General features: G+C 43.4%; 2 protein-coding genes across 2 annotated transcripts; both read left to right on the plus strand.

The window, feature by feature from the left end:
* The first annotated feature begins 11,317 nt into the window (after nucleotides 1-11,317).
* On the plus strand, nucleotides 11,318-18,360 carry epcam (epithelial cell adhesion molecule). The gene is made up of 9 exons (XM_068045234.1): nucleotides 11,318-11,639; nucleotides 12,601-12,708; nucleotides 14,156-14,408; nucleotides 14,838-14,903; nucleotides 15,635-15,695; nucleotides 16,414-16,515; nucleotides 16,858-17,070; nucleotides 17,693-17,743; nucleotides 17,840-18,360. Exons 1-9 carry the CDS (start codon nucleotides 11,570-11,572, stop codon nucleotides 17,882-17,884), a joined length of 969 nt encoding a protein of 322 aa, XP_067901335.1. The 5' UTR covers nucleotides 11,318-11,569; the 3' UTR covers nucleotides 17,885-18,360.
* Nucleotides 18,361-43,552: 25,192 nt separating this feature from the next.
* msh2 (mutS homolog 2 (E. coli)) lies at nucleotides 43,553-117,266 on the plus strand. The gene is made up of 16 exons (XM_068045228.1): nucleotides 43,553-43,897; nucleotides 47,735-47,889; nucleotides 48,604-48,882; nucleotides 52,187-52,333; nucleotides 55,496-55,645; nucleotides 59,565-59,698; nucleotides 75,019-75,218; nucleotides 79,912-80,021; nucleotides 81,646-81,769; nucleotides 83,779-83,929; nucleotides 85,346-85,443; nucleotides 98,064-98,309; nucleotides 103,702-103,906; nucleotides 110,634-110,881; nucleotides 115,332-115,504; nucleotides 116,612-117,266. Exons 1-16 carry the CDS (start codon nucleotides 43,684-43,686, stop codon nucleotides 116,780-116,782), a joined length of 2,805 nt encoding a protein of 934 aa, XP_067901329.1. The 5' UTR covers nucleotides 43,553-43,683; the 3' UTR covers nucleotides 116,783-117,266.
* Nucleotides 117,267-139,270: the final 22,004 nt, after the last annotated feature.

Below are 139,270 nucleotides of genomic sequence, written 5' to 3' on the forward strand. Positions count from 1 at the left end.
TGTATGACTCGGTACCTTACCAAGAAACACAACTCTACTTTTCATATTAATTCACAAATTATTTCTCCAAATTTCCTTGCTTTTTCTCTCCTGCTCTCTAGAAGGTGGTGCTTCATGCTAGTTACAGTTCCACAACTGAGAATAGCCTACTGATATCCACAGTGGCCTTTCTTTATGTTTAAGCTTGGGCGGTACTCCATAGTGCCATTACCATGCCAACTAACGCGGCACAGAACGCAGAGAAATCACAGGTTGAAAGTCCACAGCCCTTCTTGTAAACTTCCCTTCTAACTCCAGTGGGAAGCACAGAATGGGCCATGAGATAGGCTGGCACCTGGATATGCCTGGTTGAGGTCTTGCAGAGGACTTCTCACTTAGCCGAATTCGGAGTGGAGCCTTGATCTACATCTAATAAGAACAGCGGCATATAGAAAGATATGGGGATGGGGATACCCAACGCCCGGAGTTACATATCCCTTCCTGGAAGCAGACTAGGGCAAGATCAGTGGCACAGTGAAAGCTGGCAAGCTGGCATACCAACCTGGTGCCTGGCACATTTGGGGGCCATTTGGGGATTTAGGCTGAACACTAAAAACATTTTGTTGAATTTTCTTGGGCTCACCTTCTGCTTTTCTTCCTCCATTGTAATGCCAGATAAACAAATGTCCATTGGGAATTCCATACCTGATCTTCAGAACCTCTCTCAGTAGGTGGTCTCACAGTTCTATAGGCAGTTAGTGACCTGTCCAGTGCTGTCCAGCGGAAAAGCAAAAAATAAGCTCCAAAAACTGTTACCCAGCTCCAGTAATCCACAGCCAAAGTTGCTGCACTTTTCAGGTTCAAAATTTCCTAATTTCTGCCTATCTCAGCTGATCCTGACAATTGATAGGCCTTAAAAATTACATTACAAATAGCCCTTAATGCGATGCAAGCATAACTTCTGGAATTTTGTCATACCAATTCCACTGGCCCTCATTTTAATCAATGTTAATCACTTCTATGGGATCACAGCAGGAGATTGTGGAAAGGCCCAAAGTGGTGTTGGAAACTCAAAGTGAATCAACTTTGCGCGAAAAACTGATAGAAATGGCTTCCACTCCAATTTGCAGGCTAGTAAACAGAGTAGCACTCATTCTAAATCCCAGAAATGCCAAAAACAGCAAGGAATTTTAGAGACAGTTTTTCTATTTGTTATAATTCCAGTATACAGTATAGAGATGCCATCCCTACCTAAATTCTAAATAGGCTGGCAAGACAAAGGAATAGCTGGGAATGTGATGATTCCTGATATATGTTTTGCTGTGCTGATGCTAAGCATTGATTGAAAACTTCAATAACTTTGCTTGCTCCATGTAATTAAAATGAGTAAATGGGAAAAGTGAAATTCTAGTTCTTTTTATATTTTAAAAATTTCACTGAAAACTGGGCAGATGATAATGCTAGCACAGTAGTTACTGCACCTGTCAGGCTGAATTTTATGGGCCCCTGGGAGATAGGATGGGAGGCTGGGGGCCCGTAAAATAGTGACGGAGGGCAGCAGGTGGAGGCCCGTTACCTTCCTGTCGCCATATGACTTTGTCGAGGCAGGGAAAGGCGATGGCCGATTGTGGTCCAATTAATAGCCACATAAGGGCCTCTTCCCACCACCACAGGTATTTTTACCAGCGACTGGTGGGAGCCCCTGCCACATGGGGTGGTCACCCAGTAAAACAAGGCGGTCTCCCTGCTGGCTTGTTGTAATCTGTGGCCCACAAAGGGCCCCTGGCAGCAAAAGCCACCCCTCCACTAACAACCCCCCTGCCCTCAATGACCAACCCCCACCAATGCCTCCCTTCCCCCCCACCCCTCCCCACCGCCGGACTGGTTCCTGCCACACTTACCTGGGGTCCGGAGCTCCAGCGCTATTCCTGGTCCTCGGCCTCTTGTAGTACTGGCAGTGGCCACCACTCGTGATACTACTGAGCTGCCAGCCCTCTCATTAGCCGTCTGTCTTGGAGGCTGGATCCCTGTCCTTAAAGGGACCCAAACCCCAGTGCCGGGCAATTAATTGCCTGAGCGCCGTTAAATCAAGATCTCCGATGAGCAAAACGGGGTTCTCCTCGCATTTTGTGCCCCCGCCGGCTCCATAAAATCCAGCCCATGCGCACAGTAATGGGCCATAAAGGAGATCCTGGTCAAAGCAGGGATGCAGCACTAAGTCACACCACAGAACGTTTTATGATTTCAGTAGGATGTCATATGGACAGCATTACAGCCAAAGACAATCCTGTCCTCACCTAGTATCTAGCAAGCCCATGTTACAGCAGCGATCAGAGTAGAAACCCTGGTTTGACACGCCAGGACTATATTCAATATTCAATTGCAATGCCCCTTCTGTTGGGATTAGCTAACTCAGCCGAGGCTGAATCTGGAACCTGTTTGGCTCAGTACCTCAACAGACAGTTTATTGGCTGCCCAGTATCAGCCTTGGCTCAGTGTAGCAATCTCGCTTTTAAATCAGAAGGTTCTGGGCTGAAACTCCCCTCCAGAGACTTGAGCATGTAATTGGGGCTGGCACATCAGTGCAGTACTGAGGGAGTGCTGTATTGTCAGAGATGCTTGAAGCGCGGTATGCAGACTAAGGTCAATTCCCGGGGGCAGACAACACTGTGAGCTGCTACCTGAATGGCTTGCATGGGTTCTCCATTGATATCATTGAAGAAAGCCACACAAGCCATGCATGTAGCAGCCCACAACACTGTCTGGCCCCAGGGAATCAACATAGTTTGCGTAATGTCCCCTTCTCCGCAAGCAAATTTCCCCCCCAATATCTTTTGGATAGGTCCCTTTCCATCTTCTCTGGTGAATGGCACTATTTCAAAGAGTAGGGGACTTCCCATAGTGTTCTAATCAACATTTATCCCTCAAACAACACCACTAAAATCGACTGACTGGTCACTTGATTGCTGTTTATGGGACCTTTCTGTGTGCAAATTAGCTGCATTACAATAGTGACTGCACTTCAAACATACTTCATTGGCTGTAGACAATTTTGGGATGTCTTGAGGACATGAAAGGCTCTATATAAATACAAGTAATTTCTTTCCTTTATCCACTAGCCATTAGAGAACATAGTGTTTTCTAATTTCCTTTGATTGGCACCATAAAATTCAGTGTTTTGTATCATCCAACACAAGATGCAATGTGCCTACACATGTGTAATTGAGGAAGTCCACAAAAAGAAAAATTAATTATCTATAATACGTTTATTTAACAACACTGATAAGACAGGCCGCAGATTGCATTATCTTATCGGCCTAATACAATCAAGATACGTCGCCAAGTGTCAACTTTAAGGCAATTTCAATGCCAGATGACTCACATAGAGTTATAGCGGACAATATTTCAGAGCACTTTACAAAAAAGTGAGCACCAAAGCAGAGGAAACTGTGAAATATTATTATAATGCACTGATGCAGTAAACATGGATAAGTGTTCTTTTCTTCAGTGATAGATCAGTTAAAAGATTATGGCCTCAAAATTCCTCTGGGTCATTTATGTCAGTGTTGTGTGCCTGAGGCAGGATTTATGCCAATTGATGCTGTCCAGCAATGACCCCCATCCATCGACACTGGGATCAATATCCTGGAATTATCTGCCTTAAACCATCATGGGAGCACCATCACCGACAGTACTGCAGCAGTTCAAGGAGAAGGCCCACCACTATCTCCTCTTGACAACTAGGAAGAGGCAATAAAAGCCATCTTGCCAACATCACTTGCATTCTAAGACAAATTCTTGAACAAAATTTGGGGTGAACTCATTTTCATGTCGTTTGCCAGTTCATTAGCACAGATCTTGTGTAACAAGGGATTATTACACAGTGGAACTTGAAAATTAGCTATTGTTAGTGAGGAAGGGACACCATGTGTATCACAGAGCACAAGGGAGCCAAAGGAGTGGGTGAACAGGTGCCACCTTCCCTGCAGAGGCTATGGCTTTGGAATTATGGGATCTAGATCTCATGGGTACTCAACTGAAAAGAAAGATATTCAATAAACATTACTACATGCAAGCTCTGAGGTCAGTCACCAAGGATTTCTGGAAACAGATACATGTGGATTATCTTCAGCAGCAACAGGGAAGCATTCTCTATTTTTTTACAGAAAGCAATGAAGTGAGCAGCAGCTCTTTGGTATCTGTAATTAACCCCTACTTTAGAATTGCCCAGGAACTGGCTGATGCCTCCTGTTCCAAAGAAGCACATCCAACTGCTCAGCTGGCGGTAGAAGAGAGAACAGACAATACTCTTCCTATCCACCGTCAGATCCTGGGGCCTGGCATGCAGGCTTCTGTCTCACAGTGCTTTCAGAACATGTTAGCTGCCATATCACTGGTTAAAACATTGGCGCAGGACTCAGTGGAAAATGAATGAGATGGAGTTAACCTGCATCAGGCTGTTTATCAAGACCCAGCCACATGGGCACTATCTAATACATCCTGCACTTTGGGAAACCAAGAAACACCATGAAAAATGTTTGGCCTTGTCACAATGGGGCCAAACCAGAAGAACTTCCCATTTCTCTGGAAAATGTGTCAAGTTACCAAACAAATTCATATCCGAATGGCTAGTGGCTAATATTATGCTGATCCTCTACGACTGCTTTAAATGATTCACGACATAAAGGTTGAGTATGGTCAGGCACAGCCGATGGCTGTGGCTACAGGTCTTCAACTAGTAGTTAGCACAGCTCGCCTATTGCTTCTTTGATGGTGTACTCATTTAAAGTCTTCCAGTGCAAAGAGCTGTCGACGACCAAATCTCCAAGATCCAGGACTGCGTGCTGAGGGACACACGAAAGCTTGGAGCAGACGCCACAAAGGCTCAATGGGGAAAAGCCCTCCTGCCATAGTAGATCGAGGAGTTGGAACTTGTGTAAAACTCCTCAGGCTGTATGCACCAGAGAATGTTTGACATATAATGTAAATGTACATTGCATGTGTCACCTTTGGCATGTTTCCGGCAGTTCCTGCAGCCATACTGGTGCCAAACGTCGTGCTCTGCACTCCTTTGGACCCCACCAGAAAGGCCAAGAGGGGGGTTTTGACGCTTGGGCAACTCTCAACCTCCATACATTCGCCCAGGCATGCGCCATGGAGAGGTCACTTCATAGTTGCCTCGCAGCGACTGACACCACTGACCACCTCCAGGTGCTTACCCATTGTCTCTCGAGACAAGGAGGCCAAAGAAGGAAAGAAGGCACCACATGTACTGTATTGAAAGAAACTGATATGTATTGTACTTTTATGTCATGTCAAATTTAAACTTATGTATTTTTACAAATTTTATGAATAAAGTATATTACTGGGAAAAGAAAGAAGTGTAATCTTTTAATGCAGAACTCTTCACTAAAGTCGGCATAGGAACTACAATTCCTGTAAATTTGTTGGGTGGTATTATTTTAAAGGGTGCAACTTCTTGATATGCTACTTCACTCTCCTACATCCTTTCCTGCTTTTCCTTCACCTCCAATATAATGGCAAACCAAAAAATGGCCATTGGGAATCCCATAGCTGATCCTCAGTACTTCATACAATAGATAACGTAAAATTCCAAGGATCTCACAGTCCCACATGCATTCCCGATGACCCAGGAAACTGGGTTAGGTTTGCAGCAGTGTTGTAAGGGCAGGTGAATGCTGCTACTAGGAAGAGAATCCTGGCCAAAATAACTTGTTCAGGACACATTTCTTTTACACTTCGATAATGTACAAGATCTTTTCAAAGCACAGACTCTTGAATATTTCCTGATCCAAAATTTCTACGTGTGTGAGATGATATTATTTCTGCTAGATGGTGCTCACCCATTAACTTTGTATACAACTAACGCTGAACTAAAATTTACAGGAAAGAGTGCTGGATGACGTCCTGTATGAACAGCTATCTGAATAAAGAACTGTCATGCCAATGTAGCACCTTTAACATAGTAAAAATCTCCCAAGGCTTTTCACAGGAGTGTTATTAAACAAAATTTGACACCGAGTCATGTAAGAAGACAGGTGACCAAAAGCTTGGTTGAAGACCTAGGTTTAAGAAATGTCTTAAAGGACGACAGAGAGGCAGCGATGCAGAGAGGTTTAGGGAGCAAATTGCAAACTTAGGGCCTAGGCAGCTGAAGACACATGCCAACATGGAATGTCCTCAAGGCCCAACGGGAAAAAGGAGATGTTGGATCCTGTCGGATGTTTCCCCGAGCAGACTGCCAAAGTCATTTGGCAGAATGCCTCATCACCAGAACTTTCAAACAAGCAGCAAGACATAGCTTGGCTGGTGGTGAGAAGGCCCCTCCCTGTTAGATCCTTCCTGCATGCCCAGAATCTCATTGCTTCCGCACGCTACCCTCGAGGTGGTTGTGATGGGGAAGAGACTGTTACCCACCTCCTTCTGGCATGTGCCTTTGCAAGGCAGATCTGGAAAGAGTTTCAGTGGTTTTTGTCCAGCTTCATCCTGAGCAGCTCCGTAACGCAGGACTCTGTGCTCTACGGGCTGTTCAAGGAACGCACACCGAGATAAACATCAACTGCTGCTGGAGGACCATCAACTCAGTGAAAGACGCTCTTTGGTCTGCCCAAACCTTGCTGGTCCTTCACAGCCAAGAGTTGTCCACGACTGAGTGTTGCAGACTGGCACATTCCAAGGTCCAGGATTACGTGCAGAGGAATGCACTAAAGCTTGGGGCAGCCTCCGCAAAGGCTCAATGGGGAAAGGCCACTTTGTAAGGTCCTCCCGCCATAGTATACTGAGGGGCTGGAGCCCGTGTAAAACCCCTTGGGTTGTATGCACCAAAATATGTTTTGCTGTGTAATGCAAATGTACATTGCATGTAAAATGGAATGGCAAGAGTTGTGAGACAACTCACTTTCTGTATCGAAGGAAACTGATTTCTTTTGCACTTTCTGGAATGTCAAATTGGAACTGGTTTGTAATTTTTTTTTTTACAGATTTTTATGAATAAAGTATATTTTTGGAAAAAAATAATGGAGCAATGAAAATCAGTGATGTGCAAGAGGCCAGAATTGGAGGAGCACAGAGATCTCAGAGGGTTTAGGGCTGGAGGATGTTATAAAGCTAGGAAGGGGCAAGACCTTGAAGGGATCTGAAAACAAAGATGAGAATTGTAAAATCAGTGTGTTGCTGAACCATGTGCCAGGGTAGGTCAGCGAGCACGGGGTGATGGGATTTAGTGCGAGTTAGGATACAGGCAGAAGAATTTTGGAGGAGCTCAAGTTTATAGATGGTGCAAGGTGGGAAGAGAGGACTGCAATAGTTGGGCCTAGAGGTAACTCTAGTTCAACAATTCTATGCAGTCAGTGCATAGAATAACTTGTCATGTTGATATTCATATCAGAGCTGGGCTTTGAATAACAAATTAGTGTTTTGACCACATAAAATCATACAGTCATTATGACACAGAAGGAGGCCATTTGGCCCATTGAGTCTATGCCAGTTCTCTGTAGAGCAATCCAGTAAATCCCAGTAGGTCTCTACACCAGAGTGTGCAACCTTTAGGGAAATAGTTAATTGACTAGAGACTTGTAGGCAGTGCACCAATATTCTTTTGAGAAACTGTCTACATCGAAGTCCTGTTGGTGGCAGAACATTTCAGAAAACCGTGACCAATATTTATCTTATTCGTAAATAAATTGGAGAATAGCTTTAGCTTGAAAATCATGATGACAGAGTATGCTATTTGTCATCTTACTTGGGATGCTTATGTAAATAATGAGAAATTTAATGAAGAATATTGGTATTGTCTCACTAAAGCACTTTCACTAAATTAAGTTCAGTTTTGTGGCACCTGCGTGGTGCCCAATTATTTGTTCTGATGGCTACAGTAAACTAGACATTTTTACATACACAAACATATTCGCTATAGATCAATAGTTAAACAACTGAAATAGAAAGAAGGCAAATAAGATTAAAAAGACATGCAGCAAAGTTTTTATTTTGTAAAGTTCAAAATTACCCAAAGATGAACTGAGGAAACAAAATGTGTTCCTTTCCATCCCCACCCACCAAAAATAGTTTAAATGTTTATTTTAAAAGTGGATTGTAGAATATTGAAATAGTAGCACATTGTTTATGTATATATATTCCAACCCTTAATTTTCATATTCCATCACACACCTATTACAGCCATAAAAACCTCCAATTTCCTTTGTTCATTGCTGGGTGTAGCAGGGCAAGATTACTAGATTATGTTAAAGATGCTGTATAAATACAAGCAGTTATTGTAGATACTTTTTTTGGCAAAAAAAGTAACTTAAAGTGAAATCCAAACGTACGCCATTTCAGGCAAAGGTTGAAATAGATTCTCCAGTTAAAACCAACCTGAATATAACCTAAAACAATTGACCTAGGCATTGCTTCTCTTATCCTCACCAGCCTCCACATATAACAGATCATTTTCTGCCATCTTCTGTGGGTCATGATCACCAACAACAAATTGTACTTATGTAGTGCCTTTAACATAATAAAATATTCCATGGCGCTTCCCAAGTGTGTTATAAAGGAAACGACACTGAGCTACAGGGTGGCATAGATAGGATGGTGAAATGGCCAGAAGCATGGCAGATGGCGTTCAATATGAAGAAGTTTGAATGCACTTTGGGAGGACAAAATGGAAAGTAAGTATCCTATAAATGGTACCCTTTTGAAAAGTGTAGGTGAGTATAGAGACATTGTTGTCCATATGCACAAATCCTCAAAGGTGACAGTTTATAGGCAAGTTGATAAGGTGGTTAAAAAGCATATGGGTTACTGGGGTTTATAAATAGAGGAATACAATATCGAAGTAAAGAGATCATGCTGTAACTTTATAATGCACTGTATAGGCCTCACCTGAAGGATTGTGGACAATTCTGGCACCAAATATCAGGAAAGATGTAAAGGTCTTTGAAAAGGTAGAGAGGTTTCCCAGAATGCTACCAGAATGAAGGCTGAAGGACTTCAGTTATGAGGAGAGATTAGAAAAGGTAGAAGTGTTCTCCTTGGAACAGAGAAAGCTAAGAGGTGACCTAATATGGGTGTTCAAGATGACAGGAGGTTTTTTTAGAGTAGAGACAGAAAAATACTTCCCTCTCGGTGAGTGGATCAACAACCAAAGGTCATGGATTCAAAATCATTGGCAAAAGATCCTGAGCGGAGATGAGAATTTTATTTTCACTCAGATAGTTGTCAGGACTTGTAATACTCAACCTGTAAGGATGGTGGAAGCTGATTCCATAAATAATTTTAAAAGGGAGTTGGACAGATTCTTGAGAATGAGGAACTAATAGGGCTAAGGACAAAAAGTGGGAATGCGGGACTATGCACAATAGCTCTTTCAAAGATCAAGCACAGGCAGGCCAGACCGACTATCCTCCTTCTGCGCTGTAAGTTTCTACGATTCTATAAGGTGATATTAGGGCAGATAAACAAAAGCTTGATCAAAGAGGTAGGTTTTAAGCAGCATTTTAAAGGAGGAAAGAGAGGTAGAGAGGTGGAGAGGTGTAGGGAGGGAATTCCAGACCTTTGGGCTTAGCCAGCTGAAGGCATGGCCACCAATGGTAGAACAGTAGGGCGGCACAGTGGCGCAGTGGTTAACACCGCAGCCTCACAGTTCCAGCGACCCAGGTTCAATTCTGGGTACTGCCTGTGTGGAGTTTGCAAGTTCTCCCTGTGTCTGCGTGGGTTTCTTCCCACATGCCAAAGACTTGCAGGTTGATAGGTTAATTGGCCATTATAAATTGCCCTTAGTATAGGTAGGTGGTAGGGGAATATAGGGACAGGTGGGTATGTGGTAGGAATATGGGATTAGTGTAGGATTAGTATAAAATGGGTGGTTGATGGTCGGCACAGACTTGGTGGGCCGAAGGGCCTGTTTCAGTGCTGTATCTCTAAACTAAACTAAAACTAAACAATTAAAATCAGGAATGCCAAGAGGCCAGAATTAGAGGAGCGCAGATATCTTGGAGGGTTGTGGGGCTGAAGCAATTACAGAGACAGGGGAGGGGCGAGGCCATGGAGAGATTTGAAAACAAGGATGAGATTTTAGAATTGAGGCGTTGCTTAATTGAGAGCCAATGTAGGTCAGAGATTTCCAATCAATTGTCATTTTAATTTTATGTGTCACTCCCACTCTGACTTCTCTGTCCTTGGCCTCCTGCACTGTTCCAATGAAACTCAATGAATGCTAAAGGAACAGCACAGGTGGGGATGTTTGGTAGGAATATGGGATTAGTGTAGGATTAGTATAAATGGGTGGTTGATGTTCGGCACAGACTCGGTGGGCCGAAGGGCCTGTTTCAGTGCTGTATATCTAATCTAAAGCACCTCATCCTTCGATGAGGCACTTTGCAACACTGACTCAACACTGATCTCAATAACTTCAGACCATAACCACTGTTGCAATATTTTTCAGACAGCAGGTGCTGGCAATGGTTCTGCTCTTGCCATTTACGGCTCCTGTAGACCCATCTTTTTGTTTCTTTGCATGTCCCATTACCATCTCACTTTGCCCTGCATCTTCATCCCTTTTGTCATTATGCCTGCTTTCCACTCTATCATCGACCTTCTCTTTGTGCTTTCTCCCCTCCTCCTCACCCCTTGCCCCCGCCTCTGTATTGCCTTAAAAACTGTTACATCTCTAACTTCTTGCTGTTCTGACCAAAGGTCATCGACCTGGATTGTAACAGTGTTTCTCGCCACACAGAGCCTGACCTGCTGACTATATCCGGCATTTTCTGTTTTTATTTCCTACATAAATTGATTTCTCCAGTACAGTGGAGTGTTTCAATTTCTTTCGTTTACAAAGTCGAATACAAGAACAATAATTAGCTTGCGAAAGTGTGTCTTGAATATACATTTGATTTGATTGCAATGGCTTTTTTTGCGTGACCCGGTCCCCACGTTAAGTTTGTTGGTGAACATTAAAACTAACATAAACAAAACCATTCGCATTATAATTTGAGATTACGTGATCTTTTGCGTGAGGATGATGAACAAAAACCTCGGTGATTCACTGTCACGTCCTTCTCGATATTCTCCACCTTGGGGATGGGGTGAGGAGGGGAATTTGACTTGATTTTTTGTTGTTGTAATTTTTGTTTAGAGCAATCCGAGAGAGAGAGAGAGAAATGTGGGATCACGCCCTTTTCACTTGTAAGAGGAAGAGACAAATATGGTGTGGAAGAAGGCAGTGAGTGAAACGAAACGCTGATGTTAATGAACAGAGAAAGGACTGGCCCCAGTTTCAGCAGGTAATGACCTGACGTCAGTTTCCTGACAGTATAAATACCTGAAGCGAGGGGGGGAAGCTGGCATTGAGAGTGTAACCAGGAGGTTGTACCTGAACAGTGATCAATAGAGTGCGAGTGTTGGACTTGGTCTTAACTCAGCAATCGAAGAATTAACTTTCTCAAGTGGGGAATTCAATTCGTCGAGGAGTGAATCGGAGCTGAAAGTTGCGCCTAACTCTTTGCTGAAGACAGGGTGTGTTGTGTTGTGTGTGCGCGCCGGGGTTTTTACTGAGTCCCAGTGGGGAAGGAAGATGCGTGTCCTGGGCTGGCTGATTCTGGCCGTGTCGGCGCTGGCCGCCTTGGCGCAGGACGATGAGAAAGGTGAGTACCGAGCTGCCGCTTCCTTCTCCAGGTGTGGCTCCCAACCTGGCCGCTCAGATAACCATATCATTTTCTTAAGTGAATTCTACCGAAACGATTAGCCCTCACTAATTGAATTAACTATCTTGTTTTTAAACTGTTGTGTTGTGTGAATTCGGGTAGTGGAGTTGGGTTTCGAACTGCTTTCTGCCCTTTCCCCAGCTCACTAATGCGAAGAGTTTGGGGTCCGAGGTTTGATGCTGTTGTTGCGAGCGGCGGGGTGGGGCGCGGGCTGCTGTTCCAGCGCTGACCGCTAGGGTGCGCCAGGGGTGGCAGGTAGTTACTCCACCCTCCGATAGGGGTCACTGCCAATCTCATGGGTGGGGTCAGTGAGGCCAATGAGAAAAGGCCAAGTGAGGTTTTTGTCTGGCCAGTTTACATTCCTAGTTCAGTTTTTGATGGTTCTGACATCCCCTTACATTCCTAGTATGTATTATATTGAATTTTGAGAACTATAGGTTTCATGTGCTTAAACAATGTTAGTTCAGTAGGTAACATTCTTGCCATGTGTCAACAGATGATGGGTTCAGACCCACTCCAAGACTTGTACATAATCTAGATGAACACTTGGTGCTCATGTTTTGGGTTTAATGTTGTACAGGAGTGGAAAACACTTTTTTTTTTGTCTCTGAAATGTTCTTGAGACAATGGTGGAAAAATTGATTTCTTAAGTCTGCAGAACTGGTTCTCTGTAGCTGCTATGAATTTTGATTACAGTGTGGTTATATTGAAATTTTGAAAGCTCTATCTTTTTAGAAAACTTGAATTGAACCAATGTTAGTTTGGGGGGGGGGGGGAATTTGTCACCTTTTTAACTAAAGGTTTGGAGTTATTGAGTATGAACTTGTCAGCTATGTTAGTATTTTGTTATAAATTTATCTATAACTGAATGTAAACATTGCATCTAATCTAACTTTTTCAGATTGTCCTCAGTGTATGACAAACCAATTTGCCAAATGTATGGGTTCCTCTTGTGATTGTACCTTGCAAGTAGCTCCTGATGTGAAGCATCCAGTAAACTGCAGTACATGTAAGTTTAAGAAACTTTATTGCTTTCATTTAAGTCCATCTAGAGTGGAGATTAGTACAGGAATGTGCTTTAAGAAGTTATTCACTAATGCTTTTATCAAGATTATATGAATCTTCAGTTTGTGCTGTGAACACTTGTGGCATTGTTTCTTCTATCCTTATTAACTGGTTTTAATTAGGACAGTTAATTACTTGCAAGACTGGTTCTTTAGTTAACTACTTACTTTGTATACCCATTTTAAAGCTAGAACCAGAAAAATCCAGGGTCAGGAGCACTGCCTTACAATTCAGTTTCACAATATTAAAAAAACCTTGTAGTAGTTTTTGGTCTCTAGTGCATCAAAATAGTGTCTATACAGTATCTGACTTTAACATTCTAAGTGACTTTTTTTTTTAAAAAGTGGTGACTCCACATTAATGTTTACTGAAAAGTAACTTTTGGAGCTGCATGTGAGAATCAAATGGCTTGGAAAACTGATGTATGCTCTTGGGCCTGTTGCAAAATTGCAAGTAATTAAGCATAAAAGTACTACATTTCTGCCTTCTCAGTTAGAATATTGTGCAACTTGCCCCTCTGACCTAGGTATCCATATCCTTTTATATGACCAAGAAAGCCATGACATCTTGTCTCTGCACTGTAGAGACAATGGCTAATGTGCTCACACATCATAAGCAGGGGATTCAAACTTTTGCAGTGAGTGATGGGGTTGGTAGGGTTGTTAGAAATTTGAATTGGTCACATTTGTAATGCCTCACTAAATCTGTCGTGACTGCTTTTCTTATACTGGTATTGTACTGACTATCTGGATTTGAATTGCAGATGAGGCTAGAGATGTAACCAATGCAACTGAGTCCCTTCCCCTTGTGGGGGAGAATACAGGAGGATATTACATAGTGGAAGTGGCTATGGAATGTCAATATGGACAGTTCAATGGGTAACTTGTGAAGTTGTAGAATTTGTCCATTATGCTGTATATATTGCAGATCAATTTCAGGAAACTAACTGTAAATCACTAGTGTTTTTGCAGATAATGGAAGTTTAATTTTCCTAATTCCCACCTATCCAACCATTTGGTGGCCCTCAAATTCTAACTGGTGGAGAAGTAGCCAGTTATGAGGGAATTTAGATTGATGCCAAAGCAGCTGAAAATTGGGAGGAAAATTCATTCAAAGTAGCTTGCATGATCTAAAATAGGAAGGAAAACATCAAGGAGAGATTTGAAGACTAGAATGAGGAGCCAATTTTAATACTGGATAACAGGACCCTGTGTAGCACAGACTGAAGTGGTGGGATTGGCACCAAATTAGCTTGCCATCATTTCTCATCAGAATAAAACAAATTGTATCCTAGAACCTAAGAGGATTAGATACATTACATAGGCTCAATCTGAAGATTTTCTAAACTTATTTGTCCGATGTTGACATGCAATCTACTTTTGAACCCTTAGTGACTAGGAAATGCTGGATGATGCAGAATGAAATGTACAGATTGAAAAATAATATTGGAACCCGCAGAAAGCCCACTGAGCATGCTATGTTGGATAATGATGGCATCTATGATCCTCAGTGCAAGAGTGATGGAAGCTTTCATCCCAAACAGTGTAATGGAACTAGCACCTGCTGGTGTGTAAACAGTGCAGGTGTTCGAAGGACTGACAAGGGGGATGATGACAAGCAGTGTCCTGAACTTGTGGAGACTTTGTAAGTACATTGTAATCCTAGATATTTTGCTGGGATTGGAGGGGGGAAAGGTCACTAGTTGGCAGCAGCCCAGTAATGCCAAATGTAGTACTTTTGCTCCTAGTTGTGCAATGTTAATTAGCTAAGATGCTGAGTATGATAGTACTGTAAAGGAAGATGTCCTGAAGCTTCAACACTGCTGAAATCACTTGAGCTGTCTGGGTTTGCTAAGGAGCATGAGTCCTTGTGTGCATTCCATGTTGGCCAAATGAAAACCCTATAGGTGGGGGTAGGTTTATTTACAGCTGCATGTTGATGAGATACCCAGCTAATAGAAGATCACTTTATATAATAAAAATAGGTAGTTTATTAAAATTAGAAAACCCTGATTTACTTGACTTGTAAAGTGTTATGTGTATATAATCAGAATTACTAACTTTTTTTTTGCAGTTGGTTTCAAATTCAACTGAAGCACAAATCCATGACTAAGGAAATGGATGAAGCTCAACTCAAAGAGTAAGCCTCACTGCTTTTTTTTTTTAACATACTTATTATCTGTGTTGTATGGTGTCAATTTGTGCCCAGTAGTCGTGCTATCATGAGTCAAAGGTTATGGGTTCCAGCCCCACTCACTAGAGTGAAGCATATAATATGGGTTGACTAGTTAGTATGATACCAAGGGAGTGGTGCATTTGAAGTGCAGTCTTTCAGATGAGGCCCTGTTTTTAAGTGAATGCACAGGCCTCCTCTTGCAAACAACATTTTTCCAGGTGTTCTAACCAACATTTCTCCCTCTACCAACATAACAAATAAGTTACCTGGTTCTTGATCTCCCTGCTGTTTAGGGGACCTTGCTGTATGTAATTTGAATCCATTACATGCATTCAAAAAGTAATTCATTGGCTGTGAAGTACTTTTTATAACTGAGTTTTTGTTGGCCATGAGACACTTGCATTTCCATTAGACACCCCTGGTGCTGCATCAAGTACAACTCTACATCTAGCAACAGTGTGCTGGTCTTGGAGTAAGGCTAGAATTGAAGACCATTTTGCTTCATTGGCCACCTACAGGAATTTGATTTTTGACTCCATTTGCCAGCAGAAAAGTTTTTATCCTATTGATCTAGGGTCCTTTTAAACTTGGATTAAAGGCTAGTTTGTAACCCATGGTGGGAGCCTGAGTTCTACGTATGGTAATTTGTTTGACTAATGTGTATGTACTCTGCTTACAACTCTTTCTTTCAACAGTACTATCAAAAAAACTCTTGCTGCCTACCAGGTGGACCCAGCCTACATCGAGAAGATTGAGGTAGTTAAATATTCATGTGCTAGACTTTTCTTGTCCCTTTGGAAGTAGGTTAGCTGTTGCCAAATCTAATATTTCTAACAAAATATTAATTAACTTGGCACATTTGTCCATGTGGATGCAAGAACAGTGGAATTGAGTCTTGCATCCAATTTAAGCTGCTTACTTTGTTTAAAGTTGCTACATAATTTTGGTTGGTTACTACTGTTAATATCTATATTGTGTTATTTGCATAAGTGCTGGATTAGTGCCTGAAATGGAATTCTGTAACTTTGACTGTAGAGTTTTGCCTTGACCATATCATTTGCTGTGCTGGTCTCTTCAAACTGATCCTTCCAATTGACTGCTGGATTAATAGGCAAAATTCTGCAATTCCTCTTCCCAGTTTTCTGACCTTGGAGTTAGTGAAGCTGCACATGTTTACTCATGGCTATTGGAAAGCTAAATAGCTAAGTCAGAAGTTCAGGCAATAGAAATATTTGCAATCTAAATGTAAAGGGTCTTAGCTAGGCCAACTACACTTGTCTTCTAAATTATTTTTGACTTTTTTTTTAACCTAACTAGCAGCTGACCATTTGAAGAGTTTGTATTCTCCCTCTTCCACTCCACATCCCAAAACAATATGGCTAAGATTTCTCCCAGTTGCTTTCTCAAAAGAATGAAGTATTGTTCTAGGCACTGAAAATTGAATTCCAACATGCTCTAACTATTTTGTTTTTAGTATTTGAAGGAGGACCGGTATATCCTGGTGGACCTGAAACAAAATATATCTGTGACGTCACCATCTGATCTTGCTACTGCAGCATATTACCTGGAGAAGGATGTAAGTTGCATTTAAAGATATCAAATTAGATCCTAGCTATAGCTCAGACTACCATACTTCAAGGGTTTGAAGTACAAATTTCAATTGGTAACCAAAACTTGTATCAACAAGGAAGGAGTATTGAATACCACTAGCTTATCACTTCCCTTGAGCAGGAAACTTTGGAAAGATGATTAACAAGATTGATCTTGTCTAATGCAATGAGAGACTTTGAAGCATAACTCTCTGCAAAGTTTATGCTTATGAACACAAGCTTCCCCATGTGCCTTTAATCCCTAACGATAACTTGGAATGAAGGATCTTTATTTGCTACAATAAAATATCCTTTTTCTTCCCTACCAGGTCAAGGGTAACACCTTGTTCTCCTCCACATATAATCGATCAATTCAGGATGATGGTATCCCATTTAATGGGGAAAAGCTTAGTTTTGAACAAGCTTATGTGTACTATATTGATGCAAAGAATCCAGAGTTCTCCATGAAGCGGATGACCCCTGGCATTATTGCAGTCATCGTAGTGGTGTGCTTAGCAGTTGTTGCTGGACTTATTGTGCTTGTAAGTATAAATGGAGAGAACTTGAAGTGTTTTTTTTTTTTTATTTACTAGAAAATTAGTTTTGTACCAAGGCACCAAAAAATCCCAGAAGATCAAGTTAAGTGCTTTATTTTTTCTATAAATCTGGGGCCAAATTGGTGACCTAAATTGCACATCCATTGTAAACTATTTTGTAGCCTGCAGCTTTATTTGGATGGATGTCTCCATATAAGTAAATGAAAGACTGCCTTGCCACATCTTTCACTTTAGTGTTGAGTCTGCAATAAGTCTTAAAGCAAAATGGGGACTTCTAAGGTCTCCAATAGATGCTTGCTCATCTGAAATCAATAGATTTTTGCCACTCTAAGGCATTGAGGGATATGGAGTTGGGATACAGATCAGCCATGAGCTCATTGAATGGTAGAACGAGTTTGGGACTGAAATAACATACACCTGTTGCTAAATGAAGCTTTAGTGCTAGCATGAATTTTTGTTCCTCCACAAATCTACTTTGTGCATAGCTGCCATAGTAGATGCAGCATGTATTTGAAACTATTTCAAGTCTGCACACTGTTTATCAATGACCAACTGGGTTTCAAACTTCTGTGGTTGCATGGCTTAATGCCTTGTGTTCCTTTTCCAGTTTGTTACCAGAAGGAAGGCAGCCAAGGCCCATATATATCAAAAAGCTGAAGTAAGTATTTTTTTTTTTTGGCCATCTTAAGTTGCAATTTTTTTTTTAAAGTATTAAGGGTTTCCATCATTTAATGTTTGCATTCTTCTATTATAGGGAAGAGAATTGGATGAAATTCAGAAACAGCAACTGACTACCTAATCTACTTCCTAGCAGAGGCTACAAAGACACTTGTGTCTATTTTGCCCTGAATTTGGGAAAACCTTGAACTAGGGAGTTAATGCAAGTGGACAGTCACCTAGTTTTGGGCTATCTACAAGGTTGCTGTGCAGCTCCTTTTTTCAATGCCATTCATTTGAACTTAATTCAACTGTGCTCCATCCTCACCACTTGCATTTGGAAGAACATCACCTTGTGATAAAATGGTACTGTTTCAGGACTTTTTTTCCCCCCCCCCCCCCCCTGAAGAAACTGGATGCAACATTTGAGTCTAACCACTTTTTTATTGGGTTTGAATGATTTATTTTGTACTTGCTCATAGTCTGGAATTTGGTCTTAGACTCATTATTTTAGGTCACTATGCTTTTATACTTCAATTCAGAAGAACTTCAGTATGAAGTATGATTTTTAAATTGCTATGTAAAATTTCATTTTTAATAAAGACTGTTTTAACAATACTTCTGAAGAGTTTCACTTGTTAAATTGAAATCCAAACTCTTGAGTCATCAGTGTATTCCTTTCCCACCTCCTACTTGCTGCTTTTGCACGCCCAGGTCTCTGAATTTTCATGAGCTATGTCATCACATGCTATTTTAGTGCTTAACAGAACTTTACAATTAGCCATGAATCCTCACAAACTGGCTTTTCCAAGCCAAAATCTACAGCCCCATTGCTGTACTAGTTAAGTGTTCTCCAGTTACTCAGCACAATAGTGCTATAGAACTTTTTAAAATCTTGAACTCTAAATATCGAAGGTTTGTAATTTGTAATTTTTTTTCAAGTTTGCCATTAACTCTAGAGCTGTGTACAGAACTTCAAATACACAAGAGTTTAAAAGATAGGGGTGCTGTAGTGGCTGATTTAGCTGGTAGTTGCTACTTTTTCAGCCAACAGCACTTCATATAGTGCCTTTGACAAATCTGACTCCACTAGCGTGGATGTGCTTTCAGTGTTCTACTCTAGCGCCATGATCATTTTTTCTTAAATGTACTGGCTATAGCTACACACAATTGCAATACTGCTACTTCTAGTTATCCAGTAATGTATATCCGCAGCTATTTTTAAAAATTGCATCATCCATTGTCTAGGATACACGGTACAAAAAGTTCCAACTTTAAGGCACCTTTAGTGTGGTGAGAACTTGTTTTTCTGGAACACCATTGGTTGAGTGCATGCAATAAATACAGTAACAAAATATGTGAACTATGACTGTTTGAAATCAAACTCTCTACAAATGGTGTAGGCAGGATAGATGAGAAACTATTAGGAAGAATGCAGGAACTTCTAAGAAGGTGAGTGACCTGCCCTCAACATCAAGGTACCATGTTTACACCCCAGTTAAACAAGTCCATGGGGGATCAGATGGAACATTGTCCAGTGGCTAGAGTCATATCTAGCAGAAAAGATGGTTGTTGGAAGCCAATCATCTCATCCAGAGACTAGGCAAAACTATCCATCTGCTTCATTAATAACATACACTCCATAAGGTCAGGCATGGGGGCTGTTTGCAGGGTAAGTGTTCAGCTCCATCTGTAATGTCTCCATGTAGTCCATGTACAGCAAAACCTGGAAAATATCCAGACTTGGGCTGATAAGTAGCAAGTAACATTTATATCACACAAGTGATAATGTTAATCAACAAGAGAACATAATGGCATTATCATTGCCATGTTTCCTCAATATTCTGGGATTCACCATTAACCAGAAATGAACTAGAACAGCTAAATAAATCCTGTGGTTACTACAGCAGGTCAGAGGCTGGGTATTTTGCAATGAGTGCCTTATCGCCTGAATTCCCAAAGCCCCTCTACCACCTATATGGCCTACGTCACGATGCGTGCAGCTCCAACATGATAGGAGCTCAACACTATCAAGGCCAAAGTAGTCTGTTTGCTCAGCATTCCATTTACTAGCTCCACAATTGGCATACCATGGCTGCAGTGTGAACTACCTGCAGTATTCACTTCAACTTGTCAAGGCTTCCTTGACAGCACTTCCCAAACCCATGAGTACTACCTATGAGGACATAGGCACACCATTCTTTAAAAAGTCTTCCAACAATGTAGTACTCCCTCGGTATTACATTATAATGTTAATGTAGATTATGTGCTGAAGTGTCGGAATGAGGATTGAACGTGTAACATTCCACCTCCATAAATTTTACTCACCGAAACGAAAACTGAAATCCTCATCCATTACTTTGTCGCTCCACGCTTGCCTTCTCCAGTACAAAAGCAAAATACTGCAGATGTTGGAAATCTGAAACAAAAACAAAAAATGCTGGAAAGACTCAGCAGGTCTGTGTGACTTTTCAGCAGAACTGTGTGACTCTCAAACAGGTACTCGGCACTGGAGACTGCTGGGAATGTTGATACCCTAAAGGAGTGCAGTCCAGACCATGGCACCAACGGGCAAGGTACTGTACAGGAGGGAGCAGCAAAATGTAGAAATGAAGCTGTTGTAGGAGATTCAATAATAAGGGGGACAGACAAGGCATTTCTGTAACCGTCATTGTGAGTCCCACATGGAGTGTTACTTCCCTGGTGCCAGGGTAAAGGACATCATGGAGAGAGTGCAGAATATTCTGCAGGGAGAAGGGAGTGAACCAGAAGTTTTGGTACCAACAACATAGCAAGGGCAGGTATTGAGATCCTACGGTCAGACTTTCAGGAGCTATGGAGGAAGTTAAAGAATAGGACCTCAAGGGTAGTAATCTCTGGATTATGCTCAGTGCTATGCACTAGCAAAAGTAGAAATAGGAAGATAGGGAGGATTAATGCGTGGCTTGAAGCATAGTGCAGGAGGGAGGGCTTCAGATTCTTGGGGCATTGGGACTAATTCTGGGACAGAAGTCACCTATTCAAAAGGGACAGATTGCACCTCAACAGGACGGGGGCCAATGTCCTCGTGGGGAGATTCACTGGTATGGTTAGGGATGGTTTAAATTAAATTAGCAGGAGGAATGGGCACCAGCATATTGTCAGGAAAAAACCCCTCCCCCACCTACTAAGACTGAGGCACCCATTATTTTGCTACATGAACATTAAAACTTAAAATTGCAAGCCCCTGACTGGAAAGACATTTTTGTATCGTAACTAGCAGTGTTGGTACAAAATGGAACCAGTTGTTGCTTCCCCAATACACAGAAGAAGTGGTCAAACAGTTTTAGTCACATGACTAGCTGGCTGGAGTTTTTGAATTTGAACCTCCAACAAAGGATTTGAACTGAGAAAAAACCATGTGCTCATAGAGTAAAGATCTCTCCTGGAACTGAAGCAAGAAGACCTCCCTCCTGCCTGCTTCCATCTCCTTCCCATGGAACTGAATTTTGTGAAGACACATGAAACTCAAAACGAGAAAGGTTTCCAATGTGAACAAGGTTTTAAGAAGACTACTGGGCCCCAAAGAAAAGCAAGACTACTTACAAAAGGACTACAGTGAGCTCGAAGCACCGTAACAAGATATTGCCTCAAACTGTTTCAACTTATCTTTTCTCTTATCTGTCCTTATTTGCATGTATCGTGTGTGCCTGCTAGTGTGGATGCGTCGTTTATCCATAGGCATGAACCGTATTAGAGTTTAAGTTTTAAGGTTTAATAAAATTTCATCTTTCTTCTTTAAACCTTAGAAAGCCTGTGTGAATTGGTTTTTTTGTCTTATAATTGGAAAACTGAACAAGGATTCACAAAAAGGGGAGCTCAAAACACAGTGTGTTTAAAATTAAACCCTGTCACAATAAGACCAGGTGAAGGTAGTAACAGATCCTTAGACACCTTTCGCACCTGGCCGTAACAATATAGAAGTAGAAAAGAGGAACAAGGTGTATTATGTGAGAGTGTCAAATAGTAATAGAGAAGGAAGTAGTTCCATATTAGGAGCAGACGGAGGAGGGCTACGAGTAATGTAAAGACAGGATGACAATGCATGTATGTAAACGTACAAAGAGTAATGAGTAAAGTTGGTGAGCTACAAGCACAAATAGCAGTATGGGAATATGATGTACTGGCAATAGCGGAAACGTGGCTTAAAAATGGTGAGGACTGGGCTTAATATGCTTAATATGCAAGGATATAAAGTGTAAGAGTCTGTAAGAGTGTAAGAGTCTGTCACTCTAGAATTGGTCTTTATAGCCACTTCAGGCACTGCTCCACAAACCACTGACCACCTGTAAGCACTTACCCATTGTCTCTTGAGACAAGGAGGCCAAAGAAAGAAAGTGTAAGAAGAGATAGAGAAAGAAGAAAGGGAGGTGGGGTGATAGTACTGATAAGGGAAGACATTGTAGTGTTGGAAAGAGGGCATGTCCTTGAGGGGGCAAGGACAGAATCCATTTGGTTAGAGTTGAGAAGAAAAAAAGGTATGATCACACTACTGGGGGTATTCTATAGGCCTCCAAGTAGTGACAGAGAGAGAGATCGAGGAGCAAATCTGCAGGGTAATCACCGAGATGTGCAAGAACTATAGAATGGTGATATTGGGGGACTTTAATTACCCAAATATCGATTAGGATAAATTTAGAGTAAAGGGAAAGGAGGGGGAGGAATTTCTGGGTTGTGTTCAGGAGAACTTCCTTGATCAGTATGTTCTGGGCCCAACCAGAAAGAAGGAATTGCTGGATCTGGTGCTGGGAAATCAAGTGGACCAAGTGTCTGTGGGGGAGCACTTGGGTAAGAGTGATCATCATAGGATTTAGACTCGTAATGCAGAAAAGCAAGGAAGGAGATAGGTAGAATAGCTAGGTTGGAAGAGGGCTAATTTCAATGCGATGGGAAGGGATCTAGTCAGGATAAAATGGAATCAAAGACTGACAGGAAAAACTGTAATGGAACAATCTTTAAGGAAGAGATGATGCAGGTACAGGCTAGGTACATTCCAACAAAGGCAAAAGTTAGAGGAACCAAAAACAGGGCTCCTTGGATGACAAGAGAAATAGAGGCTATGATGAAACAAAAAAGAGGGTTTATGATGCATATCGGGTGAATTCTTCGAGTAAGAACCAGGCAAAATACAATAAGTTGCAATTAGAGGTAAAGAGGAAAATAAGACTGGCAAAGAGAGAGCATGAGAATAGAATGGCAGTCAACATAAAATCTTCTACCGGTATGCAAATAGTAAACGAGTAGTAAGAGGTCCCTATTAGGGACAACAAGGGTAATATATACTTAGAGGCACAGGGCAAGGCTAGAATACTTAAGGAGTACTTTGTATCAGTGTTTACTAAGGAAGAGGATCTGACAAAGTATCAGTAGAAGTGGAGAGAATAGAGGCAATGGATAGGGCAAAAATTGAGAAGGAGGAGGTACTGGAAAGGCTGGCTATGCTTAGAGTAGAAAAGTCACCCAGTCTGGATGGCTTGCATCCCAGGTTGCTGAAGGAAATGGGGGTGGAGATACCTGAAAGGCTTGCCATAATCTTCCAATCTGCCCTAGATATGGGGGAGGTCCCAAACAATTGGAGAGTGTCAAATATGACACCCTTATTCAAGAAAGGGTATAAGGACAGTCCTAGCAACTACAGGCCAGTTAGTTAAACATCAGTGGTGGGTAAGGTTTTAGAAACAATAATCAGGGGGAAAAAATCAACACTTGGAGAGATTTGAGTTAATTAAGGATAGCTAGCACGGATTTGTAAAAGGGTTATGCTTGACAAATCTAATTGAATTTTTTGATGAAGTAACATAGAAGGTTGATGAAGGGAATGCAGTGGATGTTGTCTATATGGACTTTAAGAAAGCATTGGATAAAGTACCACATAAAAGGCTGGTTAACAAAATTGAGGCTCATGGAATAGGAGGGTCAGTGTCCAATTGGATAAAAAAAATTGGCTTAAGGACAGAAAACAGCGAGTCGTGGTAAATGGTTGTTTTTCAGATTGGAGGATGGTAGACAGTGGTTTTCTCCAAGGGTCAATGTTAAGAGCGCTGCTTTTTCTGATACATAAAAATGACTTGGATCTTGGAATTGTGATGGAAACCACACATGCCAAAATGAGACATATTAATTTCATCATATGGAACATTATTTTTGAACTATTACTGGACTTGAAATAACTTGTTTAAAAAGACCACACAACAGTGGCTGAAAACATGGCTGCACATTTGCATGCTCAAAGATAGTTGCATGAAGAAGACAATGGGATCACGCCCCGATTCAATTAGCCAGATAGACTTTATCCATAGTGATGATCAAGAGACATTGAGAGTTATTGAGCCAGCATTCCACGCCCCGCCTCCACTGTTCATGTCTGGTGAGCTTGAAGGAATCCACAAATCTTGCAGGTGAGGCTGCTGTAAACAAGGAGCTAGTGACATGACCATTCTGCCAGCCAACCTGGGTTTGTTTGAATTGTGCCTGACACAGAACAGCTTTGGGAAGAGACTGCAACTGAACTTCAAGGAGAGAGCATCTCTCTCTCTCTCTCTCACGCAAAGTTCCAGGGACCCATGGAAGTAACTTAAGCCTCACAGCAGAAGACCAACGAAACAAGTTTGAAAGTGTGCACTGGGCTGCAACGAGAACTACAAGACTTAACTTCAATCAAAGACTTTACATCCAATCCAAAACCAGTAACTGAACTCCAGCTATTACTTCAAACCTTTCCCCTTCTTTCTCCTCCTCAGTCTCTATCTGTGTGTGTGTTTATTGCATATGCATGCTAGCGTGGTCACGTCGCATATTTTTAGTAGGTTTAACTGAATTATCATCACCCTCTATAAAAACAAAGGTGACCGCGGTCACTGCAACAACTATCGTGGAATCTCCCTGCTCAGCATAGTGGGGAAAGTCTTTGCTCGAGTTGCGCTGAACAGGCTCCAGAAGCTGGCCGAGCGCGTCTACCCTGAGGCACAGTGTGGCTTTCGTGCAGAGAGATCGACCGTTGACATGCTGTTCTCCCTTCGTCAGATACAGGAGAAATGCCGTGAAAAACAGATGCCCCTCTACATTGCTTTCATTGATCTCACCAAAGCCTTTGACCTCGTCAGCAGACGTGGTCTCTTCAGACTACTAGAAAAGATCGGATGTCCACCAAAGCTACTAAGTATCATCATCTCATTCCATGACAATATGAAAGGCACAATTCAACATGGTGGCTCCTCATCAGAGCCGTTTCCTATCCTGAGTGACGTGAAACAGGGCTATGTTCTCGCACCCACACTTTTTGGGATTTTCTTCTCCCTGCTGCTTTCACATGCGTTCAAGTCCTCTGAAGAAGGAATTTTCCTCCACACAAGATCAGGGGGCAGGTTGTTCAACCTTGCCCGTCTAAGAGCGAAGTCCAAAGTACGGAAAGTCCTCATCAGGGAACTCCTCTTTGCTGACGATGCTGCTTTAACATCTCACACTGAAGAGTGCCTGCAGAGTCTCATCGACAGGTTTGCGGCTGCCTGCAATGAATTTGGCCTAACCATCAGCCTCAAGAAAATGAACATCATGGGGCAGGACGTCAGAAATGCTCCATCCATCAATATTGGCGACCACGCTCTGGAAGTGGTTCAAGACTTCACCTACCTAGGCTCAACTATCACCAGTAACCTGTCTCTAGATGCAGAAATCAACAAGCGCATGGGAAAGGCTTCCACTGCTATGTCCAGACTGGCCAAGAGAGTGTGGGAAAATGGCGCACTATTATGGAACACAAAAGTCCGAGTGTATCAGGCCTGTGTCCTCAGTACCTTGCTCTATGGCAGCAAGGCCTGGACAACGTATGTCAGCCAAGAGCGATGTCTCAATTCATTCCATCTTCGCTGCCTCCGGAGAATACTTGGCATCAGGTGGCAGGACCGTATCTCCAACACAGAAGTCCTTGAGGCGGCCAACATCCTCAGCTTGTACACACTACTGAGTCAGCGGCGCTTGAGATGGCTTGGCCATGTGAGCCGCAAGGAAGATGGCAGGATTCCCAAAGACACATTGTACAGCGAGCTCGCCACTGGTATCAGACCCACCGGCCGCACACGTCTCCGCTTTAAAGACGTCTGCAAACGCGACATGAAATCCTGTGACATTGATCACAAGTCGTGGGAGTCAGTTGCCAGCGTTCGCCAGAGCTGGCGGGCAGCCATAAAGACAGGGCTAAAATGTGACGAGTCGAAGAGACTTAGTAGTTGGCAGGAAAAAAGACAGAGGCGCAAGGGGAGAGCCAACTGTGCAACAGCCCCGACAAACAAATTTCTCTGCAGCACCTGTGGAAGAGCCTGTCACTCTAGAATTGGCCTTTATAGCCACTCCAGGCGCTGCTTCACAAACCACTGACCACCTCCAGCCGCGTATCCATTGTCTCTCGAGATAAGGAGGCCCAAAAGAAACTGAATTAGAGTTTCAAGGTTAATAAACATACACCTTTCTTGTTTAAATCTGAGAAAACCTGTCTGGTTGATTTCTTTGCAATCGCAATTAGAGGGCAGTGAGCAAGGATTCACTGAGGGGAAGCTAAAACACGGTGTTTTAAAAATTAAACCCTATTACAGCCAAACCAGGAAAAAGCTGAGAGGGGAGCCCTGGACACCTTCTTCACCTGATTGTATCAGAATACAGAGTAGAATTTCAAAAGTTGCCTATGATACCAAACATGGAGGTGTGGCAAACAGAAAGGATGATACCAATTGACTACAACAGGACATAGATAGGCTAGCAGAATGGGCAGACATGTGGCAGATGGAATTTAATACAGGTAAGTGCGAGCTGATGCATTTTGCTGAAGGGATAGGGTGAGGCAATATAGACTTAATGGCGCAGTTCGAAAGAAGGTCCAGGAATAGAGGGACCTGGGGGTGCCTGTGCATCCATTTTTGAAGGTGGCAGCACATATTGAGAGTGTAGTTTGCAAAGCATATGGGATCTTGGGCTTCATAAATAAAGGTATAGAATACAAAAACAGGGAATTTATGCTGAACCTTCATAAGTCTCTGGTTAGGCCCCAAGCTAGAGTATTGCGTCTAGTTCTGGTTACCACACTTTAGTAAAGATGTGAGGGTCCCTGAGAGGGCACAGAGGAGATTTATCATAATGATTCCAGGGATGGGGGATTTTAGTTCCAAGATTAGGTTGGAAAAGCTGGGGTTGTTCTCCCTGCAGCTAAGGAGATTGAGGGGAATTTTTATAGAGGTGTGCAAGATTATGACAGGCTTAGATAAGTTTAACGCGGAAAAACTATTCCCACTAACTGATGGTACAAGGACTAGGGGACACAGATTGAAGGTTTTGGGCAAGACATGCAGGGGGAATAGGAGGAAAAACTTATTTTCCGCAGTGAGTCGTCATGAACTGGAACTCACTGCCCACATGGGTGGTGGAAGTGGGGACAATCAATGATTTCAAAATGAAATCAGATGGGCACTTGAAGGAAATAAACTTGCAGAGCTTTGGGGATCGAGCGTGGGAGTGGAACTAACTGGATTGCTCCATGGACTAGATGGTGATAATGGCCTCCTGCTATGTTGTAAATGACTCTATGACCCAAGGACAGTGTGAGTCCCACATCATGCTATCATAATACATTATGCACAAGGAATCCCTGGATGTTTTAGCATCATGGTGACATTTGTTGCTTGGCAAGCCTATTTGCCAGCTGCAACAGCCAGTCTGCACATACACAAAATACAGATAACAAATACACAGCTGCTCTACACAGAGGCCAGTTGAATTATATAGCCATAGGAACATAGGAGCAGGAGTAGGCCATTCAGCCCATCGAGCCTGCTCCGCCATTCAATACGATCCTGGCTGATCATCCATTTAAATGCCTTTTTCCCACACTATCCTCATATCCCCTTATGTCATTTGTATTTTGAAATCTAACATGAAAAACATAAACATGAAAGAGTAGCACACTAAGGCCACTGTCTCACAATGGCCCTCTTAGATCACAAAAGGTAAAGGCAGGGGATGCATGTTAAGTCAGTTTCCTCATCTGGTGCAGAAACACAGTTTAGCCATCCCATAACCTATTACTGCCGATGGTGAATGCTTCGAGAATGTTGTTTTTAAATCAACAAACAGATAAAAAGCATTAACATTATACATTTTACGTTTAAAGGCAAAGGTGATTCTTCCTAAAAGGGGATTGGTGAATTAACAGAGTTTAAATAAAATTGCACTGGTGCACTTTTGTACATGGAAGGCAAACCACATGCTTAGTTTCTATTTTGATTCTTAATGCAGCTAATAAAAAGTTAATCATTGATGTTATGTGTATGAAGACAGCATCTAAAGAGAACACTATGTTTCCTGACTGAATTGTAATGCACCTTCAGGTGAACTAATTTACAATATTGAATTTACAACTGTAAAATAGTGTTGATTATTTTTACCTTTCACCATATCGATTAAACTGAACCTTCCTATGGCTCAAAAAAATTACTACCTATTATTGTCTGGAATAGTACAAGACATGCTACAGCTCCATAGTTTGAATTTGTAGGGAAAAGTAAATTCAAATAAAATGCTTGATCAGTAACGAAAGCAGAAGATACGGGAAATACACAGTCTGCGAGTATCTGAAAAGAGAAAAGACCATTTAACATTTTGTGTGGACCCTTCATCTGAACAGGAAGCCAGGAGATAAATGAATTCCTAAATAGGATGGAACAAACAAAAGTAGGGAGGGGGAGGGGAGAGACTAAGAGGTAGAAATCAAGAAACATGAATGTTGACTTCTGTCAGAGAAATGAGTTAATGGGTTGCAAAGGGACCTGGGTAGAGAGTGCTGCACAGGGCAGTCCCGTGCTATAGGCTTTTAAGTAGGTTCACGGACTCCCAGGTTGCCTGTAATTTCTGCAGTCTGGACGAGTCCCTGTTCTATATTTATATGGAGTGTGTGAGGTTGCAGCCCCCCCTTTGAGTATTTAAAGGGGCTGCTCCTCAAGTTTTGGCTGCACTTCAGCCCCACGCTCCTGACTGTGTTTTCTGGACCTCGGACGGGGCGCGGTGCAATGCCTGTAAGGGGGTGGGGCATGTTCGGAAGAGCTGCCCCAAACCCCGGGCCGCCAACTCCCACTCGGCGACCCAGGGTGGTGCCACTGCACCTCACCCTACTGCTCCAACACCTGCAACAACTGCCGCTCGGACGGTTCTGGAGGCTGTGGTTTTCACGGCCTCTGGTGGAGAGGTGGAGACCCGTCCGGGTGGAAAGAGGGCATGGCGCAAAACAAAACACCTGAAAGCATGCCCCCTGGACATGGAAAAAAGTCCTGAGCCTGGGCTCAGCCCTATGACTGATCCAGGGGAGCCCACCTGCCCCGCGGCTGAGCTCGGACGCAAGAAATCTGGGAAGGGGGGGCGCGGAGGGAGAAGCAGAGGTCTCCGCTGAGTTGGAGGTCTCTGAGCCTCCGCGCCTCTCTCGAAATAAGAGGAGGAGATGTCTCTCCTCTGATGAAGGCCCTGAACTACGGGGTCCATCTCCTAGCACGGGTCCTCAGGCTCCCCCTGCCACCAGCATGATCAGGGCCTCGAACCCTGGGCAGGAACCCTACATCCCTCAGAACGGATGGGGGGGAGGGGGAGATGCCCCTGTAATCTTGTCAACTCCCATGGTGGGGGAGCCTGTGGACCCACCAGGTGAAAATCCCATCTGCCTCTGGGTCGGGTGTCCTGGGTGGGGGCGAGACCTGTGAGGGTCAACCCTCCCAGCAGCCTGATGCTGCCACCCAGGATGTGCCCGACCCTGAGGCCCATTTGTATGTTTCCCCATCTGCTGGATCTGTAGGCGCTGGCGGAGCGGGAGATGGCCTTCTCTCTCCGCCTCCGGCTAGACTTCCAGAGTCGGGATCTTCCATCTCCCCTGGGCCACTCATTGGCCTGGGAACGGAGGTGGAGGGGGGTCCTGAACCATTGGCGCCCATTGGCTCCAGTTCCATTCGAGAACCCAGAGAGGACTCCTCCGCCATAGATCCTGGGGGTGGGATCATGACGGAGGGGAGACCAGCTAGCCTGGCCGGGCCACGGCTGCTGGCAGTGATGACCCAGAGGAGGATGGGGACTCAGCGTGGGGCAAGGAGGACGATCTTGAATCCATTGCCAGTGAGGCAGTGGACTCTCTCGTGCCTCCCAATGAGTCTCCTCTCATCCCCACTGCGGAGCTCCAGGACTTCCTCGCCGCATGCAGGGGTTGCCGCAATAAACTTAAGCGGGCCCTCGGCCGAAGGTCGAATTTGGTGCTGATTGTCCAGTCTGTTCGTGCCGCCCTCAAGAAGGGCGTGGGCGTGAAACTGGTTGAGAGACGGTGGTTTTACATGTTCCTCAATGGGTTGCTGGGGGAGTGGAAGGCAAGGTGCACTTCTGCTCCCTCCTCACAGTGAGGTGTTGGTAATGGGTTTCTAAGTACTTTTGACATGAAGATAACCATAGACAGCCTCAACATCAATGGCAGCAGGGGGACTCACTGCAGATTTCACAATCTCTTAGTCCTCAGGGAAGGGAGATATGTGGTGAGCGTTCTGCAGGAAACCCACACTGTTCCGGGAGGCAAAGCCAGCTGGCTCCTGGAGTGGCAGGGTGGGGCCTACATGAGTCACCTCACCCCTATTTCTAGTGGGGTGGCTATCTTGTTGGCCCTGACTTTTCAGCCTTGGGGGTCAAGGAGCTTGCTCCACCTTGCCGTTCGCCTGGGTAGCGTGCCACTCCACTTTGTGAACGTGTACACGCTCAGGCCCGGCACGTTGCAAGCGTGTTTCTCTAAAGAAGTGTCCGCTCTCTTGAGCTCTATTAATAGCAGCGAGTGCATCATCCTCGGGGGGGATTTAAATTGGACCCTCGAGGTGGGGGATCGCCCTGGTCCCCAGCGCGGCCAAGTGTCGGTGGAGAGGTTGAGGGAACTGATCAGCTCCCTCAATTTGGTGGACGTCTGGTGGAATCTCCATCCCGACTCCAGCGCTTTCACATGGAGGTCTGGAGAAGGAGGGTCCCGAATCGACTGCCTCTACATTTCGCAGGCATACGTCTCCCACATCTTGGTGGGCTCCATGCGGCTGGTGTCATGCACGAACCATCACCTGGTGTGGGTGGAGTTCACTCCGCTCCGCACGCGGGCGGGATCCGCATACTGGCACTTTAACAACTGGCTGCTGGAGGACGAGTGATTCTGGGACTCATTCCATTGATTCTGGGCGACTGAAGAAAGAAGTAGGGGGGCTTCCCCTCCTTGAGGCTATGGTGGGATTGGGCAAGATTCACATCTGTGTCTTCTGTCAGGAGTACTCGAAGGGGTCGACCAAGAGGTGGGAAGCCGAGATCGGGTGCCTAAAGAGGGAGGTGCTCAACTTGGAGTCCCGCCTCGGTCATGCTGTCGCGGACCCGGCCCTGTGGCAAAGAAAAGAAGGGCGCGCTGAGGGACCTGCAGCTCCTGGGGTCCCAAGGCACGTACGTGAGGTCACGGATCCAGATCCTGGAAGATTTGGACCCCGCCTCACCCTTCTTCTACTCGCTGGAAAAATGGCGGGGGGTCCGTAAGCAGCTCATTAAGCTGCTGGCTGACGACGGATCCTCCATCACGGATCTGGAGGGAATGGGCCTCCTGGTCAGTACCTATTACAGTGCATTGTTCTCTCCGGATCCATCCAGCAAGGATGTGCGCAGAGTTTTGTGGGAGGACCTGCCGAAGGTCAGCCCTGAGGGCACTGAAGGATTGTTGGCTATGCTCACGTTGGCGGAGCTGACCGATGCCCTCCGCCAGCTCTCGATGGGCATATCCCCGGTGCTGGATGGGCCGACTGTGGAGTTCTTCAGGGAGTTCTGGGACCTCCTGGGGGAAAGCCTGGCAACCGGGAAGATGCCCCTCTCGTGGCGCAGGGCAGTCATCGTCCTGCTGCCTAGGAGGGGCGACCTCCACTTTCTTAAGAACTGGTTTCCAGTCTCCATCCTCAAGACGGATTATAAGATCTTTGCCCGGGCTATGTCTACCCGCTTGGGCTCCACGCTGGCCTACATGATCCACCCCGACCAGTCTTACACGTTCCCGGGCCAGTCCATCCAGGACAACATCCACCTGGTCCAGGACCTGATCCATCTTTCTCAGAGGACTGGTCTGTCGGTCGCCTTTCTCTCCCTCGATCAGGAGAAGGCGTTCGACAGGGTGGATCACGAATATCTTTTCAGGACTCTATACGCATTCGGTCTCAGGCCGCATTTTGTGGCCCCGGTACGACTTCTATACGCTGCCGCAGAGTGTCTGGTTAAAGTTAATGAGTCCTTGACGGCGCCCCGTCGCTTTGGGAGAGGAGTGTGTCAGGGATACCCCATGTCTGGCCAATTGTATACCATCTGGATGGAGCCATTCCTGTGCCTGCTTCGCAGGAGGTTGATGGGTTTGGCTCTGCATGGACCGGCTATGCGGGTTGTCCTCTTGGCTTACGCCGAGGACATGCTCCTCGCGGTCACAGAGCCCGTTGATTTGCGGAAGATGCACAACTGCCAGCAGAACTTCTCTGCCGCGTCCTCCGCAAGGATCGATTGGGAGAAATGTTCCGGACTCCTGGTGCGTCAGTGGACTCCCTACCGGAGGAGTTGACACCTTTTGTGCGGAGCACCACGCACCTCCTCTATCTGGGAGTCCACCTTAGCCCTGCTGAGGAAGCCTGGCCGGCAAACTGGCAGGAGTTGGAGGCAAAAGTCACCACTTGGCTGGGGCGCTGGACAGGACTGCTCTGAGTGCTTTCTTACAGGGGCCGAGCGCTGATCATAAACCAACTGGTGGCCTTGATGCTGTGGTATTGGTTGGTCACTTTGGCCCCGTCCCCTGCATTTGACACCAAGATCCAGAAGAAACTCGTCAATTTCTTCTGGGGCAAGAGGAAACACTGGGTCTCTGCCGCATTCCTGAGTCTCCTGATGGAGGAGGGCGGCCAGTTGCTGGTGTGCATCTGCACTCCGCCTTTGGACCTTGCAGAGATACCTGTACTTCAAGTGTCCTCCCAGATGGTGTGCGCTGGCGACGTATTTTTTCCGCCAGGGGCACTGCCTTGAAGACGAAACACAGCTCCTGCTGGAGAACGTTAGAAGCGCCTCTCTGAGGGAGTTGCCTGTCTTTTACCAGGATCTATTCAGAGTCTGGAACATGGCAGGGCACTCCCCCGCCAGCGGAGGAGAGTGCCTCGGCTGTCCGGGCGGCCAGCACTGGGTATGGACCGACGGGAAAAGGAGTAGCCAAAGCCCCCGGGATGCCCTTCACTGCGGGTGGCGAGGGGGCTTGGGAGTGCGGAACGCTACCGACCGGGTTGACCCCCGCTCGGCCGGAACTGCTCATCGGACCCAGGCCCCGAAACCCTCCTCGGGAGTCGGTCGCACACAACCCGAGCTGCCTCTTGGAAATGCCCTCCGTGCCATTCCACACGATGCGGAGGGTTTCCTGTACAGACTGCTCCTGCACACTCTCCATTCCTCGCCGTCGTCTGCCGCCCAGACATGCCGTGGCAGTCCGTGTTGCCATCTGGCAGCAAGAGGAAACCCCAGTGGCGGTCTCTCTACGCGGGAGTCCTTCCCCTTTGCATCGGGGACCTGGGGTGGAGGGTGCCGCGCAGGGCAGTCCCGTGCAATAGACTTTTAAGTAGATTCACGGACTCCCAGGCTGTATAAGAACAAAGAAAATTACAGCACAGGAACAGGCCCTTCGGCCCTCCAAGCCTACGCCGATCCAAATCCTCTATCTAAACCTGTCGCCTATTTTCTAAGGGTCTGTATCTCTTTACTTCCTGCCCATTCATGTATCTGTCTAGATACATCTTAAAAGACGCTATCGTGCCCGCGTCTACCACCTCCACTGGCAATGTGTTCCAGGCACCCACCACCCTCTGCGTAAAGAACTTTCCACGCATATCCCCCTAATGTATGTAATTTCTGAGGCCTGGGCGAGTCCATGTTCCATGTTTACCTGGAATGTGCGAGGTTGCAGCCCCTGTTCGAGTATTTGAAGGGGCTGCTCCTCAAATTTTGGCTGCATTTCAGCCCCACACTCCTGATCTTTGGGCACCAGGTGCGGAGGGGGGTGGGCCGGGAGGAGGATCTCCTCGTCAGTCTGTTCCTGGGCCTGGTCAAGGTGGCAATTCACAGGTCCAGGCTGCGGGCCATCGGGGGGTCCATCCGCCCTGATTGCCTGCCCCTTTTCCGTGGTTATGTTCGCGCCTGGGTGTCCCTGGAGAAGGAGCATGCGGTGTTCGCTGGTTCGCTTGAGACCTTCCGCGACCGGTGGGCACCGCAGGGGCTGGAGTGCATCATTGACGCCAAGAATGGCATTTTGATTTGAGTTTTGTTTTACTTATTCGATATTAATAAAGTTATTTTAGAAAATGTATATAAAGGGGGCCTGAGGAATAAAGGCCCCCTCGACATAAAACGCATAAAAGGGGCCTGGGGTATAAAGGCCACCTTAACAAAAGTTAAAAAAACAGAGTTAGATACAGAGTAAAGCTCCCTCTACACTGTCGCCTTCAAACACTCCTAGGGCAGGTACAGCACAGAGATAGATAGAGAGTAAAGAAAAAAAAGGCTACAAAGATGTTTTTTTGGAAAAATTGGGAAGTGGTGAACACTGGATATATGCAAAGATCACCGTGGTGAAGCCATGAGAAGGTTTTCAAATGACTATAAGATGTGAAAGTTAAATAAGGCAGTGATATGGAATGGGGAAAATATATATATTTAAACAAGAAAATGGGAGAAGTGAAAACTGAAAACATATGGAATCTGAAATAAGAAGAAATCCTGGAAAAACAGAGCCAGGACTGACCTTTCATTTCTCTTTTCATGTGTTGGCAGATCTGGTGTGTGTTTCCAGCATTTTCTGCTTTTATTTTAGATTTTATGTACTTGCTATTTTTCCCCCCTTTTTATTTGAATGCTTAATCAATACAATTGATTTTGCTGGTGCACAGATTTCAGGGTCCAGGAGTCCATTTGTGAGGCTAGACAGTGTTTGTAGGCACACTTCCTTCCACAGCCTCCACACTCGCAGTCTCCAAACTCTGCACAACCCACTTCCACCTCCTTCACAAAATCCACAAACAGGACTGCTATTGTTTCAGCTGGTTTTTGCTCCACAGAACTGATTTCCTCCTATCTCAACTTTATATCTTTAACCACTTGTCCAGTCTTTTCTCACCTAAATCCACGACTCTTCCAGCACCCTTTGCCAATTTAACAGCTTCCAGTTTCCTGGCCCTAATGATCTCCTTTTCACCATGGACGCCCAACCCCTCTCTACCTTCATCCCCACCAAGACAGCTGGAGGGCTCTCTGATTCTTTCATGAACAGAGGCCCCATCCACCACCACCACCACCCTCCATCTGGCTGAACTTGGTCTCACATTCAACTATTTCTCCTTTGACTCCCTTCCTCCACATAAAAGGTGTTGCTATGGGAACCCGTATGTGCCTGCTTTTTCGTGGAATACATGGAACATCCTTTGTTCCAGTCCCACTCAGATTTGCTGTCTGACCATTTTTTCCAGTATATTGATGACTATCAATATCATGGGTAGGCAGTGGCGTAGTGGTATTATCACTGGACTAGTAACCCAGAGACCCAGGGTATTTCTCTGGGGACATTGGTTCGAATCCCACCACAGCAGAAGGTGGAATTTGAATTCAATTAATAAATATGGAATTAAAAGCTAGTCTAATGATGGCCATGAAACCATTGTCGATTGTTGTAAAAACCCATCTGGTTCACTAATGTCCTTCAGGGAAGGAAATCTGCTGTCCTTACCTGGTCTGGCCTACATGTGACTCCAGACCCACAGCAATGTGGTTAACTCTTACATGCCCTCTGAAATGGCCTAGCAAACCACTCAGTTGTACCTAACCGCTACAAAGTTAATAAAAAGGAATGAAACCGGACGGACCATCCAGCATCGACCTAGGCACCGGAAACAACAACGGCAAACCCAGCCCTGTCAACCCTGCAAAGTCCTCCTTACTAACATCTGGGAGCTTGTGCCAAAGTTGGGAGAGCTGTCCCACAGACTAGTCAAGCAACAGCCTGACATAGTCATACTCACGGAGTTATACTTTACAGACAATGTCCCAGACACTGCAATCACTATCCCTGGGTATGTCCTGTTCCACCGGCAGGACAGACCCAGCAGAGGTGGTGGCACAGTGGTATACAGTAGGGAGGAAGTTGCCCTGGGAGACCTCAACATCGACTCTGGACCCCATGAAGTCTCATGGCATCAGGTCAAACATGGGCAAGGTAACCTCCTACTGATTACCACCTACCGCCCTCCCTCAGCTGATGATTGAGTGCTCCACCATGTTGAACACTATTTGGAGGAAGCACTGAGGGTGGCAAGGGAAAAAATGTACTCTGGGTGGGGGACTTCAATGTCCATCACCAAGAGTGGCTCGGTAGCACCACTACTGACTGAGCTGGCCGAGCCCTAAAGGACATAGCTGCTAGACTGAGTCTGCGGCAGGTGGTGGGGGAACCAACACGAGGGAAAAACATACTTGACCTCGTCCTCACCAATCTGCCTGCTGCAGATACTTCTGTCCATGACTGTATTGGTAGGAATGACCACTGCACAGTCCTTGTGTAGACGAAGTCCCGCCTTTACATTGAGGATACCGTCCATCGTGTTGTGTGGCACTACCACCGTGCTAAATGGGATAGATTTCGAACAGATCTAGCAATGCAAAACTGGGCATCCATGAGACGCTGTGGGCCATCAGCAGCAGCAGAATTGTACTCAACCACAATCTATAACCTCATGGCCCGGCATCCCCCACTCTACCATTACCATCAAGCCAGGAGACCAACCCTGGTTCAATGAAGAGTGCAGGTGGGCATGCCAGGAGCAGCACCAGGCATACCTCAAAATGAGGTGTCAACCTGGTGAAGCTACAACACAGGACTATCTGCGTGCCAAACTGCGTAAGCAGCATGCGATAGACAGAGCTAAGCGATCCCATAACCAACGGATGAGATCTAAGCTCTGCAGTCCTGCCACATCCAGCCGTGAATGGTGGTGGACAATTAAACAACTAACTGGAGGAGGTGGCTCCACAAATATCCCCATCCTCAATGATGGGGGAGCCCAGCACATCAGTGCGAAAGATAAGGCTGAAGCATTTGCAACAATCTTCAGCCTGAAGTGCCGAGCTGATGATCCATCTCGGCCCCCTCCTGAAGTCCCCAGCATCACAGATGCCAGACTTCAGCCAATTCGATTCACTCCGCGTGATATCAAGAAATGACTGAAGGCACTGGATACTGCAAAAGCTATGGGCCCTGACAATATTCCAGCAATAGTACTGAAGACCTGTGCTCCAGAAATTGCCGCGCCCCGAGCCAAGCTGTTCCAGTACAGCTTACAACACTGGCATCTACCCTGCAATGTGGAAAATTGCCCAGATGTGTCCTGTACACAAAAAGCAGGACAAGTCCAACCCGGCCAATTACCGCCCCATCAGCCTACTCTCTATCATCAGTAAAGTGATGGAAGGTGTCATCAACAGTGCCATCAAGCAGCACTTGCTTAGCAATAACCTGCTCAGTGACGCTCAGTTTGGGTTCCGCCAGGGCCACTCAGCTCCTGACCTCATTACAGCCTTGGTCCAAACATGGACAAAAGGGCTGAACTCAAGAGGTGAGGTGAGAGTGACTGCCCTTGACATCAAGGCAGCATTTGACTGTGTATGGCATCAAGGAGCCCTAGGAAAACTGAGGTCAATGGGAATCAGGGGGGAAACCCTCCACTGGCTGGAGTCATACCTAGCGCAAAGGAAGATGGTTGTGGTTGTTGGAGGTCAATCATCTGAGCTCCAGGACATCACTACAGGAGTTCCTCAGGGTAGTGTCCTAGGCCCAACCATCTTCAGCTGCTTCATCAATGACCTTCCTTCAATCATAAGGTCAGAAGTGGGGATGTTCGCGGATGATTGCACAATGTTCAGCACCATTCGTGACTCCTCAGATACTGAAGCAGTCCGTGTAGAAATGCAGCAAGACCTGGACAATATCCAGGCTTGGGCTGATAAGTAGCAAGTAACATTCATGCCACACAAATGCCAGGCAATGACCATCTCCAACAAGAGAGAATCTAACCATCTCCCTTGACATTCAACAGCATTACCATCGCTGAATCCCCCACTATCAACATCCTAGGGGTTACCATTGACCAGAAACTGAACTGGAGTAGCCATATAAATACCGTGGCTACAAGAGCAGGTCAGAGGCTAGGAATCCTAAGGCGAGTAACTCACCTCCTGACTCCCCAAAGCCTGTCCACCATCTACAAGGCACAAGTCAGGAGTGTGATGGAATACTCTCCACTTGTCTGGATGGGTACAGCTCCAACAACACTCAAAAAGCTCGACACCATCCAGGACAAAGCAGCCCGCTTGATTGGCACCCCATCTACAAAGATTCACTCCCTTCACCACCGACGCACAGTGGCAGCAGTGTGTACCATCTTCAAGATGCACTGCAGCAATGCACCAAGGCTCCTTAGACAGCACCTTCCAAACCCGCGACCTCTACCAACTAGGACAAGGGCAGCAAATACATGGGAACACCACCACCTGCAAGTTCCCCTAAAAGTCACACACCATCCTGACTTGGAACTATATCGCCATTCCTTCACTGTCGCTGGGTCAAAATCCTGGAACTCCCTGCCTAACAGCACTGTGGGTATACCTACCCCAAATGGAATGCATCGGTTCAAGGCAGCTCACCACCACCTTCTCAAGGGCAATTAGGGATGGGCAATAAATACTGGTCTGGCCAATGTCGCCCACTTCCCATGAATGAATAAAAAAAAAAATATCGGTGCCAAGGCCTGCTCTTGACCCATGCTGGAAAATATCATCAACTTTGCCTCCAATTTCCACCCTTTTCTCACCTTCACATGGTTCATCTCTGACTCTTCCCTTCCTCGACTTCTCTGTCTCCATTTCTGGGGCTAAGCTATCAACCAATATCCACTACGAGCCCAATGACTTCCACAGCTACCTTGACTACGCTTCTTCCCACTACACTTCCGGTAAGGACTCTATTACATTCTCCCAGATTTTCCATCTTCATCGCATCTTTTCTGATAATGCCGCCTCCCATACCAGTGCTTCCGATATATGTTCCTTTTCCTCAAGCGAGGATTCCCCTTCATCATGGTTTCGGGTCCTCGACCGTGTCTGTCCCATTTTGTGTACTTCTGCTCTTACCCCTTCCCTTCCCTTCCCTCCTAGCACCCTCACCTTCCTCATTCAACGGATCACCCTCCATGATTTCTGCCACCTCTAGCATGATTCCATCACCAAACACATCTTCCTCTCCCCTCCCCATGCCAGATTCCAAAGAGACAATTCCCTTGTGACACCCTGGTCCACTTGTCTATTACCCACACCACTCCCTCTCCTTCACATGTAATACCTGCCCTTTTACCTACTCCCTTCCTACCATCCAGGGTTCCAAGCACTCTTTCCAAGTGAAACAGTGACTTACTTGCACTTCTTCCAATTTGGTATACCATATTTGCTGTTCATGATGTGATCTCCTCTACAGAGGGGAGACCAAATGCAGACTGGGTTAGCACTTTGTGGAACACATCCAATTAGTCTGCAAGTGTGACCCCCAAGCTTCCGGTCGCCTACCATTTTAATTCCTTGTCTCAATCCCACTCTGACCTCTCTGTCTTCGGCATCCTGCAGTGTTCCAATGAAGCTCAACATAAGCTCGAGGAACAGCACCTCATCTTTCGATTCGGCACTTTACAGTCTTTTGGACTCAACACTGAGTTCAACAATTACAGACTATAACCTCTGCCCCCATTTTCTCTGTTGGTAATGATTCTTCTACTCCCATTTACACCTCCTCATCTTTTACCTCTTTACCATCTCCTTTGCATCATCATCTTTTTGTCATTTAATCTCTCCAGGCTTCCACCCTAAAACATAACTTCCCTTTTGTTCTTCCCCCAAGTCCCTCCTTTCCCTGCCTCTGCTCTTGGTTAAAACCTGTTACATCGCTAAATTTTTTTGTGTTCTGACGAAAGTTCATTGACCTGAAAGGTTGGGCTGAATTTTCGCCACGGAGGCTGGGTCTGTTTTTGGGTCCCACCTCTAGAGAGAAACTGATTAAAGTACAGATTTTCACAGGGGAAAGCCCTTAATTGGAACGGAGATGAGTTTCCCATCCACTTAGAGTCAGTGAGGCTGGGAATGGAGACATGATGTGCACAACTTATTTAGACACCCCTCGACAGCCATCACTGAGGCTGCTGGATGTCATAAGGGACAAATCTGCTGATTGTGAAAGCCTTCCACTGCACCAGAGGGAAGCGAGATGTCACAGGGGAGCCACAGGCCTGGCACCTGGGGCAGGGCTGCCCTCCTGTTTCACTCATGCCGACCTGGAACTAATGCTGCTGGCCATGTGGGAGAGGAGGAAGATCCTCTCCCCGGAGGGTGGCAGAAGAAGGCCACTTAGCAGGGGCACCTCTCTGTTCAGCATTATTTCCCTCTGCCTCCAATTCCTCCTCGTCTCTCACTTCCTCCTCCTGCTTCTCCCCTGATGAGCTGTCTCATTCCAGGGCCTCACTGTCCTCAAGGTTCACACCTCTCTGGAGGGCCTTGTAATGGACAGCGCAGCAGACCACCACAATGGCCAAGAACCTTGCAGGAGGACATTGGAGGGCGCCACAAGTCCAGGCACTGGAATATCATCTTCAGAAGCCCAATGGCCTGCTCAATGATTGTCCTGCTGGCATTGATTTTATCGCTTCTGTCTGGGGCTCCCACAGAGGGGTGAGTTGGCAAGGTATTTCCCTTGTCTCCTTGGATCCATTCATGCACTCTGAGGGTAAGAGTGAAGTTCTGAGGCAGCCTGGAGGGGTGGAGGATGAAGGAGTCATGGTTTCTGCCAGGAAAGTGAGTGCACACATGGAGGAAGCTCTTGTTGTGGACCAGTTGGATATAGAGGGAGATGAATCCCTTCCAGTTGATGGATCTCACTGGTCAGTTGCTGGATGCCTTGATGGTAATTAATGATGCCCTGCACCTGGGGGAATCCAGCAATAGATGCGAAACCCAATGCCCTCTGTCTGTGCAAAGCCATGTCTGTCGTTAAATGAATATGCTGTCTAGCTCCGGCAAAGAGGGCATCAGTGACCAGTGGCATAGTGGTGTGCAGCTATTTTTGAGATGCCACTGAGGTCCACAGCTGATCCTTGGAAGGACCCAGAAGTGAAGAAGTTCAGGCCACAGTGGCTTTGATGGTCCTGGCAGGGCATGCTGACCAGTGCTTGATGGTGCAAGGTCTTTCACGACAGGGGCACAGAAGTCTGTGACCATCTATCTGGAGAGTTGCAGTCTCCTGCGGCAATGGTCCTCTGTCATCTCCAAGTAGCTCCATCTTTGACAGTCAGTCCTGTATGGAGGGTTTGGCCTCGGTTGCCTTGTTGCCCTCTTTTTCCTCTTCTGTGCCCTCCAGATGCCCAGGATTCTGCCCTTCATGTGAAGGGTGTTGCCACTTATCGCCACTGGGCCCAAAATCTGACAATTGTGCCCCCCCTGCCAGATGGAGCCTTCCTTCTTGGCAACTGGCCATCCTTGGCAGCTTTGCCCCTGCTCTTCTGCCCCCATGATGCCAGCGGGTGCTGACCCTGTTCAAAGCTCGGGCGCTGACTACCTTCTCTCCTTGCCACCCGTGCAGTGCCAAGAGCACCCCCCTGACCAAGTGTCCAGTTCCCCTTTACCCTGTTGACCCTCTTATGGGGCCAGGGTGATCCTCTGGGGCAGCTATGATTGGCTCCCACTCTGGTCAGTTTCCGAAGGTGAGGGGAATCTGTCTGGCACTTTAGAAATCAGAACTGCAACCCCTTAAAAGCTCTTACTGAGCATTTAAACTATCTTAATTGATCTGAATTGGAGGGAGAGTGGGATTCCTGTCGTGCCTGCCCCCTGTGCTGCACCTAGATTGCCAGCGCCTAGAAATTGACACGTGTTGCGCTGGTATTTTTGGGGGCCCCCGCCTCCGTTCCTATCTTCGGGATGTTCCAAAAAATCAGCTTGTTAAGTGTTTTTCACTCCACAGATACTACCTCACTTGTTGAGACTTTGCAGCATTTTCTGTTTTTATTTCAGATTTCCACAGTATTTTTGAGAGATGCTATCAGGTGGAGCATGAACATACTCCACCCTGACAATTAGGGAGACGGAAGCTTGACACCACAAATTCTATTGAGTTCCTATTTCAGTGATATTGGTGTGTGGAGGAGGTGAGCAAAGGTCAGGAGTTTCCACCATACAGCTGGCAAGACCCAAGAAGAACAATTCTTGTGTGTGGTGATGAGAAAGTGGGGAAGTGGAGAGAAAAAGAAAAAGGCTGATACTATTTCACAATGATTGTATTTATTCTCGTCAATTAAACACCTATTCTGTATTTTCAAACTGCAGCTCAATGTTGCATCAATAGGTCTGGAAAATTCTGCTTATCAAAACAAGCACAGTAGGAGTTATATTGTGGCTGCACTAAACTGAAATGGAATATAGGTCCATAGAGGAACTTTCTGAAACTCACTGTAACCTCTGTACTGTGTCCATGTGGTTTCTAGTTATTGTGTTGCGTGTGACTGCCCTCAATAACTTCTTGGTGCTGGTACAATAAACTTCTTGTTCCTAGCTTACAATTTCTCCTAAGTTGCCACTGGGTAAACTGTTCCCATGTTTTGTCACTGTCTCAACAATTGAATGATGGTTGTCACTATTCACAAACTGCTTCTATTTTCAAAATAATAATCTTGCAAATCTTCCCCAGTGCCCTAGTGAATGAATGCACCATGCACTGTCTGATATGGTCAAACAGACCAGTAAGATCCCAGCTTCGATTCATGGTGAATTAGTCAGTTAAGTGGTAAGGATGTACAATGTTTTGTTACTCAAAGAAAGAAGTCGTATTTATTTAAACATCTTTCACAACCTCAGGACATCCCAACGCTCTTCCCAATGAAGTACGTTTAAAGCTTAGTCACTGTTGTAACGCAGCAGCCAATTTGTGCATAAAATGATTCCACACAGAACAATGTTAAAATGACAAAATGATCAGTTGAGGAATAAATATTGGTCAGGACACTGGGAATTTCTGTGTAAATGAGCAAACATCCTCCAAATTTCTGCCAGAATTTTATCAATATGTGAGTAATGAAATGTTGGGTATAACCACACTTTAAGTTAGAAATCAAGTTGTGTTCAGTTCTGGTCCCTCAGACACTTTGGGGAGATTTAAGCTCTGAGTGCATTTCAGAAGTGCCAGAAGCTTGGTTCTTTAAGACTGAGATATGAGGAAAGAGTGGAATGGACTCCCAGTAGGGTAGCAGAGGCAGAATGGTAGAATATTGAAGAAACTATTGGAGCCTATGATAGGGAAACTCATTCCCACTGGAACACTTCAGATAACAGCCTTTGTTCAACTCACATTGATTGCACAGCCTCACCTCCCAGTAGGCCCCGCCCACGTACTTTGAGGCCCCGCCCCTGCAGGTTCACCCGCGTTGTGCGACTCATCCGTGGACCCGCCCCCTGCTAACTGCCCCGCTCTGTGCGCCGGAACCGTGGCCCCGCCTCCACGTTGTGGCCCCCTGTCGATTCTCCCGCACCGCGGCTGCTGAGCTGTGGCTCCGCCCCTGCTGACTGCCCCACCCCCTGCGCCGTGGCCCCGCCCCCTGTTGATTCTCCCGCGCCGCGGCTGCTGAGCTGTGGCTCTGCCCTTGCTGATTGAGCCTGAGTTGTGGCCCCGCCTCCCGTTGATTCTCCCGCGCGCCGGCTGACCCATGACCTGTGACCCCAGAGCTCGGCGAGATGGCGGTGCAGCCGCGGGACAGGTTATCCGGAGTGGAGAGCGGGCAGGATGGCGGTGCCTTCTTGGCCTTCTACAGGTCCATGCCTGAGAAACCCGACACTACCTTCCGCGTCTTCGACCGCAACGATTACTACACGGTGCACGGGAAGGATGCGCTGTTTGCTGCCAGGGAGGTCTTCAAAACCAACGGGGTCATCAAGACCCTGGGATCTGGTGGGTGTTGGTCCTCGAGGGGGGAATAAAACCAACCCTTTCGGCCTGGGCCGCAGCTGATGAGTAGCGGAGCTTTGTAGAATAGGAAAGTCACAGTTATGATTCCTGGCCTAAATTGATTTCAGTTAGGATTAACTCAGTACCTTAAGGTCGTGAGGAACAAAAACCAACCTGGGTGATATTCTCTTGTAGCTTTTTGTCTTAGTTGGGCCACCAATTTCACACTATATGTAGATAAAGTTTAAAAGAGCCGATTTGCTCGGGATGAGGACAGAATTGGGCATGACTGACTTAGTGAGTGGGTAAGAATGTGGCAGATGGAATATTCTTTCTTTTGGGCCTCCTTATCTCGAGAGACAATGGATACGCGCCTGGAGGTGGTCAGTGGTTTGTGAAGCAGCGCCTGGAGTGGCTATAAAGGCCAATTCTGGAGTGACAGGCTCTTCCACAGGTGCTGCAGAGAAATTTGTTTGTTGGGGCTGTTGCACAGTTGGCTCTCCCCTTGCGCCTCTTTCTTTTTTCCTGCCAACTACTAAGTCTCTTCGACTCGCCACAATTTAGCCCTGTCTTTATGGCTGCCCGCCAGCTCTGGCGAATGCTGGCAACTGACTCCCACGACTTGTGATCAATGTCACACGATTTCATGTCGCGTTTGCAGACATCTTTATAACGGAGACATGGACGGCCGGTGGGTCTGATACCAGTGGCGGGCTGGCTGTACAATGTGTCTTTGGGGATCCTGCCATCTTCCATGCGGCTCACATGGCCAAGCCATCTCAAGTGCCGCTGACTCAGTAGTGTGTATAAGCTGGGGATGTTGGCCGCTTCAAGGACTTCTGTGTTGGAGATATAGTCCTGCCACCTGATGCCAAGTATTCTCCGAAGGCAGCGAAGATGGAATGAATTGAGACGTCGCTCTTGGCTGGCATACGTTGTCCAGGCCTCGCTGCCGTAGAGCAAGGTACTGAGGACACAGGCCTGATACACTCGGACTTTTGTGTTCCGTGTCTATATATTCCGTGGAATATAACGTGGAAAAATGTGAGGTTTTCCACTTTGGTAGGAGGAATAGATGTGCAGAGTATTTCTTAAATGGTAAGAGATTAGAAAGTGTAGATGTCCTTGTCAATAAGTCACTGAAGGCTAACCTGCAAGTGCAGCCAGCAATTAGGAAGGCTAATGGTATGTTAACCTTTATTGCAAGAGGATTTGAGTACTGAAGTAGTGAAGGCTTGCTTCAGTTGTATAGAACCTTGGTTAGATTGTACTTGGAGTATTGTGTGCAGTTTTGGTCCCCTTACCTTAGCAATTGGCCTTTATAGCCACTCCAGGCGCTGCTGCACAAACCACTGACCACCTCCAGGGGCTTACCCATCGTCTCTCGAGACAAGGAGGCCAAAGAAGAAGAAGACCTTAGGAAGGATATTATTGCCACAGAGGGAGTGCAACGAAGGTTCACCAGACTTTTTCATGGGATGGCGGGACTGTCCTATCAAGAGAGATTGGGGAAACTTGGCCTGTATTCTCTAGAGTTTCGAAGAAGGAGAGGTGATCTCATTGACACCTACAAAATACTTAGTGATAGACAGGGTAGATGCAGCTAAGATGTCTCCCCTGGTTGGGGAGTCTAGAACCAGGGGGCACAATTTCAAAATAAGGGGGAAGCCATTTAGGACTGAGATGAGGAGAAATTTCTTTACTCAGGGTTGTGAATATTTGGAATTCTCTACCCCAGAGGGATGTGGGGAAGCTCAGTCATTGAGTATGTTTAAAGCAGAGATTGACATTTCTAAATATAAATGATGTACTGGGATATGGGAATAATGTGGGGAAAAAGGCATCATAGTGGATGATCAGCCATGATCATATTGAATGGTGGGGCAAGCCCGATGGGCTGAATGGCCTACTCCTGCTCCTATGTTCCTATGACTGGAAATATGTGCTCACCTTAACTGTCTAAGCTCATGTGTGAAGAATAACCACTTGGATGAATAACTGGATGTCTTTTGGTGGCTGTGGAATACTCTCAGCCAGAATCAGTAGGGGGAGGTGAGAAGAGGAAAGAAAAATGGGGGACAAATTCTATTGGTCCTTATCAATTGCGGAGGCACTGGCCATAATTCTCCATTCTTCCTTAGACTCAGGTGTGGTGCCAGAGGTCTGGAGAATTGCAAATGTTATACCCTTGTTGAAAAAAGGATGTAAAGATAAGCCCAGAAACTACAGGCCATTCCTTTAACTTCGATGGTGGGGAAACCTCTAGAAACAATAATTCGTGACTGATTTAATAGTCACATGGACAAATGCTGGTTAATTAAGGAAAATTAAGGAAAATCCAGTTCTGGATTCGTTAAGGGAAAATCATATTTAACTAACTTGGAGTTTTTTTGAAGAGGTAACGGAGGGTTGATGAGGGCAATACTGTTGATGTGGTATACATAGACTTTCAAAAGGCATTTGATACAATGCTGCACAACAGACTTGTGATCAAAATTATAGCTAATGGGATAAGAGGGACAGTAGCAACATGGATATGAAATTGGCTGAGTGACAGGAAACAGAGATTAGTGGTTAATGGATGTTCTTTGGGCTGGAGGAAGGTTTGTAGTGGAGTTCCCCAGGTTCAGTGTTGGGACCCTTGCTCTTCCTGAAATATATTAATGATTTAGACCTTGACATAAGGGCAGAATTTCCAAAATTTGTAGATAATACAAAACTTGGAACAATTGTGAACTGTGTGGCAGATAGTGTAAATCTTCAAAAGAATGTAGACAAGTTGGTGGAATGGGTGGACAAGTGGCAGATGAAGTACAATGCGGAGAAATGTGAAGTGTGTCATTTTGGTAGGAAGAACATGGAGAGACAATATAACATGAGTACAACTCTAAAGGGGGTGCAAGAGCAGAGGGAACTGGGGGTATATGTGCATAAGCCATTGAAAGTGGCAGGACAGGTTGAGAGAGCAGTTAATAAAGCATAGAGCGACCTTGGCTTTATTAATAGGGGCATAGAGTACAAGAGCAAGGAGATTATGCTGAACTTGTATAAGACACTAGTTCAGCCTCAGCTGGAGTATTGCATCCAGTTCTGGGTGCCACACTTTAGGAAAGATGTGAAGGTATTGGAGAGAGTACAGAAAAGATTCATGGGAATTGTTCCAGGGACGAGGAACTTCAGGTATGAAGATAGATTGTAGAAGTTAGGACTGTTTTCCTTGGAGAAGAGAGGTTGTGAGGAGAGTTGATAGAAGTATTCAAAATCATGAGGGGTCTGGACAAAGTGAATAGGGAAAAACTGTTCCCACTTGTGAAAAGATCGAGAATGAGAGGGCACAAATTTAATTGGAGTAAGAAGCAAAAGCGACCTGAGGAAAACCTGAAATAAAAACAAGAAATGCTGGAAATACACAGCAGGTCTGGCAGCATCTGTGGAGATAGAAGCAGAGTTAACGTTTCAGGTCAGTGAAGGGTCACTGACCTGAAACGTTAACTCTGCTTCTCTCCACAGATGCTGCCAGACCTGCTGTGTATTTCCAGCATTTCTTGTTTTTATTTCAGATTTCCAGCATCTGCAGTATTTTGCTTTTATGAGGGAAACCTTCTTCCCGCAGCAAGTGGGATAGGATCTAGAATGCACTATCTGTGTGTGGTGCAGGCAGGTTCAATCAAGGCATCCAAAAGGGAATTAGACTTATCTGAAAAGGGAGAATGTGCAGGGTTACGGAGCAAAGGCAGGGGAATGGCATTAGGTGAATTGCTTATTCTAAGAGCTGGCACAGACACGATGGGCCGCATGGTTTCCTGCGCTGTAACAATTCTGTAATCCCTCTTTTTGCAGGAAACAATAAAATTGAAAGTGTTGTGCTGAGCAAAATGAACTTTGAATCTGTGGTCAGGGATCTTTTGTTGGTCCGACAGTACCGTGTGGAGGTTTACAGGAACAAAGCTGCGAGTAAGTCCTCAAAGGAGAATGATTGGTACTTGGCCTGCAAGGTGAGTGTTGCTAAACGGTAAAACTCTTCAATCACTTTAAACTTCCACTCTTAAGTCAGAGCTTTTTAAATACATAATGTTGCAGTGGCGAAGTGGGGAAAAAGAGGAATTGTCTAATGGATGGCAAGCTTTTCCTTGCAGTGTGAAAGAGGTGTTAAAAGAGCTTACCTGGAAATTCAAGTATTGGATTGAACCCTTGGAGATGTCCAAGGCAATAACAAGCGATTCAAGACAGAATTCCAGGGTTGTGTGTTTGAAGCAATAAGTGCACTTAAGGAATGGCTGTGGTGAAAACAATATTGATTATGGATCATTCCAGATCACTAGCAGCTTCCTTAATTTTAGAAGGTACTGCTGTAATGGTAATAATGCAGCAGTGAGAAGGGTAAGGGATTATTTTTAAGAATGGGGTAAAGGCACCAAATTTTCAAGAAGGAAAGGCAGACTAGGAGTAAGAAAGACTAATGAGATAGAATAGGACAGGGTAAATGTCAAGGCAGATATCTTGATGAGATAGAGATATTCATCTTCTTTAAGGCATGATGTTGTAGCAAAGATATGTGATGCACTGATAAGCCCATTTGTTTGTGAAACTACTGTTACCCAACAACAATATTCAGAGGAGTTTTTTTCATTGTGATATATTTGTAATGTGCAAATCTCTAAAATTACTGCTTCGTAAAAATCCAATTTTTCTACCTTTTCTCTTCATAGGCCTCTCCTGGTAACCTCACTCAGTTTGAAGAGATTCTTTTTGGCAGTAGTGATATGTCTACTGCCGCAGGTGTAGTGGGCGTTAAACTGGGCACTGCAGATGGGCAGAGGTTAGTTGGTGTTGGTTATGTCGACTCCACGCTCCGGAAGCTTGGAGTCTGCGAGTTCCCGGACAATGATCAATTTTCCAATCTAGAGGCTCTGCTGGTGCAGATTGGACCCAAGGAATGTGTGCTATCAAGTGGCGAGACTGCAGGAGACATCACTAAACTCCGACAGGTAAATCTCTGACATTGTATTTAATGTTTGGCGAGAATGGGTAAGCAGGACATGTGAATTTTAGTTGCTATTCAAACTTGCAGAGCTAATAATCACAATATGGCAACACTGTAAATGAGGCTCCCCATTGCCTCAGTTGGTGAATTTGCTGTTTGGAGAAGAACTAAGGGTTTAGGTTTAATCTGTTGTCTGTGCTTTGTTAACTGATCTCAGCTGTGGTGCTACAAACAGCTGGTTGCTATTCAACTGAGAAGAGAAGAATGACTAGTTCTAGAATTAGGCTAAAGAAATGAGGTGGCCCAGATATTTGATGATAGGACGGTCAGAAGTGGAGGTGGCACTGAGCCCGGCAAATCAGAGTTGGGACAATGAGTGGGTCAGAGACGGGATTGGATACGGAGGAGGTCGAAGAGCTGTCATCACACCACTAGTGGTGGGAGGCCTGCAGCTATAGTTTGACAGGTGTTTACATTTTTAAAAGCTGTTTACATAGTTCAATTATAAACTTGCCAACAACAATTGGGCAAAATTGTGCTCATATGCATAACTTCTAATATGCAGATTATGCACCAATTGGTAACTATTATGATGCAAGGTGACTTTAGCCTTTTTTAGTTTGTTGATGTGAATGACTGAGTAGAATATCAAGTTCTTTTGGGATTATTTTATCTGCAGTGCAATAAAAGCATCTGGAATCTCATTGAAGATCTTGGTGCTCATTTCCCCTGACACATGACTCTTGCCCTTCCTTCAGCCCATCTTTTCTGAAGGCAAGTCACCTATGTTGGGTATGGGTTTGTGGACGTTGCTATTTTTTCCACTCGCCTTATCTAAGTGGACATTAGCCTCAGCACTGAATGTTGACAAGCTATTTGAGTGTGGTGTGGCAAAGCCAATCACAATCTTTTCCTCCCTCATTATGCCCTTGGTTTGACCAAATTTTGAGTATTGTGAACAGTTCTGGGGTGCATATTATATAAAGGATATCAAAGCACTGGAAAAAGTTCAAAAGAAATTTCAAATGCTACCAGAGCTAAGAAGCACAACTATCAGGAAAGACTGAAAAGGCTGGGGATCTTTTCTATCGAAAAGGGAAGTGGAAGAGGTGATCTGTTTCGAGGTTTTTAGCATTAAGGTGTTAGGGTAGACCTAGAAAAGATTTTTCCTCTTGTAGGGAGTCCAAAACTTGGGTTAGACATATAAGATAGCCACTAATAAATAAGGAATTCAGGAGATACTTTTTTACTTCAATGGTGAGAATGTGGAACTTGATACTGCATTAAGCAGTTAAAGCAAATAGTAAAGCTACATTAAAGGGAAAGCTAGATAAATACATGAGGGAGAAAGGAATAGAAGGATATGTTGATGGGATGAGATGAAGGAAGGTGGAAAGAAGCTCATGTAAAGTATGAACTAGTTGGGCAGAATGGCCTGTTTCTGTGTTGTACATTCTATATAATTCTGTGTAAGGCTGATGCCTACACAAATGTACTTTCCAGTCGGGTTCATTGGAAAGCATTTAAGAGCAGTGAACCTAGTAGAAGTTTCCTCTGCAGTTCAGGAATTGTCATGCCAATTGTAGCATAGATTTATCGGGCTGAGTAACCTGTTTCTGTACTACAGAATTCCAGTTAATGTCCACATATAGACACCTGCCAGTGGAGGCTAACTGGCCAATGATCAGGAGCTGGAATCTGGTTAGTTTTTGCTCTTCCCAATCCATGGCAAGGCACTTGATTATAGTGGTGGGTGGATGGTTTACTGAATGGCAATCAGGAGGGAGAACCCTGGCTGACCAGGGCATTGGGCCAATGCGGGTACACCAAATGCTGTCCCAGATAAGCTCATTTTAACTCAGCACAGGCCATAATCTGAACCTGACACTTTCTGGCTCTGCGTGGTTTAGTGCTTCATTGGAGGGTATTTTTGTTCAGTGGGCTAGTGATTTCTCACAGACAAGGGACAGGAACATAGGAACTGGAGTAGGCCATACAGACCCTTGAGCCTGTTCTCCAGCCTGAACTTAGGAGTTGTCTGATCTTCATGGCTTAGCACAGAGCATGCATATGACAATTGAGTTTGGGTAATTTTCCTGTGTATGAAGTAATTATGCTCGCTATTTAAAGAAACCAAGCTTTTCTTTTGTTCAGATTGCACATTTTTGTCCACGGAGTTTGAAACATTTCAGCTAGTGTACATTTCAGTCATTCTGCACTAAGACAAAATGCTGTTTTTTTACTGCCTTTCTTTGATTATCAATCAGTGTCATGGGGAGTTTTTTTTTGAGCAAAGTTATGATGGCCATTGCTTATGCAATTTGTGACCAAGCTATTAGCTGGGATTCACATTTTAAAGGGCAAAGTGATTGGTAAAGGCCTCTGAATGCAAAGTATTTAACTCTGGTTGCATTTGAAGGAATGATTTGATTTTTGATCTGAGAATTTTTGCCAGGAATTCATTCTTTCTGCCTCTCTCTCTGCTGCTCTGTCGCTCAGAGTAAAGCAGATTTCGCCAAATTTCTTTCTGTTCCCACAATTCTGTTTTTAGTAGGGACTCATAAATGGGTAATGTGCTCATATCCAGCCATTTGAAAGCACAGCACATTGGCTTTGTGGTAAACATGTTGGAGGGAATCATTGCTGTCTTGAGATGGAAAATCAATTTTTTAAAAAACTTGCATTTATATAGTGCCTTTCACATTGACAGGATGTCCTAATGCACTTTACAGCCAGTGAAATACTTTTCAAGTATAGTTGCTGCTGTAATATAGGAAACGTGGCAGCCAGTTAGCGCACAGCAAGTTCCCACAAGCGGCACTGTGATGCTGACCAGATAATCTGTTTCTGGTGTTATTGATTGAGGATTAAAAGTTGGCCAAGACACCAGGGATAACTTACCTGCTCCTCTTCGTAATACTGCCATGGGATCTTTTAAGTCCACTTTAGAGGCAGACAGGACCTCAGTTTAATATCTCGTCCAACAGACGACACCTCCAACGGCACAGCTTTCTCTCAGTACTGTACTACACTGAATTGCCTGTCTCGGTTTTTGTGCTCAAGTCCTAGAGTGGGGCTTAAACCCACAACCTTCTGACTCGGGCGAGAGTGCTACCCACTTAGTCACAGCCGACATGTTTTTTGTGTAATTGCATTTTGATTGGCCTGTTGTGTATAAACAGCCGGGGTGGGGGTTTGGTGGTTGACCAGCTTCTATAATCACCATGCAGTGCCTTGGTAAGCATTCTGTTAGCTTTGAAATATCCAGCTAGACTGAGCCATTTTGTATTTATTGATGGATAATACAGGTAGTACAACGAGGAGGAATTTTGATAACGGATAGAAAGAAAAGTGAATTTACAAATAAAGACATTGTACAAGATCTGAACCGCCTGCTGAAGGGGAAAAAAGGGGAACAGGTGTCGAGTGCTGCTTTGCCAGAGATGGAGAAACAAGTGAGTAAAGTGGCCTTTGTGGTTTGGTCTACAAAATGGGACAGTTATTGTGTTCAACTAAAGCAAAATACTGCGGATGCTGGATATCTGAAATAGAAACAGAAAATGCTGGAAATATTCAAATCCTGCAGCAAGAAACAGTTAAAGTTTCAACGTTTCAAGTCTGACCTTTCATCGCAACAGGCTTGAGTATTTCCAGCATTTTCTGTTTTATTTCAGTTGTGTTCTATGTATCTTAGCACTGCCTTAAATAGTTAAATGGAACATTTCCATCTGTGTTCCATCAAAATGTTTCAGGCTTTAAGTACCCTGTTTATTAAATTACTGATTCATTTTTATGCTCATCACAATAAGTAACTGCTAGAAAATGGAATACCTTTTTCACTTATGAAGATAAGACTCTGACCGCAGTAATTTTCTCTGCTGTCCCTACTTCATGAAGGGTCTGTGGCTAACGGTAGGTGGGTGGCTAAACTGTTTCTAAGCCTCTGTAGTTGATATCCTGAAGGGGCTGTAATGAAGTGTGGCAAGTGAAAAGATTGACTTTCCTGACCCTTTTGGAGGAGAATACAATTCATAAACTCTCCCATAGTAATATGAGTAAGAGCAGCCCCTTGTGAGTCATGCAGGTGAATCCACGTCTCTCTATCCTGTGCCGCTTCTGTTGGTACTGCGTCCACACTAAAATTTACACTTCCCTGAAGGTTTATGCATTGAGGAAGCGTGATGTCTATGAAATATTTATTTAGTCATTTGGTAGTACAGAACTTCAGTATTGCTAAAAACAGACATTTTGTCAAAGCTTTTTGTCTTGCACTCATCAGAGCCAATCGCAAGAATACCAATGTAAGGGAAAGCAAGAAATTTATGCTGTATGAAAGAGTGCTGATTGGATGGCAAGTGGACTCTGATTGGTAGAGGTGCTGCTATGGAGAATGCACCAGTTTATGGTGACTGACAGTTAACTGCCAAGCTTTGTTTGAAATTTAAACCAGGCAGCTTGACTCCGATTGGTCAAGGCATTGCCCTGAGGAATGAACCAGTTGTCACTTGTTTAGCTGAAACAGACGCAATGTGTGTGCATGTTCTTTCTGTCTGCACAGGACAGAGCCCTGTATCTTAATATATGTAACTTCCAGCACATACAGATATGCCACACTGCGAGCCCGACTGATAATCTTAAATTGGTTGTCAGTGTAATTCTTAGCACACTGAAGATTATTTAGCAAATGTTGTCCAATCGCGGAATCCCATCTAATGTCGGACACTGTTTTGTGTTTTGCAAGCACGGGCTGATTGGGTACGGCATGTACTTTGCCCATTGCGAACAGTGGAACGGCGATGTTGTTTGATACGATCTGCCTGTCTTTGGGATGTACGGCCTTTATACCTGGCATTGAAATTCATATGTCGCAGTAATCATTTGTGTGACAGGCAGAGCGTCTTTTTGGGTTGATGGCAGCATCCTGTTAGTGGCGAACACCACATGTGTTGCTACTGCATATTAGCAATGTGAAACAGCTAGCTTCATCTGTTGCTCAAATTTTTGTGATCCATTACCCTTCCAGGGTAATCTGAGGTAGACTGGGCACTTTTCACATCCGAAAATGACGGCCTTAGGCCCGTTCATAAGTCTGCATGATATACAGCGAGAAATGATCTGATCAGAATAGCCATTGTCACGCAGAATGCCTTTGATTCGCCATGTTTCAGCATCAAGTTTGCAATGGCCCAAGCCGCTAACAGTGTGATGCTAGGCTCCCAGTGTGGCACATTTGCGCGTATTGAAAACTACATATATTAATACACAGGGTCTTGGTCTTTGCAGACAGGAAGAATATGCACACACATTGTGCCTGTTTCAGCTAAACAAAATAAGTGACAGCCTTTCGCTGGTTCATTCCTCAGTGCAATGCCTTGACCAATCGGAGTCAAGTTGCCTGGTTTAAATTTTAAACAAAGCTTGGCAGTTAACTGTCAGTCACTGTAAACTGGTGCATTCCCCATGGCAACGCCTCTACTAATCAGAGTCTACTTGCCAACCAATCAGCACTCTCTTCTCACAGCATAAATTTGTTGCTTATCCTTACATTGGTATTCTTGCGAGTTATCCTGATGAGCGCAAGATGAAAGCTTTGACAAAATGTCTCTGTTTTCAGCAGTACTTAAATATTTATTTGCTGTTATAAACTCTGAAATATTCGGTGTTTATCTCCCTGACCTGATAACCTGTCCTGCCATGAGCTGGAAATGCTACCTAGCCTACAATGCCATCCTGTAATTTGGCCTCCTTCACTTAAAAGTAAAAAAAAATGCTGAGGTGGGCTGTTGGATTAATGGTTAAATATTCTGATCGTTTTCAAATTTGATTCTGTTGGTTTCAATTATATGGAACCAAGTTGACTGCTGTGGCAGATCCGGTAATCTAATACCTGAGCAAGCTATTAACAATACTCTAGTGTACGCTTAATCATGGAGCAGCCAGCTTGACTCACTAATTGAAGCTGGAGAGGTAGAACCTACCACTGGGGGTTGGGGTTCTTCCCACTTTATTCCAGAACCCCCTGCGAGCCACTGCCCAGCTTTAAGGTCCTGCTGCCTGAGCAGGTGACATGAAGCTTACCAGTTCTGTGCTGGTGAACTAAGTGGTCCTAGCTGATTAAACTCTCCTTACTTGGAGCTTCCTGAGCCTTGGCTCTGCCACATTGCACCTCTGTGGGCTGTGTTTTTATGGAATGTCCTCTATCAGGCAAACAGAAACTAGAGCTGTGTAGATTTTTCACAAGCTTGGAGAATCTTGCATGAATGACAGTGGTCTCTGTGTGTCAGATATCTGACTAGCCAAAAAAATACACAGTTGATTTGCATTGAAATGAATTTTATTACAATGTGGGTACAGAAGAGTAAGTTTGTGAAATAAGCTGCAACTAATGTTCCCTCTAAGCTGTGTGGCCACAGACTGAAACGAATCATCCATGCACAAAAAAAAATTAGATGGTATGTTGGCTGAATCTACATGTTAATGCTCAGTTGCAAATGCTAGACTTCAAGGATCTATCATATGTAGTTGATAAGCACATCATTTTTTGTTACGATTAATGCAGCTTTACATACAGTAACAGGGACTATGTGGCTCATGGAGTTTTTTTTTTATTTTAAAAGGTTGCCATGTCTTCTGTTTCTGCTGTGATCAAATATTTGGAGCTCTTGTCTGATAAAACTAACTTTGGCCAATATGAACTGATGACCTTTGACCTGAACCAGTATATGAGGTTGGACAATGCAGCAGTCAGTGCACTCAATCTTTTTCAGGTGAGTGCTGGTTCTGACCCTTTATACCCGTCAGTCGGAAGCCAACTGTTCTCACTCAGAGCGAGGAGAGACGATTCCAGCACATTAACCTATAGCTTCTATGAAGCATGTCACATAACTATAACAGTTCAATATTTCACAAAAAGTTGTGTGACAGTACATATTTCCAGTGGTTTATTAAAGGGAACTTCAGTACTGGGGTAAGTAAGATGAATTAATGTACAGTACTTTGCACAATGTGTTAGAAATTATTCAGCAGGAAAGAAAATTCCAGGTTAGTGTAGATAGTCTATAAAGGTCACAGAAACATAATGACTGGTGTGATGCACTGGATAACTGCACAAGGCTCTTTGTGGAGCCCTGTAACTAAAATTGCACTAAACGTTAACTGGGAAAGGAGGGCAGTTATTGGTACATGATTCAGATCAAGATAAGTACACTAAAGAGCCATGTTAAATTACCATGTTGCTGAGAATATACTGCAGACTGAAGCACAGCTGGTATGCATTGTTATATGGGAGAGGTGGAAGTGTTAAATTTCCTGTTCTATTCCCCAAGATATATTCACGCCTTCCCCTTTCTTAGATCTCCCACAGTGCACTTTTTGTGGCTGAGTGCATGGTCTGATCCCAAGTCAGTGATATCCTTAGTCTGCATTGTGCTTGAGAGTAGCATCAGGATGTTTCTTTTTGTTCCAGTTTCTTCCACCTCCCATTGTCCTCTCTATAGGGTAATACTGATTATAGCACACTTGCTCTAGTGCAGCTGTGATTAGCACTTCAGGATATGTGGGCCTTGTAAGTGCAAAGCTGGGTCCTTCTCGATGGTAACCCTCCATTGTTTACCACCATATGTGCAGGTGGAAGAGGATATTTAGGCCATCTAGGTATTCCTTCCAGAGAAATTTTCCAGTCCCTTCCCTTCAAGCATCCAACCACCTTTTTTATTTACACAATATTTGTCTGCACAATCCCTGGAACATAGGAATTGATGTACGGAAAAAGACCATGGCCCATCTAGTTTGCCTTCTACCATCCTGGTACTTGCACAATACAACAAAAATGGAGTTGTTGATTAATCATGGAGTCATTATGGCACTGAAGGAGGCCATTCTGCCCATCGAGTCCGTGTAGAGTAATTGTCAGTCCCTTTCCTCTGCAAGTTTTTTTTTTCTCAAGTGCCCATCCAATTTCCTTTTGAAGTCATTGATAGTCTCTGCTTCCACCACCCTCATAGGCATTGAGTTCCAGGTCATTACCACTTGCTGTGTGCAAAAAAAAGTTCTTCCTCACATCCCCTGTGTATCTCTTGCCCAAAACCTTAAATATGTGATCCTCTCATCCTTGTACCGTCAGCTGTATGGGAACAGCTTCTCTTTGTCTACCGTATCTAAATCGGCCATAATCTTGTACACCTACATCAAATCTTCCCTCAATCTCCTATGCTTCAAGGAGAACAACCCCAGCTTCTCCAACCTAATCTTGTAACTAAAATCCCTCATCTCTGGAACCTTTCTGGTAAATCTCTGCACTCTGAGGACCATCACATGTTTCCTAAAGTATGGTGACCAGAACTGGATGCAATACTCTAGTTGTGGCCTAACCAGAGCTTTAGCATAACTTTCCTACTTTTGTACTTAATACTTCGATTTATGAAGCCCAAGATCCCATATGCTTTGCTAACTACCCTCTCAGTATGTCCTGCCACCCTCAAAGATCCATGCACATGAACCCCCAGGTCCCTCTGTCTCTGCACACTGTTTAGAGCTGTGCCATTAAGTATATATTGCCTCTCTATCCCTTCTGTCAAAATGCATCACCTCACACTTGTCTGTATTAAATTCCATCTGCCACTTGTCTGCACCTCCTGCTAGTCTGTCTATGTCCTGTTGCAGTCGATTGGTATCATCCTCTCTGTTTGTCACACTTCCAAGTTTGGTATCATTGGCAAATTTTGGAATTTTGTCTGCATTATAATATTCAAGTCATTCATACATATTTAAAAAGCAGTGGTTCTAGCACTGACCTTTGGGGAGCACCGCTGTCTACCTTCCTCCAGTAATCAATCAATCTCTTATCAGTGAATCTACAGATCCAGACATGAAGTGAAGTCAACTAGTGGTGGAAAACCCTAGGCCCAAGTCATCTGTTCCTCTGCATGCTACACTTTGTCATATGTCATGATCAAATAACTTCCTTTTTTCATTTATTTTTGTAAGTTTCTCTCTTTTCCCCCAGTCCTTTTTACTACCTCTCTGGAAGTGCAAACACTTTGGGAAGGAATGATTTTGAATGTTTTCAAAGTTGATGTCACAAGACCATTGTGATTTATTGCCCCTGTTCTGTGTGGCCTAATGTGTTGCAGAGGAGGCAGGTAAAAGGGAAAGCAAAATACTGCGGATGCTGGAAGAAGGGTCACTGACCCGAAACGTTAACTCTGCTTCTCTTTCCACAGATGCTGCCAGACCTGCTGAGTATTTCCAGCATTTCTTGTTTTTATTATAGGCAGGTAAAAGGGATGGTTTATACATAATACAACATATCAGGGAGAAGCTAAGGAAAAACATACCAAACTGTATCTTTAATAGGCTTTTTAAAGGCTGATAGATTTCCTTCATTCCTCTCATAGCTAGGATATCCTGCTACCAGTAGGTCTTCTGTCTCCTGACTTGGCTGAGATGCAGCGAAACTCAGATTTCAAATTGGATTTAGGCCTTCTCGTTCTTGGTAGATAGAACTTTGCACTCTCTTCTCTGTCATAAGTCAATACTAAAATGCTTTTGATTGTGGCAGAATTGAAAAGGTGTAAAAACGAATGGTTATCGTATTGTCACTGATACCCACAAAAAGGTGCCCTCCCGTCCTTTAAACAGGTTTTGCACAACATATTAATTCAGGAGGCTGAGTTATGAATTGGACCTTAAAAGTTGCCTAAATTTGTTGTTGCGAAACCAAGGTAAATGGCCCTAATGCAAGATCAAAAGGAAGAGAAAAGACTTGGGGGAGACGATTGAGTAGCGGTAATGTCGCTGGACCATTAATCCAGAGGCCCAGGCTAATGCCCGAGGGACACTGGTTAAAATTCCATGTAAGCTAGTGCAATTTAAATTCAATTAATTAATTTAATTAATCTGGAATTGAAAACTAGTCTTGTAATGGTGCTGTGAAACTATCATTGATTGTCGTATCTCGTACACTAATGTCCTAGGGAAGGAAATCTGCTGTCCTTACCTGGTCAAGCCTACATATGACTCCAGGCCCACTGCAATGTGGTTGCTTCTTGCCTGCCCTCTGAAATTGCCTAGAAAACGACTCAGTTCAAGGGCAGTTAGGAATGGGCAACAAATGCTGGCCTGCCAGCAACACTCACATCCCATGAAAAAAATGAAATTTTAACATCATTTACTTCTCAATGTTCAGTAATGAACCTGTGCCAACAGTTGAATGAGGCACACAATGTTTACGGCCCTTTTAAATTCCGGAACTGTAGAACAGCAGTTTGGAGTTGTGCAAAAATTAGGCCAAATCCAAATGATTTGGTACTTCTTGTGTTTTTCGTCCATTTCTAACTCTCATTTTCTGCCAATGGTGGGGTGAAGGCATGCACAAGAGGTCAGAATTGGAGGAATGCAAACATCTGCGGACTGTATAACAGGAGGATGTTAGAAATAAGGAAGTGGTAGGCCATGGTGTTGCTGGATTAGGAGCCAGTGTAGGTCAGCGCAAAGCGATGATGGGTGAACGTAATTAGGATATGGCAATTGTTCATTATATTGACAGTGATCGAGGATGATTGAGTAGATCTCCGTTAAATGGAATGTTATACTGTTGCTGTTACAAATACAATATCATGGTGAGGAACTGCCACAAAATAATCGGGAGGGTGACGAATATGACCTGCAAAATTCTTTTTGTCTTAGGGCTCATCAGAAGATGCCAGCAATACCCAGTCGTTGGCTGGTTTACTGAACAAATGTAAGACCCCTCAAGGACAGCGCCTCGTCAACCAGTGGATTAAACAACCACTGATGGACAAGAATAGGATTGAGGAGAGGTAGGCCATTTTATATGAAAAAAAATCTCTAGTTCTACAAGTAGCAGCTGTCCTATGGTACCTTGCCCAAATGGGCATTCTTTGCCTCAGCCCAGAGGTGAAGATCATTAGAGTATTCAACAGAGGTACGAAGGGGTTGGACATCTTACCCGAACCTGATCTTCTCTTGGCTGTCAACATGCTTTACTTTTCAGTAGGGGGAATCACTGGCCAATGATGAGAAGCAAGATCCCAGGCTGACTTTTTCACTCAGATCATGCATTGAGACCAATTATATTGATCCTATGACCACAGCAGCTGCTGATGTCTGCTAACTCATGCCTGTGACCTTCCTGGTCTTTGTGGCTTAGTTCTCTAAGGGATGTAGATTTAGTCACTGACCCTCATAGGGGAGTATGGTCTACCTTATTTTGTGTGATTTGCAAAAGTGATTAAGAGCTGCAAGTTGAAAAATTATCAAGCTTAATAATATAGAGGGGAAAAAATAATAAACTTGTCACTATGTTCCCCGTGTGGACTTTGAACCTAGGAAATCACCATATGGTGTCATTACTATCTCAATGCATAGTGCGTTCAGGTTGTTGTCAAAATCTCAAAGGCATTGTTTGGGAGTGATTGAGCAACATTATTCCCATTTAAAGCAGTTTTTTATTAACCGCATTTAATGATGCAGAGGTAAATTGAGCTGAGTAATGTACGTTGTACCATCTCCCTCTCTGTTAACTTGTAACCAATGATAGAGCTAGCAACTCAAGTTATGCAAGGTTTAGTCTAGTTGAGACTTTCATTGCATCAGTAGTTAACCCTCTGTGTTACCAAAGTGTTCACTTCACAGGATCTGATTGAGCTGGATGGGCAGATGATGTCACTGCTGTTTCCTTTTACAAGCATAACACGTTCAAATTGGATATCAAATAAATATGTTCAAAGTAATTTGGGAATATATGATCATTCCCTGGTTTTGTGTTTTTTTTAATGAATTAAATAAACATAATCCAGTGAAGGACCATTATCTGTGAGAGTAACAAGACCATGTAGGATAGTATATTTGGAAGTTAGAAGAAATGAGAAGATAGTTCAGTGGTCAACTGATCAAAATTACAGTTACAACACAGCCTTAAAGTGTTGGTTGTTTCTGAACCAATCTTGTAATGTTTGACCTCAAATTGAGCAAATCTGCAGTTTCCCTGAACAAACTACAACTAAATGCTGAATAATCCTCTATTTACAACTGAGACTTCGTAACCTTAAAGAGTCATAGCTCTATTTAGCATAATAATACATTATGGATTATATGCTAAAACATTCTTGCGCATATAAAGCACACATGTAATGTGACTTGAGCTTCAACACAGATAGCCACTAGTTGTGTAATTGAGTCATCTTGCATTTGTTCAGTGCCTTTTGACATCGTAAAATATTCCCAGGGTCTTCACAGGCATTGCCCTTAAAACATGTTTACGTTGCAAGGATTTAGGCACACTCTTCTGATTGAGTTGAGTAGTTGCTACCAGTAAGTTCATCCTGCCCAGACTTTGCCCTACCTCCAGTTCTCTAAATTCACTCTAAACCTCGTCTTCAGGCTAGCCTGCTACTTCTATCCATTTGTGCCATCCCTTCTTTCCAGCAACCACTTGGTCAAATTCCCAGCCCGTACAAAACAACACATGAGGGTTTATTTTAGGCTACGTTTCATTGATTTGCTCGTGCATGTTAATCATATACTCTGCTGCCTGATTTTCATGTGTGTGTGCCCTTCTCTGTTTTAATGTCTGCTGAACTTTTTGTTTTTGTGGTCATCTTTGTTTTTCTTCCAATTTTCCCCTTCTCTAATGCTGGGGATGGGCGAGGGACGAGAAAGCTTGGTACATGATGCCCAAACTGAATGCAGTCCATTTAAATCCTGTCCATTAATCAGTGACCTCACATGTACCTCCTGCAAAAGCGTGGGGTGGGGTAGAGGGGTGGGGGTTTTTCTGGGTAATGATGAGTAACAGGAATCTTGGATAATTATGCCTTCCCTTTCCTCCTACCTCCTGAAAGTGCTTAGGCCAATTGAAGGAACTGGGATCGCTAATTTAGCACAGACTGGGATGTTTTTCAGATTCGTGTTGCTCAGCTACTATTTGGCTTCAACCTCTTTTTGTGCGTCAGTTCCTGTTTTCTAAATACTCTTGCTGTTCCACCAAAGAGGAAGTAGTGATAATTATTTAAAACACTTCAAAAAGAAACAACTGAACAGTCACATGCAGGATTTTGAGAAGTTGTAACAATCTTATTTCTCTAGGTGGAGAGGTTGAAGGTGGTTATTAGTCTGTGATCAGTGGGAACCAAACCAACTTGATGAGACCTTTATCTCTGTTTTGACTGTAAAACATTTCTCTTATTTCATCAACAATGACGAGAAGGTTCCTGTAATCATTCTGCTGGAAAGAACATTGCCTTAGGGGTAAATGAATGTACATTGAATAGGCACTCCCCAAACAGGTTTCAGGTGCTGCAATTTCCGCAGAGAATGGGCGGACAGTTTCGGTGGATTTGGATACTTGCTTTGGTGATATAGCAATTAGTCAGTCAACTGACAAGTTTCAGCAAATACTTTAAAATTTTCATTTGCCGCAATCTACTCTAAATATCCGCTTGGATTCATCTAGACACTGGAATCCCTGACAGTGTTTGTTGACATTTTATAAATAAACTTGAGACTCTGAAGGAACTATACAGTGGCAGATAAGCTCTATCCTTTTGCTTCTGTGTATGAATACCAATAACTGCAAAGGCTTTGGCCACTTCTCTTTAAATTGTGACTTTGTATTGACTGCAGTAAGGAAACCAACTTTAGCTGTCAGGAACAAAAACAAGAAATGCTGGAATCACTCAGCAGGTCTGGCAGCATCTGTGGAAAGAGAAGCAGAGTTAACGTTTCGGGTCAGTGACCCTTCTTCGGAACCGAAGAAGGGTCACTGACCCGGAACGTTAACTCTGCTTCTCTTTCCACAGATGCTGCCAGACCTGCTGAGTGATTCCAGCATCTCTTGTTTTTGTTTCAGATTTCCAGCATCCGCAGTATTTTGCTTTTATTTTAGCTGTCAGGTGCTGGCTCTGAGCCTGACTCTTCGACAACACCAACCACTTGCATTTACTTAATGCCTTTATGCCACTAAAACATCCCAAAGCACTTCACAGAAGTATAATCATAAGTATATAAGTATGAGCAAAGAAAGCAGGTTTTAGAATAGGTCAAAGAGCATCTTAAAGGAGGGGAGAGAAATCTGGATAGGGAATTTGAGTTTAGGGCCTAGACTGCTGAAAGTATGGCTGCCAATTGTGGGGTGTAGGCCAGAATTGTAATTGTAACAATTCTGTGATTCTGTGAGGATGTTAGAAATAGGAAAGGGCAAGGTCATGGAGAGATTTGAATACAAAGATGAGAATTTTCAAATTGAGGCATTGCTGGATCGGGAGCCAGTGTAGGCCAGTGCAAAGAGGTGACGGGTGAACGGAATTGGGATACAGGCAGCAGAGCTTTGGATGAGCTCATGTTTATGGTGAGTGGAAGATGGAAGGCTGGCCAGGAGTATGTTAGGTTAATCAAGTCTGCAGGTAACAAAAGCATAGACGAGGGTTTTAACAGCAGATGGGTAGAGGCGAAGATGGATGATATTACAGAGATGTCAGTGGCTTATCGTGGTGATCGTGAGCAGTGGGATTGAAAGTTCAGCTTGGAGCCAGACAGAACATCGAGGTTGTGAACGATCTGGTTCAGCCTCAGACAGTAGCCAGAGAGGAGGATGGAAATGGAGTTTGTGGCAAAGGTCAGAGAATGGTCTCGGTCTTCCCAATATTTAATTGGAGGATATTTTGGCTCACCCAGAACTGGATGTCAGACAGAAGTCTGACAACATAGGGGAAGTGGTGGGGGTCAGGGTGGGGATGATTGTGTGGCGCAGAACCAGGAAATGTGCACCTATTTGAGAGGAGTACTGTTTTACTTGAGTGGTGGGATGGAGCTTGTAGGAATTAAATAGTGAATTTTATTTTACATAGGATTAATGTAGGGATGTGTTCCTTCCTTCCCCTTTTGCATTGGGCAATAGGAATTTTAAATCGGGAGACCAAGATGGTTGCGTGAACCCCATAATAAAAAGCTCACATGCTATGTTAAAGGAAAGAAATTTTGCCTTTTATTGATGTAAGCAAAGATTTAAAGGTGAGAAATGTCACTTCATACTGAAGTCTGAGATTACTGATTAAAATTACTGTTGGCTGATTAGAATCAATTGTGAATGGGCCTAGTTTCTATAAGGGCAGTAGGCAGTGCAGAGTCATCCATAACTGCTACTGGCTTCCCAACTATTCGTGCACGTATGTGTTTTAGTTTCAGTACTTAATAGAGAAAAAAATCTGGGGAAAAAATGGAAAATTCCTGAAATACGCAGCAGGTCTTTTAGCCTCTAAAGATCAGTTAAGATTTCAGTGGTTTGATGAAACATCAACACCTGGAATATTGACCTGTCCTCCTTCTTAAAAAAAAAACCTGACAGACCAGCTGTGTATTTCTAACTTTCTATACTCGCTAGCCTTACAATGAACAATGCTATCTTATAAAATAGATGCTCTTAGTTGGGCTAAAACCTAACCCATTCACCATCCCAAACCCATGTTTCTGTTTCATGTCTTTTTTAAGGAATGAAACATGCCTGTGTTGGTAGGCTTAACAAGCAACTTTGTACGTATACACTCTGAGAACACAGGAACAGAAGTAAGCTCCTCAACCCTCTTGTCCATTCAATTAGATCATGGCTGATGTGTTTCTCAGCTCAATCTACCTGCCTTGGTTCCCTAACCCTTAATCAGGACTAGACACCAACAGGTTGCACCACAGACATTTGACAAAATTATTGATTCAGCCATAGACATGGGGGCAATTAATCAGTATATAAAGTGTATAGCCAACCTATTGCCACCAAAGCACAGTCCAATTTAAAAGACATTTCTCCTTTATAATTAAAGTAGATAAGCATCAATAGAGACAGCACAACTGTATGACTAGCTAGCAAGCAAAACAGTATGTAATGCCAGTGTGAATTACTTTTGGTGACAGAGATAGCTACATCATGTGCTAATGTTGCATTAGCATGTAGCCAACCAGCTAAACCATTGTGCGATAAAAATCAGGACAGAGAAGTAACCGTCTCTTTCTGGGTTGAACAATGTTTTTTTTTCCGAATTCAATGCCGTGTTTTTTCACGGGTAAGAAAAAAGCAGGAAAAATGTGAATGTAGAATTAGAATTCAAGCTGCTTCCCGAGTCCCTCCCTGGTCATTGAGGACATCTAATGCATGTTAGACTTTCTAATTGTGTTCTGGTCCAAAAAATTGAATGAGATATGACTGTAGTTTGATGTCTTTCGCAGAGTCTAACCCTGGAACCTGCGCAATATTGCAGCGATATTTGTGAAATGGCTCATTTACTCAACCTCCCGTCCTCCTTTCTATTGTGTTAAACCAGTATTTTTAGGAGTTTCTAGTTTGTTTTGGATGGAGATTTTTTTCCTAATTAAAGGAATTGTTACCGTAAGACAAACCCCTCATCTCTGGAATCAATCTAGTGAACCTCCTCTGAACTGCCTCCAATGCAGCTACATCCCTTCTCAAGTAACGGGACCAAAACTGTACTCAGTACTCCAGGTGCAGTCTCACTAATGCTTTGTACAGTTGTGGCACCACTTCCCTACTTTTATACTCTATTCCTTTAGCAATAAATGCCAAAATTCCATTTGCCTTCCTTATTACCTGCTGTACCTGCATACTAGTTTTCTGTGATTCATACACGAGGATACCGAGATCTCTCTGCACCGAAGCGCTCTGAAGTTTCTTTCCATTTAGATAATTTGCCTTTCTATTCTGCCGACCAAAATGGATAACCTTACACTTATCCACGTTAAACTCCATCTGCCAAATTTTGGCCCATTCACCTGACCTATGCATATCATTTGTAAATTTCTTATTTCTTTATTGCAACTTACTATCCCACCTATTTTAGTGTCATCTGCAAACTTGGCTATCGTACCTTTTATCCCTGCATCCAAGTCATTAACATAGATTGTAAATAGTTGGGGCCTGAGGACCAAACCCTGTGGCACCCCAATAAGTTACATCTTGCCAACCAGAAAAAGACCCATTTATCCCGACTCTGTTTTCTGTTGGTTATCCAATCCTCTGTCCAAGCTAATAAACTAACCCTAACGCCATGTAATGATCAGTAAGTTCGTAGATGACACGAAAATTGGTGGTGTCGTGGATAGTGAGGAGGAAAGCCTTAGATTATACAATTATATAGTTGGGCTGGTGAGATGGGCGGAGCAGTGGCAGATGGAATTTAATTCTGAGAAGTGAGAGGTGATGCACTTTGGGAGGACTAACAAGGCAAGGGAATATACAATGGATGGTAGGACTCTGGGGAGTACAGAGGGATCTTGGTGAACTTGTCCATAGATCAGTGAAGGCAGCAGCACAGGTAGATAAGGTAATTAGGAATGCATACGGGATACTTGCCTTTATTAGCCGAGGCATAGAATATAAAAGCAGGGAGGTTATGTTAGAGCTGTATAAAACGCTGGTTGGGCCACAGCTGGAGTACTGTGCACAGTTCTGGTCACCACATTATAGGAAGGATGTGATTGCACTGGAGAGGGTGCAGCCGAGATTCACCAGGGTGTTTCCTGGGCTGGAGCATTACAGCTATGAGGAGAGACTGGATAGGCAGGGGTTGTTTTCCTTGGAGTGGAGAAAGCTGAGGGGGGACCTGATTGAGGTGTACAAAGTTATGAGGGGCATAGATAGGATAGATCAGGAGAAACTTTTTTCCCTTAGTGGAGGGTCAGTAACCAAGGGGCATAGATTTAAGGTAAGGAGCAGGAGGTTCAGAGGGGAGTTGAGGAAAAATGTTTTCACCCAGAGGGTGGTTGGAATCTGGAACGCACTGCCTGAAGGGGTGGTAGAGGCAGGAACCCTCTCAACATTTACAAAGTATTTAGATGAGCACTTGAAACGCCATAACATACAAGGCTATGGGCCAAGTGCGGGAAAATGGGATTAGATTGGATGGGTGCTTGATGGTCGGTGCAGACGTGTTGGGCCAAAGGGCCTGTTCTGTGCTGTATAACTCTATGACTCTGTGACTCTAACCTGGAGAAGTGTGACGTGATGCATTTGGGGAGGTCAAATAAGGCAAAGAAATACGCAATTAATGGGAGAATCCTGAGAGGTGTAGAGGAAGTGAGGGACCTTGGAGTGAAAGTCCAGAGATCCCTGAAGGTAGCAGGACAGGTCGGTAAGGTGGTTAAGAGGGCATATGGAATCCTTTCTTTTAGCCGAGGTATAGAATATCAGAGCAGGGAGGTTATGCTGGAACTGTATAAATTACTTGTTAAGCCACAACTTGAGTACTTTGTGCAGTTCTGGTCACCTCATTACAGAAAGGATGTAATTGCACTAGAAAGGGTACAGAGGAGATTTACGAGGATGTTGCCAGGACTGGAAAATTGCAGCTATGAGGAAAGATTGGATAAGCTGAGGTTGTTCTCCTTGAAACAGGAGGCTGAGGGGAGATTTGATTGAGATGTACAAATTTGAGGGGCCTGAATAGAGTGGGATGTGAAGGGCCTATTTACTTTGGCAGAAAGGTCAGTGACTAGGGGGCATAGATTTAAAGTGATTGGTAGAAAGATTAGAGGGGAGATGAGGAAAAGTTTTTTTCCACCTAGAGGGTGGTGGGGTTCTTGAACTCGCTGTCTGAAGGGGTGGTAGAGGCAGAAAACCTTAACATTTAAAAGGTGTCTGGATATGCACCTCAAGTGCCGTAACCTGCGGACCACATGCAGGAATGTGGGATTAGGGTGGGTGGCTCATTTTTCGGCTAGCGCAAATACGATGAGCCAAGTGGCCTCTTTCTGTGCTGTAAACTTTCTATGATTCTTTCTGGCCTGCCTGTCTTTCTAAAGGTCACAAGATGTCTCTAGGTATCTGCTGCTGCCTTTATTGCGAGTTTTATCCTCACTAGCTTAGGAGGGCAGAAGGTAATTCTGGTGTCCCCATGTGCCATTCTGGTTCATATCAGCTAACATTATGCTGACCAGGGATTAAGTGCTTCTACCTTTCATGCAGGCAGGCCCAGAAACCTTACTAACATTGGGCAGAACCTAGAATCGGGTCACTAAATCTGGATTTCTACTTCACAGCACTATGATGAGAGCTTTAGGTGTGGAACCTTTCATTTCTATTGCCAGTCCTGTGGTTAAACAGTAACTAGTTTTGAACTGCTGTACCCTTCAGAGCTGCTGCTGCTCCTCAGTTTCGGCAGCACGTAGTGTACTTATTGAACTGCTGGTGTGGTTGCATACCTATTTGGGCTTGCTCAATTGAGAATTATATTCTGCTTGTGTTTTAGAATTGATGAGCAGAAGTAGGCTGAGAGCAACAATGTGTAGCCTGCCCTGCGCACCTCCCCCCACCTCCCGTCAACCTATTCCCCATGTTTTGTGACATTAAAGTTACACAAATGTATCTCCTTCCCTGCACCCCCCAACCCTCAATCAAACACTCCATCAGGAAAATACCATTTTTTCATAGATGCTGTTAATTTTCTGGCTTTCTGTAGACTTAACGTTTTGACATTAATTTGGTCTAGATCTGTTCTGACATGTCCCTGGGATGGCCTACTTGTGTTGGAACAGTTCTATTCAGCTTTTTTATTACTGTATCTTCAAGTGTTCATGTTCATATTTTGTGACGGTTTTTTTTGCACCTGGCTTTCACATTTTGCTGGGTCATTTGGATGTTCTTTGTTTCAGACGGGGTGGGTGGCAGTGGGAGGCAGAGATGCCAAGTGAACCTCCTAAAATGGGCCCCAGGGTTTGATGTCTCCTGTTCCTTGTGGAGGCCGAGGGGCACTTATTAGGATCTGAATGTGCCCTACTGGTGCTTCATCTACATGCTTGTTGAATGGAGGGTCTACTTTTTTTTTCCCCAGTGGAGAGAGGCCATTTAGTAGATATGGGCAGGTTTTGGGCAGGATTCTACAATGAAGAGGCTATTTGTGGACCTTGTGGTTTTCTGGATCTTTGTCTGGAAAATGAATGAAGGAACATGACTAGAATATGTGAAGATGAGTGTCTTGTCCATAGCCCTCTGAGTGTCAGTTCGTTTGAGGGGATGGAGCAGATGCTGCATGTACACAGTATGATTTTGATCCCCACTCTCGCTTGCTCCACTCGCTCCCGCTCACTTTTTATTACTTTATCACATTTAATATAGCAAGAAGAAATTTTCTTGGGCTGAATGTGCACTTGGAGCCACTCTGATTTATTTTGTGAGGCTGGTTAACTTGAGAAACCTTTCCTAAAAAAAAAACCTGATTTCGTTGCACAGTGGCGCAGTGGTTAGCACCGCAGCCTCACAGCTCCAGCGACCCGGGTTCAATTCTGGGTATTGCCTGTGTGGAGTTTGCAAGTTCTCCCTGTGTCTGCGTGGGTTTCCTCCGGGTGCTCCGGTTTCCTCCCATAGCCAAAAGACTTGCAGGTTGATAGGTGAATTGGCCATTATAAATTGCCCCTAGTGTAGGTAGGTGGTAGGGGAATATAGGGACAGGTGAGGATGTGGTAGGAATATGGGATTAGTGTAGGATTAGTATAAATGGGTGGTTAATGGTCGGCACAGACTCGGTGGGCTGAAGGGCCTGTTTCAGTGCTGTATCTCTAAATCAAAAAAATCAAAATTAAAGATTTTCCCTGCTGTCTTGTAACTCAGCACTCATTTCTCCACACAAATATAATCAAGAGTTCTGAAAGTCTCTGTATATTGCTGAATATTAATTACTTGGGATGTGATCAGAAGCTGGCTTACCTGAAGTTATTGTATTATTCCACCTTAAACTCAGTGACACTTTCAGCTATTTTGAACTACAAGTGGCTTCTCCGTGGCACCCAGATATTGTACAGATCGGGATGAGGGTAGCAGGGATAAACCAGGTAATTACAGACCAGTGAGTCTAACATCAGTCGTTGGGAAAATATTGGAAAAAATTCTGAAAAAAGCGAGTGGTTGGAATCTGGAACGCACTGCCTAAAGGGGTGGTAGAGGCAGGATGCTGTATGACTCTATGATGCCTGTGTTTGGTGCCACACCTTGAATGTATGGTAATACAAAGGCTAATGGAGCCTCCAAGTTGGTGCATTCCAGACAAAAGGACTACAAACATGTGACTTTTGTGTCTTTTTTGTGAGTGCATTACCATTTTGGGAGCACCCATTCGTGGAAAGAGCCCTTATAGGAGTGAGCCAATGCCTTGTGTTAACTAGCGCAAGGTAACTTTTTGCCTGAACAATATGCTTTCTAGCTTATTCTTGGGTGGGGGGTTGGGACATGCAGGGAAGAAGAGAATGCGGTTTTCAGTAATATGTGCCAACGATGGGTTGGAGCTAAGCCAACCTTATTACTTCAGATAGGACAAAAAACCAGTGGCGACTTGAATGTTTGCAAGCTTTGCTTCAACTGTTAAGATAAGGGTGCAGCCAATTTGTAAAGTTGTATATAATTAAAGTACTTTTTAAAGTTTGTTGCAATCCAATGTAAGTAATTATTTCCTGGACAACGCCGCACATAGTAGAAGTTGCAAACCCCAATCCACTCCCAGTTACGCACTTAAATACCATTCCTCTCCCTTACCCCCCTCCCCCCACGCAAACAGGAGTCTCCTGACTTAAGTACTCAGTGAAGCTGCCTTGTTAAACACTGTAGGAAACTGCATGCTTTGTCATCTAATGCATATTTCTAGAGTTGTTCCTGCCCATTCATCTTGCGCATTGCACTGCCTAACTTTCCTACGCTTGCATAAACTGTGGCAAGGATAGTTTTATAGCATAGTAATGTTCCCTGTGTAGCTAGTAAAATGGGTGAGCATTTGGCTGTTGAAGTCTTGCCACTGTTATTGGTAACAATACCTATTTCTCACACCTTTCCTTACATCTCTTTCTTTGCCATGGCATTCATTTTTCCTCCTTATGTCTCAAAAAAGTACCTTGAGCCATTTTTCTACAGTAAAGGCAAATTTGTTATATAAATGAAACTTCTTGTTAGTTGATGTCTGGATTCTTTCAAAATGGAGGGTAGTAAAATTTGAAAAATAAAGGTCCTGCTGCCCTCTGCTGGCTACATGTTAAAACTGTTGATATTTTTGTGCTGTGAAAACATGCAGCAAAAAGTTGGGTTCAGTGAGATTGTATGAAATTCTACTCCAGGAATTATCCTCGACACGACTTGTGGCAAGTGAAGAATTAATATCCGAATTTAGATTTTACTTTCTCCCCAGTTACTTTCCATCTCCTAACCTGTTCATACAGCAACTTGCATTTGTAGAGTGCCTTTAATGTAACAAAAAATACCAAGGTGTTTAATCAAACGAAATGTGACGCTGAGCCACAAAAGGAGATAGTAGGACAGTTGACCAGAAGCTTGTCAAAGAGCTAAGCTTAATGTAGGAGAGTAAGGTGGGGAGGTTTCTGGCATAGGCAGTTGTAGGCACAGCTTCAATGGTGGAGCGATTAAAATGGGGGATTTGCAAGAGGCCAAAATTTCAGGAGGACCAAGATCTGGGCAGATTGTAGGGGGAGGTGACAGTGATAGGGAGAGGCTAGGAATTTGAAAACAAGGCACTGAACCAGGAGCCAGTATAGGTCAGCTTGCACCAGTGAACGGGACTTGCTGCGAGTTTGGGATACGAGCAGCAGAGTTTTGGATGAACTCAAGTTTATGGAAATATCAAGGTTGGAAGCTGGCCAGGAGAGCATTGGAATAGTTTATAGGTTTATGGTTCCATTCGACCTCTCTAGTACTCTTTCTGAATGGATATTTTTCTGAGCCTAGAAAATGAGTGCAGTGGGAATCCATAGCCATTTGTGTCTTCTTCTGATTGATGTCTGTACTTACATATTTTCCAGCATGGGTCACTGCATAGTCAGCAGTACTGGCTACTTTCCCCATTTCCTTTCTCCCTAGCCCCGGGGCACTGAGACAGAATGTACCACCATAGCTGTCCTTGCTAACTCTGCAGAAACTGGGGTTCAAACCCGAAACCTTCCTTTCCGAATTGCTCAGTACTTGTACTTACCGGGCAGTACATTTTTACCCACTAAGTCATCAGGTGTAGTTAATAAAATTATACAGCACGGAGGGAGACCATTCGGTCCGTTGTGCCTGTGCTGGCCGTTTGAAAGAGCTATGCAATTAGTCCCACTCCCCTGCCCTTTCCTCAATTCCATTTTGGAAGTTGCCTTCAAATCTGCTTCCACCATCCTTTCAGGCAGTGCATTCCAGATCATCATAACCTTCAGTGTTTTTTAAAAAAAAACTCCTGCTCTCCCCTCTGATACTTTTGCCGCTTACCTTAAACCTGTGTCCCCTGGTTACTGACCCTCCTGCCTGCAGAAACAGTTTCTTCCTATTTACTCCATCAAAACCCCTCATAATTTTGAATACCTATTAAGTCTTCCCTTAACTTTCTCTAGTTAATCCTAACTTTAATTGTCTTTCCATATAACTGCAGACCCTCATCTCTGGTATTCTAGTATTTCTTCTCTGCACCTTCTCCAAGACCTTGGCGTCCTTCCTAAACGTGTGGTGCCCAGAATTGGACACAATTATTTATTTACAGAAGTCTGGATTTTCCACTTGCATATAAGCTCCACTGGAAATGGGATGGTGAAAGAATAGCACACACCCCATCGCTAACTGTTTCTGGGATCCGTCTCATTTGAATATTGTGGGTGAGCTCGTGGAAAAGGCCTGTGATTGGGCGAGAACATGCGCAGCTGCAGTATTTCAATTTCAGCAGTTGCTTAAAGGGGCAGGCGTTGTAGTTTGGCTAGTCTGGAATACACCCATGTTTGTCCCAAAAAAGGGCAAAGCTCCTTGGGGATGCAGAAGCTCAGAGAGTGGCCCATTGTTTGTATGAAGCCATTGAAATTCTTCTGAAGGAAATGTAGAGGAGAGCTTTTGGCACTGCAACAATTGCTGCAGAGATTTCTGAACACTGAATGAGAAAAAGAGGGATATAGAGGTCTGAAAATTTTGCAAACAATCCGCTGTTTAAATTAACTTTCACATACAGCTCAGTCACAAGAAACCCTGATGCCTGTTTTATATGGTTAGGTGGATGACTTAAGTATAGCTTGCACAAGAACATCAGGAAAATGTGTGATGCCTAAAAGGCATAGTTTGGAGTTCATTAAAACATCCTCACCAGAAATGAGTGTAATGCAGGTATTCGCCCCCATTTTAGATTAGATTAGATTAGAGATACAGCACTGAAACAGGCCCTTCGGCCCACCGAGTCTGTGCCGACCATCAACCACCCATTTATACTAATCCTACACTAATCCCATATTCCTACCAAACATCCCCACCTGTCTCTATATTTCCCTACCACCTACCTATACTAGTGACAATTTATAATGGCCAATTTACCTATCAACCTGCAAGTCTTTTGGCTTGTGGGAGGAAACCGGAGCACCCGGAGAAAACCCACGCAGACACAGGGAGAACTTGCAAACTCCACACAGGCAGTACCCGGAATCGAACCCGGGTCCCTGGAGCTGTGAGGCTGCGGTGCTAACCACTGCGCCACTGTGCCGCCCATTTTCTAACCAGTTACACCTGTTAATGCCCAAATCAGAAAGATGAGGCTAGTGTACTGATTGTAGGGGTGTCATTATGAAAGGTGGGTGCAGTTAGAAGATAGGTACATTTTCAATGGGGTGGGGTGTGCCGAGAGTTGAAGATAAATTTTTGTGTGGGTTGTTCATAGTTTTGTCTGTACTACACTATCATGGCCACAAGGTAGCAATATAATGCTCAAGACTGATTTATTTGCAAATTGTAAGGTTAACATTTTTTATTTACTGATGGCGGCAGAATGTAGAAAGATTCAAAACCAAGAATGCAACATGTTAAAATGTTAGGGAAGTAAAATTTTTCATAACTGCCAAATTATAGTTGTTGCATATTTCTTAATGTGTATTTGCATGATCCCAGTTAAACTTGAGTGCTTCCTCTTAAACTAGTTTCCCCAACTTTGGAGGGCAGTGGGAGAAGAAGAGTGACTAACTGGCAGAATCCTCTTGGCACTCTCAAACTTTACTATGTATAAGGTTACCTCTGTAGTCTTAGCGAGTGCTAAGAGACTGTGACAGTTGGGGCACCACAACTAGCCTCTATCCTGACCTCGCCCAATGTCTGTTTTGGGGGTGGTCGTGGAGAAGTGCGACACTGGCAAACAATCAGGAGTGAGAATACTGGCTGGCTGTCTCCTCTCTCTCATCCAGGGTCACTGCAAGTTGTCGTGTTCTGGCTGCCAGGTGATTGAGGTAGAATAGCTCAGCATTGATCTGAGGTCGACTTAGTTTGTATAGGGATTGGTCTATGTGCAAAGTGGTCTCCTGCATTATTACAATAATGACTGCACTGCAAAAGTAAGTTATTGGCTGAGAATGCTTTGGGGTATCCTGAGGTTATGAAAAGTGCTGAACAAATGCAAGTTCTGAACTGTGAGCAGGAATTTTTATTGTAGCCGTTGGCGTTTTTGTTTTGATTGGCAATCTCCAAAGGAAGGAGGGAAGAGAGGGCTAAAATAAAAGCAAAATACTGCAGATGCAGGAAATCTGAAATAAAAATAAAAAGTGCTGGAAATACTCAGCAGGTCTGGCAGCATCTGTGGAAAAAGAAACAGGGTTAATGGAAATGTTAACTTTGCTTCTTTCTCCACAGATGCTGCCAGATCTGCTGAGTATTTCCAGCACTTTTTGTTTTTATTTGGGAAGAGATGGCTGTTCTCTGCTTCAGTTTTACCCCTTCCTCTGACTTTCTCCTTAACCCTCCCTTTTGATTTGCTAGGCCAGGGATCAAAACCACAAACTGAGGCAGTGCCCAGCCAAAATGCACCCAGGCTGCTGCCAGTGTCACTGTGTACTTGACACTTGAAGCTGCATGACAGGAGTTCCAGACTCCGCCTGCCCGTCTAGATCTGGTACCTGGCTTTTGTTTGACTACTTTCCACAAGAGATGCAGTTAAAGTAGGGAATTGGACAGACTGAGGCAGTGAAGCTGCATGTCAACTCTGGTGACACATATTCAAATGTTTCGTACCACAGCTTCACATGGGCATATCTTCATGAGCTGTGTGTTTCTGACTGAAGCTAACATGTTATTAAGAAGTTTAGACCTCTGCTCCATGTCTAATGGGTTCTTATCAATTGCCTTGAAAAGGCTTAACCTGGTGGAGGCTTTTGTGGAAGACACTGAGCTACGGCAGAATTTACAAGAGGATCTGCTTCGGCGATTTCCTGATCTCAACCGCCTGGCGAAGAAGTTCCAGCGTCAGGCGGCAAACCTACAGGACTGCTACCGAATTTACCAGGCTGTCAATCATCTCCCAAATGTGGTGCAGGTGTTGGATAGATATGACGGTAAGAAATAACACACATGGAAATTGTCATGTCAGAAAAATATTGTCCTTAAAAGTGCTGCATTGTACAGCCATGATTCATTTTCATTTTTGTGATCTGCAGCAAAGTTAAGTATAAACTGGACTTTTTAATTTCAAATCCTGTTGATAACTAAGCCCCATTTGGCTGTGTTTGTTTACAGGCCATCCCACCAGCTTTGCTTTTTTTGCACAGCAAGAAATCATTGCTATTTTGTGTATCCATTTTTTTGTGAATTTTTCTTCAAGCACTTCCATTCACATATTACCAAAGTTTTAAAAAAAAAACAGAAACAGACTGGATTCGGGAATATGATCCTCAAAACACTAGTAAAATGCTGGAATCCCACGAATACAGTTTGATTTATTTGGTCACAGATTAGTGATGACAGCTTTGTTTATTTATAGCAATGGTACTAATTTCACAGAAAAACCTGCAGGATTATTGTGTGATCACCCCTCCCAAAAAATAGACTCAAATTTGTAGTAGCATCTATATAAAATAGAATTTGACTTTTTGTGTCATTAAAAGCTAGTAATTCAGGATGGGGATAGCCGATAGGGGACAGGGACTTAGTACAATTAATGTAAGTAAATCATCAGTAACAAGGAAATTAATGGAACTAAAGAGTGAGAAATCCCCAGGACCTGACGGTTTCCATCCGAGGGTGTTAAAAGAAGTAGGCGAGCACATTGTAGATGCCCTAACCATAGTCTTTCAGAGTTCCCTATATTCAGGAGTGGTCCCTCTGGATTGGAAAGTTGCACATGTCACTCCACTTTTTAAGAAGGGTGAAAGGGGGAACCAAGGAAATTACAGACCAGTTAGCCTGACATCTGTGGTGGGCAAGTTGCTGGAATCTATAATCGAGGATAGGGTGACTGAACACCTAAAAAAATTTCAGTTAATCAGGGACAGCCAGCATGAATTAATGATGGGAAGGTCATGCCTGACAAATCTCATTGAATTTTTTGAAGAGGTGACTAAGGTAGTGGACAGGGGAGTGTCCATCGATGTTATTGAGATGGACTTCCAAAAGGCATTTGATAAAGTCCTACATAAGAGACTGTTAACTAAGGTAGAAGCCCATGGAGTTGAGGGCAAATTATTGACATGGTTAGAAAGTTGGTTGATTGGTAGGCGACAGAGAGTGGAGATAATGGGTAAGTACTCCGATTGGCAGGATGTAACTAGTGGTGTCCCGCAGGGATCTGTGTTGGGGCCACAATTATTCACATTATTCATTAACGACTTGGATGATGGCATAGTAAGTCATAAATCCAAATTTGCTGATGATACAAAGTTAGGCGGCATTTTGGACCAAAAAAGGATAGAACAGGGTACTTTCTAAATGGGAAGAGGTTAAGTACAGTGGATGTCCAAAGAGACTTGGGAGTTCAGGTGCATAGATCTTTAAAATGCCATGAGCAAGTGCAGAAAATAATCAAAAAGACTAATGGAATGCTAGCCTTTATATCCAGAGGACTGGAGTATAAAGACACAGAGGTTATGCTGCAGCTGTACAAAACCCTGGTTAGACCCCACTTGGAGTACTGTGAGCAGTTCTGGGCACCACACCTTAGGAAGGATATATTGGCCTTGAAGGGAGTGCAACTTAGGTTTGCAAGAATGATGCCTGGACTACAGGGGTTAAGTTACGAGGAGAGATTACACAAATTAGGCCTGTTTTCGCTAGAATTTAGAAGGTTAAGGGGTGATCTGATTGAAGTCTTCAAGATATTAACAGGAAAAGACAGGCTAGATAAAGATAAACTATTTCCACTGGTTGGAGATTCTAAAACTAGGGGGCATAGTCTAAAAATTAGGACCAGACCGTTCAGGAGAGATGTTAGGAAGCACTTCTTCACGCAAAGGGTGGTAGAGGTTTGGAACTCGCTCCCACAAACAGCAGTTGAAGCTAGAACAGTTGTTAATTTTAAATCTGAGATAGATAGATTTTTGTTAAGTAAAGATATTAAGGGCTATGGGCCAAAGGCAGGTATATGGAGTTATGCCGCGGATCAACCATGATCTCATTGAATGGCGGGACAGGCTCGAGGGGCTGAATGGCCTACTCCTGTTCCTATCTTGCTATGTTCCTATGTTTAGATGCACCGAAAATCTTCCTTTGCTCTGTCCAACCCCTACTACACCCTCTCCCATGCCATACTTCCTCTGGTCTGTCTTAGTGAGATTTGCAATAGATGCATTTTTGTGCTATAATCTTGTGTAGATGAGGAACATTGTCGAGACTTTGAAAACCTATTTTATTTAGGATGGTTGCAGCCAACAGTCAAAGGATTGGAGCCAAAGTCATAAAGGCTGTGTGCAACCCACTTAACTATGTAGTATCCACCAATTTGGATTTCCTACCACTCTTGTGGCTGCTAGGTAATAGGTCATGGCAGGAATGCTAGTATGGTACCCATTTTGACTTGCTGATGATCTATAAAGCTGAAGGAAAAAAGCTTGCATTTATAGAGCACTTTCAAGACATTCTGAAATGACTTCATAGACAATTGCTTCAATGTTTATGGAGAGGGTAGCGTGGGGGAAAAACTGGCAAGGCTGGGGTTGCAGATCTCGTGTCCAATTTAATGGTAGGACATAATTCCATTTCCAGTCCAGCAGCTGACTAAACTGGTGCCAGCTGGGAAAACTAGCAGCAGGAGTCCGCAGCCCTGGACCCCTGCGGATGGTTCCTGGAAATCTTGCAAGAGTTGGGGAGGCAGGTAGGGTAGAGGGAAATCAGGGCTTGTGGACAGACAGTTCTGCACTTGCAGCAGGTTGGAGCTGTGGCCAGGGGAAAAAATCATGCTCCTCCTGATCCACAAGAAGTGCTGTAAAAGGCATTTAACTTGACCTGGCAGCTTCCAGCTCCCTTTCACTGCTGGGTTTCCCTGAGTTATGGGAAACCTGCGCAGCAACTTTTAAATTTATATAATACATGTTGGGACCCTGATTTCAATATGTTAATGAAATATTCCACCCCTCAACGGTTGGACACTCATGACTCATACCTCACAGATTGGGAATGCTTTCCCCATTGTTGTTTATTTTATTTTAGAGATACAGCACTGAAACAGGCCCTTCGGCCCACCGAGTCTGTGCCGACATTAACCCCATATTCTCTACCACATCCCCACCATTCTCCTACCTACACTAGGGGCAATTTACAATGGCCAATTTACCTATCAACCTGCAAGTCTTTGGCTGTGGGAGGAAACTGGAGCACCCGGCGGAAACCCACGGAGACACAGGGAGAACTTGCAAACTCCGCACAGGCAGTACCCAGAACTGGGCTCGGGTCGCTGGAGCTGTGAGGCTGCGGTGCTAGCCACTGTGCCGCGTTGTATTTATAACCCATTCCCCCCAGCATGCTATCCCACCTGTACTGGTGTGTCAGGTTGTGGGGGGTGGGGGGGGGTGGTGGGAGTAGTGGAGTTGGTTGATATTGAGCCCAATGTATTAGTTTTTCAATGTAATTGCTCTTGTTCTGTAGGCAAATATGACAGCTGATTTAAGCACAGCAAGGCCCCACAAACAATAGTGAGATAGTGACCAGCTAATTTGTTTTGATGGTGTTGGTTAAGGAACAGATACTGGACAGGATGCCCAGAAGACTTTGCTTCTCTTCATATCGTTCCATTGGAGTTTCTAACTTTATCTGAATAGGCACACTGGGCCTTAGTTTAACTAAATACGAGCCGTAACGTTTCATCTGATAAACATTATACAGTGCAGTATTGCTCAATACTGCGCTGAAGTGTCAGCCTAGAAAATTGTGTTATAAAGCTGATTAGCAGGAGAAGTATCGAACAGCTGGAAATCCAGTCAATACCACTTAATAAGAATTATGATTATTGGGCCATAATTTGCTGTGGCAGGACATCCAACAGTGTCTGTCTTTAGTTGGACTTTGTCCCTGCTGGTTTAGATTTGTAAATTTTTTTGTGTGGCAAGTTGCTGAAACTGTGAGCTAATAACAGGGCTTTGATCAACATTGGGCATATGGGACCTGAGTAAGTAGGTCTTAAACAATCAGATTGAAGGATTGTGAAATTAACAGTGCAAGGACTGAGAAGGAATTTTATTTTAGAATGGGTGAATTCAATGTCAAATCAGGTACAGAAAGAGAAATAGAAAGGGAAAGAAAGATTGGATTAGATGGTGAGAGAAAAGTTAAAAAAATTTTTTTTTTAATTTTACATTTTTAAAAATCTCCAGCAACAGTTAAAACCTGAAGGAATGGGTCTCCACATTTGTTAATTTTTAGTGCCAGTGAGGCTGATTGGCAGTTGTTAAATGGTTACTTAGACTGAAATGGGCAAGAATTAACTTCTGTGATGAGCTTAGTTTGTATCTATATAGTGAATACAGCAATTTTGTGTCATTGCATGCATTTCAGTGGTGAAGCAGACAGCAGATTGCCATTTTGGCAAAGCTAATGGCGGAGAGGTGCATCTGTGACTGCAGTTTTTCCATTTCCAGGTTTAAGTGCACATTTACTCACTATATGAAAGCTATATGTACCATATTAGTCTCAATGTCATTTTAACAACAAATTATGTCCTATTTTGTTGTACCTTCAGTGAAATATTCATTAAATAACTGGCTTACCTTATGCTGAAGGTCGCAGCTTGTCTAATGTGATCAACACTAACTGTTTTCACAGGAGTACACCAGATGTTACTGAAAGCTGTGTTTATCTCCCCATTGACGGACCTTATCTCTGATTTCACCAAGTTTCAGGAATTGATTGAGACGACATTAGACCTGAATCAGGTAAATGGCTAAATTGAGAGTGTTAATGTATGAAATTCTTTCAGGTGTGAATCAAGTTTGTGGGACGACGAGAGTGAGTGTATATGTGGGGCTAAAGAAAGAAAAATTTATATATTATATAATACCTTCCATTAACTTCAGAATCCAGCCACTGCTGATAATGGAAAAGGATTCGTTTTGCAGCATTGTCAGAAAGCATTGCTTGGGGCAACTTTATTAATTTCTTAAGTCATAATGAAATTTGGAGAGGTTGTTTAAATTCCTCTTAAAATTATAATTTTGTTAGTTACTAGGAAGGACTTTTTTTTTGGCATAATATCTGGTAAGACACAAGAAATTACTGTCCATTAGATTTGTGCTTAGGGTGCAGAGTCTACAGCTGTATTCTGGTCCCAGCAAAGGAGCTGTCCACAGTGTATCAGAGGGGTGCTAACTGCAGTACTAGTGCCTGAATAGAAACTGTTTTTGAGTTAACCCAAGAAAACACTGGCTCCTGCAGGCCATTCCCAGATTGGTATTGAGGACAAAAAAACTACTTGGACTTGGGGAAGCAAATTAGTCTGGAAAGTACTTGCTGTAAATGGATGGAGTGGGGGCGTGAGGGGAGAGGTTTGTTGGGGTGGGTGTGGTGAAATTCCTGTCCCTATGACTTGAACCAATGTTGGGTGAACCCAATTCCATTGGCAATGTTGGTGCTTAGGATAATAGGGAATTGCTCTTCATTAATTTGTTATGGGCCAATACACAGTAACGTTCGAGAGCTGAGCTGGTGCTTTTCAGGTGGAGATGAGAAAAAGAGTTTCATTAGTGATGGGTCTGTAAACAATTACTGCTGGGAAAAAGATGCATGCAACGGGGTCTAAAATTTGTCTTTAGTAAAACCACTCAATCTGCTTCATGACTGGTGCTGCCTTCACTTGCTATAGAAATGACTGACAGTGGACTCACAAAAATATGGAAAAATGAAACAACTATCAGAGCAGTGACTAAACTTCAAACATATTTCATTGGATCTAGAGTACCTTTGGATGCTTTGAAGTTGAGGAAGGCACCAAATAAATGCAAGCCTTATTTTGTGTTATAGGTGATTACTTCAGTCTGTCCCAGTATCTTTATCCAATTCCATTTCTATGTCTGTTTATTTTTGTTTTAGCTTGTTTTTATGATTTCTTTCTCCTGTAGTCCATACTGTTTCCCTGTGGAGATTGGAGATCAGTTCTCGTCTTTGCTAAATACAGCTCTATAGCTGGGTTAAAAGGAAAAAATTGCAGAATGATGATTAACGTTTCAGGGGTTCACTCATCTTTTCTCTTTACTGATGCTAACGGATTTGTTTCCTGTTGCTTGCACTTTTGCTTTTTTTATAGCTAGATGCAAGGAGATGAGTGTCTCCCTCCTTGTTAGGGTTCACCAGTTTATTCATCATCTCCCTCCCGCTCCCTCCCCAACACCAGCCCCCCCGTTCTTTTTAAAATTGTGAACTCACCATACAGAATAGAAATAGAAGCTGGAATTTGCTCTGATGATTTCCGATTTGCTGAGTGGTCTTCCTTCGCAATAATAAAGGAATTAATTCAAGTTGTGGAACTATCTCAACATTAAAAACAATCACTTGGTGTAACAGGTGGAAAACCATGAGTTCCTGGTGAAGCCATCCTTTGACCCAAATCTAACTGAACTGAGAGAGAAGATGGATGACCTGGAGAAAAGTATGCAGTCAGCACTCAACCAAGCTGCTAGGGAACTAGGTATGACACAGATCTGAGATAAACCTGTACTTTTTTTTCAGTGTTGCAGTCAGAGTAATTCTACATTTTGTATTCATCTATAAAGAGTAACAACTTGCATTTATGTAGCACCTTTATCAGAGTAAAATATCCAAAGATACTTCACAGAAGTGTTGGCAATCAAAGTGATAGATATCAGTGCACTTTTCACTTTGGGCACTGTGTCAGCATCAAGCATGGGAAATTGTAGAGTAAAGTTTCTGCTCTAACAGTAATTTTACCTGACATCAAAGTTGTTTATAGAAATATAAATGTTACTGTAAAGTATAGGACATATAGATGTTTTATTCATATGAGGAGGTACCTAGCCTCCATCTAGCAATTGCTTGTGTGATTCAATTCAGGAGTCCACTGTGTAGAGAATCGCATCAGCCCTTGTAACCCTCCACTCCATAGTAGAACTTCTTCGAGTAGTCCTCGAGCAAGAATCTGCTTGGGATTATGACTCTCGGTGAAATGTTAGTGAGTAGAAGGAATGCTGTTGCCACGAGGTCAGTTGTGAGCACCAGAAGCAGCGTGTGGCAATTTGTATATTGTTTGTATAGAGGTCATGGGAGTGACTCCAAAAACTCAAATCAGGTAAAAAACAGAAAAAAATGCTGGAACTTTATCTTGCAGCACAGTGGCGCAGTGGTTAGCACCGCAGCCTCACAGCTCCAGCGACCCGGGTTCAATTCTGGGTACTGCCTGTGTGGAGTTTGCACGTTCTCCGTGGGTTTCCTCTGGGTGCTCCGGTTTCCTCCCACATGCCAAAGACTTGCAGGTTGATAGGTTAATTGGCCATTATAAATTGCCCCTAGTATAGGTAGGTTGTAGGGAAATATAGGGACAGGTGGGGATGTGGTAGGAATATGGGATTAGTGTAAATGGGTATAAATCAACTGATGGTCGGCACAGACTCGGTGGGCCGAAGGGCCTGTTTCAGTGCTGTATCTCTAAACTCAACTAAACTAAAAATTCAGGTTCCTTGGGAGCAAGCCTCACTCCTGTGCTCGCTGACCTACATTGGTTCCCAATCAAGCAATGTCTTGTTTAAAATTCTCATCCTTTGTTTTCAAATCCCTCCATGGCCTTGCTCTTCGCATCTCTACAATCTCCTCAAGCTTCACAACCCTCCAAGATATCTGCACTCCTCTAATTCTAGCCTCTTAAGCAACCCTGATTTTAATCACTTGGTGGCCACACCTTCAGTTGCCCAGGCCCCAAGCTTTAGAATGCCCTCCCTACACCTCTCTGCCTCCACCTCGCTTTTCCCCTTTAAGACACTCTTTAAAACCAGCCTCTTTGACCAAGCTTTTGGTCATCTGATCCAATGTCTCCTTTAGTGGCATATTTTGTTTTATAATGCTCCTATGAAGTGCCTTGGGATGTTTTATTATGTTAAAGGTGCTATTATAACACAAGTTGTTGATTATGGGCAACCCCCAGCATTAATACTGGATAAACTTTATTTCAATTTTTTAAAACAACTTTTTCTCCTTATTAGCCACGTGCGTGCTTTTGGCTAGGGATGGTGCAAGTTGCTTCAACTCCACTTGTAGTGGATGTTAAAAGGATGAAACTTATGTTGTCGCCTCCCTGTCATCTACTACTTCTCTTATAAACAATCTGTGAGACACTTTGTCTTTTTTCAGTACCATAATGAGTAACATGATATATGGATATTGGGATAGTTTCCAACTGGTATTCCTTTACTTTTTCTGACTGGACAGCACTAAATCTGGGAGGCACTGGCATCCTCTTTCACCCCTGCAATGCCACTGGGGTGGCAGGTCAAGGATACGTGGGCTGCAAGTGACCAGTGGATTATACTAGGAGTATGACTTATAGTGTCAGTGTGAGCTGATAAATGTGCATTGTTGAGGAAGGTGTTTTTGGGAGAGGACAAGAGAAGCAAGAAAAAAAATTGCATTGTTATTGAATATGTGTGGGATAGTTTTATCAAATTATTATGTTTGATTTATATGTAGGTCTTGAAGCCAGCAAGACTGTGAAACTGGAGTCAAATGCTCAGTTGGGTTATTATTTCCGCGTCACCTGCAAGGAGGAGAAGGCTCTTCGTAACAATAAGAAATTTAACACCATCGATATCCAAAAGAATGGAGTCCGGTTCACTAACGGGTTAGAATTCTGTTTTTGACTTTTTGGTGTCATAGTCAGTAGTTAGGTTGGTTATTGTTGAAGCGTGTCGTACTGGATGGATATCCAAAGCTTCACTTTCCATCCCTGTTTTGGAAATATTGATACTGATTTGAAGGTTACATTGCATCAAGTCCAATATTTAGCATAAATTATTAGATATTCATAAACATGAATTTCTTTATAGTATTTTTAAAAACTTAATGAAAACTGGTTGGGAGCTTTATATATGAAAGTTGAACTTCTTTCAAAGAATTTATATACATTTCCTGTAATTTATTTGTGCTTAAACCCAGTTGACATATGGAAGGACTTTGCCCTAAGAATACTAGTCTTTAGTCAGGAATGTCAGTTTTATGTTGCATGACAAAGTGAAATTGTAACAGTTGCTCAGGTGCATTTTCCATGTTGGAGCTGAGCTGTCCAGACAGGTTCCCAGTTTGATTTTTGTCTTTGCTGCCTCTACTGGTCTTAGCCAGAGTTGCAGTTTGTGTACTTCAGTTGTCCTCACTACTCGTGGGCGATGAGAAGGAGAGGAATATGGGGAGGGGCAGAGAGCAGACCGCCTGGGCTCCTGCTCCTGATTGCTGATGTAGGTGAATGTGGGGGGGACATTGGTTTAGGGCGAGCTCAGCTGTGATTTCCAGATGCATTCTTCTTAGCTGTCCTCCATTTCTCCATATCCTTCAATATGTTTCACTATTGCCATGACTCAGTGGTCCATGGTGCTAGGCCCAACCATCTTCAACTGCTTCATCAGTGACCTTCCCTCATCATAAGGTTAGAAGTGGGGGTGTTCACTGTGCAATGTTCACCATTCGTGACTCCTCAGATAGTGAAGCAGTCCATGTCCATATGCAGCAAGACCTGGACAACAATCAGGTTGGGCTGCTAAGTGGCAAGTTACTTTCGTGCCACATAAGTGCCAGGCAAAGACCATCTCCAACGAGAGAGAATCCTCAGCTGCCCCTGCCTCCACTTGACAGTCTCTTTACTGCGGTCACTGCTTTGAGTGTGTTTTTCAATCCACTTTACGAAGTTTGAGGTTCTTGTAGCATTTGATGCTTAAACTGTGACTTTGTACAGAAGATTGCTTAACCTCACTGAACGCTAACCTCGCTGTGTCCTCAGTGCATTATCCTCCAGGCCTAATATCTTGATGTGCGCTCGTGTAAGCTGCTCTGCACTGGGAGCACAGAAATGGAATATTGTCCCAACCTCCTTTTTCTGCAGTGGTGCAGTGCGTGCCACACAGCCATCTGCTTTGAGCTTTGTTTGCCAAGTGCAAACACGCAACGTCCTTAGTGTGCACTGCTTAAATCAGAAACAAGAAGAGGCTGCTCAGCTACTGATACTGAATTTGTGAAACATGACTTCATAAATCTTCCCTCCTTGCAGTAAGCTGACCTCCTACAACGAGGACTACATGAAGAGTAGGGAGGAGTATGAAGAAGCTCAGAATGCAATCGTTAAAGAAATCATTAATATCTCTGCAGGTAAGATGTTCTGGAACAAATTGCTCTATATGTTTTTAACTTCAGATGAGACATTGAGTAGGCGTCTTGCTGATCTGTTCATTTGAATGTTCATGATAACATTCCATAATTTGGGAGAACTGTGGATAGTTATTCCTCCTGGTGTCTTGGTCAGCATTCGTCCTTCAAAGAACATCAAAAAAACACCCAGGTAAATTGCTGTTCGTCTGGCTGTTGGCATAAAATGGCTGTTATGGTTGCCTACACAGCAGTCACTGAATTGGTTCATTGTGTGCAGCACTTTTAGGATATTTTAACCCAATCAGGCATTCTATAAATAAATGCAAGTATTATTTATTTAGCGGCATTTACAAGTGTGGTTGGAGTAGGGTAGAATGGGTAATTTCTTAGAGCATTGGTAGTCTGGGAGACTATAGACTCGTCATTCAGTGTGATTCTTCGTGTCAACAGGCGTGGATCTATTGCAGTAGCAATCTTTGCTACCTGCCATGTTAGTGGAGTTACTGTTAAGCAGATTACCTTTAGGTGGGGAAGAAGAGGTGAAACTTTAGCGATGCCCAAGATGGATGGCCTTAGTTTTTAAGAAGGTTTAATTTTTAAAGGATAAAAATCAGACTTGAATTATATAGTGTCCTAATTATATTAATTTTGAGAGTGTGGTGCAGCTAAGCAGAAACCTCATAATACAATGAGCTGCTGTAAGAGTTGATGTCCACTATTAAAGTAAGAGTTTTAAGCTGCAGTGCTCCCTAGGCATCAATATAAACCCTGCCATAGGAAGCAAAAGCAGCCAGAAGAAAATTGAAGCAGTTTTGCTGTAGCTGGGATGTATGTTGCTTCCCCAGCCATGTGGGAAAATACTGGCATTGCAGAAAATAAATTGCTTGTGCAGTTTGTGTCTCTTTTTACAGTTGTGCTGCAGCGAGGGATATTCACGCTGGTGAATGGAACATTTTCTGTTTCAGGCACTTCGGGCTGAATCTTCCGCACTCTGAAAATATTCGGGCAACGGGACCATTGTTGGGTCCTAACCCTATTGGCTGCAGCAGCGTGACCTTCGGCGCGATCTTGTGGGGGATGGTCAATTGATAACCTGCTTCCAGGATCACTGTCCACTTGAGGACAACAAGCGGGCAGAGGAGTTAAAAGGGCCAGTCAGCACCCACAAAGTAAGGGTGGCCGGCAGCCTTGCGAGTGCAGCTACAATGATTGGGAGACCACGAGAGAGCTGTGTGAGGAAAGAGTGATAAGGATGAAGGCGCCACAAAGCTTTTCTTTAACCCAAACGCAGTCCGTGACAGTAATCTCCATGAGAGACTGCTGCAATGTCAGACCTGTGCCTACAGATGACTGTGGGCTTTCCATTTTTGGCAAGTAAAGGTCAGATTGCATGTAAATGTCAAGTCTTCCACCATACACTCGCCTCTTGTGAGCTGCTGAGTTATGCACATTGCAGGGGTCCAAGTCACCTCAGGAAACCCCTCTTTGACTACCTTAAGTGGCTTCCCGCCATGGCTGGGCAGATTGTTGTTGCTGCTCTGAATCCGCCTCCAATAAAAGTTCAAGGAGGCAGAAGCCCATCAGGGAGCCTGCCCGGCTTTTTTTTTTTGCCATTTTCTCAGTGCCCCCCAAATCGCCAAACCCATCTGTAAAGACAGAAAGGCAGATTATTATCTGAATGGTGATAGATTGGGAAAGGGGGAGGTGCAATGAGATCTGGGTGTCCTTGTACATCATTTGCCGAAAGCAAGCATTCAGGTGCAGCAAGCAGTTAGGAAGGCGAATGGAATGTTGGCCTTCATTGCAAGAGGATTTGAGTACAGGTGCAAGGATGTCTTACTGCAGTTATACAGGGCCTTGGTGAGTCCACATTTGGAATATTGTGTGCAGTTTTGGTCTCCTTATCTGAGGAAGGATGTTCTTTTCTTGGACGGAGTGCAAAGAAGATTTACTAGGCTGATTCCTGGGATGGTAGGATTGATGTATGATGAGAGATTGGGTTGACTAGGTCTATATTCACTAGAGTTTAGAAGAATGAGAGGAGATCTCATAGAAACCTATAAAATTTTAATGGAACTAGACAGGCTAGATGCAGGGAGGATGTTCTGGGAAGTCCAGAACCAGGGGTCACAGTCTCAGGATATGGGGTATGCCATTTAAAACCGAGATGAGGAGAAATTTCTTCACTCGGAGGGTGATGAACCTGTGGAATTCTCTACTGCAGAAGGCAGTGAAGGCCAAGTCATTAAATATATTCAAGAAGGAGATAGATATATTTCTTAATGCCAAAAGGATCAAGGAATATGGGGAGAAAGCGGGAACAAGGTACTGAATTACACGATCAGCCATGATCTTTTTTGAGTGGTGGAGCAGGCCCGAAAGGCCGAATGGCCTACTCCTGTTCCTATTTACTATGTTTCTACATGCTACAGGGAAAATTCCCCTCCCCACCCCCACAGTGTCAGCATTGAGCACTGCTAGGTCAGGTATAACACACGACAGATGGAAAGGAAAAGCTCCTGTTTGCTCTGTTCTCAGCAATATACCTCAGCCCCAACTTCAGCAAAGCACTCCATAACCAGGTGAACATAGAAAATAGGAGCAGGTGTAGGCCATTCGGCCCTTCGAGCCTGCTCCGCCATTCTTTATATTATATAAAGCCATTCCCGCTTTCGTCCGATACCCTTTGATCCCTTTAGACCCAAGAGCTATATCTAACTCCTTCTTGAAAACATACAATGTTTTGACCTCAACTGCTTTCTGTGGTAGCGAATTCCACAGGCTCACCTCTCTCTGGGTGAAGAAATTTCTCCTCATCTCCGTCCTGAAAGGTTTACCCTGTATCCTTAGACTATGACCCCTGGTTCTGGACTCCCCCACCATCGGGAACATCCTTCCTGCATCTACCTTGTCAAGTCCTGTTAGAATTTTATAGGTTTCTATGAGATCCCCCCCCTCACTCTTCTGAACTCCAGCGAATATAATCCTAACCGACTCAATCTCTCCTCATAGGTTAGTCCCGCCATCCCAGGAATCAGTCTGGTAAACCTTCACTGCACTCCCTCTATAGCAAGAACATCTTTCCTCCGATAAGGAGACCAAAACTGCATACAATATTCCAGGTGTGGCCTCACTAAGGCCCTGTATAATTGCAGCAAGACAGCCCTGCTCCTGTACTCGAATCCTCTCGCTATGAAGGCCAACATACCATTTGCCTTTTTTACCGCCTGTTGCACCTGCATGCTTGCCTTCAGTGACTTGTGTACGAGAACACCCAGGTCTTGTTGCATATTCCCCTCTTTCAGTTTATAGCCGTTTAGATAATCTGTTTTCCTGTTTTTGCTACCAAAGTGGATAATCTCACATTTATCCACATTATACTGCATCTGCCATGCATTTGCCCACTCACTCAACTTGTCCAAATCACCCTGAAGCCCCTCTGCATCCTCCTCACAACTCACCCTCCCACCCAGTTTTGTGTCATCTGCAAATGTGGAGATATTACATTTAGTTCCCTCATCTAAATCATTAATATAATGAACTAATGGATCCAAAAGCCAACAAATCCCTTGGACCTGATGGCCCATATCTTAGGTTTCTAAAAGAGATAGCTGCAGAGATAGTGGATGCACTGGTTGTGACCTTCCAAAATTGCCTAGATTCTAGAATGGTTCCAGTGGATAGGAAGGTAGCAAATGTAGCATTGCTAAAAAGGAGGGAGGGAGAGAGAAAACAGAACTACAGGCCCTTTAGCCTGATATTGGTCACTAGGAAAATGCTGTAATCTATTATTAAGGAGCTGTTAACCAGGCACTTGGCAAATCCTAATATGATTAGGAAGAGCCAACATGGTTTAAGAAAGGGAAATTTGGCAAATTTATTCAGACTTTTCTTTTGAGGATTTATCTAGTAGGGTGGATAAAGGGGAGCCAGTAGAGGTGGTACATTCGGATTTCCAAAAGGTGTTTGACAAAGTGCTACAGAAAAGGTTATTACACAACATAAGGGCTCATGGAGTTGGGGTAATATATTAGCGTGGATAGAGGATTGGTTAACAGGCAGAGAGTAGGGATAAATGGGGCATTTTCAAGTTGGCAGGCTGTCACTTTTTTAAAAATTCATTCATGGGGTATGGGCGTTGCTGTCTAGGCCAGCTTTTGTTGCCCATCCCTAATTGCCCTTGAGAAGGTGGTGATGAGCCGCTGCCTTGAACTGCTGCAGTCCTTGGGGTATAGGTACACCCACAGTGCTGTTTAGGAAGGGAGTTCCAGAATTTTGACCCAGTGACACTGTAGGAATGGTGATATAGTTCCAAGTGAGGATGGTGTGTGGCTTGGAGGGAAACTTGCAGGTGGCAGTGTTCCCATGCATTTGCTGCCCTTGTCTTTCTAGGTGATCGAGGTGAGGTTTGGAAAGTGCTATCGAAAGAGACTTGGTGAGTTCCTGCAATGCATCTTGTAGATGGTACTGCGCTGCCACTGTGCGTCAGCGGTGAAGGGAGTGAATCATGAAGGTGTTGGATGGAGTGCTAATCAAGTGGGCTGCTTTATCCTGGATCTTCTTGAATGTTGGAGCTGCATCCATCCAGGCAAGTGGGGAGTATTCTATCACACTCCTGACTTGTGCCTTGCAGATGGTGGACAGTCATTGAGTGAGGAGGTGATTTACTCGCCGCAGACTTCCCATCCTGCTCTTGTAGCCACAGTATTTATGTGGCTGGTCCAATTCAGTTCCTGGTGAGTGGTTAGCCCCAGGATGTTGATAGTGGGGAATTCAGCGATTGTAATGCCAGTGAACATTGAGGGGAGATGGTTAGATTCTCTCTTGTTTGAGATCATCATAGCCTGGCACTTGTGTGGCGCGAATGTAACTTGCCACTTATCAGCCCAAGCCTGGATGTTGTCCAAGTCTTGCTGCACATGGACATGGGCTGCTTCAGTATCTGAGGAGTTGCGAATGGTGCTGAACATAGTGCAATCATCATCAAACATCCCCACTTCTGACCTTATGATGGAGGGAAGATCATTGATGAAGCAGCTGAAGGTGGTTGGACCTAGGACACTACCCTGAGGAACTCCTGCAATGATGTTCTGGGACTGAGATGATTGACCTCCAACAATGACAACCATTTTCCTTTGCACTAGATATGATTCTAACCAGTGGAGAGTTTTCCCCCTGATTCCATTGACTAGTTTTGCTGGGGCTCCTTGAATCCATACTCAGTCAAATGCTGCTTTGATGTCAAGGGCAGTCACTCTCACCTCACCTCTGGAGTTCAGCTCTTTTGTCCATGTTTGGACAAAGGTTGTAATGAGGACAGGGGCCGAGTGGCCCTGGCGGAACCCAAACTGAGCGTCAGTGAGCAGGTGCTGCTTAATAGTGCTGTCAATGACCTCGTCCATCACTCTGCTGATGATCTATAGTAGACTGCTGGAGCGGTAATTGGCTGGGTTGGATTTGTCCTGCTTTTTTGCACAGGGCATTCTTGGGCAGTTTTTCACTTTGCCAGGTAGCTGCCAGTGTTGTCGCTGTACTGGAACATCTTGGCTAGGGGCGTGGCCAGTTCTTGAGCACCGGTCTTCAGTACAGTTGCCGGAATGTTGTCAGGGTCCATAGCCTTTGCAGTATTCAGTGCCTCCAGCCGTTTCTTGATATCACATGGCGTGAATTGGATCGGCTGAAGACTGGCATCTGCGATGCTGGGGACCTCAGGAGGAGGCTGAGATAGATCATCCACTCGGCACTTCTGGCTAAAGATTGATGCAAATGTGTCAGCCTTGTGTTTTGCACTGATAAGCTGGGCTCCCCCATCATTGAGGATGGGGATATTTGTGGAGCCTCCTCCTGTTAGTTGTTTAATTGCCCACCACTATTTAGGACTGGATGTGGCAGGACTACAGACTTCGGATCTGACCTGTTGGTTGTGGGATCGCTTAGCCCTGTCTATCGCATGCTGTTTCCGCTATTTGGCATGCAAGTAGTCCTGGGTGATGCCTAATTTTTAGGTATGCCTGGTGCTGCTCCTGGCACGTCCTCCTGCAGTCTTCATTGAACCAGGGTTGATCCCCCAGCTTGATGGTAATGGTAGAGTGGGGGATATGCCGGGCAATGGAGGTTACAGATTGTGGTCATGTGCAATTCTGCTGCTGCTGATGGCCCACAGCGCTTCATGGATGTCCAGTTTGGAGTTGCTGGAGGTTGAATAATTGGGTCGCTATTCTCTGGAATTTAGAAGGATGAGAGGTGATCTCATTGAGATGTATAAGATTCTGAGTGTCTTGACAAGGTAGATGCTGAGAGGTTCCCTCCCTGCCCCCACCACACGCGAGTTGGAAAGTCTAAAATTAGGGAGCATAGTCTCAGGATAAGGGGTCATCATTTAGGATTGAGATGAGAAATTTCTTCACTCATAGGGTTGTGAATGTTTGGAATTCTGTGTCCCAGAGGGTTGTGGATGCTCAGTCGTTGAGTATCTTCAAGGCCGACATAGATCTTTGAACTTTAGGGGAATTCAGAGATATGGGGATTGGGTGGAAAAGCGGAATTGAGGTCAAAGGTCAGCAGTGATCTTAATGAATGACAGAGTACGCTTGAGGGGCTGTAAGGCCTACACGTGCTCCTATTTTTTGATCTTATGCTTCCACTGAATGGGATTGTAATTGTTGCCTATTAAGAAGCATCTTTTGCTGTGGGTCCATGCCTGCTTGGAGCTGGATGGAAGCTGCATGGCCATTTCATATGGGACCCTTGTAGCCAACAGAGAGAGGAGTTTTTTTTTATCCCATTGGTCTAAGCTGGATTTGATCCCAGAGATGGAAGACTTACTGCACCACACAGTTCCTTGTAGTTTTTAATTCATTTTTGGGAGCTGTAGAAGTTGCCGTGCAATACAGCAGTGAGGCCGGGAGCTGGCGCAGGGAAGCCTCTTCAGGAAGTGGTTGTCCATTTATAACTCAGTATTAATCTATCAAATTTGATCCATTTTAATTAGATAATGGGCTTTGAGCCTCTAGCTAGTAATTGATCTCTAGATTTTTATGTCTGGATGATGTGTGTCTGGTAGATTAATTTTCCCATTCAAGGTACAAATAAGATGCTGTAAATGATACTTATCTTCTAGTACCACTATGTAATTAGAGCAGTGCACAGCATTTTGATATGCTCCCACCTTTTACTGTAGCATTGTGGGTTATTGGCAGGGACTTGTTGAAATTATGTTGTATTTCCTCAAGAGTTTGAACATCATTAAATTGCAGATAATGCCCAGCTTTATGCCAGCTTCAATTTTGATGGCAGTTAGTATGATCTTAAAAAAAAAATCAAAGCATGTTCATTATAGTTAACTGCAAAAAATGTCGTCAGAGACTGAGGGAGGCTGTTGTGATGGTGTCATTGTAGATTAACGTTGAGTTATTCACTGGTAGGCACAATCAAACGATTTCATTTTTCAAGCAGAATTATGAAAATTTTAAGTGCCTACACATAATTTAATATCCAATTCTTTATGAAGTAATCTCTGAGCTTGCTAACAGTGGGCATGCATGCGTGATGATAATTTGGGAGAATCTGCCTCCTAATGTGTTGATATAAATTCAGCGCAACGGAACAGTCAGACAGCACCTGTGAATGAGTCTCCCAGGCTGTCTGGGTTCGGTTGAACTGGTGTGAATTTCTTTGAAAAACTTTTTTTTTTTTTTATTTGTGCCTAATAAATATTTTATGGTTTTAATGGAAAATGTTTTTTTCAGAGAAAACTTTACTGTGGTTATATTCTAAAAGTGTGAGAAGTCATTGTGAAAGCATTATTAACTAAAATCGTGGGAATGGATTGCTGGTATTATTTGAGAAACCAATAATTTATTATTTCACCTTTGATTTAAGAGGTGTTTCCTGTCCCATTATCTTAAGTCAGTCATTCCTAGTAGAATGTTTGTTTGGGAGCTCAAGTTTCACTGATAATCGCAGATGGAGTGTCTGCTAAAGGACATGGATCCTAGAATGAATGTTGAGTATTGCACTTTAAAAAAAAAAAAAAATATTTATAGGTTTACTATTAAGGCATGGTTGGAACACTTTGTTCAGCTGTAATAGTGGTTTCCTGATCTGTCTTGGAGAGAGATACTTTTTAGTTTCTGCTTTAAAAAATCTAAATGTAATTTACAGCTCTACTGCATTCACACTTTGTAGCTTAGCAGTGCTCATCCCTGGCTGTTAAACTCAGCCTCTATTAAATTACTTTCCTTTTTGGAGGGGAAAGAAATTGTTTGTCAGCCATTATCAGTATTAAGTGTTCCCAAGTCAGGTATAAAATTGAATAGTTACAGAGCAAAGTTCCTTCTATTCTGCCGCAATAATATGTTGTACCTACAACCTTACTAGAGCTCGCCTTACTGGGCAATTGGACAATTTCCCTTCACACATCTGCCTGCCTTATTGCCTTTGAGTAAGAATGCCAATTGGTGCTGAATTAGGGATATTGCCTGTTGAGAGCTGGATTGAGACTGCTATCACTTAATTTCACTGAAGATCCTGAGAGCTATCAAAGGGAGAAAACTTTCATGTCCTCAGCATGGGCTGGATTCACATCCAGGTGCCCGAGGTGAAAGGAGTGTGCCAGCCAGTCCCTTATTCAGTTACTAAAACGTTGCAAATGATTATAAAATAATAAATTGATCGCTGTGGAATTTAAAACTCCTACAAGCAGATCCTTATCTACTTTGAACTATGGTAGCAGCATTTTAACATCAGGAATAATTCTGGCCAATTCAGATATCCATTGCTTGTCTGTTCATTTTAAACTATTGCAATAGTACGGGGGTTGGGGGAGGGGTGTGAAACCACATTTAAGTCAGTACCACCCTTAATCCATCATCTTTGCTTACTCATTACCCTGTGATGGACATCAACCATCAGTACTTCACCCGAAAATACATCCCAAAATTCTCGCTCCGGCTGCAACCCAACTTTGGATTGGCAGTGTCGAACAGTGCTGCTAGTTGTTGTTCTGCAGGTCAAGTGAACATAGTATGAGCATTGCAACTGCATCGTTTGCGTTTTACTAAAAACTTCCCACTGCCCCCACCTGGAAGAAACCAGGCAGGGGACGTAGTATAAAAAGTGTCCATTACCCCTCGTCTGTTATCCCTCACCAATCCTGTTTCTTCCCTGTCATGTCATCATATTAACCTGCTGTTTTGAGGAGGTAAGAAAGAAGTGGGATTCCGTTTTAAACATGTCACTGGACTAGTAACCCAGAGTATTGCTCTTGGGGATAGGAGTTCGAATCTCACCACGGCAGAAGGTGGAATTTGAATTCAATTAATAAATCTGGAATTAAAAAGCTAGTCCACTGATTGTAAAATCATTGTCGATTCTTGTAAAAACACCCATCTGGTTCACAATGTCCTCTAGAGAGGGAAATCTGCCATCCTTACCTGTTCTGGCCTACATGTGACTACAGACCCACAGCAATGTGGTTGACTCTGAAATGCCCTCTGAAATGGCCTAGCAAGCCACTCAGTTGTGCCAAACCACTACAAAGTCAATGAGGAATGAAATCGGACGGACCACCCGGCACCAGAAATTACAACAGCCACCCCAGCCCTGTTGACCCTGCAACGTCCTCCTTGCTAACATCTCCCTAACAGCACACGGACTGCAACAGTTCAAGAAGTCGGCTCACCACCATCTTCTCGAGCAATTAGGGATGGGCAATAAATGCTGGTCTTGCCAGTGACACTCCCATCTCCATGAATGAATAAAAAAAAAACTTGAGCAGAGGGCAGGCATCCGTGTTAGGTTCCCCATGAGGCAAAATATGACAGGAACCAAATCTTGGGCCAGAAGAGCCCCAGCAGATAAGTTTAAAATTTACTCTTCAGGTTTTCCTTTTGGGCAGGAGTGCTACCTCCCCCAAAGACTGTCATTCTGACTGGCTGAAAGGGTAATAATAGGGGTTTTCAACTTCCCTAATATCAACTGGGATAGTCTTAGTACAAAAGGCTTAAAGGGGGCAGAATTCTTAAAATGCATACAGGAGAGCTTTTTAAGCCAGTACGTAGAAAGTCCTACAAGAGAAGGAGCAGTACTGGACCTAATCCTAGGGAATGAAGCTGGACAAGTGGTAGAAGTGTTAGTGGGGGAGCATTTTGGGGATAGTGACCATAACTCTGTAAGGTTTAAGGTAGTTATGGAAAAGGACAAAGACGGACCGGAAATAAAGATACTGAATTGGGGGAAGGCTGATTTCAGTATGATAAAACAGGATCTGGCCAAAGTGGACTGGGAGCAGACACTTGTAGGAAAGTCTACATCAGACCAGTGGGAGTCATTCAAAGAGGAAATAGTGAGAGTTCAGAGCCAACATGTACCGGTTAAGGTGAAGGGTAGGACCAACAAGTCCAGGGAACCCTGGATATCAAGGGATATAGAGGATTGCATCAGGAAAAAAAAGGAGACTTCTGGCAGATTCAGAGCACTGAAAACAGCGGAGGCCCCAGAGGAGTATCGAAAGTGTAGGGGGAAGCACTTAAAAAGTAATTAGGAGAGCAAAGAGAGGACATGAAAAAACACTGGCGGGCAAGATAAAGGAAAATCGTAAGGCATTTTATAAGCATATTAAGGGCAAGAGGATAAGCAGGGAAAGAATAGGGCCCATTAGAGACCAAAGTGGCAATCTGTGGAGCCGGAGGATATAGGTGAGGTTTTAAATGATTACTTTTCATCTATGTCTGCAATAGAGAAGGGCGATGTAGGTGTAGAGATCAGGGAGGGGGATTGTGATATACTTGAACATATTAGTATTGAAAGGGAGGAAGTATTAGATATTTAAGCGGGCTTAAAAGTGGATAAACCCCAGGCCCAGATGAGATGTATCCCAGGCTGCTATGCGAGGCAAGGGAGGAGATAGCAGGGGCACTCGCACACATTTTCTAATCCTCTCTGGCCACGGGAGAGGTACTAGAGGACTGGAGGACAGCGAATGTGGTACCATTATTCAAGAAGGTTAGCAGGGATAAACCAGGTAATTACAGGCCGGTGAGTCTAACAGCAGTGGTTGGGAAACTATTGAAAAAAATTCTGAGGGATAGGATTAATCTCCACTTGGAGAGGCCGGGGTTAATGAGGGATAGTCAGTATGACTTTGTCAGGGGCAGATTGTATCTAACTAACTTGATTGAATTTTTCGAGGAGGTGACTAGATGTGTAGATGCGGGTAAAGCAGTTGATGTAGTCTACATGGACTTCAGTAAGGCTTTTGATAAGGTCCCACATGTGAGATTGGTTAAGAAGGTAGAGTCCATGGGATCTAGGGCAATTTGGAAAATTGGATCCAAAATTGGCTTAGTGACAGGAGGCAGAGGGTGATGGTCGAGGGTTGTTTCTGCGAGTGGAAGCCTGTGAGCAGTGGTGTACCGCAGGGATCGGTACTGGGACCCTTGCTGTTTGTAGTGTACATTAATGATTTAGACGTGAATATAGGAGGTATGATCAGTAAGTTTATGGATGACACGAAAATTGGTGGTGTCGTAAATAGAGAGGAGGAAAGCCTTAGATTACAGGACGATATAGATGGGCTGGTACGATGGGCGGAGCAGTGGCAAATGGAATTTAATCCTGAGAAGTGTGAGGTGATGCATTTTGGGAGGACTAACAAGGCAAGGGAATATACAGTGGATGGTAGGATCCTAGGAAGTACAGAAGGTCAGAGAGACCTTGGTGTACTCGTCCATAGATCACTGAAGGCAGCAGCGCAGGTAGATAAGGTGGTTAAGAAGACATATGGGATATTTGCCTTTATTAGCTGAGGCATAGAATATAAGAACAGGGAGGTTATGATGGAGCTGTATAAAATGCTAGTTAGGCCACAGCTGGAGTACTGTGTACAGTTCTGGGCACCACACTATAGGAAGGATGTTATTTGCACTGGAGAGGGTGCAGAGAAGATTCACCAGGATGTTGCCTGGGCTGGAGCGTTTCAGCTATGAAGAGAGACTGAAAAGGCTAGGGTTGGTTTCCTTGGAGCAGAGAAGGCTGAGGGGGAACATGATTGAGGTATACAAAATTATGAGGGGCATTGATAGATTAGATAGGAAGAAATTTTTCCCCTTAGCGGAGGGGTCAATAACCAGGGGGCATAGATTTAAGGTAAGGGGCAGGAGGTTTAGAGGGGATTTGAGGAAAAAAAGTTTCACCCAGAGAGTGGTTGGAATCTGGAACGCACTGCCTGAAGAGGTGGTAGAGGCAGGAACCATCACAACATTTAAGAAGTATTTAGATGAGCACTTGAAATGCCATAGCATACAAGGCTAAGGGCCACGTGCTGGAAAATGGGATTAGATTAGGTAGGTGCTTGATGGCCGGCACAGACATGATGGGCCGAAGGGCCTGTTTCTGTGCTGTATGACTCTGACACAGTATTTTATTAATTGAGGCCCTGTTGTTAAGATCGGCAGGGCCTCCATGTCCACCGTCTTGCCAGGTTTTTGATGCGCTTCCCCACAGCCTTTCCACCTCCCCATTAATCTCAGGGCCCAGATACCTACAGTTCCTTTGCGCCTCAATGACGACACCAGTGTCTGATGTTTTACAATAAAGAGTCTCTTTTCCTACACTTGCAGGATATGTGGAACCTCAGCAGACTCTAAATGATGTGATTGCTCAACTGGATGCAGTAGTTAGTTTTGCCCATGTAGCCAATGGAGCGCCTGTGCCGTATGTGCGGCCTGTGATCCTCGAGAAGGGCCATGGTCGGATTATCCTGAAGGCTTCCAGGCATCCTTGCATCGAGGTCCAGGATGACATCGCCTTCATACCCAACGATGTTGCTTTTGAGAAAGATAAGCAAATGTTCCATATAATAACAGGTAAGTGTTGGTACTTTTACTGGTGAAATTATTAATTTAAAGATACGATGAGAATTTAATTATCATTTAACATAGAGATTTTTGATGGGGGTGTGAAGAGAGGAGGAGGCACATATTTCCCTACTTTGGTCATTTTTTAATATTTGAGGGTTTTTCTTGATTGTTCAATGGTAGCTGTCCTAATAAAATGGATCAGTAACAACGTGTGCAAATATTTTAATATCCTGCTGTTCAGTAAGGTTTATAAAGGATTGAAACTCCTGCAGAATGCTTGTGCAGCAATTCCCAGATTGCGGGTGGGACACTTGAAGTTATTGGGGGTGGTAACATCAGCAGAATAAGCTGGCCAAAATTAACAAGTATGAGGGCCACTGGTACAGACTCGTATTCTTCTTTGGCCTCCTTGTCTCGAGAGACAATGGGTAAGCGCCTGGAGGTGGTCAGTGGTTTGTGAAGCAGCACCTGGAGTGGCTATAAAGGCCAACTCTAGAGTGACAAACTCTTCCACAGGTGCTGCAGATAAAATTTGTTGTCGGGGCTGTTACACAGTTGGCTCTCTCCTTGCACTTCTGTCTTTTTTCCTGCCAACTGCTAAGTCTCTTCGACTCGCCACGCTTTAGCCCCGCCTTTATGGTTGCCCGCGATCGCTGGCGACTGACTCCCATGACTTGTGATCAGTGTCACAGGACTTCATGCCGCGTTTGCAGACATCTTTAAAGCGGAGACAAGGACGGGCGGTGGGTCTGATACCAGTGACGAGCTCGCTGTACAATGTGTCCTTGGGGATCCTGCCATCTTCCATGCGGCTCACATGGCCAAACCATCTCAGGCGCCGTTGGCTTAGTGGGGTGTATATGCTGGAGATGTTGGCCGCCTCGAGGACTTCTGTGTTGGAGATACGGTCCTGCCACCTGATGCCAAGGATTCTCCGGAGGCAGCGAAGATGGAATGAATTGAGACGTCGCTCTTGGCTGACGTACGTTGTCCAGGCCTTGCTGTCGTAGAGCAAGGTACTGAGGACACAGGCTTGATACACTTGGACTTTTGTGTTCTGTGTCAGTGCGCCATTTACCCATACTCTCTTGGCCAGTCTGGACATATCAGAGGAAGCCTTCCCCATGCACTTGTTGAATTCTGCATCGAGAAACAGGTTACTGGTGATAGTTGAGCCTAGGTAGGTGAACGCTTGAACCACGTCCAGAGTGTGGTTGCCGATATTTATGGATGTGGCATTTCTGACGTCCTATCCCATGATGTTCATTTTCTTGAGGCTGATGGTTAGGCCAAATTCGGTACAGGCAGCCGCAAACCTGTCGATGAGTCTCTGCAGGCACTCTTCAGTGTGAGATGTTAATGCAGCATCGTCAGCAAAGAGGAGTTCCCTGATGAGGACTTTCTGAACTTTGGTCTTCGCTCTTAGACGGGCAAGGTTGAACAACCTGCCACCTGATCTTGTGTGGGGGAAAATTCCTTCTTCTGAAGACTTGAATGCATGTGAGAGCAGCAGGGAGAAAAAGATCCCAAACAGTGTCGGTGCGAGAACACAGCCCTGTTTCACGCCACTCAGGATAGGAAAGGGGTCTGATGAGGCGCCGCTATGCTGAATTGTGCCTTTCATATTGTCATGGAATGAGGTGATGATGCTTAGTAGCTTTGGTGGGCATCCAATCTTTTCTAGTAGTTTGAAGAGACCACGTCTGCTGACTAGGTCAAAGGCTTTGGTGAGATCAATGAAAGCAACTTAGAGGGGCATCTGTTGTTCACTGCATTTCTCCTGTAGCTGGCGAAGGGAGAACAGCATGTCAATGGCGGATCTCTCTGCTTGAAAGCGGTACTGTGCCTCAGGGTAGACACGCTCAGCCAGCTTCTGGAGCCTGTTTAAAGTGACTCGAGCAAAGACGTTCCCCACTATGCTGAGCAGTGAGATTCCACGGTAATTGTTGCAGTCACCGCGGTCACCCTTGTTCTTATAGAAGGTGATGATATTGGCATCGCGCATGTCCTGTGGTACTGCTCCCTCGTCCCAGCATAGGCAAAGCAGTTCATACAGTGCTGAAAGTATAGCAGGCTTGGCAATCTTGATGATTTCAGGGGTAATGCCATCCTTCCCAGGGGCTTTTCCACTGGCTAGAGAATCAATGGCATCACTGAGTTCCGATTTTGTTGGCTGTACGTCCAGCTCATCCATGACTGGCAGAGACTGGGATGCATTGAGGGCGGTCTCAGTGACGACATTTTCCCTGGAGTACAGTTCTAGGTAGTGTTCCATTTGCTTGCGTTGGTCAGTGATTGTGTCCCCTGATTTAGATTTGAGGGGGGCAGTCTTCTTGATGGTTGGCCCAAAAGCTCTCTTAACGCCATCATACATTCCTCTGATATTTCTGGTGTCAGAGGCCAGCTGAATATGACTGCATAGGTGTTGCCAGTAGTCATTTGCGCAGCGCCTGGCTGTTCTTTGTGCAGCGCTTCTGGCTGCTTTAAGAGCTACGGTTGTTAACTCGCTGGGGGCTTTCTTGTCGTTCAGCAATGCAATGCGTTTAGCGGCTATGACAGGTTCCAGCTCTTTAAAGTGAGATTGAAACCAGAAACAGATGCCCCTCTAAGTTGCTGTCGCACATTTGCCATAGACTCATATGCTATACAGTATAGCCAAAGGTTATGTTTTATGTGTTGACCGTAGCTTACCTTGGGGTTTTATGACTCCTTGTCATGCTCACGCAAGGAGTCAATTATGAACTATAAAAATGAACTGCTGAATTAACCTCCCAAAAATGGAGTAAGGGGCCAGGTGATCTTTCCTGTACTTCGAATGTACATTGTGACTGCTGAAGACTGAACCCATGGTCATGTCTGGAACAGCCTTGAAGAAAGCATTAGAAATGTTAATGGCCCCATTCAATGTTAATGGCTACCTTTTTCAACTAGTTGGACTAACGATGACGTTTGCAGACCTCGAGTCTCCAGACTCAACCTCAAGATGATAGGTGTGATCAAACACCACTTTATCAAGATGAGCAACATTCAAACACCATTGTCTAACAATGGCCACACTTTCAGTGAAATTGTATGAAACACCAGGGGAGAGCAACTTTGATCACATGACCGAAACCAAGCCTGATGAGGTTTTTTTTTTAAAAAAAGAGACTTTTCTGTGCAGAAAGGCGGAGGCTGAAAGAGATCTGTTCCAGCCAAGGCGCCCACCTTGCCGAATACCAACTTTAAAACCACCTAGAGACAGAGACGCAAAGGTGACCTTTGAAAACTCCCCATCTGAGAGATTGAAACAGAATCTTCGCCATCAGACTGTAACTGAGATTTAACCAAAGAAGTCTGCAGCAAAGCATCCATCCACCTGAAACTGTCCAAAGTTGACTTTAGGGAACCAGAAAAAAAGGAAGAACAGGCCTGCATCACTTAAATCTTCCTCCCAGGAAAACAAAGTTTCACAACGAACTCTTTTTTTTAAAAAAAACAGATCTAAATGCATGCTATCTTTTAATTTCTGTCTTGTGTGTGGGTGAAGTTATGAATTTTCAGGTTTTGTTAAATAAACATTCATTCTTGAAATCTACAAGAAAACCAATCATTTGTCTGTTTATTGACAATTAAAATGCTGTAGGGTTCAAACACAATTCTGCTAAAAACACTGTCTGCAGTCAGTTGAGAGAAGAAGAGGGAAACCACATCTATTATTTCCTACCTGTCCGTAAAATTTTAATTTAAATAGTGGATGCTGGACCTTCCAGAGCTGAGCATTTGTATGAGTGCACCCTCTTCGAATAATGCCAGTTTTTTTTTTCTCCATTTTAAGAAAATAATGTGCTGGAAACAAAATTTGATTTTACTTTATTGGATGACACCTGACTATAGTCATGGGATCAACTCGCTGTCATCTGCACTCATTAATATAAAGCAGCATGAACCTCAGGGAACAGACGGCAGCAGAGAACCAGGAAAATGCAGGTCTATAAATCTGTTGGGTTAAAGGCTGCTGTTTCAGTGAAGTAAATGTAAAGGAGATAATCTAACACCAAAAGCATACTATAGAGGGAGAGCACGGAGGAAGTTTGTGACCTGCAGTCAAGAAGAATGCCCAGTCATTCATAAGCATCCATGTGCCTGGCTTAATTCAAGAATCATTGAACATGCTCAAACTGAGCACTCCCCTAACCTAAACCACAGAACATTGTTTCCTACCATTCTTTTTGGTGCACATTCTCCTTGAAGTGGCAAAATTTTGTGACTCCTGCTTCATGTTTCCATGTGCACAATATGAGTTGCCATATTTAGGTCACAGTTTTGAATTCATAACTCCTCTCTACTTGTGGAGAGGCAGGGAACTCGCTGGAGTGGCTCTGCAAAGAATGGTCAAAGATTGTCTGACCTCCTGGAGCTGCTTGTCATAGTCATTTACACTAAGAAGGAGGCCATTTGGCCCATTGAGTCCATGCCAGCTCTTCATGGAGCTCGAACTGTTTCCTTCAAGTGGTCATCCAATTTCCTTTTGAGGTCATTGATTGTCTTCGCTTCTACCACCCTTGTGAGCAGCGAGTTCCAAGTTATTACCATCTGCTGTGTAAAAAAAAAAAAAGTTCTTCCTCATATTCCCCCTGCATCTCTTGGCCAAAACCTTCAATCTGTGTCCCCTAGTCCTTGGATCATTAGTTAATGGGAACAGTTTTCCTTTGTCTAACTTATCTAAACCTGCCATAATCTTGTACATTTCTATCCCCCCTCAATCTCCTTTGTTCTAAGGAGAACAACCTAGTTTGTCTGAAAGATTGACTGGCAATCCTTTCCAATGAATTGTAAGGGCTATGCGACTTGTACTGGAGATGTGTGATTGGAAGAAGACTGTTGATTTAGGGAGTTTTAATGGTTGTGTAGCTACTGAAGGTTCCTGCTAAACAGCTCAAAACATAGCTGTTTACTGTACAAACACCACTGTTCCACAAAGATGCTTTAACAACCATCAGCAGTGAGCTTTTAAGAGAAAATCTCTGAAGAGAGGCTCGGCAAAAAAAAGTTCCATGTTTAAAGAAAAATGTAGAAAGAATGGGGTGTGACTCTGCAGTGGGGGTTGGGTTCATCAAACAAAGTAGGAACCTCCTCCCTAATGGCAATGATTACTGACTCAGGCTGTCTATTATAGACTTGCTCCTCCTTTGTGTGGGGGGGTGGGGGGTTGGTGGGGAGAAGGGGAGGCAGAGAAACCCCCACATTACAACTAATGAGAAAACATCATTTAAACAATTGCAACAACCGGTTTCTTCCTCCTTTAGAATTCTGAGCGGTGCTGGATTGCAAATGTAATTCACTGTGCTGATGTTGTAAACTCTTGTTTTTTAAAAAATAATCTAGTTCCTACCTTGTCTCTACCTGCATTTTATAGGTCCAAACATGGGTGGTAAATCAACATATATCCGGCAAACTGGCGTTGTGGTTCTGATGGCCCAGATTGGTTGTTTTGTACCCTGTGACTCTGCAGAGATCAGTATTGTGGACTGTATCCTTGCTCGAGTTGGTGCTGGTGACAGTCAGCTCAAAGGTGTTTCGACCTTCATGGCGGAAATGTTGGAGACTGCAGCTATTTTGAGGTAGAGTGTTCCTATCACAGCTCCACCTTCCTGATATGCCTTCTTTATTTTATTGCCTGCAGTAAAAATTGTTCTCTGTAAAGCAGACTGGGCAGAGGTTGGGAGGGAAGAAAGAAAGAAAGCAGCATCTGTATATTGGCATTAAAAGTCCTTATCACCAGACTGGTACCCTCCTTTTGGTGCAGTCTGGTTCATACCAATTTTGGAGTTGTGTGTTTTACTTAAATCCTTTTGTCCTGTAGAACGTATGGTGGAGTAAGGTACGACTGAATACGTTATTGTATCTCCATTCAATCCATTAGCAAAGTGACTGGAAGGATGGGTTTTTGACAAATGTGAACTTTAAGCACAAGTGAAAATTGAATAGGTTAATTTGCATGAATTTACTATAATTTATAATGGAGAGCATTTGTGCATAAACCCCCAAAAATTGAATGAAATGAATCTTTTACACATCACTGTCTCCAACAGAAGCTATATAGTTTCTACTTAGGGTTGTGAAAGAGTTCTGTTCATGTATAATTTTCACTGGACTTTTTTTTTTAAACTAAATATGGGCGTGCTAACAACTTGAATTTTGAGAAGAAGCATGCATGTTGCAGGAAGTTGTGCACTACTGATAATTAGCACATTGAAAGCACTAATTACTGACTGCTTTTTTTGGTACATTCTGATGACTTCCGTGTGGCTATTGTTAATCCACTCTCACAACTTAGATTCTTGTAGTACTTTTCCTTAATAAAATGTCACAAGGCACTTAAACATATCAAAAACAAAATACTGTGGATGCTGGAATAAAAACAGAAAATGCTGGAAATATGAAAAATGCAGGTCAGGCAATATCTGTGGAGAGAGCGAGAAACTGAGTTAACATTTCAGGTTGATATTTTGTCAAAACTGGAAAAAGTTAGAGATGTAACAGGTTTAAACAAGTACAGAGGCAGGGAAAGGAGTTGGGAGAGGGAAGGCAAGGACAAAAGGGGAAGGTCTATGATAAGGCGGAAGGCAGGAGAGATTAAATGATAAAAGGGATTATGGTGCAAGGCAAAGGAGATCGGACAAGAAACAAAAGATGGGTCGAGAGGTGCAAATGGGAATAGCAAAATCATTACCAGCAGCTGCTGTCAAGGAAAAACGGGGGGCAAAGATCTGAAATTGTTGAACTCAGAGTATGGAAGGCTGTATAGTTCTAAATCGAAAATGAAGCGATGTTCCTCAAGTTACATTGAACTTCATTGGAACAGTGGGAGTGAGGCAGAGAATTAAAATGACAGACGACCAGAAGACATGCAGATAAGGTCACACTTGCAGAGTGAATGAAGATTTTCAGCAAAGCAGTCACCCAGTCTGCGTTTGATCTCCCCAATGTAGAGAAGATTGCATTTTTGACTTGAAGATATTAGTTTTGTTTGTTGGTTTTTAAAATTTTATTCGGGAATTGGATGGTGTAGTGTTTTGCCCCTGGGACCTGAGTTAAATCCAGCTTAGATTGCTGAATGAAATCCTTCTGTTTATTGGCTGTAGGGTTCTGAGGTCATGTAATATGAATTTGGATTTGTTCCTAGTGGATGTGGACTTCCAGGCTAATTTGGTATTAATTGCCCATCTCTGAGAGGCTGCAAGGTGACTGGTGTATGGGGAATGACAGGTGTTGCTGATGATGTGCGGGAGCATGCTCTACTGAGGTTGGTGGACTTGGCACTGACGAGCCTCTCCTTGATTTATAAATAAATTGGAAATGTTTCCGATATTTATTTGTTAGAGCAGGGACCAGTTTGGTATATAATTGTCCAGTGGAATGATTATTTTCTGACAGTGTTGTTGCTCATGCCAGTCTCTCAATTTCTGCTGTAATCCTTTTGCCTTTTCAACTGGTGCCCACCAGTACCCTCACAGCCCCTCTTGTATATAGTTGCATTGGGGCCTGCAATGGTCTCCTAATTTACTATTTTGTAGTTGCTCAAAGAACTTTTGTAGGCCTTTGGACACATATGGAAAGAGTTTGGGTTTGGGCTGAAAGAGAGGGGAGTAAGAGTATTGCAATATCCTGCACTGATTTGTTCTATGTTCACTACTTTCTTCAAAGAAGTGGACATTTACTTTGTACGCAAGAACCATATTCATATAGATTAATGGATGAAGGTGCAGATATGCTTGTTCACTTGGTGAACAGTTGTGCTACCTGGCTCAATACATCTGTCCTCTTCCCTATGTGCCCTCATTGTGCTTGCATTCAGCATATAGGTTCTAGCTGATGTGGACAGATACTACAAAGATGATGTAATGTTAAAAATTCTCATTTTGACATCTGATTTGTCCTATGAGTCTTACTGCTTTGTTTTGCAGAGGATGTCTCAACTTTGTGTCCCTATGCTTGGGAAGGAAGGACTTCTTGAGAACACAATAGGGGCAGGAGTAGAATATACGGCCCCTCAAGCCTGCTGCGCCATTCAGTATGATCATGGCTGACTACCTGCCTCAATTCCATTTTCCCACCTGCTCCCCATATCCCTTGATTCCAACAGAGACTAAAAATCTGCAAAGTGATTCCTGACAACGCAGCCGGCTGCGGATGTCATCAGACTGCGCCAAGCTGCACACATGCGCAAACAGGCTCCTGCTCTTTGCGTGCGCGGCATTCCACATTGCCAGGACTGGTTGGCGCATGTGCAAATGATGTCATCATGTAACGCGGGGAGAGATTGGGGTGGGGGGAAGCAGGGAGAGAACTCCCCCCCCCCCCCCCCCCACCCCCACCCCCACTCTGGCAGCTTGCTCCCCGCTTCCCCCGCCCGCTCTCCGGTCATTGTGTGCTGCCATGGGTTTACGTTGGCTTGCTGTAATTATTTGAGCAGTGCCATCTTTAGTCCTGGCAGCTGCCTGAATGTCGCCGACTGTGATGTTTTAGTGGAACAGGCTACATTTGCACATGTGTTAGTACAGTGTCAACTAGTGGTTGCGTTGTCAGCAAATGCAGCCAAAAATCTGTCTGTCTCAGCACTGAATATGCTCAACCCTCTGGGGTAGCAAATTCCAAAGATTCACAACCCTCTGAGTGAAGAAATTTCTCCTTATCACAGTCCGAAATGATTGACTCCTTAACTGTGTCCCCAGATCTAGATTTTCCCAGCCAAGGGAAACAACCCCTCTGCATCTACCATATCCAGCCCCTTCAGGATCTTGTATGTTTCAATGAGATCACCTCTTATTCTTCTAAACTCCAGCGAGTAAAGGCCCAATTTACGTAGCCTTTCATCATAGGACAACCCTGTCACCCCAGGAACCAATCTAGTGGACCTTAACTGTACTGTCCCAATGCATGCACATCCTTCCTTAAGATATGGAGACCAAAATTGTGTGCATAGTACTCAAGAAGTGGTTTCACCAAAACCCTATACAATTCACAGAGCATCAGAGTTGTAGCAAGACCTCCTTATTCTTGTATTCCAATTCCCTTGCAATAAAGCCCAAAATGCCATTTGACTTCCTAATTGCTTGCTGAGCCTGCATACTATCTTTTTGTGTTCTTTGTGCAAGTACACCTAAGTCTCTGAACATCAATGTTTAAAAGTTTCATGCCTTTTGAAAAAAAATTCTGCTTCTCTGTCTTACTATCAAAGTGAATAACCTCACACTTCCCTACATTACATACCATCAGCCAGCTTGTTGCCCACTCACTTACCCGTCAATCTCTTTACAGCCTCTTTGTGTCCTCCGCAGAGCTTACATTCCCACCTAGCTTTGTACCGTCAGCAAATTTGAATACATTACTCCCTCTTTGTCTAAGCTATTAATATAGATTATAAACAGCTGAGGCCTCAGCACCAATTGTTGCGGCATTCCACTCGTTACAGCCTGCCAATTTAAAAATGCTCCGTTTATCCCGACTCTCTGCTTTCTGTCCATTAACCAATTCCCTATCCATGCTAATATATTACTCTCAACTCAATGAGCCCTTATCTTGAGTATTAACCTTTTGTGTGACACCTTATTGAATGCATTTGGGAAATCTAAATTAACTACATCTACTGGTTCCCCTTTACCCTACTAGGTACAGCCTCAAAAAAACTAAATTTTTCAGACACTATTTCCTTTTCGTAAAACCATGTTGGCTCTGTCTGATCATATGATTTTCTAAACTGTTATTTAATTAGTTAGTTATTCAATCTCTTATTTTAGTTCTATAAATAACTTGTTTATCTCATTTACTAATTTAATAAAGTAATACTAAACTACAGATAGTTTGCTCTGGGATTGACACCTCCACAGTTAAAGAGCAAAATAAACTGCGGTACTCAGCAGCTAATAACCTATCTATTATCCTGTGGTGTCACTCCTTGATTTTTTTTTTGATGCTTTTGGAGCTCTAGCTCCTGATACTGCTGCTTCGCTCTTCCGCAGGTTTGCTGTTGGCCTGGTGTTATCCTGGGTTGCTCCTCTCACTGTCCCGCAGCTCGGATTTCGGCCTTGTTTAATCCCCAGCCGCTCCTCTCTCTCTCCCACAGGTCATTCTCATGCCATGCTTTACCAGCAGCTGCTCCTGCCACACTTGCACAGCTTTGATCTCGATCCATGTTTTATCACTAGCCACTCCTCTATACTTACTACAGTGAAGATGTCCCAACAGTAATGAAAATATTCCAGTTGTCCTGAAATACTTTTGAGTGTTTATCCCATTCTGTACCTGTTACATTTAGACAGTGGTTGTAGCTTCTTTTAGTATAAGATGAGCAATAGGAACTAAACTTGTCAGCATTTGTTCATTTCAATCTGATTTGGGGCTTTGAGTCAGGAGTTCTGCAAATGGTTTCCACAGAATAAAGCCAAAAGGGAATACAGTGAAGCTTCAATCATCTGCTGAAACAGAGAACACCCTACCTTGACGTAATTGAGAATCTCCCTGACTGATGCTGTATTTTTAGCTTTTTATTGATTTTGGATTACCTAATTAAATTCTCAGTATGTTCAGATAAGGCACATTTTTTCCATTTCTTGAAAAAAAAATGTTTGCAGCCCAATTCCTGCTAAATAAATTTTCCTGGACCTAGAACCCTGACTCAAGGACATAAGACATAGGCGTAGACCATACGCTTCTTGAGCCTGCTCTGCCAATCAGAAAGATCATGGCTGAATTTCTATAACAACTTCACTTTCCTGTCCTATCCCCATATCTCTTGATTCCTTTCGTGTTCAAGAATCTATCAATCTACTTCTTGAATATACCCAACGACAGAGCATCCACAGCCCTATAAGGTAGAGAGTTATAAAGATTCACAACCCTGAATGTAGAAGTTTCTCCTCCTCTCAGTCGTAAATGGCCAACCTCTTATCCTAGCCTATGACCCCTAGCTCTAAACTCCCACTGCTGTCATGGACTGAAGCTAATATACGGAGCTGACTGGATAATTGCTACCAGGCTTTTTGGGAATGCAGCAAACTTGCATCAAGAAACACTCAATTGCAATTAATTTATGTAAAATTAAGTACAAACCTGCACAATATAAAATTGCAAGTAATGGGAATGTGGGAAAGATTCGACTATACAATTCAGAAAGTTACGTCCTTTGTAAATTGATAATGGCCTGTTTATTTTTAACATTTTGTTTTTCATCCAGATTTACTCCACTTCCCAGCACTCCCCGCCCACCGCCCCCCCCCCCCCCCCCAAGTCCCAATTTTCCTAAAGCTGTTGATTCATGCCATCATATGTTCCAAGGGGGCTGGCTGCTGCTTGGTACCCTGACGTTCAAGTGTGAACTTAGACAGTAAATGCAGCAACATTATTCAACTGTGGAGGGTTGGAGTCACTGAATAGTGAGCAAGATTAAAAACAGCCTGACTGATATTTCTTTTTTCCCACCTTCCTACCCGAGGGTTACTACAGCCAATTGTGGTACCCTGTATATTTTGGCACAAACATTCCTACTATGTACAGCTAATGAACGTGGAGTCTGCCATGTTAATGACGCATACACTTTGGTGAAAGGATAAAAAGCCCTAAACCTAAAGAAACCTGCTTTGAAACTCACGAAGTACCATAGTTTTGTTTAAACAAGAAATAAATTTCTACTGTAGTCATTTTTAAAATTGAAACCCAAGGTGAAAGGGTGCATATTGATGAGTTGAGAGAAAAGGTAAATCTGAGATTGGTGATCAATTATTGCCAAACTTTGGTTTTAAAAAGCTATAGATAATAGGGGGAGGAGGGAGGTAGAGTTGCAGCTCAGATCCTGGTAATGAATAAGTCAAAAATAGTGTGTCAAGGAAATGAGGTTGCAGGGAAAACAAAGTGAGTTGGATGTCTGTGGCATTCAGAACTAGCAGGAAGAAAATTCACACAATTGAGTTCTGAAGAAGGGTCACTGACCCGAAACGTTAACTCTGCTTCTCTTTCCACAGATGCTGCCAGACCTGCTGAGTGGTTCCAGCATTTCTTGTTTTTATTTCAGATTTCCAGCATCCGCAGTATTTTGCTTTTATATTAAGGAAGAAAATTCAAGTTGCTATGAAGAGAGAGGTTGGAAGTAAATGTAACGTAAAGGAGCAACATGTTTTTTTTTTGCTACCTGTCTAGGAGAATGCTGGTGTTTACTGAAAGCAAACCATTTGTAACAATACATACGTAACTTTGGATGCTTGAATGTGAAAATGCACCTTCCAGGTTTGTGATGAACCTTTTGGCCCCAGAATAGGAGGCGTTAACTTTAACATTATTATTGTTTACCAGATCAGCGACTGAACACTCCTTGATTATCATCGATGAATTGGGAAGAGGCACCTCTACATATGATGGCTTTGGCCTGGCCTGGGCCATATCAGAATACATTTCCAACAAGATTTGTGCATTTTGTATGTTTGCCACTCATTTCCATGAGTTGACTGCCCTAGCTGACCAAGTGCCATCAGTCAACAACTTGCATGTGACTGCACTCACCACAGATGAAACGCTAACCATGCTGTATCGTGTGAAGAAAGGTAAAGTATGAACATACAGTGGCAGAACTCAGTTTCAAATCTTATCTTTTCTATTCAGCGAGTGGTATTGCATTAGAACAAATTAACGGTAATGGGGCTTATTCCAGAGTTTCCTATCTGTCTATAAGAGAGAGCTGCATTGATAAGTGAGTGATTTCCCTTTTGTGTACTTTTAATGGCATCTATAATATCTGAACTAATAGTGAAGATTCCGTATATCAATTACGGAGTTATCCTTAATAGGGAATTCCTGGGTTCCAAACAATCATGATCGAGTACATTGAAGATTCCTCCAAATTTTAAAAAGTGTCTCTACAACAAGGCAACATCTTTGCATATTGCCTGTTCCCTTCTCAGAATTATATTGGGTTTGTGAAGCATTTGAAATAGAGGAACTACTTGTGGACAATCTCTAAAAATGTTCTATTCAGATTCATCCACAGCATGTACATTTGGACAGAACAACTTTATTCCAACAGTGCATTTAGTTTACAGCATGTTCATTCTTGGTTTAAATGAGCCGATTGTCTCCCAAAACTTGATCAGATCGGAAACTTGGTTCCAGTTCTCTCCAGTTGCTTCCCCAGCGTCTTCAAAGAGTTTATGAAGACCATGTGACAAACCATTAGGTTCCCTTTCATAGACATAGACAGGCTTTGGGAATGAAAGTCAGTGGTGGAGTATGCTGCAATTTTTACACAAGAATATAGTTTTGGAAATATTTCAATAATGTCGTCCTTTCATAGATGTTCAGGCTCTGCATCTCACTATCTGCTCTCAAGGTGGTTCTTGTGCTGCTTATGAACTATCTTTAGGTCTTTGGATGATTTGCTCATCATTGTCTGTGTTCTTGCTCTCTTCAAAGCACTGCCTTCTCCCCACTTCTGGTACTGCAGCTGGCGTGTTTTAATACATGCCCGACAAGGGACGTGAAGGGGAACTCGACCTGTAAATGTGCGCTATTGTTGAATCTAGCATTTGAATGCCAGATTCATGAGTTTGTAAAGCTCCATGGAGGAGTCGTGATTTGGTATCTAAAATTACCAATATTTGTTCGCATCTTAAAAGCATAGGGGGAAGCAGTACAAATTTACTGATATCAATATAATCAATGGTTTTTGGTCAGTTGAGCATCTGTCATAAAACTTATAGAAGTGACTTTTATGTCAAACTTCAGATTTACTCCTTTTAAGATGTGCAATTCAGTTTAGCAGCTTTAAAGTTCTGATGGGCAGTCCTGAACTGGTTTGGAGAAACAATTAAGTCTAGCAATGCAACGAGTGGATGATTGGGAGTTTCTGGTGATATTGATTCAGCTGTTTCATGCAGTTGGGCTCAGGAACTGGTTTAAGCCACTTCCCCGGCTGATATTAGCAATTGGTGTTTGAATGCAATATAAAAAATAAATAAAATATATAAACAGAATAAAGGACACTAAAATTAATCTTATTTTAAAAGTGGTGCTGATAGCCCTCTGTTTTATAAATGGATATGACACAAGGCAATTACTGTTGACTAATAAAAGTAGGATGAGTAACATGCAGCTAGTGTAGGAGGATTGGAGACCTGGGGTTCAGCTCATTTTGAGCATTTGTAAGTGTCACCATTTCAGGAAAGCAGTTGGTGCTGAATAATTTGAAGCCCAGCAAGTCTGTGCGAGCCCCTCATTTTAAAGCTTATAATTAACGTGGGAAGGAAGCATTTGTAACTAAGAACAACATGTTGAATTCAGAGTGTCTTGAAAGCTGCATTTGCTGCACACAGCCCAAATCCATCTTGTGCTTGGGCAATTAATCTTTGCAAGACCTTGCTGTTGTAGATTTGTTACTCATCCTCCTCCACTCCTCCCCTCTGAAGTTGCTTCAGCTTTATTTCCCTCACATTCTCCTCTTCCCCAGTAGTTTTCTACCCCCTTGCAGATGTTGGTTCAGGGGTTCCAGCTGTCCACCTATACCTTGCGTATTTGATAATTCTTCATATGTGAAACCAAAGATGATGGAAAACATTTGGCCATTGTAGCTCATTTTTCCATCATAACCTTTGATCTCTTCTGCCCGTCTCTGGCCATCACAGCCTCTAACTGCCTTTTGAATGTCTTGAGTTTTTGTCTCCACTACCCTAAAGAGTAATCTAGTTATTGATCTATGTAAAGAAATAGAGCTGCATTATTTCTGATCTTGCCATTTTCCAGTTTGTACCAAGTTCCCTTATGCTGGTCTAATTTGAAATAGTACTGTCAATTAACCTTTTCTATGATTTAACATTGTATGCCTCTATAAAGTATCCTCTCATTTGCTTCCTTTCAAATTTCAGGATCCTTTTTCGAATTTTTTCTCATAACTCAGTCCTGTTATTATTAAGAACTGATCTTCTTGCTTTTCTCTGCCATTTCCAGAGTTTGGATCTTAACCTTGTGCATCAGTAACTAGTACTGAATGCAGTATTCAAGGGGTAATCTGAAAGAGCAGTATAGTTTCAATACCTGGCCTCAAACTATGTATTGTCAACTCATTTGACAATATAGTTCAGCTTGCTGTTTGCTCTGTAATGAGTGCTTAGTGTTAAGTTTGAATTTTAATTTTGAAGTACTGATCTTACTGCTTTGTATGAGCTGGACAGGAAGTGAACATAACTTTTTTTTTTCAAATCACTTAATGTCATTCTCCAGGAATTTTTGTATCATCTACTTGGGACTTTGGAACTCAAAAGAAGCATTGATTGTTATTTATTCTGGAAGGGAAGAATTTAAAGTCTAATGTCATAGCATTTCACCCAGAATTGGTGTTCAATTTTTGAGTTTTATTTTGGTCAAAGTAAAATGCTTTATTATCAAATGCTATTATATTCAGATAGAGGAAGATGGGAGAGGGGATTGAGTGCGATCATGGTGGGTGTTTATTTTCCTGTTTTTCTCAGGAGTGTTCAGTTTCATTGTTTCCTCTTTATTGGGGCCAGGGGAGACTGAGTGGCAGTCTTTACTATTACTGCAGTTAGTTACACAGTACTGAGGAACCAAATGGCGATGTATAACCATTGACTATAAACTGATTCTTTTTAGAAAGGATACTTTCAATAAGGATGTGGCTGGCCACTAAACTACTGCAGTGCAGCAGGTAATGCCAGGATTTAAAATGAATACCTGCTCCAGCCACCTCCCTAAAGAGGTGCCAGCTGAGCAGCAAATAACTTGCATGGTACAGGACCACAAATTGCAGGGGGGTTGTATTAGCTTTTGCTTTCTGTTTTACATGTCAATTTGATTTCAGAAATCAGTTTATTTTAGCCAAGTTGGAAGTCTCAGTATTTTCCTTTTTCAGCACTCTTTATACCTTGTGAGCATTCATGCTAAAAATAGTGTGTCTCAGACCTGACACAGCAAGAACTTTTCTAGCTAGAAGGCCAATTTAATACTTGTGGAAGTCCACAAGTTTGAGTTTTTAAACATTTCTTCATCTTCGGTAACATTCTAAAATTAATAATGCTGATAAAATATGAATTATGTTAGTTTAAACTGTGTAGGTTCTGCAGCTGCCTAATCAGTTTGCGATGAATAAGCAAGAGAGATGAGATACGGTCATGACAAGGATTTCAATGGGTCATTTTCTATAGGATAGAAAGCCTTCCCATTCTGGTTTCAGTTGCTTATGTCTAAAATCCCAGTAATGCAGTGTGTTTACAAGGTAAGGCTTCCCTTAGCCTGAACCTCCACTTCCTAATTTAAGTACCAGCAGAACTTAAATGCTTTTTATTAATGTTTATTTTTAATGCACATGGTTGAGTCTGTCTGCAATGTTGCAATAGAAAGTTATAAGGAAAGTGCAGTTACTGCTCTTGTGCATTAAGGAGTTCTGTTGCTTGGTGTCTGTAGGTTTGTTGCATCATGTGCTGAGGGAATATGGTACTTTTTAATATTGGGCAATTTTGGTTATCTGTGCTTGCATGTTGATGCAGTGTCATAAGGAAGCAGGTTTTAGTCATGCATCATCTTTTCTACAATATACACCCAAGATTAAGCAATCAGTATTTTTAAAAGCTGTTTTTAAGGAGTGGGACTAGCTGAGTTGCTCTTGCAGAGAGCTGGCATGGACACAGCAGGCTGTATGGCCTCCTTCTATGCTGTATGATTCTGTATGTAATACTGAGATTCAACTGTTAGAGTTTCTGTTGTTTCTGGTTCCTGAGGCCTCTTGAATGCTTATAAATTGTAGTTATACTAAACTTAATTACCTGGGCAACGATACTGTCAACTGCTGAAATTTATTAAGCTTATTATATCCTGCAAACAGTTTATTTCTTGCTAAGCTTTATTTATAGATCATTCCATAATCTGATTCCAGACGCATCATGGAAATCAAACCTTTCATTGTTATAACTTTTCTTCTCTGTTCCCACCTAGCCCTCTTAGCATCCAGAAAGCTTCAAAATGTTTTTTTATTTCTTTAATTTATAGGTGTTTGTGACCAGAGTTTTGGGATTCATGTAGCTGAGCTTGCTCAGTTTCCCAAACATGTTATTCAAAGTGCCAAGGACAAAGCCCTGGAGCTTGAGGAGTTCCAAAATACAGGGAACTCTGAAGACTCCGATGAAGGGCCTGCAGCTAAGAAATCCCGCCAAGAAAAGCAGGTTTGTGCTTGAACTAAGGGGGTTTAGATTTTTTAAGTTATTTAGAATTATTTTGCATTTCAGAAGTGAGAAATTTGAATGCCAAGGCTAGAGCACTCTTATAATAGACCCAGCATTGATATTAAGCACTCAAAGATCATTTACAGAACAGGATGGACCCTACTCTGTTCCCATGTACTTTAAACCCTGGCCAGAAGAGCACTCTACTGTGAACAGTACGATGCTGCCTTTGCCTCCACCATTTGGGCCATCTCAATCTAACTGATCCTGAACTATGGAGTTTTATGTTGCGTTCAGTCTCCACGAAATTCATTTAACTAAGGACCCCAATAGTCAGCAGGAAGAGGAGATGTACATCATATTCGTGTCGCATTGGATTTCAAGCTGCCGAATTCTCAGTTTTCAACAAAAGCTACTTATAGAGGGGCGTGCTCATCTCCCCATAGGCCTGAACCAAGAGTGCAATTTTGTACATGGGGTGCAGCATTTTTTTTTCAGTGTTTCAGTCCAAACAGCTATTTAGTAGCAGGGTAGACAAATCATTTATTGTGAGTTCCTTTTTCAACAGGATTGCTTATACAGGAACTCTTCACAGTGGCAAAAAGTTCGAGCTAGGAACCCCACTGCTGAAAAACTAACTGCTGACAGGTTATTTAAATAATTTCAACCAAATAATAAGAGGATATTAATTATGTTTAATTGTAACAATTTTATCTTGGAAATTGGTACTGGTAACAAGACTTTAGGCTCCTTCCCCCTCCTTTTAAAATCTCAAGTTTCTTCAGCATTAGTAGTTATAATAAGATAGTTGCTTGTACACACTGAGAATGTGAATCAGCCTTTTCTGTGGGCGTCAGGCCACTGAATGTGTTTGTGGGGGTTGGGTAGAGTCGGGCGGCTGGCAACTTCTGTGGGGTTCCTAGTATTCCGAGGCTGTCATAAATGTATTTAAGTTTATTTCAACAGTAGGCTTACTGAGAAAATAATTTGCCTGGAATGCTTAATGTCTATGTGGTCATAGCTGAGGCACTGCAATATTACATAATTATACAGATGCATCCTGTAATTCCGACAATATGGAATAATATTTTCCCTTCCATTTTGTAGGATGGTGAAAGGATCATTGCAGAATTTCTGGCAAACATCAAAGCTTTACCCATCACTGACATGTCTGAGGAAGAGGTAAAGCAGAAGCTGATGAAGCTCAAGGCTGAAGTGCTTGCACAGAATAACAGTTTTATCAATGAAATGATTTCAAGATCCACAGTTTCTGCATAAGGTTGTGATTTTAAAGTAAAGTCAACTTCATTGAATATACTGAGGTGTACAGTTTTATGTATGTGGAGCGGGGTGGGGGGAGAGCAAAAGAATCTATAACGTGAATCCCACCCAAACCATATGGCCAGTCATGGGGAAGGAAGAGATGTAGTTGTAGTTCCATCTCTCTCCATGCACACAGTTATTGCCTCTCTAACATGTAAAACTGTCTAGTTCATCAATTGAAGTAGAGAGGTTAATATTGTACGAGCAAGAAAAGCATGGTTTTTGGCAAAGGCAAAGCCAGTCATTTTTCAAGAGTTTAACAGCCATTTGGGACGCAAGTGGAAAATGGGACACAGTTTGGAGGAATGCTGTTCTTGCCAAAGTCTGGTTTTATTGTCATTTATGCTGCATAGTGTAGCTGCAATGTGAGTCCACATTGCACTTAATTTTGTTAATTTTGTTCTGAAAGATGACATTTACAATAAAATTATTAAAATCATCTACTGTTTATTTCTTTTGTGACTTGAACAAATTGAGTGGCCAAGTGGTGAAAGAATCCTCACTTATGATGCTCAGTAAAATAAAAAGGAAAAATTGAAAATACTAGAACTTCTGAAATCAAAATAACTTGTATTTGTATTGCACCTTTACCATGGAAAAATGTTCTAAGGTGCTTCACAGAAGTGATTCCAAAACAAAAATGAGCCAAAGGAGGACATGTTAGGAGGGGTGACTAAAAGCTTGTTCAGAGGTGGGGTTTTAAAGAAGGTCTTTTAAGAGGACAGAGAAGCAGAGGGTCATAGAGCCATTCAGAACTGAAACAGGCCCTTCGGCCCACCGAGTCTGTGCTGACCATCAACCACCCATTTTATACTAATCCTACATTAATCCCATATTCCCTACCACATCCCCACAATTCTACCACCTACCTACACTCGGGGCAATTTACCTATCAACCTGCAAGTCTTTGGCTGTGTGAGGAAATTGGAGCACCCGGCGGAAACCCACACGGTCACAGGAGAACTTGCAAACTCTGCACAGGCAGCACCCAGAACTGAACCCGGGTCTCTGGAGCTGTGAGGCTGCAGTGATAGCCACTGTGCCATCCCAGAGAGTATTTAGATAGTTGAGTCTGGAGGTTACATGGATGAGGACTTCAATGGCAGAGGCTGGCAATGATATGGAGGTATGTGGTCTTTGTGAAAGAGGCTATGGGATCAGGAACTCAGCTGAGTCGAATAGGAGACTGAGGTTGTCAGCAGGTGAACAGTTTCGTTCATTCTGAAACATTAACTAGAGAAGGAATGGCAGTAGATAGCAAGGGTGTGGAGTTTTTGGCATGGGACAGACGCAATGGCTTTTGTCTTCCCAGTGTTTGGAGAAAATTGCAGTTCATCCAAGACTGAATGACTAATCAGCCATCTGACAGCACAGAAGCAATGAAGGGAGCAAACAGAAAATGCAGAACAAGTCAGCATCTGTGAAGAAAGAAGACAGATTATGATATTTCAGGTGTCTATCAGTCATCAGAATTGTTGATGCCAGGTTTAATTCTAGGTTCGTGCTGAATTAACTGAGCTTTTGCATTACAATTAGCTTCAATGCACCTGTTAGGGGAGGAAAATTAGCTACGGTTCCTACTCATTGTTAACCCGCCTGTCCAAATGGCAGACTGGCAATGTAATGCCACTGGAGTCATATATTATGGGCGGCGCAGTGGTTAGCACCACAGCTCCAGGGACCCGGGTTTGATTCTGGGTACTGCCTGTACGGAGTTTGCAAGTTCTCCCTGTGTCTGCGTGAGTTTTCGCCGGGTGCTCCGGTTTCCTCCCACATCCAAAGACTTGCAGGTGATAGGTAAATTGGCCGTTGTAAATTGCCCCTAGTGTAAGGAGGTGATAGGGAATATGGGATTACTGTAGGGTTAGTATAAATGGGTGGTTGTTGGTCGGCACAGACTCAGTGGGCTGAAGGGCCTGTTTCAGTGCTGTATCTCTAAATAAAAAAAAAAATAACCTGCAGACATGCAGTCGCTCGAGCTGGAATGGCTTAGGTAAAGTACCTGAGAATACCCATGGAACCCTACCCCACTAAAAGGCTGGAACTGGCATCGCGCACCAGCTGTTATAGAAACTGCCTGATTTTTATTTTCATTGACTGACTGCGATTAAAACAAAAATCTGGCCCTTTCTACAATGCATGACCCCATTTCCTCTGTCGCACATTTCTTGTGTCATAGTTTGGTTACCCCTGGGTGTGGAGGGGATGGTTGGTGATCTGTGGAATGCCTAGGCTGACTTCCCATTGACCTATTCCCACTGTCTGAGCAAATCCCTTTTTATGCATCCTAGGTCTATTTTCCAACTCCAAATGAACATTGTAGCAACACTTTACTCTTAAATATAGATTTTAAAATGTCTTTATTGTTTAATCCAAATTTATATTCAATCTTCATTTTCTCTGACCACTACATTTCGTGAACCGATTTAATTGTAAATTGATTTTGTTACTTAGTATTAAATTTAAATAGTGTATTTGCTTTTAAAATAAAATCTATTGTAAATAGGTTTTTGATCAATTTGCTGAGGATCAACCCAGCGTTGTGGCCAGTTTAAGAATGTGTAAAATTTCACTTTTGGAAAAAGAAATGGATTTTAATGATGGAATTCTGCCACACATACTGGAGATCTAATGGCACTGAAGTGAAACTTTATAGCCCTTGGCATGGAGACCTGACACAGCCAAGATCTTTTCCATCCCACCCTCCAAAGCTCTCGCTAGCATCTCGAGACCTTTTGCTTCTACTTGCTTTGCAAATTTAAATGATTCAAACAGCCAGTTCATGCATGCTAAGTTGTGCCAACAAAGAAATAAATCAGATTTAGGATCATGAATTGTGAAGCAGTTGGGACCTTTTTGAACAAATGGAGCTGAGTTTTAAGAGTGACAGGTATCGAAATAGGCCATTTGTTTAAAAACCAAAAGGCCTTTGTTTAAATGACATTTTAATGCATAGCACTCAAAAAAAATTAATGCAGTTGTTCACTTTGTGATCAGAAATTTGGCTTCTAATTTCCTCTGTTGACAACTCTGATAAGTAACTTGGGTTTAAAGTGGGTTACAGTTGTTTCAGTGCCTCTGGGATAGGAAATAGAAATAAAATCAACAAGGGTTCCTATTCTATGCTGTTCAGTACCTTCTGTTTGAAAGAGCTCATTAGTGAGACAGAAACTATGGCCAGAATTTAATGCCCCCACCCTCAGGAGCGGGCAGAAAATCATTTTGGTGAGGGGAAATGGGGTGCTGTGCCTGTCATCTACCCACCTCTGCTGCTATTTTACCAGTGGTGGGGGAGGTTGTAAATGGCCTGTCCACCCTAGGCCAATTGAGACCCTTAACCTGCCACTGCTGATATTTTATCAGTGGCAGACGGACACTTTAGCACCTGAGGAGGCTGCCTAGTTATACCTGGCAGCCTCTTGGGAGGGTTTAAATGCAGTTAAAATAAAAAACTTTTATGGATTATTTAAAGGTTATACATAATCGTTATTTGTCAACTGAACAGGATGTCCCATAATGAAACCTGTAAGAATGCAAGTCAGCAATTTTCAGACTTTAAGGTCCAGTCCAAACCTCTGATTAAGAGCTCAGTGGCTTGCTTCATATTGAAACTGCATAGCCACCTAATGATACTTTTGTTTTTAGTTGAACACTGAAGGGTGATGCAGAATCCAATTTCAATCACTGTATTACTGAATAGAATAATTACAGCACAGAGACCATTCAGCCCATCATGTTCGTACCAGCTCTCTGCAAAAGCAACTCCGCTCATCCCGCTCCCCTGCCCTTTCCCCAAAGCCCAGCAATTTTTTTCTCTTCAGGTGCTTATCCAATTTCCTTTTGAAAGCCACAATTGAATCTGCCACCACCACACTCTAAGGCAATGCATTCAAAATCCTAACCACTTGCTGCATAAAAAAATGTTTCATGTTGTCATTGTTTCTTTTGCCAACCACCTTAAGCTGGTGCCCTCTGACTCTTGACCCTTCTGCCAACTGGAACAGTTTTCAGCTACTCCATCTACACTGTTGCCCACACCATCACCTCCCACCCCCCCCCCCCCCCCCCCCCCCCCCATTCATGATTGTGTATCAAATCTCCTCTCATCTTTTCTTCTCTAAGGAGAAAAAACCCAACTTCTCCAATCTATTCACATAACTGAAGTCTCTCATTCCTGGAACCATTCTCGTAAATTTTTATACACCCTCCCTAAACCTGTCACATCCTTCTGAAAGTGCAATGCCCAGAAATGGACAATGCGCCAGCTGAGGTGAAGCCAGTGTTTTATAATGGTTCATCATAACTTCCTTGCTTTTGTATTCTATGCCTTATTTCTCTATTTATAAAGCCCATGATCCCATATGTCTTTTAAATGACTTTCTCAGCTGCCCTGCCACTTTGAGGTTTGTGCACATATAGACAGAGGTTGCACCCTCTTTAGAATTGTTATTTTCTATTGCCACTTCTTATTCTTCCCACCAAAATGTATTATTTCACACAACTCTGCCTTAAATTTAATCTGCCAATGTGTCTGCCCGTTACACCAGCCTATCTTGTGTCCTCTTGAAGTCTAGCTCATGACACTTCAAGTTTTGTGTCATCTGCAAATTTGAAATTATGCACTGTACACCCATGTGGAGAATACAGAATCAAAACTAGCAACACATAGCGGTAAACATTGTCATTCTTTTGATAGGTCACATTGACCAAGGGAAAAATGATCAAATGTAGAAAAGCATTCTCATGAGAGTGTGACTATGCATGTGAGAGAGAATGTGTGTGAAATTGAGAGGTGTATGAGAAAGAAGGGGGTATGTGCGCGAAAGTGAATGCATGCAAACGCATGTGTGTTTATGCACACATCTGATTAAATAAGAATAGCTTTGACTTAAAAAGTGCTCATGATTGTGGCAAGGGATTTCACATTAAAAACAGCTTTTAAAAAATTGATCACTTGATTTTGGGTGTATGTGATAGTAAAGATGATGCATGACTAAAGCCCACTTCCTTACAACACTGCATCAAGGTGCAAGCACAGATAGCCAAAAATGTCCAATATTAAAAGGACGATATCCCCTCAGCACATCGTGCAACAAACCTGCAGAGACCAAGCAACAGAATTCTTTAATGCACAAGAGCAGTAACTGCCCTTTCTTTGTAACTTCCTATTGCAGTGTTGCAGAGCCTCAAAATAAAATTGTCATGCAGGCATTTTATATTTAAGAATGAGGCATATTAATTTCGTCATATGAACATTGATTTTAAACTTACTGGGATGAAGAGAAGGCCTGTTACAAAGGCTGCCAGACACTTAGCTGAAAAACATTTGCATACTAATAGACAGTGCTTGTGGAGACAAAGGACCATTCCCTGACACATTCAACCCACAATGGATTTTGATCACCAGAAATTGAAGGTGTAAGGAAGAGCATTCCAGAGACTGCTAAGATGATACAATCCACAAAAGCCATGGCTGGTTAAACTGGCTGGTCACATGATTAACTGGCTGGTCCAGGGTTTTTTGAACTAGCCACAGAGTTTTTGAACTCGGAAAGACTGTTTGCTCCTGGAGTGAGAAGACCGCTCTTGTCTGCTCCCATCTCTTTCTCACAAGCCTCTGGACCCACTGAGGACATATGAACTTCAAGAGAGAAAAGTCTCCTACATCGAACAAAGTTTAAGAAGAATACTGGGCCCCCAATGAAAAGCAGGACATACCTACAATCAAGGACTTTACAGCGAGCTCGAAGAACTCGTAACCAAAATCATCTTCAGATGTTGCCTCAAACTTTTCCACTTTATTTCTTGTGCTTTTTCTGTCTCTATCTGCATGTGTGTATCACGTATGCATATTAGTGTGTGCGCGTTACGTATCCGTATGCGTTAGCTGAATTAAAGTTTAAGTTTAATAAAGTTCAACCTTTTTTCTTTAAACCTAAGAAAACCTGTTTGGCTAGTTTATTTGCCTTATAATTGGAAGTTAGAGAACAAGGATACAGTAAGGGGGAGCTAAAAACACGGTGTTTTAAAAATTAAACCCTGTTCTGTAAGACCAGGTGAAGACTGAGAGGGAATCCTAGACCCCTTTCTCACCTGGTCGTAACAAAATGTTTTAAAAAGTATTTAAACTCTGCTGGTACGTAATCAGGAAGTGGAGGTCCATGCCCTATAAACACACTGCATTACTGGGATTTTAGACACTTAAGCAGCTGAAACCAGAATGGGAAGTCTTTCTGTCCTTATAGTAAATGACCTGTTGAAATCCTTGGCATGACTGTATCTCATCTTCCTGTTCACATAAACTAACATAATTCATATTTTATTAGTTTTAAAATGTTCCTGAAGATGATGAAATATTTAAAAACTCAAACTTGCGGACTTCCATAACTATTAATAGACCTTCTAGCTAGAAAGGTTCTTCTTGTGTCAGGTCTGAGGCAGAACATTATTAGCGTGAATGCTTACAAGCTGTGGGGTGTGGCAGAAAAAGGAAAGTGCTGAGACTTCCACCTTTGCCTAAATAAACTGATTTCTGAATCCAATTGACATGTCAAACACAAAACAAAAGCTAATACAACCCCCTACCGCCCTGCAATTTGTTGTCCTGCACCATACAAGTTATTTGATGCTCAGCTCTTTGCAGAGGGGCCTGGAGCAGGTGTTTCAAGTCCTGTCCCAGTTGACACCAATGGTTCTGTTGACATCTCACTCTGATACTTGACCAACAAGTAATCAGTTTTACTTGTATATGATAAAGGGTTGACTGCCTTAGATGTGAGAGAGTATAATAAAATAAAATAAGTCCTTTTGCTGCTTCTGGAATGATAATTGCACCTCTAATCAGTTAGTACTGGGATAGAGTGCAATTTCCAAAGGTCTGAGGACTGAGAAACAATTTACTGTCAGAAGGCTGCATAATAACCATTAGTATATAAAATTATTGGCAGCATTTATAAATGTAAGCAGTTTTTCTTAAAAGGGGATAATGCAAGCTGCATCACAACATTGCAAGATGACTATTTGTCTCTCTAGCCCGATGGATAGGTTGGATTTTTATGTATTTTATTTGTTTTCACAAAGATGCTATAATGAATGCATTTCTATTCTTCTCACGCTCCATAAAACACAGATTTGAATTCCCAGTGCAGAATACAATTCAAATCTGTTTCTTGTGCTTGCTTGGAGAGACTGCACATCAGTGATTTGAAAATAGTTTTTTTTTCCTGTTTCTTATGTAAGAAGACATGGAAAAAGGAAAAGCTATTTGGTCCAAGTCTTTAGCTTCCATTGACTACAACAACAAAAACAACTTGTCTTTATTTAGCCCCTTTAACATTCCAAGAGGAATTATAAAACAAAATATGACATTCAACCACATAAGGAGATATTAGGGCAGATGACCAAACACTTGGGATAAGAGATGTTTTAAAGGGTGTCTTAAAGGAGAAAATTGAAGTCGAGAAGAGGAGAGTTTTATAAGGAGGGATTTCTAGAGCTTAGGGCCCAGGTAGCTGAAGACACAGCCACAAGTGCTGTAGTGCAAGGATTGCCAATATTTCCTTAACTGGGGGTCTGCTTCTGATAAAGGAAAAATATCACAAGCTACCTGCCGCCCCCACGCACTCTCCTCCCCACCCTGTTGGTCCCCTCCTCCTTGCCACTTGCTCCCCACCTCATCGCTCACTCCCCCCTCCTCGCCGCTCACTCCAGCCCTCTGCTCACTCCCCACTCGCTCCCCTCCGCTCGCTCCCCCCTCACCATTTGCTTTCCCCCTCACCACTCGCTCCCCCTCTCCTTCCCACTGCTCGCTTCCCCCCTCCTCGCTGCTTGCTCGTCCCGTTGTGATGTCTGTGCGCGTGGCAATGTAAGTGCGTGGTGACGTCAGAATGCGTGGAGACATCAGGATGCGTCTGTACAGATTACTGCTGGCAGGATGATGTGGGCAATCAGACTGCATTGTCAGGAGCTTTATGCGAGCTACCAGTGGCTCGCAATCGACGTGTTGGCAACCCCTGGTGTAGCAATTAAAATCTGAGATGCTCAAGAGGCCAGAAGTAGATGAATGCAGATATTCTGGAGGCGATTAAAGAGATAGGGAGTAGCAAGGTCATGGATGGACTTGAAAACAAGCTTGAGAATTTTAAAAATTAAGCTGTTATGCTCAGTTATGAACTGAAGTTACATGGAGCAATTATGAACTAGCTGCATCCTTAACTGACTCATTAAAGAAAAATGTAAAGGTCGTGTGGTCAGAGCGGCGCCAGATAGCATTTGAAAAGTTGAAGGTGATTTTAGCAAATGACCCTGCATTGGCAGCCCCAAATTTCAACAGATCTTTTATGGTGGCTATTGACAGCAGCGATGTAGGAGTAGGAACAGTCTTGCTCCAACAATATGACTCAGGCCTCAAGAGGCCAATTGGCTATTTTTCAAAAAACTTAATAAACACCAATGCAAATATTCAACAACAGAAAAGGAAGCATTGGGACTTCTGTTGGCCCTTCAACATTTTGAAGTTTATGTTAATAATGGACACAGGGAAATTCTGATACAAGCTGACAACAACCCACTAACCTTCTTGGAAAAATTCAAAGCTAACAATGCTAGACTGTTCAGAGGGAGCTTACTCCTCCAGCCATTTCACTTGAAAATCACACATCTAGCTGGAAAAAAACAATGTAATCGCAGATGCACAGTCCAGAATTTAAACACTGTACTACCAGAAAACTGTGAAAGACTAATGACAGTAATACATGTGATGAATGCATGTAGTTGTGTGCTATCGTGTGTTCTTACGTTCTTTCAAAAAAGCAAACAGAAAAATGAAATACCAAGGAATTTCATTTTTTCCCACTTTGTAGGGAGATGTCACACTCACAAAAGGAACAGTTATGAACTATAATGAACTGGAGCAATTATGAACTGGTAAAAATGAAGTGGTGAATTAAACTCCAAAAATGGGCACATTTTGCTGCAGACAAGATGGAGTAAGAAGTCAGGTGACCCTCCTGTACTGCAAATGACTGTTGAAGGCTAAACAATCATGTCTGGACTAGTTCTGGGGAAGACACATTAAAATGTTAAACAGGCCATTCAATGCTAAATGGCTCCTGGCTTCAAGAATTGGGTTGACAAAGACCTTCACAGACAGAGTGACTCCAGATGCAAAACCAAGATAATAGGTGGGAAATTACACCATTTTATCAAGATATAGCACATTCCAATCCCATTGTGTATCAATGGCCCCACATTGAAAGACATTGAATGCACACACCAGGGGAGGGCATCTATGGTCACCTGACCGAAACCTAACCTGTTAAGTGTTTTTCTTAAAGAAAAGAGATTTCTCTGAGAGACATCCAGTCCAGCCAAGACTAAGACCCTGCTTGCACATCTTTAAATGACCGAGGCGTAGTCTAAAAAGGGTGACCTTGAAAACTCCTCATCTGAGAAATTTTAACAAGATTGTCCATCGACTTTGACTGAGTTTGAAACAAAGAACTCTGCAATACTTCAGTGAAGCAAGACAAGCAACATTAGGCCTGAAATGCTGTTCAAAATTCCTCCTGGAAAACCAAGGAGGTTTCAAAGTGAACTCTTTTTACAACAATTGGGCTTAAATGCATGTTGTCCTCTAATGGCTATATTTTCTTGTATGCATGTCTGTGTGTGGCTATGTGAGTGGGTGAGGTCGCGAACATTTTTGGATGTTGTTTGATAAATAGTTTCACAAAAATGTGCTAGGTCAAAGCATGATTTTTTAATCCACCAGCTGGAAACCTGAATATTAAACTGGTGGAGATGAACTACTCAAACCTTGCAAGCTTCAAACACTGTCTGCTGACCATGAGCACCTAAGCATATTCCTTGCTGCAGACTGTAGTGTTCAATGGTTTAATTGAACTGTGCTTAATGGCTTAAGACTGAGGTGGAAGCTACTGTGGGTAGAAAACTTTCCAGAAAGAACAGACAGAAACCTCATTCAGCTACACAGTAGAGAACTTCCTGGAAAGAACAGAGATCTCTCTTGAAGTAATCTTGTCACATTGCTATCTCCCAGAGAACTATTGAATCAATGTTTACCTACTCAAACCAGAAGCCTCAGGACAACTGAATTCTGAAGGCAGCCTAGTCACCAACCTCCACAGATAGTATACCCCTTTTATTTCTCTGGACTCTAATTCGACCAATCTATCCTTCCCCCCATCTGTAACCTATTTATGTGGGTGTGAAAGTTGAAGAGTATTTTGTTATTTTACTTAGATTGGTTTAAGTACAATAAGGGTAACCTCTTTCTTCATTAAACTCGAGAAGACCTGTCTGATTGGCTCTTTTTATGATCACAGCACATAAACAAGTTCAACACACACAGAATTGCCAAGTATATCCACTTAAAAAGGAAATGAGTCTGTTGTGGTCAAACATAGAGAGGGAAAAGAGGGGAGTCCTTCGACTCCTCCTCATTTGATTGTAATAATGGTTACCTTTCTTTTTAAAACTATGAGAAAATCTATCATTTGTTTGTTTATACAACCCTTAAACAATCAGGAACTAAAAGGTTATTTTTTTAAAAACTATCTGCAGTCAGGTGAGAGGTGAAAAGTGGAAATCTGTTCATAACAGAGGTGTTACTTAACCAGGAGCCAGTGTCTGTCAGCAAGCACAGGGGTGATGCATAAATGGAATGTTGTATGAATAACAACACGGACAGCAGTGTTTTAGATGACTTCAAGTTTATGGAGGGTAGAACGCGGGAGGCCAGCCAGGAGTACATTAGAATAGTCTAGAGGTAACAAAGGCAAAGATGAAGGTTTCAGCAGCAGATAAGCTGAGACAGGGGCAGTCTTAATGATGCCATGGACACGTGGTTGGAAGCTCATCGTAGGGTTAAATAGGACACCAAGTTTGCCAATAGTCTGATATGGGCTCAGAGAGAGGGATGGAGTCAGTGGCTGTAGAATGGATTTTGTGGCACGGACCAATGTTCCCACTAATTTTCGTTCGCTGTGCATGATCTGTTGCATTGCGCAGTCCCTTTACGATTGCCGCATGGCTGCACATGCGCTGTCTTAAATGAGCTGCTTCTTGTATGGGGCCTGTTTGTCCCTACGCCCCTAAGTTCTGGACAGCCGCATGACCGTGCAGCTGCGCAGCTTAGAGAGATCATTGGTGGGGACCGAAGTCAGTGGGTTGGGTCTTCTCAATATTTAATCATAGGAAATTTCTGCTCATCCAGTATGGGATTGTGTACAATTGAAACAGTGGAGCGTTCTAGACTACATATATATTGTTTTACTTAAACTATGTTATCTACTCAGGAAGAAGGTCAGCCATCTTAGTGACAAGACATCCCTAAAATGCCTTTTAAAACAGCACCAAGAAATTCAAACTACAGTGTTAATACTACTGTGCAAAGCACTGGTGTACGCTGATAGGTAGAGAGTGGTTGAGAACATGTTATCACGACTTCTACTAAATAAGTCCTGGACCCAGGTTTCATCTGAGGGAATACAGAATGAAAGCCCAGCACACATCTGTAGATTCAGGGAGGGAAAGTTAGAACAATGATGAACCCTTACTGCTCATATATCGTCCAACAGGCCATTATAGACATCAAGGAGTAAGAAAGACTTGCATTTATATAGGGTCTTTCACAACCTCAGGATTTCCCAAAATGTTTAGAGCCAATGAAGTTCTTTTGAAATGTAGTTGCTATTGTAATGTAGGAAATGTTGCAGCCAATTTGTGCACAGTAAGGTCCTACAAATAGCAATGTGATAATGACCAAATAATCTGTTTTTAAAATATTGATTGATGGATAAATATTGGCCAGCACGCTGGGGATAACCCCACTGCTCTTCTTCAAAATAGTGCCATGGGATCATTTAAATCCATCTGAGAGAGCAGATAGACGTTGGCTTAATCTTTCACGCAAAAGACAGCACCTATGACAGTACTGCACTGTAGTGTTAGCCTTGATTTTGGTGTTCAATACTCTGGAGCAGGCCTGAACCCACGACTTTCTGACTCGGAGGTGAGAATGCTACCATCTGAACCATAACTCAGACAAAGAGTGAGCAATGGGGATGGAGAAAAGGAGCTGACTAACAGAATAATTGAACCCACTTATTTCCCACTTCATAGTACCAGTATTTTGGATCCTATCAGGATAATCGAGCTTCTGAGCTGGGTTAATAGTTTTTCTGGCAAGCAAGTCAAAGGTTCAGAAGCAAAAATCAAATTTCAGTCAGAGGTTACCAATGATGTTTTCTTCATGGTTAAGATGTCAAAAGCGGAACAGAGGGTGAGCACACCCAGTACTCATTTCATCCAGCAATGAAATGGACTCAATAAGCTGTTTTATGTGTTTCGGATTAAATGTTTCCCCAATCAACAGAGCTCCACAGACTTTTATACATTTTCCATTATAGATTGAGAACAGCAAATGGTGATTAAAAATATTAGTACATTAACTTTACAGCACAAGAATAAAATCTAGAATTGCTTTTCAATAAAAATATTTAGTGCCACACCATGTTTGTAGAACCAGTGACTTTTGTAGCATTGTAAATAATTTATAATAAACACGCTATCCATTTATAGAGGGCAGCCTGTATGTTGATGGCTTGTTTCACCAATATAGAATTTGCGTGATAATAGGCTCAATGTTATCAATTATTAACCTTGGCAGTTTGCTTAATAGATAGATAGAGGATGTTGCCAGGGCTGGAAAATTGCAGCTAAGACAAAAGATTAGATAGGCTGGTGTTGTTCTCCTTGGAACAAGGGAGGCTGAGGAGAGATTTGATTGAGATGTACAAAATTGTGAGGGGCCTGGATAGAGTGGATGGGAAGGGCCTATTTACCTTAGTAGAGAGATCAGTGACTAGGGGAAATAGATTTAAAGTGATTGGTAGAAGGATTAGAGGGGAGATGAGGAAAGATTTTTTCACGCAGAGGGTGGTGAGGGTCTGGAACTCACTGCCTGAAAGGGTGGTAGAGGCAGACAACCTCATCTCATTTAAAAAGTGCCTGGATGTCCACTTGAAGTGCTGTAACCTGCAGGGCTACAGGCCAAATGCTGGAAAGTGGGTGGTTCTTTTCTTTCCCGGCTGTCACAGACATGATGGGCCAAGTGGTTCTCTTTGTGCCGTAAACGTTCTGTGATTCTATTATTTTCTACGTTTATTTGACCACATTCCCCGCCCCGCCCCTGCACTAAAACTCTTAACTCCTCCCCCCTCCCCACCAGTGTCACGCCGGCTTTCCCCGGACGGGAAATTGAAGGCGTGGGAGTGCCGACCACTGCATTGAAGATTGCAGCGGGCCCAGAAGATTGAAGGTATGTCCGTTTAAATTTACGCATGTAAATGGGAGGATTGGGCTGGGCCATCACGACGTTGGGCTCCTTGGTGGACTGCTACCGGCCTCATCTTTCGGCGCCCCGACTCATCCACCCCCCTCCCCCCCAGCCCCCGCCACAGAACCCGATGTCGAGGGCTTGGTAAAATCCAGCCCAGAGTGTTAATGGCAGAATAATGAACAGCTCCATCTGAAAGCAAAAACATGAGAAACAAGTTTAAGACAGGCACATGGTTAAAAAAAAAATGGTGATCATGCTGTGAAATTGTTGAACTCAATGCTGAGTCCAGAAGATTGTAGAGTGCCTAATCGGAAGATGAGGTGTGACTGAAATGTTCACAATGAACTGCAGGGGCCAATCTTCCATTTGCAATGTAGAACAGAGGCAGTGAAGATCATCAGTTTCTTCAACCTAATATCAGAGCATCATTCCAGGTATCCATAAGGTAGTGAGTCATTTAATCTTTTGCACCATGAAAGAATTACAGACTGCACAATAAAGCAAAAGTGAATTCATTTTATTCCATAGTGCTGTGATATCGGTGTACTGGCTTCATGTGTTTGCTAGCACGTTTGTCTCCTGTATGTTATAAAATTCTCTGTGCTGGTTGTAGTTGTGGCCTGTTACTAAGTGCTCCTCTATTTGAAAGAGCAGCACTGGTAGGTGGTTGTAAAGCCTACAGTACAGCTAAAAGGTATGTAGAAACCAGCACTAATGCACTTGCAGCAGTGCCAGGAGTTTCCTTTGCTGGAATAACTGTGATCCCATTGTTTTCACTTATGTCACTTATGCACAGGCTACACAATGACACAGAACTCATGTTTAAATCCCTTCATGATCTCGCCCCTTCCAATCTCCTCCAGCTCGACAACTTCCAAAAACTCTGCAATTCTCCAATGCTGATCTCTAGTGCACCCCTTGCTCCCATTGTCCCACTATTGGTGACCGTGCTTTCCTCTGTCTAGGATTTCTGCTCTAAACCTCACTACCTCCCCACCTCTCCTCCTTTAAGACCCTCTTAAAACCCATCTTTTTGACCACACAATTAGTCAGCCCTCCTAAAATCTTCTCCTTTGGCTCGGCATCCATTTTTGTCATTTTCCTATGTAGGCACAAAATAAATGCAAGTTGTTGTTAAGTGGCTGCTATTTTGTCATTCCTGCAAATGAAATAACACGCAGAGGAATTGCATACTTCAAAACTGCACACTCCCTTGATTTTATTAGATGGTTTGAAATTATAAGAAGCAGATGAATCTCTTTTTCTAAATGAAGAATAGAGTCCTTTCTCTCCGGTACCAGTAATAAATGTTCCCATGGCTTCCTTGGTAAGCTATTACATGCCAAAAGTGTGGGGAATTTTACATTTGGACTTAAGCCAAAGAGGAATTTGATTGAGACTTTACAAGCTCAGCCAGCAGTGGAAGAAAGGAGAATTTCATCCACAGAACTGAAACTTGGGCCAGAATTTTACATAGGGTGGGAAGCTGAGCCCTCCTCCACCAGGCCTGGGGAGCCACGCTGGGATTTTTCATTTGGCCTTGGGCGGGGGGGGGTGGGGATTTCCACCTCATTGAGGCAGGAAGTCCTGCCAAATGGAGCTGCCGGCCAATCAGCGGGCCAGCAGCTCTTAGTCCCTGCAGCACCACTGGGAGCGGTGACCACTGCTGGGATTACACCCAGCCATTGGAAGCAAGAAGAGATGACGACCCCCGAAAGATTGTACGTTTTTGGGGCCTCGCTGAGGACAATTGGCTGTGCCCCGGCGAGGCAAGGGGGTCGATTAGTGGGAGGGGGGAGTGTTGTGCGAAGGGGGCCATTGGGGCTTCAGGGTTGGCCCTCTGTGGGTCACAGGGTGCCCGATCAGGAGGGCACCCCCACCAGCCCGCAAGAAGGTCGCCAGGTTTTACCTGGCGGTGTTCTTGGTGCCTTTGCCTGTCTGGCCGCTGCGGCTAAAATACCAGCGGCAGTGGGAGGAGGCCCTTAAGTGGCAGTTAATTGGCCACTTAAGGGCCCTGATTGGCCTGGGGGCGGGTGGGCCGTCACTCGCTGCAGCCACCCTGCAAAAAATTGCAGCAGGGGAGGGAAGGCATCAGGAACGGCTCCCCCACCTCCCACTCAATTTTATGGTCCCCTCGCCACCAGCCTGCTTGTTGGGGGGTGTAAAATTCCGGCCTTAGGGTCAAAGGGCACCTCATGATTTTTAACACATATATACATGTCTCTGTTAACATCAACCATACATCCATCTCAAAAAAATTTCAATGGATGTTTTATGAGAACGAAGTAAAGTCATAGTTAAGTACATTTTTCAGTGGATTTCAAAAACAGAAAGAATGACATGTAATAGTATAGAAACATTGCTGTCCTAGTCGCACAGTGGCGCAGTGGTTAGCACTGCAGCCTCACAGCTCCAGGGACCCGGGTTCGATTCCGGGTACTGCCTGTGTGGAGTTTGCAAGTTCTCCCTGTGTCTGTGTGGGTTTTCTCCGGGTGCTCCGGTTTCCTGCCAAAAGACTTGCAGGTTGACAGATAAATTGGCCACTATAAATTGTCACTAGTATAGGTAGGTGGCAGGGAAATATACAGACAGGTGGGGATGTTTGGTAGGAATATAGGATTAGTATAAATGGGTGGTTGATGTTCGGCACAGACTCGGTGGGCCGAAGGGCCTGTTTCAGTGCTGTATCTCTAAAAAAAAACCTCTTCTGCCCAGGCTGTTAGTAAGTTGCACTCTTGTCACTAACAGCTGACCTCTTTTATTTGCACAGGCAGTCATGCATTTTATACACTTACATATACTTTTATATACTTACATTTCATGAAACTTCCAAATTATTCTACATTATTAATTCCCACTTAACAAAATAAGGTGTTCCGACAGTAATAAATGATGAAACTGTATCAATATTCTTCTTATAGGGAAATCTCTGCCGTGTTTTCTTGCATTTGTTGTGTTTTATACAGGATAACAAATACCTAAGAGCTAATACAATTGAAGTATTACAATTAAGACGTCTGTTCCAAATTATGTAATAGGTGGCTGGCTAGGAGAATGCACCACAAGCCAAAAGCCTGAGACTCGCCCACAATTGGGCATTGGGCCTCATCAGCTTATTACCAGCAAGCCTCAGACAGCAATTGGTCGTCCAGAGACAGCTTGCAGATTCCACAAGGCACCAAGTTGGGTCAGCTGCCTCCCCTGCAGCCGTTCGGTTGATCCCAGGAGGGGGAGGAGATCTGGGGACGGAGGCGATCAGGTGGGGGCCGACAAAGCACTTGGGGATGGCTATGGAACCAGAAGGAGCAGGAGTTCACTTCCTGGCTCCATATTCAGGCGGTCCTTTTTGTTGGCAGCCTCAAGTAGTGTCTCAAAGGACTGCTGGTAAGGCCAGAGGTGGATCTGGTTATCCTGAATGCAACAGGCCTGGCACCTGCTGTGTTCAGAGCAGCTGAATTTTGTGGAAGGGGGTCTCAAACAGGTGTTAGGCCCCTGATTTGCATAGTCACAGGTCCTAATGCCTATTTCAGGCCCTGGACACCTGTACTGGAGCCTTTAGCACACTACCTGCACAGAATGATTCCCACACCATATTGGACACTTAGGCATCCATTTCACATTTGTAGAAAGTGTGCGGTGTCAACAAATTTCTATGCCCATATGTCAAATGAGGACTGTGATAGACCGTTTTGTCAAATAATTAAATAATAGCCACTTGAGAGAGTACTGGAGGCTTTTAGTCCCTGTGGAATTATACACTAGTGTGAGTTATTGCCTTCAGAAGAATGCAGAAAAACAGAGAGAAAACATGGAGCGTTATTAGAGGATATAATTCAATTAGAATAGGTTGCCTTCATGGTATTATGATGAGATATCTTCCTGCTATTTCAGTAATACATGTTTCTGCAATTGGTATGAAATGCTTTCTTGTTATTATAATTGCAACTTTTGCAGTTCCTGTTATTATAGTTAGATCTGTTCATAGTAGCAACACCAACATGAAATAGGTTTGCTGTTAACCACAAGAGGGAAGCATCATTTGTCATCAATCTCAGTAGTCAGTACGGACATTTTTGTGAGGAGATTGTTTAATTGTCAAAGCGCTTTCTTTCACCTTAACATGATGGATGATAGGCAATAATTCGCATTAACTGTTTTTGCAGTCTATAGTCTAGTTACCTTCATTGACTCATCATCAATAATACGCTGCAACTACATTCTGTAACAACAGCTGGACTTGAGGCCATCATCTTTCATCCTCGGAGTAATGAATAACATTGCTTTTTACATTACCTTACCAACAGATAGTCAAACTTGATTTAACTGCACCTTTGAACAAATTCAGTTTTTAACAAAACATGTTCCAATAGTAGCATTTCCCTTTTTTAACAAAAAGGTGTCACACATTTTCAGCATCTACAGCTCCACACATGAAGATGTGTTGAGGGAACTAGTCTAAATGACTTGATTTATACAGTGAAGCAAAGTGCAAAACAATATTAAGGGGTAATCACAAATGGATTGGCTCAATATTATAACATTAGGGAATCGCATTGGTTCAAGGAAACTGAGAAGCAGGGTCTGTGTCACTGAAGACCTGAAAGGAAAGAATTTTTGTTTAAATATTGAAAATTCAGCACTGTTTCCCCAAGACTAAGTGAGTGTATGTTCTGCAGTATGGAAGTGACCCAACTAGATCAAGAAGATCACAGATTTGATCAGAGTCTGTGTTGGGTTAGCTGACCTCAGCCAGAATGATGGTCGTGTACTGTACAATTGACCTAAGTGCCCCTGGCAAGGGAACAAAATGAGCTAAGGTTACCATTCCTGACAACTAGCCAGTCACCCATATTAAAGAGTGCACATGGGTAGACATTAGGGCCTGGATTTTACCAAGCCCTTGACGTCAGGCTCCACGGTGGTGGGGGGGGGCCGAAAGATTGGGTTGGCAGCGGTCTGCCACGAAGGCCAATGCCGGGAGGGCCTGGCCAAAACCTCCTGGTGGCGGTGAGGCCCCCCCCACCCCCGCCCCCACCTCCGCCACTAGGCCACAGGACCTGGATTTCAATATTTAAATTAATGACATGCCTAAATTGAAATTAAATTACCATCACCGGTGCTCTCGCACCTTCAATTCCCCATCCAGGGAAAGCTGGCATAACACTGGTGGGAAGGGTAGAGGATTTAATATTTTCAGTGCGGCTAGGGAGGGTGGGGGGGGTGGGTGGGAGGGGAAGGTTAGTGGAGTCAGGTTCAAATAAACGTAATAGGTGTAGGGGATGGTGGGAAGGGGTGAACTTTAAACTTTATGCAGTCGGTGGGAGGAAGGTCAGATTTAAAAGTGTTTTGGGAGGGAGGGCAAATAGTTAATGTAATTGTTATTGGGGGGTGAGGAAGGGGTGTTAGAAATTTATTGAATAAATTTTGGGGGGTGTATCTTTAAAAATTCAAATTGACTGGCAGGGCTGGCTGCCTTTTAAAAATGGCGGCAACACATGCACACAGGCAGCTGATGCCATTTCCTGGGACAGCCAGCCGCCCTGGCTATTTAAATGAGCTGCCGCGAGTGAGACTGTGGCTGCTCTTTAGTGTGCGGCCCATCATTTTTTGAGCTCCCCGCCAGGCTCTTAAAATCCAGCCCTAGGTAGGGATAGGACTGAACTCAGTTGACACTTACTGTACGAGCTCACACAGGCAGAATGATGATACTGGAAGGTTGTATAAAGGTACCCCAGTAGAAATTAGAGGTTACAGATCAGCCACAGTCTAAATGAATGGTGGGGCAGGCTTGAGGAGCTGCATGGCGTACTCCTGATACTATGTTCCTAGAGCCTTCAGGGGAGGGGACAGAAAATAGGTGAAAAAAAGAGAAATACAAAAAACAGGGAACAGAGCCAAGTTTGAAATGATATGGTACTTATTGTCTTGTGTACATAAATGCGATTGAAAATTGATGGCTCAGTGGGATCTGTTCAAGAAGTCTTTGAACATTCACTATCAAAACTCCAATTTAAACTTTATTGAATTATAAAAGTACAATCATTGGTATAAATGTGCAACTTGCAACAAGTATTCATTTTGTATACATTGGTGCAGCACGATGCAAGCACTACATTACTCATAAGAAAAATTCACACATGAATCTCCTGGGTCTGCCTCACTGCTTTGCATGTTAATAAAACTGTTGCATCTTTTTGTGTTTTTGTTGCTTGGAGAAGGATGTGCACATTGCTTATTCTGATCCATTGTAATCAATGGAAATACATTTTGCAAATGCAAACACAATTGAAATGTGGTAATTAGCTGGGAAAGTTTGCTTCCTATTAGGGTTGCCACTTTTTACCAACAGAAAAGCTGGACTGGGGTTTAGTGCTTGTCCATGGTTTAGGTTCTAATGTTTTCTCTGAATATTTCTTGGAAATTTTAAACTTAATGATTGACATCTTCACATTATAAGACAGACAAAGTTGAAAAAAATAGCACTCGTGTATTAAAAATACACAACTTCTGGTTTGAATTTGAGTAATTTACAGACTCACAAATTGGATTGCCCAATCCAAGATGAGAGAGGTGGCAACCCTATCCTGCTTATTAAACAAATTCTAATTTAAAAAGAATAGAATTAATGCATTTAAAATAATTGCCATTTTCAAAGCTACAAAGCCAGACATGCATCATTGTACAGACGGCAAAATCATCTTAAAATACATACGGCTGCAAATTTCAAAAGTAGCAAGGATCTTTTTGTTTATATTCTCCATTCAGAGGTATCCAGATCTTTTTCCTCCTTTACATGCACACGTGCATTGACTTGAATTTGTGCCTTTATGATGTATTAACTACAGTCCAACATGGACAGATATGTGGATGAAATCCCTTAATTAAAACTAGCCTGATGGGTTTAGTTGACAATTTTGGTGCACTGATTTAATGCAGGTTTTGTTTTATATTCAAAGACAAATATGAATGATTATAAATAGGATTACCAATCGTCTATGGATACCTTTGTTGTTCTGCATTCTTTCCCCTTTTTGGACTATGAGCTATGTGTGCTTTTAGTTTTGTTCCGTTTAAACCTGGTGTCCACAAGATGGAATTTGTTTGCTTAGTCAGAGGCATTGAAACAGATTGCTTAACTTGAAAGACCGAAATGAGGGACAGATGGAATCATTAAAATGAATGAAGTGCATTTCCTGCTAATATGAAACAGCAGTACTGCAGAATCATCAGTGCCATAAATTCATATTTATATATCTATCTGTGGTTGGAATCAATAGTTAGTGATAGAAGGACATTTACATGTACAAAAGCAATTGTGGTGATTGGAAATAGTATGAGAAAAATTGCACCATAAAAATATGTTTAATCAATCTGAGTTAACACTGCAGAGTTTACTTGAATGAAAAGAAAAAATTAAAAGTGTGTACTAGCACAGTCAATGCAAAGCATAAACGTCAGAATACTTGCACCTTGTTTGGTATTTACAGTGGTAAATTTTGCACTGCCGTCACAGGGAGCGTGGCCCATCTCTGCCCTTTGCTCCTTTGATCATGGCTTACTTGCCGCCATGCAGAATTTACTCTTGTAAATATCAAATAAGATGGAAGAGTAGACTTTCCTCTGTAATATATATCAACAAAATTTTTCGTAACTTGTATATTCACTGTATAGTTATGTAAGATATACAATTAGTCACTAGTAATCAAATGCTAATCGTCACTCGATTAACTTGCACTGATCATATCACAGTTCTTAATCCTTCATTATAGATATCATCACCCACCAGTAACATGGCAGTCACTGGCCATTCTGGACCTCATTAACCAGAAAGGAAAAGAATCAAATTTGATGAAAGCTGTGACAAACTTAACAGTGTTCTATATGGTAGAGGAACTCCATGGTATTGCTCATGGTTAGCTGAAGTGTATGCTGTGCATCACACAACATACTGTCAGGGCCATTAATTTATACTGATGGAATAAGTGAAAATTCGATTACAACGAGGCTGAACATGTCCAACCTTTCTGGTAGACTCACACTGTAACTTCAGTACATCTATGTCCAGGTAGAGTTGGAAGCTACTCCAGCTGTCTGACCCCTACAGTGCCACAGACAATAGAGGGAGTTGGGCCATGGGGGATAAATGTCAGGAGTTCCTGTGCCCCAGCCCTAGGTTGGGACCCAACAGGTGTTGAGCCCCCTGATATGAGGTGGGAGGGTGGGACTGGCGACCTCGCATCCTCCTTGGCCCAGCAAGCTTTAGCTGCCATTTCTGCCAAAGGCCCTCTACTCATTGCTCCTCCCACTCACCCCATGACCTTAGGTGGAGTGAGCAGTGGAGGCTGTGGTGGGATCGATCTAGGAACTTGCTGTGATGTAACTCCTTTGCATGTTTTCCAGGCCAAAATATTAGTGTTTTTTAAAGGGATTTTGCAGGTTTGCAAGTTTTGCAAGAAATACAAAAACAGACAGTAAAAGCTTCTACAAATATATAAAATGGGAGACCCCTTATTTTGAAAATGTCGCTGCAACAGTTCACCTTGACCCCACACTCAGAAGAGCAATTTTAATACATCAGTGCAATTTCTTTTTCATTTTCCCACACAAGGAATCTTAACCATTTTTTTTGAGAGAAATGGGCAACTTAGTGTCAAATTGTCAATAGCTTTGAACTGTGTGCCCACAGCCAATAGAAACTTATCTAAAATTCCCAAGCTCATTTCAAATAGAAGCCTTAAAGTCATTAAAGTGGTGACCAAAACCGGTGCAGTGTTGGCGGAGCAGCCACAGTGCCTGCCCCATTTGTGTCAGCGTGAGGCTTGAGCCATTTTGTGGCCTACGTCTCATTAACATGCTGCTGATGCCAAGTGGGGACCTGCTACATCTCACCTCTACCACGAGCAAGGGAAATCAGCCAGCCTCATGCTGAGCCAAGGTTGGCCCCAGGTTTAGGAAGGCCTCAAGTGGGCCAGCAGCAGGCCAGAGTTATATTGAGGGCCCACGAGCAGAAGTGCCTGGTGAATTATACCAAGCAAGAATCAACTTTTTCAGGGGACAAAGAGGGGTAAAATTAGCAACCC

This window comes from Heterodontus francisci, chromosome 13 (assembly GCF_036365525.1).
Source record: "Heterodontus francisci isolate sHetFra1 chromosome 13, sHetFra1.hap1, whole genome shotgun sequence".
Classification (NCBI taxonomy): domain Eukaryota; kingdom Metazoa; phylum Chordata; class Chondrichthyes; order Heterodontiformes; family Heterodontidae; genus Heterodontus; species Heterodontus francisci.

What these genes read in the sequence shown, in the direction of transcription:
- epcam (XM_068045234.1), top strand. Translation starts at nt 11,570, where the DNA reads ATGCGTGTCCTGGGCTGGCTGATTCTGGCCGTGTCGGCGCTGGCCGCC. An exon ending in GGCGCAGGACGATGAGAAAG is followed by an intron (nt 11,640 to 12,600) that starts GTGAGTACCGAG and finishes TAACTTTTTCAG; the next exon opens with ATTGTCCTCAGTGTATGACA. An exon ending in GATGAAGCTCAACTCAAAGA is followed by an intron (nt 14,904 to 15,634) that starts GTAAGCCTCACT and finishes TTCTTTCAACAG; the next exon opens with TACTATCAAAAAAACTCTTG.
- msh2 (XM_068045228.1), top strand. Translation starts at nt 43,684, where the DNA reads ATGGCGGTGCAGCCGCGGGACAGGTTATCCGGAGTGGAGAGCGGGCAG. An exon ending in CATCAAGACCCTGGGATCTG is followed by an intron (nt 43,898 to 47,734) that starts GTGGGTGTTGGT and finishes CTCTTTTTGCAG; the next exon opens with GAAACAATAAAATTGAAAGT. An exon ending in AATGTTCCATATAATAACAG is followed by an intron (nt 98,310 to 103,701) that starts GTAAGTGTTGGT and finishes TGCATTTTATAG; the next exon opens with GTCCAAACATGGGTGGTAAA.